The sequence below is a fragment of the Dasypus novemcinctus genome, chromosome 7, assembly GCF_030445035.2.
Source record: "Dasypus novemcinctus isolate mDasNov1 chromosome 7, mDasNov1.1.hap2, whole genome shotgun sequence".
Lineage (NCBI taxonomy): Eukaryota > Metazoa > Chordata > Mammalia > Cingulata > Dasypodidae > Dasypus > Dasypus novemcinctus.
In genome coordinates this window covers 124538397-124682575 of record NC_080679.1, presented here as the reverse complement: position 1 = coordinate 124682575, position 144179 = coordinate 124538397, and the positions used below count along the sequence as shown (strand labels likewise).

The window sequence follows — 144179 nt, the reverse complement described above, 5'->3', positions numbered from 1 at the left end:
TATTGCACCTATAAATTAAATATCTTAATAATAATGGGTTCTGTCCAAAAATATTTTCAAATGAGTTTAACTGTGGTTTTCTCATTGAAATACTTCTATGTACAATGGCAGAGCAAATATAAAATATTAACAGAGTAAAGGGTTTATTGTTCTTTGGGTATCCTGGTTATTAATTTGGAAAATTAAAGATGGCAAGGTCCATTGTTAAATCAGAACAATTCATAGATAGTCCCTTGGTCATTACAGAAATTCCTCTATGGGTAAAAGCTCATATGGCCATTAATAAAATAACACCAGTTGTTTATTTTACTAAAATAATGCCAGCCCTCCAGAGTTGGCTTTCACCTCCTCAGAAATCCCTCAAAACAAAATATCTGCCAAGAACTGAAAGCATCTTAGAGTGGTTTACCATCACTGTTATCACTCTTATCACTGAGACAGACACACCCGATATGACCCAGCAGCCACCAGGTAGTGCTGACACCTTGTGACCTGGGGCCCTAGGAGAAGGTGATTAGAGCCATGGAATGGGACCCTGGCATCTGAGAATCTGGGAGGACCCAGGACAACACAGAGGACATGGAGACCTGCTGGCCACGGTTAAGAGACCCTGTGAAGGAGACACTTTGGGGGAGGGGAGAGGGACTGGGCATGGGGCTCAGGACGAACAGGATTCTGTGGGCTGAAATGGCATTTTCCATGGGTTCAAGGGAGAATGGGTGCAACAGGGAAGAAAAGTAAAGACAATGAGGAGTGGGGAAAGAAATGACCATGACACTATAAAATTGAGAGCATGTGTCAATGAATCTTAGGAATTGGCAATGAGTACAGAATAATAAATAATCCATATTCTATTCCTTTCAATATAATATGTATATAAAATAATATTAAAAACATATACTATTTCTACTATCAAATTCCTATCCAGGAGAGCTCTGCGACATTCTCAGAGGATTACACTGACAGCCAAAATAGATATTGACCCCGATAGGGAAGCTCCTCATGGATATGGGGACATCCAGACACTGTAGTCAGGGAAAATAGCACAGGAACTTGGCCCCTTGCCAGTGGGGCCTAATCTAGGATTTATGCTCCCCAGGGTGACAGAGTTAGACTCAGCAGTGGTTTCCCTATGCATGAATGGTCTTCCTTCTATTTGAACCTATAATTAGTACTAGAGTTGGGAGGTGTACATCCAAGAGACTTAAATCTGTGGGCTGCCCATGTGCCAGCTGAGGCCAGAATCTCAATGGCGTTGCAATACCTACACTGCAGTTCAATGGACTCACCCAGGACAACTAACAGGGAAGAGATGATGGACAAAAAAACATTCCAATCAACTAAGAGTGCCTACAACTGCAAGCAAAGGAGTCCCATCCATCAGATTTTTGGAATCAAAGCCTCCCTGATTAATGGTTGAGTGGGCATCACCATTCCAGAGTCCTCAGGTTTGGGAAACAAACTATGGACTAAGATAAACTTAACAGTATTCTACTAAAGACTTATTTTGATTCTTATTTTGGGGAGAACTACCATTGTTGTGGAGGCAGTGACCCCATAGATGTTCTCGAGTTACAGAGAAAGAAAAACAGTTTTAATAGGGCGACACTTTCAGTACTTGGAAATCATCCTGAATGACATTACAGTGACAGATACAGTCCATTATATATTCGGCCATAAAAAACAGAGTCGAATGGGAAAGAGGGTAAACTACAAGGTAATCTATAATCCATGCTGAGCGACAGTGCTCCAAAATGTGTTTATAATTGCAATGAATGTACTACACTAATGACAGATGTTGCTAATGTGGGAAAATGTGGGAGGTGTGGGGAGCAGGGCCTATGGGAATCCCTTATATATTCTCTGTAACATATATGTAAGTGAAGTATCTTTTAAAAAATAAAAAAATATAAAGAAAATGTACACTATTGCTGTATGAACCTGAGATATAAGTATATGTCTGTGTTGTTGTGAATGTTGAGCGAGTAAACACGGCTGCAGTGAACTTGATACCCCTAGCCCACTGACCTACAGCCCCCTACTTGAACCAGCCGCCTGAAGAGGGGGTGTGGCCTGGAGCCCAGGGCATCCAATGCCATTGGAGAGACTTGTGGGTCTCTTCCCTAATTTAAAAGTGAGGACACTGTTTAAATTATTGTATCCATTACAAACGGAACTGTCACAGGATTGTCTCTAAATATATACATGCATGCATACATACATACATGTATACCAAACAAGAACCAAAAGGTCTTTTGAGCATTTCTGTCCAACTCTTATGGGAATTTTCACTGTGCACATCAACAAGTCTGTCTGAAACCTCAGGAGGAGTCTTCACGGGGGAAAGAGCCACTCATGAATTAGAAAATCCCCATAAAACTCCAAGGCTGGTTGAGTGCATTTAGGGAAGTGCTTAGCATTACAGTTTTGTTGATATTATTGATGAATCAATTCTAATGTAAGAGCTTAAAAACTATATTAATTTCTTTTAACAACTGGCTTGCCTAGCTGACCCTTTCACAGAAATGCCTCATGAAAACACATATAAATAAAAAAAAAATTGTGAGGTCTTTGGCCATTAAAATAGTTATCTTATGATGATATTTTATTGTAATTATTAAATTCATCATAAATGATTTCACTCTAACTTCATTCCATGTGCTAAAAGTCCTATGAATACAACATCTGCCCAGAAATAAGAATTTAAAGAAATGAAGCCTTATTATTAGAAATATTTGATTAGGATGGAATGGAGGATTGTTGTGTCTAAAGAAATTTTAAAGACACCTTAACTGTTTGGCTCTTTCTACTGAGAAGTACAAGTTATTTAAAAGATGGTAGTTATTATTGCTATAATACTCATGCAAGACAATAAGAGGAATTTATTTTATTACAAGAAATTTTAGAATCCCCTTAGCTCTTTGTACTTTGACAGAATTCCTACCACATAAAATACATATCAGGAATTTTAAAAACCACTTTATTATTTTATTATGGTAATTATTCTTCAGAAAGAAATAGCCTCTTGAAGAAATATCTGAATCAAGGCAGTGCAAGTAAAAGATGAGCCTGGGACACAAGATACCATAAATTCATGAAGAGCTCAAAGATGGTGAGATAACAAAAGACCCCAAATAGCTTCATGGGGCTTCAGTGACCACGTAAGGTTTAGTAGGAGCATCAAAAGAACTAAAGGGACAAGAAAATAGGAGTTCACACATTGCTACTGCAAACAGTATTCTCATCTTAGAGAGAGTCCCTGGTCTCCACCTGTTCTTCCTTAATGACTTTTCCCCATCTTGCAGCCCCTGTTCTCTCCAATTAAAGTTAAACTCTTACCCTGGTGACAGCATTTAGCCCATCCCCCTGGCAGCTGTTCCCTCACTGCGTTTAGGCTTCTGGCTGATCTTGGAACACACCGTTCGCACACCCACTTCAGAGCCACCGCCTGTCCTGTCCCTTTGTCCTGTCGTGCTTGTCCCCAGGTGGTTCACTGCTCAGCTTCCCCTCTTCAGGGGGAATTCCCGGACCTCTCCTCCCGAGTGCCCTCGCCACACCCGAACTCCCACCTTTCATGACATTCTCTGTTACTTTATCATCGCCTGACATTCTCTGTGTTCAATATATTCTTTTCCCCCATCCAAAATAAGGACAGGGACATTCTTTCTCATTTTCAACTGTTCTATTTGGGGAGAAACCATTTATCTTCTTGTGCTTTTTCTGACTTTGCCCTTTTTTGTACCCCCCCACCTCCCCCACTCCGCTCAAAGAGCCACTTCTGCTTTCCTTCTGTCATCACTAACAATTCCCACTTAATGTTCATTGTTGATAAGGAGGAGTGTTATTTGTGACTAAAACTACTACTTCTGGGGATAGAAGTTATTTCTGTGGGAGTGAAGCCCCTGCTGCTCCCTCAGCTTTCCTGTGAGGTGTGTCAGATGGTGAGGGGCAGGCATGAGGGATGGAAGGTGGAGGTTTCTCCAAATTGTCCATGGGAGATTTCTTCATGGTCGGAAATTTCTCACTGCAAAGCTAGGCAGAGAAAGAAAATCATCTGCACGTGAACTTGCTAATTTTCTTTTTTTAGCCTTATATTACAGTGTCAATATTAAAGGATATAATTTTTTATTGGAGAATACACACAATAAGATTTATTTCTTTTTAACATTTTAACTAATATATTCTCAGTTTAAAAATAATGCTCCTTACTGAGGAATTGTGATTACTAGGAGCTCAACTCTCCCAAAAATAAGTTCCTGATGTTTAAAAGTCTCAGCATATTTTAAAATTAGAGTATGGTATTAATGATATATAGATAGAATAAGAAAACAGACACAAATCACATAAGATTGATATATACTTAGTAAGTAGAAAATACTGTTTTGGGAAATGTAGTATGATCAATTTCACTTGGAGTAAATGTTTAAATAATAGCAGTTTCTTTCACTACTGGGTCATGATTCAAGTTTTCTTTGAATAGAAGGCTCCACATTTCCTGTTTTTTTCTGGAAAATGATGGTCTTTTCACTTGAAAGGAGGAACTGGCCATGACTCTGCCCAGGATGAGAAGGTGGAGGAACTCAGGTCAGTTGTGGAGGTCCTGTTGGGTCTCCTGGCTCCAGCACCTTCAGAGGGAGTCAGGTGAAAGCAGCCTGCAGGCTTGGGAAGCCTGAGTGGAGGGGAGTGGACAGCCCTGCTTTACCTCCCAGCCCCAGCCTGGGGGAAAGGCCATCAGAGGTTGGCTGGGGGCCGCATGCTGGGTTTCGAAAATTCCTTGTGCTGCTGTGGTTCTCATGTCCTTTTGATATATTTCAGAATATTTATTACAGTATCTCCAATAATCTCCTTTCAGCTTGGAGCCTTCGGTCTCTCTTCCTCTAATTTTTGGGCCAGGGAAGTTAATCTCATCTGCATCACTTTCACTCTTGGCCTTTCTGTAGGTATTGGCAAGGCTGGGTAGAGCCTCTGCAAAACCTTGTGAGCAAACTAATCCTGCCAAGGCACTGGCATTCCTCTTCAATCAGTGCAGCCTACGTGTTGGCAAGCCACTCTTGTCATTTCCGTAGATCTGGCTTCTAACAGACCAGACAAGTCTGAACAACGAGTGAGCCCATGACAGGTGGAGGCTGTGGAACATGAGGCCTGGGCTCATGTCCTTTGGCAGCAGCTCCATCACCACCTCTTGCATCTCCCCAAGGATCAGTCCAATGTTAGGTGAGGGTCACAGTGTCCCCCTCTCACACATGATGGAGCCTCCCACAGGCTCTGCCCAGTAACTGTGGGTGTGTCAGCCACAACAAACCAGAGAGAACTCCCCAGGATTTTACCTGGAACACACAGGAACTGGTGGCTTGGGCAGGCCATCAGTGGAGGTTCTGGAAGCAGGGAAGAAAGGGAGACCTGGAAAAGAAAGCTTCCCTGTCTCCATTACATTCTAATGATCATTCTTTTCTTTTCTTAATAGGTTTTTTAAAAAGTGATGTAATATGTAAAACAATCCTCAGGATTGGGGAATGAAATATGCAGTAGAGTGGACTTACTAGTATTCCACTATAGACTTATTGTGATTCTAGCAATGGAAGAAATTATATCATTGATGTGGAGGCAGTGGCCACTGGAGGTACTCAGGTCAGGGAGAGGGACAAAAGGTATAACATGGGGGTAATTTCAGGACTTGTCCTGTGTGACATTGCAATGACAGATAGGGGTCATTATAGGTAGGCCCAAAACTTACAAAATTGAGTGGGACAGAGTGTAAACTACAGTGTAAACTATAATCCATGATTAGTGGCAATGTTCCAAAATGTGTTCATCAATTGCAATGAATGTACCACACTAATGAAAGAAGTTGTTCATGTGGGGAAGAGTGGGAGGTGGTGGCAGTGGGGGGGCATATGGGAATCCCTTATATTTTTTCATGTAACATTTTATGTAATCTAAGTATCTTTTAAAAATAAAAATATTAACAAACAAAACAAAAACAAAAAAGGGCAGAGCAAAAAAACAATAAAATGATTTAAAATGGAAATAGAGGGAAATGTGCCCATCTTAACTTAGTGACTGTCAAATTTTTAAAATTTTCTCCTCCAGTTCTCCATAATGTCCAACAACCCTATCAAGATATGGACCCTTCATTTGCATTAATCCAGAAAAGAACTCCTGTACCTTCAATCAATATGCAAGCCCCCCCATATGCATGCAGCCTCTCTTCTGATTTCTATCACCTTGCACCATTGTGCCACTTCTCATAATTCATAAAAATGAAATAAATAAGAGTGGACTCTGGTGCCTACATCTTTAGCTCAAAATAAAGCTTTGAAAGTGTTAGCGCTGTTTTACGGATCAGCGGTTCTCTCTGCATCTATCATTGAGCTCTTTAACATTGAATAGCTGTTTCTGAAATGTCTGTCTAATTTACCTGTTTCCTGCAGTTCTCTCTCTCACGTGGCGGGATCAACATGGCACCTTCCTTTTTCAATGTGTGTCCATTCATGTCAAACCCAGCTAGAGGGCAGAGACTCAACCTGAATCACCCCTCACTAATGTAGTCCAATCAAAAGGGTATCACACCCACAGGAATGGATTCTTTAAAAAACATAAACTTTTTCTTTTGGGCATTCATAAAAGAACTTCAAACTGTCATACCCTTCCACTAACCTAACAGCATTTTGTGTTCACCCTTCTGCCTTTCTGCCTTCTCCTCTGCAATCCACTCCTTGTGCCAGCATGTGAATAATTCTTTTCTGATGCATTTTTCTTCATGTTGTTTTCCCACTTAAGAGCTTACAGTGCCTCCTTAACACTGACCAGCTCAGTCAACTCAAACATGGCCCAATGTGGTTCTCAAAGTGTGGTCTCTGGACCAGGAACTTGTTAGAAATGCAAATTCTCCACCCACTCCTCACCTGCTGAATCAAAGACTCTGGGCATGACCTGGCCCCATGTCCCAGTCCTCCAGGGATGCTGATGATTACTAAAATCTGAGAAACATGGGTCTATAGCTTTTGCCTGCTTTAGCTCATTTCCTCCTGATAACAAGCTTGAAGTAGGTAAGCAGATTTCTGTGTTACAGCCATGAAAGCAAGAGTAAGTCACTCGCTCAGCAGGAAACAGTAGCGCTGGAATCTGACTTAGGCCCTTTGATCTCAAAGCTCACACCCTGTGCATGTCCATTGCCCCATGCTGCCCATTGACGTAGGCTCTTTGCTTCCATCAAGTCCACTTCTAACTGTCCCCTCTTACCCACTTTTTTCTTGCATTTACCCTTGCCACTCCAAGAATGTGTGCTGCTTCCTTTATCTCCTGTTCAGGGCCATGTGTGAAGTTGAACTTTGGCTCTGGTGGATCTCAGTACCCCTCGTTCACTCACTGATTCTGTGGACACTGCCTGAAGCTCAGCTTGCAGACCCGAGCAAAACCGTCTTCTCCATTCACACACACACATCCCCACTCACAGACATCACAGTTTACGTTCTTTCCCCCCTTCCCCTATCCCTTACAAGGACCCCAAGTGTCACCTTTCTTGACAGAAGCAGTCTCACCATGTGGGACTGATTTCTGTATGACTTCTCCTGGGGCTTCCCTAATGGCCCTAACTAAGTTCCTTATAAACCCAATCTCATCTTCTCCTTTTGGTTCCCACCCCAGAAATATCCCCTGAAATGTTCTGCACACTAGAAGTATTTAAGAAATGCTTATTAAATGAAAGAATGAATAAATAATAACTTGATCTGAGATCAGACTCTAAGTCAATACTCTGTTTTGATTAAATGCATTTGCCTGGAGTGAAAACTTAAATCCAAAATGTACTAATATTTTATATTCACAGAAAGGCCATGAATTTCATCCTAATTTTGACCCACTCATTAACAACACGTGGATGAGCAGGTTCAGGGCACAAAAGTGATTTCAACAAGCAGCACGCAAGGTAAGTCTCAGCACCAGATTGAAAGTTTAATTTATTTGATCATCACCACAAAGAAGTTGAACAGTTGGTGTTTTTTTAAATAACAGATTTATTGAGATATAAGTCACATACCATAAAATTTGCCCCTTTAACTTCTACAATTCAATAGTTTTTAATGTATTCACAGTTGTGTAGCCAACACCATTATTTAATTTTAGAAAATGCTCACCGCCTCCTAAATAAACCCCACTCTCATAAGCAATTTCTCTCCATTTCTCCCTCCCTTTCTCCATCCTCTGATAATTGCTCATCTACTTTGTGCCTTTATGGATTTTGCCTACTCTCCACATTTCGTGTAAAAGGAATCAGACATTTTTGTTACTGGTTTCTTTCACTTAGTATGTTTTCAAGGCTCATCAGTGTTGTCGCCTGCATCAGCCCTTCATTCCTTTTTGTGGCTGAATAATATTCCATTGTATTAGTAGACCATATTATTCATGCATTCATCAGTCAATGGCTACTTGGGTTGTTTCCACCTTTTGGCTGTTTTGGATTATGCTGCTATGAAAGTTCATATACAAATTTTCAGGTGAACACAAGTTTTCATGTCTCTTGGAGATATACCTCGGAGTAGAGTTGCTCTAGGACACAGGGAGTTTGATGGATTATTTCTGGAGAGAACAATTGATAATTCCTGTGGGATCTTGTATCTAACACTCAGGCTGGTGGCTGGCAGTGCTGTAGCTTGATCCACCTCACACTGGTCTCCACGAAGTACATTTCTAAGCGCAGCTCCAGCGGTTTCCTCTTGTCAGGCTAAAATGAGGACTTGTTAGCCTATGGTGCCAGGAGAGTGTTCAAGGCACCCTACGTCTGGCTGCAGCCACACTTCTCCAGTCCCCTACTGTCCCCTTGTGCTCTCCCTGTCCTTTTCTTTTTCCAAACACCCCCTGCTCATTCCCTACCACAAATTTGTATGTTTACAAATCATCCTCTGACTAAAATGCCTCTCCAGCTCTCCTCTATCTGTCTCCAACCCTCCCTGTCTTTTGGGCTAGCTCAAGTTCACCTTTCCTGGGAGAAGCAGTCCTTCAACACTTTAATCCTGGGGTCTTCTTGGTACTTCTTGCATCTTGTGCCATCTGTGGGTCTCTGTCCTTGCTATGAGATGAGGCTGCCCTGGGGGTCAAGATGCACCTCCAGCAGGTCAACTCTGTAGATCTCAGGCCTGAACTCTGGAACCTGACTGCCCAAGTATAATTCTTGGAGCTGCTTCTCACAAGCTTTATACTCCTCCACAGTTTCCATAACCTCTGTGTCTTAGTTTCCTCATCTGTAAAAAGAGGATAAAAATAATACCTTTCTTTAAGGGTCACCATTAAAGTTAAATGAGAAATTACACCAGAAACCCCCAAAGTTTGAGTTAAGTGTTACCTTTCAAGCAGTACATTCAGCCTGGGTTGGTGGCCCCATTGAGTGACCCAGTCACCACCAACCAAGGCCCCTAGAGAGCCAATGTTCCCAGTGAAGCTTTGCTGGAATCTCATGCAGAGAAGAAGGTGGTGGACAGAGGCAGGCAAAGTGAGCTCTAGGGAAGAGGCTGCAGCAGTTGACAGAAAGAGACAAATCAGCAAGAAGCTGCCCAGCCTTGCTTGCTCCAAGTGGGACACCCTGAACCCTTCTGGAATGAGCTCTCCAGCCTAACAAAGCCCTGTCCAGAGTCATGTGCTTTGTTCTGAGTGCTGGCTCTCAATCCTTTCCTAGTCATGGAGAGTCCTACCAGTCCTAGGTCCAAATATATACTCCACCCAGTGGCTTCTTGCCATAATCCCAGCTAGTCACAGCCCAGGCCATTAGCTCCAGCATGGGCCCTGCCATAGGTCCCCCTGCTTCCAGTCTCCTCTGAGCAGCCAGAACAGTGGCCTTTCCAAAGCTTAACAAGAATAGCAGCTCTCCCTTCAGAAAACCCTTCTCATTACAATTAGCACAAAATACCCATTTTAAAAAATCAAGGCTACAAGGCCCACTGGATTTCAGTCTGTTCCTTAAGCATATCCCCTTTTTTCCTGCCTTGAGATCATTGGATTTGCTGGTTTCCTCTGCTCGAAACTCTTCCCAAGATGATATCCTCACTATTTCCTCAGCATCCAAGTCTCAGATCAATTCTCACCTCCCCAGTGAAGACCTTCTCTAACGACCCTTGCACAAGGGACTAGATCCTCTTCCAGTCCCTTCTGTCATGCCCTTGTCCATTTCCTTATAGTCCTGGCTTTGTTTTCTTACTTAGGGGCTTTTTGTGGCCACTCCCTCTCCTCCCCACACAACTTGGACTCTCAGCTTCGAGCAGGCTGGAACTACATCAGCTCCCCACTGCATCCCCAGCTCTTTGTGACTAAACAGGCCCAGAGTAGCCAACTGAGAACATTTGTTGAATAAAAAGAGTCTTTTACAGAATGGCAAAAAGTGTTCATCATGGAACCAGTGATCTCTTCAGCCCCAGCTCTTGTACGTTCACTTTCGGTAGCATCCTCTCTAAATGCCGAGCAGGGTGGAGTGCTTTATCAGGGTGATAAAGTGATGTAGAACTAATCCTTCTTTCCTGCTCCAAAATATGTAAAAACCAGGCCTCATTAACTGGGTGGGATGAGCTCACCTGTTCACCTGGTCTTTATTAATTTTCAAGCAAGTCACCCACTGCCTAGACCTAGAAGTCCCCATGGCCTCCACGTGTGGCAGTGTGACACTTTGTGAATTCAGACTTAGAGTGGCCCCCTCAGCCCTCAGTTGTGGTTGAGGGAAGTGAATGAAATTGAGCTCCACAATGAGCACGTATCCATTATAACTTGAAATCATTGTTCTTCCCAATTCCAGATCATGTTTCACCTGTGATTAATCCGTATGCTGAATCCTGTTCATGAAATTGAAAAAGCAAGGCCACTAAAAGGTGTTGGTCAAAGAAAACCATCACTGTTAGGTAAAGTATATCTTTGAACTTCAGCAGTTTCAACAGTGAGTGAGGTTCCTTTATAATAAATTTAGCTGAAAAGGAACAGTATTTTAAAAAATCATGCATCTTACTTTCTTATAGTGGCTTAACAAATTACCACAAAATTAGTGACTTAAAAGCAGTACAAATTTAGGGTATTAGAGATCTGGAGGACAGAAGTTTAAAATGAAGGGGTCAGTAAAGCTGCGTTTCCTCAGGGGCTATTGGAGAGAAGCCGTTTCCTTGCCTTCTCCAGCTTCAGGAGGCCGCCTGCATTCCTTGGCTCTTGGCACCTTCCTTTCATCAGTTCAACCTCTCCCTCCCCTCTGCTCACTCCCCCTTCCCTCCCCTCCTTTCTGTACTGGAGATTAAACCAGACCTTGTACATGGGGACAGGTGCTCACCCACTGAGCTCCATCCATGCCCCCTTCAACCTTTCTTCATTAGTCATCTGGGTCTTTCCCTGCCTCTGTCCTTACAGCCTCCCTCCTATCAGGACCCCTGTGGTTACATTGGACCCACCCAGGTAATCTAGAATAATCTTTCCATCTCAGAATCTTTAATCACCTCTGCAATGTCTCTTTTACCTTGTAGTGGAACATGCTCCCAATTTCTGGAGATTAAGACACAGATGCCTTTGTGGGCTGTTACCAGCTTGCCACATCCTGTAAAGCAAACCTTCATGCTGGGTCTGGCCAAAATACCTGCCCAGTTCACAGCAGACAAGGCCAACGCCAGGCCAGGTTGTGGCACCTGTGACATTGGACTGCAGCTCCAGCCTCTGGTTTTGTATCTTCTGCTCCCTCTTGGAAGCAGGGGGACTAGGACTGTCATCATTTACACTTGCTGATGGACTGAGTCTGGTGTCATCTCAATGTAGCATTTTTACAGAAAGCTTTGATCTCATGTTGTGGGACACAAGTCTTTACTATTCAAAAAATCCCAGCCCTCCAATTCCCACATTTGTTGGGGCTTGTTGGAGGCCCATTCACAGTAGCTTATGGGTGTCCCAAAGGCATAGTCCCATCCTCTCCCATTATCTGTCTTTCTACTCGGTGGATCTTCTGAAGGTGCCCAGGTGGCCCTGACACTTCCAGTCTCATTCTATTCTGCCTCTCCTGATGCTCTGGGCCTCCCTCAGGCTTGTCACCTCACCAGCAGCAGCCACATGCTCCTTTCTTCCTCACTGCCAAGATCCAGAAGTATGTATAGCCTGTGTTTTTCAAAACATTTTACAGCATTTTAATGATTTACACTTTTCCTCCCATTTTAGTTTGCTTTGTTGTGAAAAGCATATACCTTAAAATGAGTGGGCTTTTTTTTTTTAAGATTTATTTATTTATTTAATTCCAACACACATCCATGCCTCACTGTTTGTGCTCACCATCTGCTCCCTGTGTCTGTTTGTTGTGTGCTCTCTGTGTCAGTTTGTCTTCTTTTAGGAGGCACTGGGAACTGAACCCAGGATCTCCTATGTGGGAGGGAGGTGCCAAATCACTTGAGCCACATCTGCTCCCTGCTGGTTGTGTCTCCTTGTTGTGCCTCCTCATTGTGCTTCCTCATTGTGTCATCTCGTTGTATCAGCTTGTCTTCTTTAGCAGGCACTAGGAATCAAACCTGGGACCTCCCATGTGGTAGATGGGCTTGAGCCACATCTGCTCTCCTGGATTGGCTTTGTACAGTGGGAATTTATTACCTTACAAGCTTACAGTTTTGAGAGTGAGAAAAATGTCCAAGTGAAGGCATCCTCAGGTGATGCTTTCTCTCCGAAGATAGCTGCCAGTGATCTTGTACTCCTCTGTCATATTGCAAGGCACATGGTGGCATCTGCTGGGCTCTTCCTTCTCTTCCAAGTTTCATTGCTTTCAGCTTCATGCTGGGTCTGGCCAAAATACCTGCCCGGTTGACAGCAGACAAGGCCGACCCAGGCCAGGTTGTGGCATCTGTGACATTGGACTGTGGCTCCACCCTCTGGTTTTGTGTCTTCTGCTCCCTCTTGGAAGCAGGGGGACTAGGACCATCGTCACACTTGCTGATTGACTGAGTCTGGCATCATCTCAATGTAAAATTTTTACAGAAAGTTTTGATCTCATGTTGTGGGACACAAGTCTGCGCTATTTAAAAAATCCAACCCTTCAATCCCAAGGTTGGTTGGCACATGTTGGAGGCCCATTCTCAGTAGCTTCTGGGTGACCCAAAGGCATAGTCCCATCCTTTCCCAGTATCTGTCTTTCCAATCCATGGATGTTCTGAAGGTGCCCAGGTGGCACTGACCCCTCCAGTCTCATTCTATTCTGCCTTGCCTGAATGTCTGGGCCTCCCTCAGACTTGTCACCCTCGCCAGCAGCAGCCACATGCTCCTTTCTTCCTCACTGCCAAGATCCAGAAGTATGTATAGCCTGTGTTTTTCAAAACACTTTACAGCATTTTAATGATTTACACTTTTCCTCCCATTTTAGTTTGCTTTGTTGCAAAAAGCAGATACCAGAAAACGAGTTGGCTTTTCTTTTAAGATTTATTTATTTATTTATTTCCAACACACACTCCCACCACACTGTCTGTGCTGGCTGTCTGCTCTCTGTGTCTGTTTTTTGTATGCTCTCTGTGTTGGCTTGCCTTCTTTTAGGAGGCACTGGGAACTGAACCCAGGATCTCCCACGTGGGAGGGAAGTACCAAATTGCTTGAGTCACATCTGCTCTCTGCTTGCTGTGTCTCCTTGTTGTGCCTCCTCATTGCGTCATCTCATTGTATCAGCTTGTCTTCTTTAGCAGGCACTAGGAACTGAACCTAGGACCTCCCATGTGGTAGATGGACACCCAAATGCTTGAGCCACATCTGCTCTCCTCGACTGGCTTTGTACAGTGGGAATTTTTTAGCTTACAAGCTTACTGATTTGAGAGTGAGAAAAATGTCCAAGTGAAGGCATCCTCAGGTGATGCTTTCTCCCTGAAGACAACTGCCAGTGATCTTGTACTCCTCCGTCACATGGCGAGGCACATGGTGGCATCTGCGGGGCTCTTCCTTCTCTTCCAGGTTTCATTGCTTTCAGCTTCTTGCCTCTGTAGTTTGCTGCCTCTATCTCTCTGTTCATCCCATTTATAAAGGACTCCAGTAAGAGGATGAAGCTTGTCAAAAGGCCCTACTTCAAATACATTTGCACCCACAGGAATGTACTCGCTTTAAGATAATGATTTTCTGTGGTCCATACAGTTATAAACTACCATACCTCCTGTATTGTTTATGTCTCTGATTTTGAACTTCCAATAGAGAAACTGTATAAAAAATACTTAAAAATTTCTCTGCAAATTATGTGTGGCTATCTCTAAAATCTACTCATATACTTCTTTAGTTTAATCTTTTCTTTTTTCTTTCCTTGCAAAGACAAAGAATATTCATGAGAAATACCTTAATTAGGAATTATAAGTTTTGGGAAAAATATTTTAAAGCAAATTTTTTCTTTAAAGCTGGAGAAGCAGTTGAGCTTAGGAAAAAAGGGGATAAAAAATGGGGGAAACTATATAGACATCTTACTTTTGCAGTGGTGTGTGACAAATATCCAAGAGGCGGTCAGAATATTAAACTGAAGATGGTAGTTTCCCATAAAATACTTTAAGAAACCCTAAAAGTGCTGTTTTCTCTCCACCCATAGATGAAATTCCCTCCAAATACCTTTTTCTGCCTGGGATGAGTCAAGATGATTACTCCATCCAGTTCTCTGTATTACCCAGCATTGTGCTTCCCTTTGCCTTCCCATTCTACAATCCTCCACAAGGCTCTGATGAGTTAGTGGGTGCTGTTAGCCTGAGGCATGGAAGTGGATGGGGTCTGACCATAGTTGGGCAGCCAAGGCAAACCCTGGTCCATTTCCAGGCCCTATCCTCCTCCAGGGAAGTTCTCAAGGAGATCTGTGGCCAGGGAACTGGGCCCAGTGGGAAACCAGGGATCATCTGTTTGCATCTGCCTTGCATCTGATACACCTGTGCAGAGCTTCCTAGTAAACTGCACTGGGTCTTGCCCAACCTGGAATCTGGCTCAGAGCACTAGAACCCCTTCCAAGAACCCAGAACCAAGAACTGGTGTGAGAGCAGAAGGGCAGAGAAAGAAACCAAGAGAGCCAGGCCTGGCTCCAGAAGACAGGCTTTGCTCATCAGAGCCCTTCTGCTGTATGGGGAAATGTGTATGCCAGAGAAGGGCAGCCCCCAGGTTTGTCACCCAAGTTTGTAATTAGGAAATGTATCCCCAGCATCTATACCATCAGACTCACGATTCTCTCCCTCTACGTAGTTCTCTCTCTTTCTCTCTCAAAGGGGGTGGGCAGGAGGTATGACAGTTCTTTTTCTTATGGGTATAATGAAGCATTATAATAAAAATAATAGCTAACCTTTACAATGCATTTACTGAGTGTCAGGCAGTATCTAAAGAGCTTTAGGGAGGCGGGGCAAGATGGTGGCTGAGTGAGCTTACCTGATAATATCTCCTGCAAAGAAGCGGCTGGGCAGCGTTGGAGGTTCTTCAGGACCAGGCTGTTTGAGGATTTTTGCAGGACAGAAGGTGTCTGGAAAGCAATTTGGTGGGAAGGTAACAGAGAAAATTTATCTATAATATATAATTGAGACTCTTTACACAGAGGTCTGGGCTGCGCGTGGGAAGCTCCCTGCTAGGGTGGGTGGAGCCGCGGCACCCGGCACTGTGTAGGTGTTTTTTTGGAGGCTATGCAGTACTGGGGAATTCATAAGCCCTGAGCGGCCTATTGGGAGGTTAATAGGACAGGAGGCTCTTGCAGACCGATTTAGGGGGACAAACGGGAGTTTTATTGCAAAGCAGGGGAATTTTTTATTGCGGACACAATAGCGCTTCCGCCTAGAGCCCCGCCCCCCCCCCCCCCCCATGCCCAGCCGCTGATCTGCAGTGGACTTAAATTGATAGCAATAAAGAGATGCCACCAGGGTCTGGCAGGGTGGGAGATGTTTGGAAGCCGATTAGGGGAATATTTTGCGAAGCGTGGGAATTTCAGGTTTGGACTCTGTTATTAGCGTTTCCAGCTGGAGCCCCACCCCTGGGCCTGGCTATTGATCTGCGTCATTCAATTGGCTGCAGTGTAGAGGTGCCCCCACGTGGCCGTTCCAGGGAATTACAGGGTGGGAGGGGTCCTGAAGTCGAATTGGTGATACATCCATAGAATAGACCCCAGTGAATGAGTGAATTGTGGGGTACAGACACACAGGATAGAGCTTGTGGATGTGACCTCACCCATAGGGCTGACACCCAGCTGCGGGGATCCCTGAAGGCTGTGAGGCACTGCAGTGCTCCCAGGGTCTCTGTTAATGGGACTTGAGGTTGCTAGGTCTGAGTCCCCTAAACTGGTGGCCCACACCCCAGAGACTCACACCTCTTGAGTCTTAAATATCTCAGACTTTCCATCCCTGAATCCATCACACCTGAGCTCCATCTGAGGTCCTTGAATGTCCTAGCCCTCAACGTTTGCATTTTTTCTTTTTTGTTTTGTTTTGTTTTCTTTTGATTTTTATTCTATTTTATTTTTTAATTTTTTTAATGTCCTGATTGCTAACATTGCATTATCCCTTAGTCTTTTCTCCCAGCGTATTCCCCAAAGTCCTTTTTTTCAGTTACTTAGGGTTTTTTTTTTTACTTGTTGTGGTGGCTGTTGTGGTTGGTGTATACCTTTTTTTTTCTTTTCCCTACCTGTTCCCTGCCTTTTACCCATCCCCTTTTTCTTTCTTCCTTTCTTCTCTTTATTTTTGTCTCTCTTGTCCCTCATTTTCTTCTTATTTTATTTTATCTTAACTATACAATAGATGCTGCAGAGAACACCTCACATTTGCTGGGTTTCCTCATCCTCCACTGCCTCATCTCTGTATGAATAGATTTTGGTTACCTACACTATCCCCTTTCCCCTACAACTTGATATCCTCCATCATCTACTGTCTCTCCTATATTCCACCTCCCTTTCTTTGATCCACAAAGTGTCTAACTCTTAATTTCTAATACCTTTGTTTTGTTTTCTGTTATCCACTCTTGAAACTACTGCCTTTCTTTTCTCTTTCCCTCTCTCACGAAAACAATAGCTTTTTAATTCATACCATATTCCTCCCATATTCAGTTGACTACTTCATTATAGGTACTCTACCTACCGCTATAACTCTGCACAACTTACATGAATCTAATATCCATCCTCCCAGATCTCATATTGTTGCTCTGTTAACAAATACCACCAATACTACTTTACACTTTTTCCTTGCTTACACAATTGCCTTTCCCCAGCCCTAATACTTTCCTTTAAAGTGAACTCAACCAACAATAAGAAATTAGAATAAGAAGAACAAAGTGACTAAGAGAAGATATAACACTTATGCAAAAACAACACCTAATTAATCTCCAAGACTAGACAAAGAAGGTAAGGAACTGATTAAACCCGTCAAGATAAAATGATGACCAGACAGCAACAAAAATCTACAAACCAAACCAGTAATCAGAAAAACATGGCTGAATCCAATGAACAAACTAAAAATCAGGAAGGGGACCAGAACTTCACACAAGTAATGAAAGATCTCAGAACATTTATCACTGACAAATTAAATGAAGTAAAGTAAGAGGTTAAACAACATGAAGACAACACTTGGAAGGGAAATTGCAGACATACGCAAAAAGATAACAGATATGATGGGAATGAACACCACAGTTCAAGAAATCAAAAATACACTTGTAGCAAATATCAGCAGACTAGAAGAGGCAGAGCAGAGAATTAGTGATGTGGAAGACAGTACGTTGGAAATCAAACAGTAGAATTCATCGATAAAAAGATAGAAAAAATCCAGCTAGGACTTAGGGACCTGAATGATAATGCAAAACGCTCAAACATACGTATTATAGGCATTCAAGAAGGAGAAGAGAAGGGAAAGGGGTCAGAAGGAGTGTTGCAGGAAATAATGGCTGAAAACTTCCCAAATCTACTGAGAGAGACAGATGTACATATCCAAGAAGCACAGCCCACCCAATCGTCATAAACCCGAACAGGCCCACCCCAAGACATATACTTGTCAAATTATCCAATGCTAAAGACAAAGAGAAAATTCTAAAAGCAGCAAGAGAAAAGAAAATCATCACATACAAGGGAAGCTCCGTAAGATTAAGTGTTGATTTCTCATCTGAAACCATGGAGGCAAGAAGGCAGTGGTATGATATAGCCAAGGTACTAAAGGAAAAAACTTTCCAACCAAGAATACTCTATCCAGCTAAACTAGTATTCAAAAATGATGGAGAGTTCAAAATATTCACAGATAAACAGAAACTGAAAGAGTATGCCAACAAGAAACCTCCCCTTCAAGAAATTCTACAGGGAGTTCTGCAGGAATAAAGGAAAAAACAAGACAGGCAGAGTTAGAGGAGGCTGTAAGAGCAACAAAAAAGACAAAAAGAGAAGGGAAAAAAAAAGCAAAGAAAATATGACAAACACAAGTCCAATCAAAATGTGGCTAACACAAATAATTCCTTGAAAGTAATAACACTGAATGTCAACGGATTAAACTCACCTATCAAAAGATTCAGACTGGCACATTGGATAAGGAAATATTACCCATCTATATGCTGTCTACAAGAGACGCATCTTTGACCCAGAGACTCATGGAGTTTGAAAGTGAATGGTTGGAAAACAATCATACAAGCAAACAATAACCAAAAAAAGGCAGGAGTAGCTATATTAATATGAGGCAAAATAGACTTTAAATGCAAAACAATTGTGAGAGACAAAGAAGGATACTACATTTTAGTGAAAGGGAAAATCTGTCAAGAAGATCGAACGATCATAAATATTTATGCTTCTAACAAGGGTGCCGCTAAATACGTGAGGCAAACGCTGGGAAAACTAAGTGAAAGAATAGATGCATCTACAATTATAGTGTGAGATTTTAATATACCACTATCAACTCTGGACAGAACATCTCAAAAGAGAATCACTAAAGAAACAAAACATTTGAACAGCATATTAGAAGAGCTAGATCTAATAGACATATATAGATCTTTAAACCCAAACACAGCAGGATATATATTTTTCTCAAGTGCACATGGATCATTCTCCAATATAGACCATATGCTAGGCCACAAAGAAAAGCTTAATGAATTCAGAAAGATCAAAATCATACAAAATAATATCTCTGACCACAGTGGAGTGAAGCTGGAAATTTTCAGGGGACAGAGGCCCAGATTTCACACCACAATTTGGAAATTAAACAGCACACTCTTAGAAAAATAGTGGGTCAAATAGGTAATCTCAAAAGAAATCAATGATTTCCTTGAAACAAATGATGGTGATAACACAACATACCAAAATTTATCAGATGCAACAAAAGCAGTACTGAGAGGGAAATTTATAGCTATAAATTCATATATCAAAAAAGAAGAAAGAGCAAAAATTGAAGAACTAACTGCACATTTGGAGGAGTTAGAAAAACAACAACAAAGTAATCCAACAGGAAGAAGAAGGAAGGAAATAACAAAGATAAGAGCAGAGCTAAATGATATAGAAAATAAGAAAGCACTTCAAAAGATAAACTAGACCAAGAGCTGGTTTTTTGAGAAGATCAACAAAATTGACAAACCTTTAGCGAGACTAACAAAGAAAAGAAGAGAGAAGATGCAAATACACAAAATAAGAAATGAGAAAGGCGATACCACCACTGACCCCACAGAAATAAAAACTATCGTAAGAGGATACTTTCAAAAACTATATTCCAACAAAAATGACAATTCAGGGGAAATGGACAAGTTCCTAGAAACACATAAGCAGCCCATATTGACGAAAGAAGAAATTGATGATCTTAACAAACCAATCGCAAGTAAAGAGATAGAATCCGTCATTAAAAACATCCCAACTAAGAAGAGCCCAGGGCCACATGGCTTCAGAGGTGAATTCTACAAAACATTCCGGAAAGAACTAATACCAATCCTGCTGAAACTCTTCCAAAAAATCAAAACAGAAGGAACATTACCTATCTCCTTCTATGATGCGAACATTACCCTAGTACCAAAGCCAAAGAAAGACATCAAAAGAAAGGAAAATTACAGACCAATTTCTCTAATGAATCTAGACGCAAAAATACTTAACAAAATACTTGCTAATCATATTCAACAACACATTAAATGAATTATATACAATGTCCAAGTGGGATTTATTCCAGGTATGCAAGGATGGTGCAACATAAGAAAATCAATCAATGTAATACACCATATAAACAGACTGAAGGAAAAAAAATCACATGATTTTATCTATAGATGCAGAAAAAGCATTTGACAAAATACAGCACCCTTTCTTGATAGAAACACTCCAAAAGATCGGAATACAAGGAAATTTTTTGAACATGATAAAGACTATATATGAAAAACCTACAGCCAACATTGTTACAATGGAGAAATTCTAAATCCTTCCCTCTAAAGTCAGGAACAAGACAAGGATGCCCATTATCTCCCCTTCTATTTAACATTGTCTTAGAAGTAGTTGCTCGAGCACTGAGGCAAGAACCAGATATAAAAGGCATTCAGATTGGAAAGGAAGAATTCAAAATTTCATTATTTGCAGATGACATGATCCAACACGTAGAAAACCCTGAGAGATCTACAACAAAGCTTCTAGAACTCATAAATGAGTTTAGTAAAGTCGCAGGTTATAAGATCAATGCGCAAAAATCAGTAGCATTTCTGTGCACCAATAATGAGCAAGATCAGGAGGAAATCAAGAAACAAATACCATTCACAATAGTAAATAAAAAAATCAAATATTTAGGAATAAATTTAACTAAAGATGTAAAAAACTTATACACTGAGATCTATACAAGACTATTCAAGGAAATCAAAGAAGATCTAAATAAATGGAAGAATATTCCTTGTTCCTGGATAGGAAGCTTAAATATTATTAAGATGTCTATCCTACCAAAACTGATCTAAACATTCAACACAATCCCAATAAAAATCAACACAGCCTTCTTTAAGGAACTAGAAAAACTAACCATGAAATTTATTTGGAAAGGAAAGAGGCCCCGAATAGCCAAAGACATATTGAAAAAGAAAAACGTAATATGAGGAATCACACTACCTGACTTCAAAACATTCTACAAAGCTACAATAGTGAGAACAGCATGGTATTGGCATAAGGAGAGACACACAGACCAATGGAATCGAATTGAAAGTTCTGATATAGAACATCATATATATAGCCATGTAATATTCGATAAAGCCACCAAACCCTCTCAACTGGGAGAGAATGGCCTATTCAACAAATGGTGCCTGGAGAACTGGATATCCATATATAGAAGAATGAAAGAGGATTACCATCTCACACCTTATACAAAGATCAACTCAAGATGGATCAAAGACCTAAATATAAGAGCCAAGACCATAAAGACCTTGGAAAGCAGTGTAGGGAAACATCTACAGGACCTTGTAATAGGAAATGGCTTCATGAATATCACACCAAAAGCACGAGCAGCAAAAGAACTAATAGATAAATGGGATTTCCTCAAAATTAAAGCCTTCTGCACCTCAAAGGAGTTTGTCAAGAAAGTAAAAAGGGAGCCCACACAGTGGGAGAAAATATTTGGCAACCATATATCTGATAAGAAACTTATAACTTGCATATATAAAGAACTCCTATATCTTGAAAATAAAAAGATAAACAACCCATTTAAAAAATGGGAAAAAGATTTAAACAGACACTTCTCCAAAGAAGAAATACAAATGGCTAAAAAGCACATGAAAAATTACTCCAAATCTCTAGCTATCAGGGAAATGCAAATCAAAACTACAATGAGATACCATCTTACACCCATAAGATTGGCAGCTATGAAAAAAACAGAAGAATACAAATGCTGGAGAGGATGTGAAGAAAGGGGAACACTCATCCACTGCTGGTGGGAATGCAGAAGGATCCAACCATTCTGGAGGACATTATGGCGGTTTCTCAAAAAACTAGCCATAGATATGCCATATGACCCAGCAATACCACTGCCGGGTATATACCCAGCAGAACTGAAAACTAGGACACAAACCGATATATGTACACCAATGTTCATAGCAGCATTGTTCACTATTGCCAAAAGTTGGAATCAACCCAAATGCCCATCAACAGATGAGTGGATCAATAAAATGTGGTATATACACACAATGGAATACTACTCGGCTATAAGAACAAATACACTACAAACACACGTGATAACATGGATGAATCTTGAGAACCTTATGTTTAGTGAAGCAACCCAGGCATTGAAGGACAAATACTACATGACCTCAATGATATGAAATAAGCAAGCTGCCTCAGAGAGCAAGAGACTGAACGATAGGCTTACAGGAAATCGGAGGGTGGAGGAAGGAAGTGAGCCAACGTCTGCAGGGGTGGAATTTATGACGAGCTGGTGGTAAGTATGAACCCAAAGAAGAGATAATGGGGGCAAGGGGTTGCCTTTGGGAGGGGTTTTGTGGGTTTGAGGGTGGCTGGGGATGGGCGGATGGGTAATATTGCCCAAAAGTAGGGGGAGGGAGGGGTAGCATACGAACATAGGAGAGTGTCAGGTGTTGGTGAAGAGTAAAATGCCGAGAAAATCATATCAAAATATAATTAAGAGGGTTACCTGTTTAGAATGCTTGGAGGGGATGGTCCAATGTGGGACGGACTCCTGGGGAATGTCTGAATGCTCATTTTGCCAGAGTGGGTGGCACCATTGGGTAGAGACCCAAGTAGTGAGAGTGGGGGTGGACCCACATCCTGGGAAGGACTAATGCCATCAAATAGAGGGAACTGTATCTCTCAAGAGAAAGGGTGACTCCCAGGGAATTGGGGCAGTTGAGCAAGTTAGGCCCTGAACACTGTTGCAAGTATCTCTGGACGTGGCCCCTCGGGAAACGGAGGTTGGCTGTCACTGTGGGCACCAAGGGGATGGGAAAATGGATGTTAAATCTGTGGAACCAAGGTAAATGTGGCATAAGAGAGGAGTTTCGAGAGAATACACAAGGATGGATATAAAACATGTAATATTACACCATAAACATATAGGGGATGACAGACTGATAATGTAAACCATAATGTAAAACATAGGATAACTAAAAATTTAGAAAACTGTGTGTCCTAAAGTATGCACCACAATGTAAGCCCAGATGTCACCTTGTTTGAAAGCTATTGTCTCAGACTCTGTACATCACTTTAAGTAAATATGATGTGAATAGGTTGTAAGAGTATCGCTGTGGAAGGGAAAAGGTTTTATGGTGGATGTGTGGGAGTGCTTTATATTGTATATATGAATTGCTGTGGTCTAGGGCTCTTGTGAAGAGAAGTTCAATAATTAGGGAAAAAGAAAAAAGAAAAAGATAGGATGTAGAATTTTTCCAAGTCAACACGTATTCTATATCTAACCTTTAAACCCATTGCTATATGCCATTTTCCTTGTAAGGGATCCTGACATTATATTGGGCTTCAATTTTCAGGAAGTTCTGGATCACAGAGAGGCTCAACAATGGCAGCAGAGGAATACTGGTATGGGATTATATTGACAGGTGATATATGGCTGACAGGGAGCTATACAGGGCATATGTCCAGGGTGCATGGCAATGTTTGGATATACTCATAGTGGCAACAATTAAAAACTACAGCTGGGGGGGGTACTGGATTTCTAGCCGGGAGTGCTCTGTCATTGTCCCTAGGGGAGCAGCGGCAGTCCCCCAGGTGCAGCGGCAAGGACTGGGAAGGAATGAGGGTCCAACAGTGAACCCCTGATACTAATGACTATGCTTGTGAGCCCATATGCCTGAAATAAGAACAAGGCCTAGAGCAGCACTGTGCCTAGGAATTTCCTCCTGACAGCCTTCATGTTACTCAAATGTGGCCAGTCTCGAAGCCAAACTCAGCAAGTAAATGCAATGCCTTCCCCCCAGCGTGGGACATGACACCCGGGGATGAGCCTCCCTGGCACCAAGGGATCACTATCAACTACCAACTGATGATGCAACTGGAAAATGACCTTGAGTTGAAGTTTTGATGCGGATCAGCAGAATATCCTTGTCTACATATAATAACGTGACTTTTCAATTTTGTTTGACCTAATGTAAGGGAGAAATGGAAAGGAGAAATGAGTTTATATGGCTACGAGTCTCTAAAAAAGAGTCTGGAGGCTGTCAGAAGGATTGCCCTTATGCACAACTGAGCAGAGTCTAAAAGACAGATAAAGTAGATACAATCCCCAGGTATTGGTTCCTTTGAGGGCTAAAGAGACACACGGGTTCTATGGTCATGGCAGATGGAGTTCACTGCCATGTCAGATGGCCCTTCTTTGGAGCTGGTGTTTTTGCATAATGAAACTGGACTCAGATGGGATCTCTTTTCATTAGACTTTCATGCTACTTTACTAGAATTGTAGTTGGTGTTGGGGTTTAAGATATATTTAGGGGATTTGAATCTCTGGACTGACAATAGATAGCCAGGCCCTGAACCTCAACAGACTCCAGCTCCTACGAGATGATTTATTGGACTCACCTCACTCAGCTAAGATGGAGTTGAAGAAGGACAACCACCACACAATGGAGCCTAGAGTGCCTACAACTGAAAGCAGGAGGATTGCATCCAGTATCCATGTGGAATCTGAGCCTCCTCTTGACAAAGAGGTGCAACGGACACAACCAATCCAAGGTCCACAGAGAAAAGGTGGAATTGGAGTGGGAAAAGTGGACATGGTGGCTGATGGGTATGGGGAATGGCAGGAAGAGATGAGATGTGGAGGCGTTTTTGGGACTTGGAGTTGCCCTGGATGGTGCTTCAGGGGCAATCACTGGACATTGTAAATCCTCCCAGGGCCCACTGGATGGAACGTGGGAGAGTATGGGCCATGATATGGACCATTGACCATGAGATGCAGAGATGCCCAGAGATTTACTTACCAAATGCAATGGATGTTCATGATAATGGGAGTGAGTGTTGCTGGGGGGGGTGAGTGGTGGGGTGGGGGTGGTGGGGTTGAATGGGACCTCATATTTTTTTTAATGTAATATTTTTACAAAATCAATAAAAAAGAGGAAAAAAAATAAGAATGTAAAAAGGGAACCTACACAATGGGAGAAAATATTTGGCAACCATATATCCTATAAGAGACTTATAATTTGCATATATAAAGAATTACTATATCTTGAAAATAAAAAGATACAAAACACATTTTAAAAATGGGAAAAAGATTTAAACAGACACTTCTCTAAAGAAGAAATACAAATGGCTAAAAAGCACATGAAAAAATGCTCCAAATCTTTAGCTATCAGGGAAATGCAAATCAAAACTACAATGAGATACCATCTTACTCCCATAAGATTGGCAGCTATGAAAAAAACAGAAGAATACAAATGCTGGAGAGGATGTGAAGAAATGGGAACACTCATCCACTGCTGGTGGGAATGCAGAAGGATCCAACCATTCTGGAGGACAGTTTGGTGGTTTCTCAAAAAACTAAACATAGATTTGCCATATGACCCATCACTACCACTGCTGGGTATTTACCCAGCAGAACTGAAAACAAGGACACAAACCAATATATGCACACCAATGTTCATAGCAGCATTGTTCACTATCACCAAAAGTTGGAATCAACCCAAATGCCCATCAACAGATGAGTGGATCAATAAAATGTGGTATATACATACAATGGAATACTACTCGGCTCTAAGAACAAACACACTACAAACACACGTGATAACATGGATGAATCTTGAGAACCTTATGTTGAGTGAAGCAACCCAGGTATTGAAGGACAAATACTACATGACCTCAATGATATGAAATAAGCAAGCTGCCTCAGAGAGTTAGAGACTGGAAGATAGGCTTACAGGAAATCGGGGGGTACAGGAAGGATGTAAGCTGACATCTACATGGGTGAAATCTATGATGAGCTGGAGGTAAGTATGTGCATAAGAAAGAGATAAAATGGGCGCATAGGGTTACCTTTGCGTGGGGCTTTGTGCATTTGAGGGGGGGCTAGGGATGGGCGGATGGATAATATTGCCCAAGAAATTGGGGGGAAGGTGGGGCAACATACAAACATATGAGATTGTCAGGTGTTGGTTGAGAGTATAATGCTGAGAAAACCTTTTCAAAACATAATTAGGAAAGTTACCTGTTTAAGATACTTGAAGGGGATAATCTGATGCAGGACAGACTCCTAGGGAATATATGAATGCTCATTTTGCCAGAGTGGGGTATACCATTGGGTAGAGACCCACATAATGAGAGTGAAGGTAGACCCACATCCTGGGGAGGACTAATGCCATCAAATAGAGGGAACTGTATCTCTCAAGAAAATGGTGGCTCCCAGGGCATTAGGGCAGTTGAGCAAGTCAAGCCCTCAACACTGTTGCAACTATCTCTGAACATGGCTCCTCAAGAAATGAAGATTGACTGTCACTGTGGGGCCCAAGGGGAGGGGGGAAATAGATATTGAATAGATGGAACCAAAGTAAATGTGAGGGCAAAGTAAGTGTTTTACAAGAGTACACAAGGATGGATATAAAACATGTAATATTACACCAAAAACATATAGGGGACGACAGACTAATAATGTAAACCTTAATGTAAAAGATAGGATAACTAAAAAATTTAGAAAACTGTATAGCCTAAAGTATAAACCACAATGTAAACACAAGTGTTACCTTGTTTGAAAGCTATTGTCTCAATATCTGTACATCAGTTTCAGTAAATATGATATGAATAAGTTAAAAGATTATCACTGTGGAAGGGAAAAGGTTTTATAATGGACATGTGGGTGTACTGTATATTGTATATATGAATTACTGTGATCTAAGGCTCTTGTGACGAGAAGCTCAATAATTAGGAAAAAAGAATAAAAGATAGGATGTAGAATTTTTCCAAATCAATATGTATTCTATATCTAACCTTTAAACTCATCGCCATATTCCATTTTACTAGTAAAGGAACCTGACATTATATTGGACTTCACTTTTCAGGAAGTTTTGGATCACGGAGTGGCTCAACAATGGCAGCAGAGGAATACTGGTATGGGATGTTATTGACAGGCGATATACAGTTGACAGAGAGTTATACAGGGCATGTGTCCAGGGTACATGGAAATGTTGGATGTACTCATAGTGGAAACAATTAAAAAGAACAGCTGGGGGGGTACTGGGTTCCTGGCGGGGGGGAGGGGGCTCTGTCATGGTCCCTAGGGGAGCAGCGGCAGTCCCCCAGGTGCAACGGTAAGGACCAGGAAGGAATGAGGGTCCAACAGTAAGCCCCTGATACTAATGACTATGCTTGTAAGCCTATACACCTGAAATAAGAACAAGGTCTAGAGTAGCACTGTGCCTAAGAGTTCCCTCCTGACAGCTTCTGTGTTACTCAAATGTGGCCAGTCTCGAAGCCAAACTCAGCATGCAAATGCACTGCCTTCCCCCCAGTGTGGGACATGACACCCGGGAATGAGCCTCCCTGGCACCGAGGGATCACTACCAAGTACCAACTGATGACGTAAATAGAAAATGACCTTGAAGTAAAGGTCCAATGCGGACCAGCAGAATATCCATGTCTACATATAATAACAGGAGTTAAAAATGTTGTTTGACCTAAAGTAAGGGGGAAATGGAAAGGACAAATGAGTTTATATGGCTATGAGTCTCTGAAAAAAAGTCTGGAGGTTATCAGAAGGATTGTCCTTATGTACACCTGAGCAGAGTCTCAGAGACAGATAAAGTAGATACAACCCCAGGTATTGGTCCTTTTGAGGGCTAAAGAGACCCACAGGTTCTATGGTCATGGCAGATGGGGTTCACTGCCATGTCAGTTGGCCCTTCTTTGGAGCTGTGTTTCTGCATGATGGAGCCGGACTCAGATATGATCTCTTTTCACAAGCCTTTCATGCTACTTTACTGGAATTGTAGTTGGTGCTGGGGTTTAACATGTATCTAGGAGATTTGAATCTCTGGACTGACAATATGATAGCCAGGCCCTGAGACTCAACAGACTTCAGCTCCTACACTCTGATTAATAGGACTTACCCCACTCAGCTAACATGGAGGTGAAGAATGTCAACCACCACACCATGGAGCCTAGAGTGCCTACAACTGAAAGCAGCAGGATTGCATCCAGTATCCATGGGGAATCTAAGTCCCCTCTTGACATACATGTGGAATGGACACAACCATGCCAAGGGCCACAGGAAGGAGGAATACAGTAAGTATTAGAGTGGACTTAATGATATTCTATTCATGAACTATTGTGGTTAATAGTCGAGAAAATGTGGCCATGGTGGCTGCTGGGGGTGGGGAATGGGAGGAAGAGATGAGATGTGGAAGCATTTTCGGGACTTGGAGTTGTCCTGGGTGGTGCTGCAGGGACAATTGCCGGACATTGTATGTCCTCCCATGGCCCACTGGATGGAATGTGGGAGAGTGTGGGCTATGATGTGGACCACAGGCCATGGGGTGCAGCGATGCCCAGAGATGTACTCACCAGATGCAATGGATGTGTCATGATGATGGGGGAGAGTGTTACTGTGGGGGGATTGGTGGGTTGGGGGCAGTGGGGGTGAATGGGGACCTCATATTTTTTTAATGTAATCTTTTTTTAAAAATGAACAAATTGAGTAGAATTTGAAAAAAAAGAAAAAAGAAATTAAGAAACCCATGACTGGAAAATAATATCCACTAGTCATATAACTGCCAAAGTCCACATGTTGAGACTAAAGGACTAATAAATATTCACCAGTGTAGGCAACCCACGTGAATAGACATTTGAGGGAGTCCTGGGTCCCAGGGCCTGGCTCCTCCTCCTCAGGGGAAACTCAGCCCCCGCATGCCCCAGGACAGAAGTCAAAATGGAACAGATCCCCCGCAGGGGCATACTGTACAGCTGCTGTCTTAGAATGTCATTTTCCCCAGACCCCATTTATGTGCTTCAGGTGACCTTAGCAGAAACTCTGTTATGAAATGACTTTGTTTTGAGGTCCTCTATTTTCCCCGAATCTTGGCAGAGCACTCCCTTCATTCTCTGGACCACCACCACCAGAGAATCTCTCCTGTCCATCAGTCCCAATGTAGCCCACGCCCGGCACTGCGCCAAGTGCATCCTTTGATCTTGCTCTCTGACCGACCCTGCCCTTCAGAAGCTGGGCTGGAACAACGTTTTATTAATAACAACCAAAATACACAGATGTGTAGTAGGCGTAGTAAAAGATGCTCCAGATTACCAGATAAATGGGAATTAAAACCACAATTACGTACACTACTGGTATTTATGTTATCTGTCATTTAATATAACTGCCTATCAACCTACAAACCACAGTGCATACACATGATGGAATATTATGCAGTGGTAAGAAGAAATGAAGTCGTCTAACATATGACACCATGGATGAACCTGGAGGACATTCTGTTGAGTGAAGCAAGCCAGACACAAAAGGACAAATACTGTATGATTATGCTCTTATGAAGTAAATCTAGTGTGTAAACTCATGGGCCAAAAACTAGAATATGGGTCATCAGAAAATAGTATGAGGTTAGAGAATGGAAAGCTGAGGGTAAGCTGTATAGAACTGGTAAAAGACTGTTACTTTTTGGAAGTAAATAGAAGTAAACAGAAAAGGTGAAAGGACAACACAGTATGTAACTGGTAGTGCTATTATGTGGGTATGACCATGGTTGAAAGGGAAAGTCTAAGGTCAGAAGGAAAGCTAAAACATGTGACATGGGACTGTACAGCATAGTAAAACCTCAAGTGAAATACAAATGTGAGTAGTATCACATATATAAGGCTGTTTTTCTTTGACTCAATAAATGTATGTTAATCCTATAAGATGTTACTATCAGGCCAAAAAAAACCATATTATGCTAAATGAAAGAAACCAGATACAAAGTACTATGTACTGTATGATTCCATTTATATAATGTGTAAATACAAATCAATTAATAAAGATGAAATTAGGTTACTGGATATGTAGGGCTGGGGGAGGCTTGAAGGATTGAGAGGTGACTGCTAAGGAAAGGGGTACTGAGTTTTTCTTTTCGGAGTAATGAAATTCTTGTAAAAATTTTTGTAGTGATGAATGCACAGCACTGGGATTATAATAAAAGCCACTGATAGCACACTTTGGATAGATTCATGGTATGTGAAAATATCTCAATAAAACTGCTTTTACAAGAATGATGTAGGATGATGGGTGATAAATTTTAAGCCCATTATCATTGAAGCTGATGTTGGACTTGGAACAGCCATGGGGGTCTCTGAGCCCCTCCTGTGCAGGCTCTCCCTTCTGCTTCAGTACCTGCTATGAGCACTAGGTCTACCAGGCTCCAGGCAAGGACTGGCTGGCTGTCATCCACAGTGAAAATGACAGAAGTCCTGGGAAGACAGTGAAGAGCTGCCTGAACTCCTCTAGGGACTTTCTGCATCTGCTAATGCACAACCTGAAATCTGATGCCAGAGCCCTGTATTTCTGAGTAAAAGTCAGAGTGAGGGGAAGGCCCTGTGCCCCTGGACAGAACCTCTCCTGCAGGGCAGTCGGGAGAGGGCGCTCACGACCTAACCTGGGCCTGGGCTCAGGTCCCTGGTCTGGAGCAGCTAGAGGGAGGTTAGGGGCTGCTTTCCTGCCAGGCTCTACAGTTTCCCTGGGGAACCTCTCTGGGCTCCCACTGAATTCCTGAAATAGGAAAGTGCCACTGCACTCTCAGGAAACATTTCCCCATGTCCCCAGAGCAGAGTGCCCCTTAGGAAGGCAGCGATGGTTCTGCCAGGATCTCAGTTCTGAGCAGCTCAGGGCAGCCCGGTGAGCCTTGAAATCGAACTCAGGGCACAGGCCTCAGTGGGATTCTGATGAGGACACTTTTGGGGATTTGGGTGAGAGCCAATAGGAAGCTACATTAGGATCAGTAGCCTCTAAATCCTAATAGAATTGCACATCTGATTCTCGTCCTCAAAGAAAAGTGCACACCTCAGGCTCGGAACTGGTCTGGTTGGTTGTCCTTTCTACTCCTAGTCCACCTTCTTTCTCCCAGTTCAGCAAGGCAATTGGGATGTCTTGAGTCAGTCTGCCCCACCAAAGGAGTCCCATGTCCTACTGAATGGGTCTCAGTATCACTCCCACACTCAGTCCTTGACTGGGTTGTCTTTCATGGGCACAAACAAGGTGATGTTTTCAGAGAACAGCAGCTGGGTGCTTGGTCCATTAGGTCCCTGGACCCTCGGCTCCTCCACCCCAGCAGACACCAGAAGGCCTCTTTCTGGGGAGGGGTGAAGTGTGCAGGCCCATCCTGGGCCCTGCCCAGGGCCTGGCACGCCCAGGGCAGCCTGCTGTGAGCCTCAAACCCTACAACCCTCCTTGCTGCTCATTTCCTTCCTCCCTTCCCCACTGGCGCCCTTCCTCCCACCACTGATCAGTAGAAAAACTATATAGGACACCCAGGCAAATTAGAATTTCAGGTAAATAAGTGATCTATTGTGCAATATGTCTTAAATATTGGCAAAGGACAAGCTAAAATTTATTTCTTGTTTATCTGAAATTCAGAGTCAGCTGGGCATCCAGGGCTGATCTGGCATTCCTGGAGCTGAGCAGGGGCCACTGGGGTCTGCATCTCAGGGTCTGGAGCTCCCCGCCCCCTTCTCCCTCCCACCTCCCCCCCAAGGGCCTTTCCTACCGCCTACTGCAGGTGGGATCCAGACCACTGCAATAAAGTAAGTACCACAAAAAAGCCAGTCACATGAATTTTTTTGGTTTCTTAGGGCCTATAAGAGTTACGTTCACACTATACTGTAGGCTATTAAGTGTGCAATAGCATTACATACATAAAACAATGTGACTGCATTAATTGAAATGAGATGAGGGATGAGCAGATGCTGTTGCAAAAATGGCACCTATAGACTTCATCAAGGCCAAAAATCATCAGTTTGTGAAAAACAAAACAAAACAAAACACAGTTATCTCCAAAATGCAAGAAAACAAGGCCCACCTGTACGTGGTGCATAATTGAATCAGGGAAACTTGTATTTTGATGTTGGACATCTAGGCTCTAAAACTAGTCAACAAATGCCTTTGATAGAGTGAAGCTGTTGTGTGGTATTTGTCGCAGCAGCCCAGTGATTTCTGACACTCCCAAATCAGCCTAAAAGCTCCAGCTGCCTCACCATGTCCCCCACTTCCAGTACCCCTCACCGGTGTCTGCCACAGGAATGGCTACTATGTCCATGCCAACTCTGTCCTTTCTGGGAGTGGATGCCACCCAAGCCAGCTAATGCTCAGGGAGCTGAGGGGCCCAGTTCCCCACAGAGTGGGGAGGGCGCCTTCCTTCCCCCACCCACCTACCCCTGGACCCTGGGCACTGCACCTGCCATGACTCTCAGGGGACAGCTGTCAGCATCTGGCTTCAGTCACTAGTTAGGGCAGCTCACACCTCACAAAAACTTGATCCCAGCACTAAATCTTGTGCATAGAAACTTCAAATACTATTACCATCCATACAACCTTTATTTTTTCAAAAGAAGAAGTTATAACTGGAAAACTACATCACTCACGGTTCAATTTTTTTTCTCTAGGAATTTTAATTCCCAAATGGACACAAAGGAACATGGGGTCCCACAGAAAGTGAACAAGGGGAACCGAGCTATGGGTGATGGTTATTCTAGAATCAGGTATGGGTTGAGGGCTTTTAACCGCAGATTCTTCATCTCCTCAGGCACCTTTTCTCCAGCCTTCTCTGGTTGCTGTGCTTGGTCTTTCACTTCTCTAAATAGGAAAAAAATGAAAAGGACATGTGAGGACAGTAAGTCACGCAAGCCACCCAGCACTGACAGTGACATCCCAGTCATATTTGGTGGAACGTTTTAAAAACAAGGCTTTACATGGTATTTTGTGATCATTTAGCTACCAGTTAAAGTCTCAGCTTGTGAGTGATATGAATCTGGCATCAACCTCCCTGCACCGAGGTCTTAGCCTCCCCAAGTTCCCTAAATGTTCAGAGCCTCCATTTCCTGAGAGGGGTGGGAGCTCCGTGGAGATAACAAACACTCTCTCAAGTTCATTACAGTCATCAGGAGAGAGCAGGTGATTCTTTGCATCCATGAAAATAAATATTTGCCAGAAACCAAATGGACAGCAGTCTTCATGGGGAGATGGAAGGCGACGTGTGCTGTGTGTTCCTTGTGACTGTCCCTGTCTGTTCAGCTCTGGTGCATGTACCTGACTAAAGGAAGGGCTTCTGTTGGCTTCTGGCTGAGGCTGATGGAGGTGAGGAAGGTGAACATGTAAGGACAGAGAAGACAAAAATGAACATGGGATATAAGGCTCATCTTGAGCTGAAGAGAATTTCCAAACCAAAGGAGTTTTGAAAATGGTCTATGGGATATCAGCCCATTAGAATACTACACAGCCAATCAAATGAGAATTATGTTGACAACTTTGACATGTGGGGAAAATGTATGTGAGCTTTATCTGAAAAACAGGTGAATTCAAAATACCAAGGATACATTGATTTCAAATGTATGCAATGCATGCCTACTTTGAAAAACTGGAAGTTAATCTGATGTACAGAATATGTTAGTTTATTGTTTGCTACCTATTTTTTAAGTAAACTGGAAGTTAACTAGTGTTTAGAAAATTTTCAGAGTTTATCATTTGCTAGCTATTTTTTTTTCTTCTTAAGTAGCTAAAATTCATTTTAAAAAAAAGAAAAAGAATGACATACCACTTTGGGCAAATGTATAAAGTAAGAAATTCTATTTCACTTAATAATACTTTGATAATCAAATGGCATTGCACATTAACTCAGTAGCATAAAGAGTAAAAAATCATCTTAAAGTACAAAAGAGTATATCGGTATTGGATATTAGCCTGATCATTGGGCAAACCATTCTATGTCCTGGGGTAATTTTTGAAATTAAATATAAATATATATATATATATATATATATATATATATATATATATATATATATGACACTCTTAGCCAACTATTTACTTGAAACAGAATGCAAAGGGCATCTGGGAGTTGAGTGTCACAGGATATTTTATAGTGGTCATTAACTGATCAAAGCAGGCACTCACTGAATTTCCATTTAAAATTTTCATCCTTAAACTCTCTTACTAAAAACTTGCAACTTCCTTTTGGAGACCTGTGGGTTGCTGCAGGCCTTGAAATGATCACAAACAAACCAAAGACTCCCACACTCCTAAGACATGTGGGCATTCCTTTCAGAAAAGATAGGACCCAAAACACCTTAAACTAAGTTAGAAGATAAGCTGAGAAAAGAACTTTGCAACATACCTAGAAAGGGTAGAGACCTTTAATATATGAGGGACTCACAAGTAAATGAAAGATAATGTTAAATAGGCAAAAAGATGAACAGTCCCCTCACAAAAGATGAAAAAACAGTTGATAAGCAGAGAATATTTTAATATCACTAGTAAGTGAAGAAACGAAAATGAAGACAAGGGGATGGCCTTTAAAAAGATCATCTTGGTAAAAATGAAGCGAACAAAGAAAAGGACAGTGTCCTGTTGTGCAGGGTATTTGGAGACAGGTGCCCTTGACCTCTGCTGGTGGGAGGTATGTGGAAGGACTTTCTGAATGGTAATTTAGCTACAAAATTACCTTAAAATGCATCCACAAACATTGCATTTATGTTTCTAGGAGTTTCTCCTAAGGAAACATTCTGATATTTTGCAGGTGATTCTGGCACAAGAACGTTGGCTGCAGCAAAATATTGGAAAGAGTCTACGTGTCCAACAATAGGCGTTGGATAAATATATCAAGGCACATCTACCCAATGAAATAGGAAATATGTTTATCAGTGCATATTTATGATATATTGTTTAATAAAAATACAGAAAACAAAATACGTAGAGCATGATTTAATTGTTGTTAAAAACTCTTTATATGTGTATACATATGTATACAGAAAGGTTTGGGAGGCCATATATCAAAATGTAAAGTCACCACCCCTTGGTGATTAGATAATGTTTTTGTTTTATTCTTCATATTTTTCTGTATATTCTTAGTTTTAAAATAGAAATGATAATAAATAAAAGAAAATGTATTTTCTTTTAAAAAGATAGTTTTAAAAGATTATACCCACAATTTAAAACTTATAACCAAATGAACTATGGGTGGTTATTTACATCACAAAAGGATTCTTAAAAAACGGATATGTTTATGACTGTGATGATGTACATTGGAAAGACAAACAACCATACTAGATGCTCCTCACTTGCCCTGTGAGATAGATTTTTTTTTGGAGGGGGGTGTTTATAGTATGGGTTTATTTGTTCTGCACTGGCCAGGTGACAGTGAACTCAACATTTACAGAATAAGAAGAAGATACTAGGAACTTCCTTACTTTGCTGAAAGGGACTAAACAAGAGGTGCTGGGGGGCACATTCAGGGGAACTCAAAGAGCTAAATGAGGGATATGGGAGATGGTTTACTAGCTGAAGTGTTCCTGTATTCTGAATATAAAATTGCCCTTCTCAGCCAACGTTTAGCAAAGTGGCACATTCGTAACTCCAGTATAGAGGGCTAAACATGCCAACAGAGCAAACAGAAGCCTTAAGGAAATACCTCCAATTAAAAACCTAATTCCACCAGTGGAAACTTTCAGTGCTCTGTTTCATGCCCTAGAAGTCTAACTCTGGGTAAGGTTGGGATGTGGGGGGAGCTTTGGACACACGGGAGAACATCTGGGAATACCTTGGTTGCACATTGGAATCACCTGGGGAGACATACAAAACCCTGGCACCTGGGTCTCAACAACTAGAGGTTCTGATTCCATTAGGCTGAAGTACTGTCTGGGTAATGGAGTTTGTAAAGCAATTTTATTGAGCTATATGCATGCACCATACAGTCCATCCAAAGTGGACAGTGGCTCTCAGTATAATCACAGAATTGTGCATTCATCATCACAATCAAGTTTTAGAACTTTTTCATTACTTCAGAGAGAAAAACCCAGTACCCTTTAGCAGTTACCTCTCAATCCCTCTATCCTTCCCCAGCCCTACACAACCACTAATCTAATTTCATCTCTGGAGTCAGAATTTATTATCTGCATTTTTTTTCAGGTGAGGAAAGAGGCCCAGAGACAATAAGCAATTTGGCTCAAGACCTCACGCGTGACCACCGGTGGTGCTGGGATTCGGCCCCAGGTCTCACCTGGCTCTAGAGAGCCCGGGGCCCTTACACTGAATAAAATGCAATCAGCTGTTGAGAAGAAAGAGACACATCTCTGAAATCAAATGATAAGCAAATAGAAAAACTGAACTGGATTCCGTCTTTAAAGTTCACTTGCCAACAACATTTAAGGGAGTGCATGTGTGCAAAATAAAGCCCACATCAAAATAATGAAGGCCTTAGAAACATGTCTCTTACTAAAGCCTGAGATATTTAGATTCAGCTATGATAACAGTACCGTACTTTATGCAGGACAAATTTTACCCAGTGCAACATCTGATTATGGCATTAAAACGTCCACTTACTTCTTCTTGTTGTCCTTGCGGTCTAACATAGGGAATTCCACTTGGATCATTTCTGGAGTCAACATAATATTTACATCCCGTTCACAAAGCTCACTGAAAAGTAATAAGATGTTTAGCTGGAACTGTTTCACCTTTCCAAAGGAAAAATAGAAGGAATATGCCATCATTTAAGAGTTACACAATTCTCGTGGCTTTCCACATTGATTCCATCTACCTTTTTAAAAAAATTTGTTGACGTATATCACTCTTACATAAACATACATAAACAATAAGTGTATAGTAATAGTTGTAAACTTATAAAACAAGCATACATAATAATGTCATACAGGACTCACATACCTCACCTCACCCTACCACCAATACCTTGCATTGTTGTGAAACATTTTTAACTATTGATTAAAGAGCATCCTCAAAATATTACTACTAACCAAATATCTTACATTTGGTATATTCGCCCCCCCAGCCTATTATTATTATTACTATATCATTTATACATGAACATACATAAACAATAAGTGCATAGTAAAAGTTGTAAACTTACAAAGGAAAACATGCCTAACATCATTCAGGTGTCCCATACATCAGTCCACCACCAAACTTTGCATTGTTGTGAGACATTTGTTTCAATTTACAAGAGAATATTGTCAAAATCTTACTACAGACTATAGCCCTTATATCTTTTTTTTTAAGATTTATTTATTCATCCCTCTCCCCGCCTCCCTCCCCACTGTCTGCTTTCTGTGTCCATTCACTGTGTGTTCATCTGTGTCTGCTTGTATTCTCATTAGGCACTTCTGGCAACTGATCCTGGGACCTTCCAGAGTGGGAGAGAGGTGATCATTCTCTTGTGCCACCTCAGCTCCCTGATCTGCTGTGTCTCTTACTGTCTATCCTCTGTGTCTTTTTTTGTTGCATCATCTTGCCACACCAGCTCTCCATGTGGGCCAGCACTCCTTTGCGGGACAGCACACCTGCAAGGGGCAGGCTATGTGCAGGCCAGCACTCCACGTGGGCCAGCTCACCACACGGCCAGCTTTCCTTCACCAGGAGGCCCAGGGCATCGAAGCCTGGACCTCCAATATGGTAGACAGGAGCCCAAGTGATTGAGCCACATCTGCTTCCCTATAATCCTTATCTTAAATTTGGTGAATTTTCCCTCCAGGCATCCCTATTATTATTTTTAAAATATACTTTTATGATACAAGATGTAAACTTAAAAACAATCATGCACATGTACAGAATTCCCAAATAACCTCCCTCTATCAATACACTATACTATGGTAGAACACTTGTTACCAATTATGAGATATCATCAGACTATTAGCAGGTCCATAATGTACATCTGTCACACATTTTCTATACTCCACCACTATCAGTACAGTACATCTTCGGCATAGATGCATGAATATTATATTATTACTGTTATTCACAATCATAGGTCACTCCAGTTCTGTTTTCTCATGCTTCTCCACATTCACACCACCCTTCGATATTGATGTACATCTGCTCTAGCTCACAAAGGACACTCTTGCATCTGAACTATCAACCACAATTCTCATCCACCTCTGGGTTTACTGTGTTAAGTCATTCTTTATATTCTAGCATTCTTTCATTTGACATTTACATCCCTAGAATACCCTTTTCAGCCATATTCCCATTTATAAACCAGCTGTAACTATCATGTGTTACCATCCACTCTATACATTTCCACCCTTTTACAGTAAAGTTAGTTAAAACTTCTATATACCTTATACATCAGGAGTCCATCGCAGTCTTTCTCTTATCTCCTTTAACAATCCACCACCTACCACCAGGTCGTGAAGATATTTTCTTTTATTTTTTTCTAGAAGCTTTATGGTTCTTACTTTTATACTTAGGTTTTTGATCCATTTTGACTTAATTGTGGGGTAAGGTGTGAGATAGGCGTCCTTTTTTCCTTCTTTTGGCTATGGATATTCAGTTCCCTTGGGGCCATTTGTGGAATGGACTGTTCTGCCAAAGCTCGGTAGGTTTGACAGGCTTGTCAAAAATCACTTGACCATAGATGTGAGAGTCTGTTTCTGAGCCATCAATTTTGTTCTATTGATCTGTGTGTCTGTCTTTATGCTAGTACCATGCTGTTTTTACCACTGCAGCTATGTAATATGATTTAAAAGCTGAAAGTGAGAGTCCTCTAACTCGGTTTTTCCTTTTTCAGCTGTTTCTGGCTATTCAGTACACCTTATCCTTTCAAATAAATTTGATAAGCATGCTTTCAATTTTTTTAAAATGCCAGTGAAATTTTAATTGGGATTGCATTTAATCTATATATCAATTTGAGTAGCACTGACACCTTAATGATATTTAGTCTTCCAATCTGTGAGCATGGAATGTTCTTCCAATTATTTAGGTCTTTAAAATTTCTTTTAACAATGAGTTGTAATTTTCTGTCATATTTTTTCTGTCATATTTATTTCCACCATTCTTTTGACACTTTGTTACTTTTATTGTTATAATCTTTATTACTGTCCTCTCTTCCAAGTCTCTCTATCCTGTCTTATCATTTCAGACTATAGCACACCCTTTGGTATTGTCTGCAATCTGTTCTCTTGGCTACAAACTCTGTTTCTGTTTATATCTGTGAATATTCTAAATTCACCATCATGTTTGAAAGACAATCTTGCTGGATATAAGACTCTTGGCTGGAAGTTTTTCTCTTGCAGTATCTTAAATATATCATACCACTGCCTTCTTGCCTCCATGGTTTCCAATGAGAAATCAACACTTAATCGTATTGGGTATTCCATATATGTTTTTTTGTTTTGGTTGTCTGTTTCTGTGTCTATTTGCTGCATCTTCTTCTTTGTCCACTTCTGTTGTTGTCAGTGGCACTGGAATCTGTGTTTCTTTTTGTTGAGTCATCTTGTTGTGTCAGCTCTCCGTGTGGTGGTGCCATTCTTAGGCAGGCTGCATTTTCTTTCACACTGGGCAGCTCTCCTTATGGGGCACACTCCTTTTGTGTGGGGCTGCCCTACACAGGGGACACCCCTGCATGGCACAGCACTCCTTGTATGCATCAGCACTGCACATGGGCCAGCTCAACACTGGTCAAGGAGGACCGGGGCTTGAACCATGGACCTCCCATGTGTAGACAGATGCCCTAACCACTGGGCCAAGTCTGCTTCCCCCCTTAAATGTTATGCATTGCTTTTCTCTTACTGCTCTCAGAATTCCCTTTGTCTTTGGCATTTGACATTCTGTTTAGTACATGTTTTGGAGTTGGTCTGCACAGATTTATTCCTATGGGAGTACGTTGTGTTTCTTTATCATGGCAATCTGTCTTGCAATAGGGTTGGGAAATTTCCTAACATTATTCTTCCAAATATTCCTTCTGCTCCTTTTCCCTTATCTTCTCCTTCTGACACCCATGACACATATGTTTGCATGTCTCTTGCTGTCATTTAGTCTCAGAAACCCTGTTCAACTTCTTCCTTTCTTTTCTTGATCTGTTCTTTTGTATGTTTGCTTTCAGAGACCATGTCTTCTAGCTCACTGATTCTTTCTTCTGCCTCCTCAAATCTACTGTTATATGCCTCCAATATATTTATTTATTGTGCCATTCATTCCCATAAGATCTGCTATATTTCTACGTATGCTTTCAAATTCCTCTTTGTGATCGCACAGTGTCTTCTTAATATCCTTAATCTCTTTAGCCATCTAATGGAATTTATTAAGGATATTTGTTTGAACATTTATGATAAGTTGTTTCAACTCCTTTGTGTCACCTGGAGGCTTATCTTGTTCTTTTGACTGGGCCATATCTTCCTGTTTCTTGGTATGGATTGTAATTTTTTCTTGGTGTCTCCACATCTGGCTTACTAAATGGATTTATTTCTGTGAGCAATTTCTCTTTTTAGGTTAGTACTTTCTTGCCCTTTCTCCTTTGTAGGTTGTGTTGTAGTAGCTGAGGATTTCATTGATACTGTAATCTGTGGAGGCTGAAGCTACCCACATTTCCCCAGGAACTAGTGATGCTTCTTTCCCCCTTTCTCCTCTACCAGCGATAGGGACAGAGCTACAGCCATATGTAATAATCCAAGTCTTACAGACCAAGACCGTCTGTAGTTGCCTGAAAAGAATGATGAAACTTCATGCTCCTTCCCCTACTACCTGAGCCAGGGATGGAGCTGCAAGTTTGGGCAGCAAACTATGTCACAAAGGGCCAAAATGACTATAGTTGCCAGGTAGAATGACATAGACTGGCCCTCCTCATCCCCTGCCAAGGGTAGGGATGGATCCTCTGGAGTGCCCAACAGTCTAATCTCTGTGAGCCAAATGTGCCTGCAGTTGCCTGGAGAGGCTGAGGGAGTACTGTCCCTTCTGCCCCTGGGGGGATGGTAGATTCACAAGTACCCAAGAGTTCAGTCCCTGTAGGATGAAAGTGCCTGCTGTCACCCAGAGAAGCTGAGAATACACCAGTCCCCTTCTATCCTATTAGGGGATGGGGGCGAATCCACAGGCATCAACAGTTGAGTCCATGAAAACCAAAGTTCCTGCCATGCATGGAGAGGCTGAGGAAATACCAGCCCCCACCTATTCTATTGGGGGATGGGGTTGGATACAAGGTACCTAACAGTCCAGTCCATGCTGGCCCAAAGTGCCTGTCATTGCCTGGAAAGGCTGAGGAAACATGCCTCCCTCTTATCCTACTTGGGGGCAGGGATGGAGCTACAAGTGTCTGACTATTCAGTTTGTGGGGGCCAAAAGCACCTCCAATTACTCCAAGAGGCTAGGGAATCACTGTTCCCTTCTTGCCCTATTGGAACTGGTGTAGAACCACAGATACCCAATAGTTGAGTTCATGCAGGCCAAAAGCACCTGCATTTGCCCTGAAAGGCTGAGGAAACACCAGACCCCTCCTATCTTAAGAGGGGTGGGAGGTGAAGGTGGAGATGGAATTGAACTCACTCAACAAACCAGTTCATGGGGACACACAGGGCCTGCAACTGCTTGGAGAGGTTAGGGAATAACAGTTCCCCTCCTATCATATATGAGGCTGGGGATGGAGCTACAGGTGTCTGAGTATACAGTCTGTGGAGGCTGAAAGCACCTGGGGTTGCCTGGAGAGGCTGAAGAAACACCAGCCCTTCCTATCCCATGGGGGTAGAGGGGTGGAGATGGAATCAAAGGTGCTCAACAAACTAGTTCTTGCAGGCCAAAAACACCTGCAGTTGTCCAGCAATGCTGGAACCTTCTTCCCTGCCAGAGGTGGGGCTGGGGCTTTGGCTAGTGCTGCAATATGATCTGGTTAGAAGAAGCCAGTCCTGACAGTTACTGTGATTTTCAACTGTCACTGAGATTTTCAATCAGTCTCTCTTCCCCTCCTGTCGGAGGCAGAGTTAAAATGGTGGCTACAAGCCTCTTTACAACTTGGACAGGCTCAAACCTCAACTGTTCTTAGGATTATACTTCAGCCAGCCAAATTTACTATTCAGTAGATGCAGTTGGTGCCCAACTGTCTCTTCCAACTCTGTTTTGGGGAAACGGAGCTTCCCACTCTAGTCATGGAATACCTCCTGAGGTGGCTTGTACTGCCAGTGTGGGATGGGCACTGGTTACCACAGTGTGGAATGATCAACTCATGAATCCTCAATGCAGAGAGGCAGTCTTCTCCTTCTATTACTCATGGATGTGTCAGGATGCTCTTCTGGTCTCCTGGCCCCCATGAGGTGCTTTAGATAGCTCTGGGTGACTACTAATGGCTCTGTAGGATGAGCTGACTCTTGAATGCCTTACTCAGTCACCGCTTGCCCTGTCCTTCTAATGTAAATTTTAATGGAAGATGAAGATCTATAAAACTCTAGGCCATGTTGGTTAATTAAACCAGAAAACTTAAACGGATTTTATTCTTGTCTGGAAAACAGAAACCCACTAACAACAGAGCTCTGGAGGCCACCATTGTGCAATAGGGCAGCCCACAGGAGCAATGGGGAAAGTGCCCTGGTGTAGAAGGATTCTGGGTATTTGTGGAAGGTTGGAGCCAAGAGAAAATGTTGAGAAATGGAGGTGGGGTGTGAGAGAAAGAGAGGCGAACAAAACTCTTGGCTAAAATATGTGAACTTCTCTGAAATGATGTGATGGTAAAATAAATTGCTAACATATTTTTTAAGGGATAAAGCAGAGCTTGAGACCTAGAGGGACTGGCACATGGGGCTGCACAGGGGTTCCAGCTGGAGGCAGGGTACACTGGGTACTGGGGAGACATGCACAGAGGTTCTCATATGGAGAAGCTGCTCCTGGCCAAGGACACACACTCTGCTGGGTTTAGATTTGATTCTCAGATCTGATGCTGAGACTGTAGCTACCAGGTTGAAATGGGGATGAAGCAGGAGATTCAAGGACACAGTTTCACTGCCCATTGGATGCTGATTGGTGAGAGCAAATTTAAGGGTCTTGCTTTCATGGCTATCCAAATCCTACCCCTCTTTCAAGTATTAATCCAAGTCCACATGATCACAGAAGCCTTCAAAACCCATTTATGCCCTCCGAGTTCCCCTCCTTTGAGCTCCTGGAGCACCTAAAGATAAGGAAACTTTTGATCCTACCATGAACTTAGTTATCATCTTACCTAGTTAATGGAATGGCTAGGTGTTGGCCTTATCTTCTTATTTGGCTGTCAAGTGCTCATGACATCTACAATATTTTTGGAAAACAGACCACATGAGAGACCAAAGGAAAAAAAATACCATTGGGCTATTTCCAATCTGTCTTCTTCTGGCAGGCCATCCACAATTGCAGGGGCATCTATAGGAAGTATAACTGTATTGAAGGAGTCACAGCTGTGGAGAAATCATACAAGGAGCCAAAGGTAAGTGATCACATTATTAGTTTGGGTGTCTTTATATAATTTTCCCAAAGCATGTTATTTTACACTGGGAGAAGCTACAGTTTCCCTAGAAGGAAGACCTTCTACTGGGGAGGTCCCAGTGGAACCCAAAAAGGACAATTTTCCAGAGTTTGGACATAGAATCATAGGATTTTTTACCTGGTAAGGACTAAAATTACATTATTTCTTGGAGAGGGGGGACTGGTAAGTCAGTTTTCATTCATAATAGCTTTTCCCACTTTTATATACTCCCTTCATCATTCTATTCAATGTCAAACCTTCCCTCCCTCTCCCATCCTTATGCATTATTTGGTACTACAAGTTTAGAGCTTTATATAAAAATTCTTGGGTATTAGGACATTAAAGGAATTGAGCTAGGGAGAATAAAAGTATTGTTATTTAAAAGTTGGCCACACACTCACTCTTTGTTTCTACTCCTTCCTTATAAGCCTTTCAAATGATATTAAAAGAATAAAAAAAAGAAAAAAGAACCTGCAACAGCAAAGAGAAAGGACATCAGTGAACAAACGTTTCAATAATTTCCAGGAATAATTAATGGATGCTGGGAAGTGAGCTGTCTGAAGCAAAGGAGAGAAGAAAACTGACCTCCTTGCAGATCCCTAAGAGGCAGCAGAAGGCAAGTAAGGCAGCAGATGGGGTGGCAAACGGAATAACTGAAGGCTCCTTGTGAGGACTTATATGTCTTTGAGTTGTCTCTTCTTCTACCCCCTTTGTTTTCTTTTAAATGTTACATTCAAAAAATATGAGGTCCCATACACCCCTCACCCCCCCTACCCCACTCCTCCCACATCAAAACCTCTTCCATCATCGTGGCACATTCACTGCACCTAGTGAATACATTTCGGAGCACTGCTGCACCACATGGACAGTGGTCTACATTGTAGTCTACACTCTTCCCCATTCCACCCAGTAAGCCATAGCAGGACACGCAATGTCCAGCATCTCTCCCTGCAGCACCACCCAGGACAACTCCAAATCCTGAAAATGTGTCCACATCATATCTCTTCTTCCCTCTCCCTAACATCAGCAGCTACCATGGACACTTTCTCCATGTCAATATTACAATTTCTTCCCTTACTAATCACAATAGTTCCCCAGCAGAACACCAGCAAGTCCACTCTAATCCATACTCTATTTCTCCATCCTGTGGACCCTGGGGTGGTTACTTCCAGGCTCTTTGCCTTCTTTTAGTTTTTGTGCAAAAATGTACCAGCTCACTGAGTATGAGACTGGTTGAAAAAAAATATGGAACATAGTTTTCACAGCTGTAAAAAGAATGTGGAATGGGATCTAAGCCCCTTCTCAGATAGAAGGACAATTTGGATCACCATCCCCAAAACCTCATGTTGGGAAATGAATAGTGGACTAAAGTAGACTCATTGTTATTTTCCTATAGACTTGTTATTCTAGCAATGCAGGAACTTTTATCACTGATATAAAGGTAGGGCCCACCAGAAGTTCTGAGAGATAGAAGAGGGAACAATAGGTATAATGTGAGGGCATTTCCAGGACTCTAGAATTGTCCTGCATGACACTACAGTGACAGATACAGCCAACTATATATTTTGCCACAACTTACAAAAATGTGTGGGACAGAGTGAAAACTGTAAACTGCGGTACGTGGTTAGCAGCAATGCTTCAATATGTATTCATTAATTGTAACAAATGTACCACACCAATTAGTAATATTGTTAATGTGGGAAAATGCATGTGGGGGAGGGAGTGGGGCATATGGGAATCCCTCAATTTTTTTATGTGACATTTACGTAATCCCAAAGCTTCTCTGAAACTAAAAAAAATAATTATTTTAAAAAAGAATGGGGACGTTCTCTATGAACTGATAGTCATTTTTAAGAGATATTAGTAAATGAAAAAAGTGTGAAGAACACATATGACGAGTCACATTTAATAAAAAAAAAAAAGAGGAGAAATAAGAAAACCTTGTATATTCATAACCGCCTCTGCCAAAGACGAGCTGAAGTATCTCATTAGACCCCCACCATGTCGGTGGGAGTGACTGCAGTCTCTCTTCAGACCCCTTCCGTTGGGAGAACTTCCCAATAAACTTTCTGCCTGCAATCATTAGTCTCTGTGTCTCAATGAGTGCAATTTTATTCTAACAGTGAGTTTTTCAGCAAACAAAATTTACCCAATTTTAAATATCTGAGACCATGTTCCTTTGACTTTACCATGTGTGTGTTAACATGCTCTTTTAAAATTAAAATACTAGTGCCAGTAGTTGTTTTTTGTAAGCTTTTTTAAGAATGTCATTACTTGGGAAGGAAAAATTCTGACAACTGTAAGCTAGTTCCCCGATTTCTTTTGGAGATTTCACTCATGTATAAAACCTGAAATTCTGGAAAGTAATGGATTCGATCATTTCTTCAGTTGCTGCTGACTCAGATTTTATGGAAACCCATGCAGACTGAAAAAATTCCCTCTGATTTTATTAAAGAGTAAAGTAAACCAAATGGGCATTTCAGTAACACAAAAATGACTTGGAATAAAGACTGAATACCTACATTGCAAGGCTTAACAACAAATAGGTAACTCTCAGGTGCAGCAGACACAAGGGCAAACACCAAATAAGTGATGGGAAGTAATTTATTCAACAAAGTGGCTGCAAAGTTGAAATATCATTAGTGGATTTATAAAGATTTTAAAAAGCAATTATCATTTTTCTTTTGTTACAGTTTCAGGAGGAAAACAAACCACCATGATCTAGAATCTTGCATCCAGTGGACATCGACAACAAGGAAATATATAATTCTATTTTGGTTGTATAATCTATTATATAATTACAATTTATTTTGAACTGAACTGGCCTAACAGAGCCCTCAGGAAAAGAAGCTATAAGTAACAATTCATGGAGAGTGTTCTTTAATTCCTGCAGAATTCATGTTTAATTTTGGTTTCCTTCAAGGGCATTCTGCCTGCAGCAGCCATGGAGATTTTGCCAAGGACACTGCTCTGGGAAAATAAAAAAGGATGTTTCTTCCTAATTCTGGAGACAGTGCTCGCTGCTGTGGTATGCAGGTAGTACATGCTTCTCCCTTTCCTCCTTTTGCTGATTCAGCCTCCTGACTGGACCTAAAATCCACCTCAGTGGAGTTTTCTGATGGCAGGTGGGGTTACTACACCAAGCACAATAAGGCTGCCTATTAGAGCATATCATCTGGCAGTGACAGTTACTGCAGGGTTTAGTGGGTGGGCATAAGGGGTGAGGAGAACGAAGTTGCCAAGCGTGTACCAGGCAAGGAGCTAAAAGCTTCACACACCACCCAGGCCACACAGCTGGTGACACAGTGGTGCAGCATGGGGACAGGACTCTCTGACTCCAAGCTCTGTTCTTTCTACAGTGCCACTGTGTCCCCCATGTTCTGGAAACTTCAGAGTTTAGAAATATGCTAAAATGAAGTGCAAGAAGATCCACAGTTCATTTGGGGATGGCAATGGAGTGGGGTGGATGAGGTATAGATGAACTAAGATAAAAGGATCTAGTGATTTGTGCTCCCACCATGTCCCAAATCCTGGGATGGGTGCTTTTTATTGACCTCATTTTAATCTCCAGGCTAGGCAGAGTAGTAGAGGATCACTAAGAAAATAAAAGGGGTAGCACATAAAGAGGCATCTAGAAGCAAGCCTGGGGCTTGAATGATTTGCAGAGAGCTTTTCCTGCTAGATATGAAGTAAGAAATAAAAAGAAGTGATAAAGAGTCACAAACTGGACTCCCAATACCCTGGGTAGGTTGTGGGTAGGGTGAAGTATGGTAGATGGGTGGCATCTGTGGGGTAGCTGCATCCTCTGGAGAGCTTTTTACTCCAACTAAAACTTCCATGTCAAGGCTGAGAGGCCTCCACAACAATTCCAATTCCCATGTCTTACAGAGGAGAGGAATGGGCCCAGAGAGGCTGCTGATGAGCATGCCCAAGGTCAGGCAGCTCCTGGAGGCTGGTGGTCATGGTGGTAGGAAAGGGAGGCTGAGAAGTTGGGTTTTTGAGCCAAGATCCAGGACATATCAGTGGTAGGGGGTGGGGTAGGGGTGGCGGTGGGTGGGTAAAGATTCTGGATGCTTCTCCTGTTTGGTGGCAGAGTTCACATTTCCTGAACACTCCTGGGGCCAAGATAGGTGTGATGGATTTAATTATGTGCGCCAATTTAGACAGGTTCTTGGTCTTGATCAGCATTCACATGGGTATGGACCCTCTGTAAATAGATCTCTTGAAGATGGCATTTTAGTTAAGGTGTGGCCCAACTGAAGGAGAGTGGGCCTTAATCCAGATTACTGGAGGCCTTTATAAGCAGGACAGGGAGGAGTCAGAACCAGTAGTCAGCAGAACCCAGAAGAGAAAGGAGAGGACATCACCGTGTGATGACAGAGAGGGAAACAAGCAAAGGCACCCCAAGAACAGCCAGCAGCAGCCCCAGAATGATACAGGTCTTGGGGAGAAAGCCTCGGCTTGCTGACACCTTGATTTGGACTTCTTCTCACCTCAAAACTTTGACCCAACAGATTGCTGTTGCTTAAGTCAACCCATTCTGTGGTACTTGTCAAAGCAGCCTGGTAGACTAAGACAACGTGCCTCTGCCCAACTGTGGTGGGAAACCTCATTCCAGATCAAAGGTGTTGAACAAAAGGTGATAGCTGATGGTCATCATTTTGGTATGTCAGCCACATTTGTTGACCAAGAACTTTTTAAAATCTACTTATAAAGACAAGGGGCTAAAGATGTAAATTCAAGGGGTTATTAGCTGAGCAGAGTCCTAAAGACAAAGCATCAGGCTACTTATTTGATATCTTAGGGCTTTGAAGGTAGAAATAAGAAAATTTGCAAAAATATGGTCACCATAATTTCTTCTTTCTTTGGTTCAAGGAATTTATCTCACTTACATGTTCTAAGTTGTATGTGTAGCTGAGCTAGCCATGGGGCATCACAGTTAATGCCAGGTTATGATATGAGAGAGAAGATCCTTTGGAATTGGATATAGGGTGTGTAGATATTTAATCTCAGCAACTGGGGGACACACTGGACTTTTTAAAAATGACTTAATATTTCCAATAAATTATGTGGTATCAGCTGTCAACTTTACTTGAGAATTGTCAAATAGCCCCCTGTGACATTCATTTTTTTAAAAGTGTACCTCAAGACAAATTTGAAATATGAAAATCAGTCAATATATCATCAGAGTTCTCAGTCAAGTAATCTTTTCTCATGCCTTAAAAATACAATTTGACATAGCTTCAACATTTAACTTTTCAGGATCACAACCTCTGTGACACAAACAGATGAGCTTCAGCTTACCTCTGGCTCACCTCTGCCTTAGAGGTGTCGGGCAGGGATGAAAGAACCAGGGACTGGAAACTTTTCCAGTGCATTATTCCAGGAATAATGTCCTATAATGAAAACCAGCAGATGACCTCAAGTATAAAGCCACTGTGTGGTGAGGTAAAGGCTAGGAAGAACTTCCATTGCCTTCAGGGCAATGATTCCAGTTTTTCAGTCTGGAAAGTTTAGCTCCAAAATTTTTTATTCCATTAAGTTTAATTTTTCTGAAGCTAAGAGACAACTGCACCAGCAAAGAGCATTAAACAAGACGACACAGAAATAAAATAGGGACAAAGGAGACCTGTTTTCTCCTTCCTTCACACAGTAGGAAGGGATATCTGCTTAAGGGGGGATGGATTTGGCTTTTGTGGTCTGTTTTAGTGATTGCAAATGCAAGGCTAGTGCAATATTCCAGGACGATGGGTAGCTCATCAAATGGCACTCCGGGCAGGGGGGAGGCGGGCGAGCACATGAAGCATGTGTGCAGATGAAGGAGGGAGCTGCTGGGGACCACCAGCTCAGGGGGTATAGGGTGTGTGCTGGGAACTAGAGGGGGGTGTGAATGGAGAGGCAGGCAGGTCACAGAGGGCCTTGTGGGCAAAGTTCACGAGCCTGGAGCTGCTCCTGTGGGAAGCAGGGAGCCACCAAGGGCTTCTGAGCTAGAAAGCAATGCAGCTAAGGGAGCCTTCTGGGGATAGTGACTGTGATAGTGGTGGGCAATGGGGCAGAATGGAGAGGATGGATCCACATGCTCTTGAAGAGACAGACTGCGGGGACCCAGTGATGTTTAGACAAGTGAATGAGGGAGAGAGGGCTCAGGGTGACCCAGGTAATTGCCCAAGTGTGGTAATGAACTGAACTTGGGAATTATTGGGTCTGAGTGGCCTGAGTGCACCCACACAAGGGGTGTCCTGGATGGTGGGTTTTCAGGACAGCCCAGTCTCCTGGGGGGAGAAGGACATCTCTGTGCCACCTCCCTTACTGTGCACCTGTCACATCACCACTGTGCCCATCCCTGAGTTTTACATACTTGGCAGTGCCAAAGGAAAGAGGGCATCTGCCCATGGCTTCTTCCCACCTTGGGACCCTCTTTACACGGCTGAAATGGGAACGCAGTGAGCCTCAGGAGTAGCCTTCAAGAGAAAAGCAAGAGAGAATGTTGGGGAAAGGGCAACATGCAGCCCGAGAGGCGGCTATGGGTGGGCAGGAGGCGACAGGGCTGGCAGAGTAGAATGAACGGAAGCCACCGAGGCTGTCGCTCTTGGTGGAGGTTGCAAGCCTTCTTTTCCTCAACCCCAGTGGGGACCTGCTGCCCTCAGGTCCTGCACCTCCCTGCAACCCAGGGCCAGCTCAGCAGGCAGCCCGGTGATGGCTTTACCGTGTGAAGGAGAAAGTGCTTTTGGGTGACAGGAATAGTGGAGCCGATGTGGGACTCTTTGGTGAACTCGTACTTGGGGTGAGGGCACAGATGATAATCTATCACGGTTTCCATGTAGGTGAGAGGGTGCATCACAGCAAATAAGCCCGGGCTGGGATTCTACAGAAGAGAGAGGAAGAGAAAGGAAGATTCCTTTTTGTTTACCAGTTTCAGCACTGGGCCAGGACAGTTGCCAGCCAGTGCCTCTGGCTCCCATCAGCACCAACACTCAACTCCAGGTCATCTTGTCAGGGGTAGAGAAGCAGGACAGCAGAGGTGTCTTCAAATTGGCAGGGTTTTTAAATGTCACAGTCGTTCATACAGGCCGCTTTTCAGGTTTAAGAGCTTCATTTCATCCTACGTAGATTTACTGAGTCACTTGGAAACAAGTAAAACTGAAATGGCAGCCTACAATGACTTAAGTATTTCTTTTGAAATTTGATGAATTACGGGAAATATGGAAAAAGCCAACTGGCTGAAAAGCAAATAAGCTTCTGGTTTTGAAAACAAGAAGAGCCTCCTTTGTCATTTAATGACTTTGAAAAGGAGAAAAAGGAGAGGATGACATTTGACATATCATATCAGGAAATGTCAATGCTTAACATTGTTTGGGTAATGTTTTTAACCTGGGAAGGCTCCATTTGGATGCAGGGTCAGGTCCTTCAGGAGGTCTGCACCAGATTTTTTGTTGGTATTATTTTATGCAAATTTTTCAGCACAACTGATGGAAGCACGGAGCAATTACATCATAATAGTAAAATATAGAGAATTTTAATAGTCCTCCTGGGGCATGCACAACAAAACACCTATTCCCAAAAAAGCTCTTCTTCCCCTTCCAGTTGTTTAATCACAGATGTTTCAGAACATCTAAGCTAAGATTGTTGTATGATTTTTTAACAATAAAATAGCCACCGACTCCTCGTGGACATCAGAAACCCAACCTCACTGTGAAGAAACTAACCCTCTCCCACTGAAATGAAACAAAACCAAACCAGGGAAGCCTGGGAGCCCCAGGTGCAGGGGCGGGAGTCCTGGTGCAGAGCATGCACCTAGGAGTGGGGTGGGAGTTAAGGAGGCTGGAAAGACCAGGGGATGTTAGTGAGGAGATGTGATGGGGAGACGGATTTGGCTGAAGGGGTGGATGTGAAGAGAGGGGGAAGGCAGGGAGGCAGTGAGGGCCACGGAGGGTCTGCCTTCCCCCAGGAAGGAACGATCCAGCACACATCTCAATGAGCACTCAGTGCGAGAGAGTCAGGGCACAGGGACAAGGACAGAGTGTGACGTGGGTGGCACTGGGTGTCCCCTATGAGGTGGTGACCAGGGGAGATGTTTACAACACCAGGGGAAAGAGAATTTGCTGCATGGCCCTCAGGAGCGTCTCTGGTTGACAGAGGGTCCACAAGGTTGCCACTTGGCCAGCTCTCTTGGTCAGCCTCAGGCCAAATGTGGTCAATGAAACCTTTTTGGAAATGGCCATCTCCTCATCTCCAATGGCTGTCATGCTTCATAGCCACCTGGGTGAGCCAGTGGTCAGTCCCCTACCAGGTGCCTCCTGAATTACAGGGTTTTCTACTCTGGCAGTGGGAAGTGGAACTCTCTTTGCCCTGTGTGAGTTTCTGGTTTGCCTCCTTGAGTCCTTTGGAGTTATTCTTTCCTGGCTTTGGGCAGTTTCCTGACACACATGTGCTGATCAGTATTCAGGTGCTGACTTGAGAGAGACCCAGCTCCAGAACTTTCTCTCTGCACCTCTCTCCTCCCTTGTATCCTGTCCCATGACCTCTCAGCCCCTTAGCCCCCTCATTCCTTCTCATCAACTTAGGAAGAATCCTGGGCTTAGTGTGGGTTCCCCAACTTTTGCTGCAGCTTGGATGCTCTCTCCAGGTAACCCGCAAGGCTTACCTCTGTTACTTAACATCTCTCAGGGATCACTGTCCTTTGTTAGTTGATGCCCAATGTATGTTTTCCTATGTTTGTCAGTTTCTCAGTTGATTCAGGCAGGATGGGAAGGAAATTCAGACCCTGTTACTTCATTTTGTACAGAGTGGAAGTCAGTTATTATTTCTTGAAAGCCAAGTGTTCCTTTTTTCTTCATTTACACTGTTATTTGCTGGAGTATATGCCCAGGTAATGTCCTTAGAAGACAGGAACCTGCCTTCCTATCAAGAGGCTCTGGGCTTAGAGTTATTGAAAAATCCATGTGGGGCAAGATTGAGAAATAGGGAACCTCTGCCAATTTTCCCAATGCTTTTAGAGGAAATACATCCTGGGGACTTTCTTTCTTTTTTTTTCTTAAAGATGTATTTTTTTATTTATTTCTCTCCCCCCTCCCCACCCCGGTTGTCTGGTCTCTGTGTCTATCTGCTGTGTCTTCTTTGTCTGCTTTTGTTGTTGTCAGCGGCATGGAAATCTGTGTTTCTTTTTGTTGCATCATCTTGTGTGTCAGCTTTCCATGTGGGTGGCACCATTCTTAGGCAGGCTGCACTTTCTTTCGCACTGGGTGGCTATCCTTACGGGGCACACTCCTTGCGCGTGGGGCTCCCCTACACGGGGACACCCATGAGGCACGGCACTCCTTGCATGCATCAGCACTGCTCATGGACCAGCTCCACACGGGTCAAGGAGGCCCCGGGTTTGAACCGCAAACCTCCCTTGTGGTAGATGGATGCCCTAACTACTGGGCCAAGTCCACTTCCCCTGGGGACTTCCAATGATCTGAAACCAATGACTACATTTTAGTATGTGAAATTACTGGGACAAATTTTATAGTCCACTAAGAATCTCTTAATGGAGAAAATAGCATAAGAGTGGATTGTAAATTAGGAACAAAAATTCATCGACTAAGGGAAAATTTCATAGGTGAAACTTTACCTAGAAAGTTTAGCTCTGCAAGCAAATCCTGAGATTTTTTTGTCTTCCAAACACAGGCAGAGCTGATAGACCCAAAAATTCCACGGGAGTGAAACGGGCATCTGATCTAGCCACCATCCCTGATAATGCTCCCCAGAGCAGAGGGCCTCAGATTCCCTCGTCCTCTGCTCGTGTCCACTAGCAAAAAGTAGGGAATGATATGAACACAAGGCTTTCATAGAAAGGAGCCACAGAGGAGGCTGTCCCTGAGCACAGCCGTGCTTGGGTTCCCACCCTGTACATGGAATCTGTGCCCAAGTATTTGTGGAATTAATGGATAAATAAATAAATTCTGATACTTTCCAAGAAAGTACGAGCCTGACTAGGGAAAATTCTCTTGACCTCTCGAGGCTGCAGGTTTCCCTCTGTTAGAATGGGAGAGGAGCGTAATGGGTGGATCTGGGGACCAGAGGTGGAAGAGAGGTTTTATAGCCTACCGTGGGGAAGCCCAGGTTTGTGCAGGGACACCCCTCTGGGGATGCCCTGAGGGCAGAGGAGGTGTGGGCAGAGCCCCTGACCCCAACGCAATCTGAGCAGCCAGAGCCGCCTCCATTTTACCTGTTGGCTTTCCAGGTCAGATTCCATTTGATGAGAGGGCCCTGCCACTAAATGAAAGGTGGAAATGTCCTGTGAGGTGAGTTCCAGCTATAAGATTCTCCATGTCTCTGTGGAACACTTCCCTCACCCAATAAGACTATGAGGAGTGCGTCCCATGATGCCCAAAGTGCTAACATCACAGCTCACAGAGGAAGGGAACCTCAATTTTGGAGCAGGGGCAAGGTAGGGAATCTGGGCTCTCAGGTGGGTTTTTGTTGCTGCTCTTACACCAAGTAGCTGAGCAACCTTGGCTATGACCATCAGCAGCTCTGCCCACATGAGAGGCAGAGCTTATATGGAAGAGACGGAAAATGCCTAAGTAGTGTCTCAGGTACTTCTTTTTTTTGGTTTTTTTTTTTAATTTTATTCATTTTGTAAAAATATTACATTCAAAAAATATGAGGTCCCATTCAACCCCACCACCCCCACCCCACCACTCCCCCCCCCCCCCCAGCAACACTCACTCCCATCATCATGACACATCCACTGCATTTGGTAAGTACATCTCTGGGCATCTCTGCACCTCATGGTCAATGGTCCACATCATAGCCCATACTCTCCCACGTTCCATCCAGTGGGCCCTGGGAGGATTTACAATGTCCAGTGATTGCCCCTGAAGCACCATCCAGGGCAACTCCAAGTCCCAAAAACGCCTCCACATCTCATCTCTTCCTGCCATGCCTCATACCCATCAGCCACCATGTCCACTTTTCCCACTCCAATTCCACCTTTTCTCTGTGGACCTTGGATTGGTTGTGTCTGTTGCACCTCTATGTCAAGAGGAGGCTCAGATTCCACATGGATACAGGATGCAATCCTCCTGCTTTCAGTTGTAGGCACTCTAGGCTCCATTGTGTGGTGGTTGTCCTTCTTCAACTCCATCTTAGCTGAGTGGGGTGAGTCCAATAAATCAGAGTGTACGAGCTGAAGTCTGTTGAGGCTCAGGGCCTGGCTATCATATTGTCCATCCAGAGATTCAAATCCCCTAAATATATCTTAAACCCCAACACCAACTACAATTCCAGTAAAGTAGCATGAAAGTCTTGTGAAAAGAGATCCCATCTGAGTCCAGTTTCATCACGCAGAAACACCAGCTCCAAAGAAGGGCCATCTGACATGGCAGTGAACCCCATTGGCCATGACCATAGAACCTGTGGGTCTCTTTAGCTCAAGGTCATTTTCTAGTTGCATCATCAGTTGGTACTTGGTAGTGATCCCTCGGTGCCAGGGAGGCTCATCCCCGGGTGTCATGTCCCACGCTGGGGGGAAGGCATTGCATTTACTTGCTGAGTTTGGCTTCGAGACTGGCCACATTTGAGTAACATGAAGGCTGTCAGGAGGAAATTCCTAGGCACAGTGCTGCTCCAGGCCTTGTTCTTATTTCAGGCATATAGGCTCACAAGCATAGTCATTAGTGTCATGGTCTCACTGTTGGACCCTCATTCCTTCCTGGTCCTTACCGTTGCACCTGGGGGACTGCCGCTGCTCCCCTAGGGACCACGACAGAGCACCCCCGGCCAGGAATGCAGTACCCCCCCAGCTGTAGTTTTTAATTGTTGCCACTATGAGTATATCCAAACATTACCATGCACCCTGGACATATGCCCTGTATAGCTCCCTGTCAGCCATATATCACCTGTCAATAGTATCCTATATCAGTATTCCTCCGCTGCCATTGTTGAACCACTCTGTGATCCAAAACTTCCTGAAAATTGAAGCCCAATATAATGTCAGGATCCCTTACTAGTAAAATGGCATATAGCGATGGGTTTAAAGGTTAGATATAGAATACGTGTTGATTTGGAAAAAATTCTACATCCTATCTTTTTCTTTTCTTTTTTCTAATTATTAAACTTTCTCTTTACAAGAGCCCTAGACCACAGTAATTCATATATACAATATACAGTACTCCCACACATCTACCATAAAACCTTTTCCCTTCCACAGCGATATTCTTATAACTTACTCATATCATATTTACTTAAACTGATGTATAGACTCTGAGACAATAGCTTTCAAACAAGGTGACATCTGTGCTTACATTGTGGTCCATACTTAATTCCATGTGTGCACGTGTGTAAGTGAATGTGCACAGGTGTGTGCTTGTGTGCATGAATCTTTAAAAAAAGAGAACATAACTTGGGCGATGATTGTGGATTTTCACTGATGGTCACATTATTACATAGAACCTTGTCAGATTTCCTGTCTGGATCTGATGCCACCAGGATTGGGTAGACGGAAATGGAAGGATAGAAGAGAGAAACCATGTGAGGGTAGACAGGGGTAAGTGAAGAGGGCCCACAATGTGGCTGGGACATGTGCAGCAGGGGGCCACAGGGTTGGGGTGTTATTACTGGCCAACAGGAGATTGGGCTTGATTTCGCAGAAAACAGGGAGCCAGTGAAGAATGTTGAGCAGGGTAGTGGCCTGAGTAGAGTGTGCTTCAGGGCAGTTAATCAAGTGAGGTTATAGAAAAACCAAACACAAAACTGAGAGGCATGTGTGGCATGTGTGGCAGGGACACTTACATCTCTGCCCAAGGACAGAAAAAGGAAACAGCACTGTAGTGACAATAATCCTGAGTGACAGGGTTTGGGGTGATTTTGCTTTCTTTTTCTTTCTCTTTCTCTCTTTCTTTCTTCTTCTTCATTTATAATACCATGAATGTATGTACAGCTAATGACAAAAGCATGAATACAAATGCTACAATTCTTGAAAGATAGAAATGCAGATATTCTCCAAATAATAAATGCTGGCATGCAATTTCCAAGATGAGATATAATTTAACATTTGAAACATATTCCCTATTAATGCTTCAGTTTTCTTATAAAGTCATTCACTGTTGAAATAAAGGAACAGAGAACAAAAGATTGTCACTTACAAAAATATAAAGCTGATCATAGTCTAGGGACTTGGCCAAGGCCTCAGGTGGCTTCATGTTCAAGATCGAGGTCTTTCCAGAGAGCTGAGGCATGGCATCCTGCTTTGGAAGGGTGATGATGGTGGTGGCTTCGTCCTTCACAAGGACCAAAGGAGGCAGTTAGACTCTAGGCCACAGTAGGGTGGGGGAGGGAGTCTGGGGCAATTCTGGGAGATGGGACATGTTACCTCAGCTCCTTGCTTCAGGGCTCGAGCAAGCTTTTGAGGTTTGTAACTTGTCGATGACTTCTGGATAGAGAATGGCTGATACCCCTTGATTTGGTACACTTGAGGGACCTGACAATGAAAGAAGACAACTGAGTGGATATCCTTCAAAATCCTTTACCCTTCTTGAGTACTACCACACATGCTGGGTTACTTCAAGGGGTGGGTGGGATCTATTTCTAAACAACAGCATTTCTGAGCCACCCAATGTTAAAAGTAAAACAAGCATCACGTTGTAACTGGAGATTGTGGCGACTGCTAATTTGGACCAGCACCAGATAGATGTCAGTCCAGAGCCTTCTTCTGTGTCCCACCACACATAAAGGTTCATACTTCCTCTCCCATACCAGATGTTTTAACTGTAGAAAGACACCCAACACTGGCTGGTCAATTTAGATGATTTACATTTTCAAAAAAAGAAGTGGTCATATACCTCAAGAGAGGTCAACTAACTCTTATTCACTTCATCTTGCATTTTTTCCTCAAGTTTCTAATAAACGCAGTTTGCAGAGCTCCATGTATGCACAATCTGTGGTATATCATAGTTAAGATACTGCTCTGTGTGAGCCACGTTCAGCAAAAAGGATCTGTTACACCTCACACATACAATAAAATAACAGCAGAAAAACATACGTAGTGTGCTACCCAGTATCACCCATAATAGAACAAAATGATAAAATAATACAATTCAAATTTTAAAATATTTTGTTGACTTCATAAGAAACACAATCAACGAATGCCATGTGACAGGTCTGACCTGCAAATTCAAGAAGGAATAACACTGCTTGATCTGAACTTCTGAAGACTTAACTGGGACCAGTCCAAGACCATCAGGAGCCTAAAGTGTGAAAAGTTTAAAATTGGCACATAATCCACAGAGTAAAAGCTTCTATTTCCACTACATTTTGAAAGGGGAATTTGACAGTTCTCAAGGAACACTGTTCCCGACCCCAGTTGCTACTCCACGCACAGGGTACTGAGCAGCTCTGGTTATGCCTCTCAGGACTGAGGAGGGCCACATTCCCACTGAGCTGGAGGAACACAAATGCCAGTGGTAAACTTGAAACTGGGTCCAAACAACTCAAAATGCACCAAGAAACATCAGCCCAGGAATTATGAGGAAACCTAGTTTTCTCTGATTTCCTACCATAGGAAAGTAGTTATTGGTAGCACCAAATAATCTGAGATTGATTTTTGCCCTGGTTTTTATACCACTTGGATGAGATTTCTTATTAATTTACTAAAGACTAGGTGAAATTCTACTTCTGCTGACAGAACATACAACTAGAATGGCACTCTGAAGTGTTGCAAGGCACTGGCTTTCTCTCTGAAGTGACGCTAGCGTGGGGTGGAATACAGACACTACTGTATACCTGTAGTCCAAGTGGACAGCAGGGTGTAAAGTCTGCTGTACAGGTGTAAAGGAGTTGATTTCTTAGGAAAGTAAGCATTCACCAAGTCAGGTAAAAAAACACTGTACAAGGTTCATCTTTCTTTGTTTGGGATAGCCTCATAAAGAAAACTTGAAGAATTTGTGATCCTAACTTATGCCCTTACTAGGAGCTGTGGGGGCAGTTATAATACATAATAGCTAACATATATTGAGCATTTATTATATGCCAGGAAATGCGTGAAGAGCTCTATATGTATTAGATCATCCAATCCTATCAACAGCTGATAAAATTTAAGGTCTCACTTCATGGATGAGGAAATTGAGGCTCCAAAGAATTAAGGAATAGGTGCTTGGTGGTACCAGGACTGAAACCCAAGCCTGTAGCCCAAAACGCACACTCTGCCTTTTTAAGGAATTGGCATTGGAGGCATGTCTGTCTCTGAGGTCTTTTCTATTCTTTCTCAAAGAGGAAAACTCCAGCAACCAACCATTTTCATCTTTCTTTTCATTTCCCAAGAGTGTCGCATGCAGAGGTGTGTTTAAGCCTCTGTTCCTCAGGTTGTACATAGCTGTGGAATCAATCAGCAGTTTGATTGGAAAACCAGCCTGGAAGAATACTAGTTGGCTCTACTCTCAAATCACTGCTGAGATATGGAGAGATATGGAGATGATGACTGTTGTAATTCACTGATGGCCCAGGATGTTTTCCTGATTAAAAGCCAATTGTGGTTGGCCTTGGGGAGGAGGGAAGCTTCTAATATTCAAATCTATCCTTTTGTCTGGCATTGCTATCCTGAAAAATTTCATATGAAACTGCAAATTATGTAGGTCAAAAGTGGTTAACTAGCAGTAAGTTCATGTGGTCCAAAGGAGTATTTCTAGAATTTTCACTGGTATTCCTCTTCAAAAGGGGAATAATGATTATATATCACAGTCTTCTGGATTTGTGGTTTCATGTTTGTAAAAATGACAATGTTCATTTTTTCAATCAAGCAATAAGAAAGTACTAAAAGAAGGTAAACATTCATTCAAAATTCTAGCATTTGGATTTGGTAAACATGATTTCAGATCTCTTCTGCCTATATACAGGCATAAAGATGAAAGCAACTTTTGGAAATGGGATCCAAATATATATGGTTCTAAAATTACAGCAAACATTAAAGGAAATTTTTAAGTTTAACAGAAAAGGAAACTGAGGTGAAACTGAAAAGAACATGACAATTTCTAGAATGCCCCTCTCCCCATATCACCTTTACGAATTCTTGTTTCAGGAAGATAGTAATATCTAAAAAATTTTTGAGCATATGAAGATTGCCTTCCACCTCCAAACTCTTCCTCTGTTTCCTGGGTCAATTCTTCTTCTACTTAATGTTCTTATCTGCTGACGCCCTTTCTCTTTTCCTCTTCTTCCTCCTCCATTCCCATTCCTCTCACTGCTCTGCCCTGGTATCTAGGCAAAATCCTCTACTGACCCCGTTCTGGTTATCATCCATCTTTGAATGAAGACAGTTCCATGGAGATCATTAGCTGCAGACTAGAGTGGAGAGGAATAAAGCAGGGTACTGCAGTTTGGATTTATCTCTCAAATTTGTAATGCCTTCCATCCTGGATATAAGTCTCTCTCTTGTTTTTCAGGGGTCCAGAAGGAAGGTATTTTCTCAGAGACACTCTGTAAATAACCAGCTTTCTTTTTGGTGATCTGATGGGTGCTGCTTTCCTTCCCTCCTTCACTAGCTTCACCTCTATCCATTTTCCTTGGAGAGGAGGGTAGACCACAGATTATGACTGGCATATTGCCTTGACCTCCCCTGCCATTTTGCATCTCCAACAGCAGTCCCTCCTCCTTCCCTGCATGCCTCTGACCTGCTTGTAACTACCATCAAAGAATCCCTGGGCAGGCCTTTTAGGGATGTGATACCAGAAAAAATGGCATCCTGCCCTAAGCCTTAAGAAGGATGGACAGGCTCATAGCTTCTTGGGGGGTTTGACTCAAATTTTATGATTTGGGCTGGACGTACAGTATAATGTATGGTTTGCGACTAGTTTCTCATTTCATTGAAAATGGAGCTTTCACCTGCATTTTCCATTCCAGTTTCAAGGAATGGCAGTGGGGTGAAAATGCCTTTAGTCCATTATGCCTATGACTTCAATCTTAATTTAAACCCTGAGGACTTTGTTTGATTCTTCCATAAAGCTATCTATGAAACTGGGTACCTACATTCTAGGGTCATACTTGAGGAAAGAAGTTATACTACTTTTTAATGCTACAATACAGATCCAAGTTGGAATTGTACTTATTTGCATTCATGTTTCATCTCCTCAGGAGTGATGAATTCCTTGAGGGAAGATTCTGTATGTGATTTATCTTTTTTATTTTCTACTGTAGCACCACCCAGAATCCCCTCCAGGCGAAGGACGATGTCTCCAAGCTGCCAGGAGTCCTCTTGAGAGAAACAGCTCTAAGGGTCAACCCTCTTCAGGCACTGACTTCATTGAAGGTCAAGAGGCAAGGGTATAAATACATGGGCCTCTAACTACCGCAGCTTCAGAGCTCATCGCAGTTCAGCCGATGTGTGGATTGAAGCCTCTGTCCCTCCCAGTCCTTCTGTCCCTGCCCCCTCACACGTGCTAATCCTAAAAGCACCCCTAATACGCATTCTGAGTGCTAATTTCTGTCTCAGACACCCACAGAACCTAGGATAGTGGCTGACATATTATGTGCACTCAAGAAATACCGTATTTCATCTATGCTAAGACACCGTCACTAAATTAGTATGAGACCATGCTAATAGGCAATTCTGCATGAAATATTTCTGAATTACTTAGATGATAAATATAAAAAGAATGTGGATCATAGGAAGGATGAAATACAGAAATTTATGGAATCAATAATACTTTATAGATAAGAAAAGTGAACATTCCATTTTTCATCAGCCCTGACCAGCAGAGAAGTCTTCATAGAACTTAAGGACCAAAGGAAATGTATAAGGTTTGAATTATTCAGGATACTCAGATGGGTTCCAAAGGAACATGTGGAAATTGCTTTTCATCCATACCTCATTAATTACTGAGTATTAGGCATTTATTCTTGCTTGAAAATCACAAATATATTATTTCATATGAGATAAATAGTCTGATATTTTAAGCCATTTAATTATTTATGTGAAAAAACACATGGATTCTGAGAGTTGATCTTGTAATTCTTGAGGACATTAATCTGCAATGCTTAGCAAGTATTTTGGAATATGAATGGCACATTTATTCTCTGAAATTAAAAATCATTTTGCATATACTCTTCGATATTGATTTAATCACACTTTTTATCATTAACTTGGAGAATGTGGGCAACATTTTATTAGTGGCTATGTGACCCTGTGCCTCAGTTTCCTCATCTGTAAAATGATAAGGCACTCTCATAGATTTGTCGCAGATCAAATGAGTGGATACCACTAAAGCTCTTTAGATACTGCCTGACGCTCAGTAAATGCATTGTAAAGGTTAGCTATTATTTTTATTATAATGCATCATTATGCCCATAAGAAAAAGAACTGTCATACCTCCTGCCCACCCCCTTTAAGAGAGAAAGAGAGAACTACGTATAGGGAGAGAATTGTGAGTCTGATGGTTTAGATTCTGGGGACACATTTCCTAATTACTAGCTTGGGTGACAAATCTGGGGGCTGCCCTTCTCTGGCATACCCATTACCCCATGCAGCAGAAGGGCTCTGATGAGCACAGCCTGTCTCCTGGAGCCAGGCCTGGCTCTCTTGGTTTCTCTCTCTGCCCTTCTGCTCTCACACCAGTTCTTGGGTCTGGGTTCTTGGAAAGGGCTCTAGTGCTCTGAGCCAGATTCCAGGCTGGGCAAGACCCAGCCCAGTTTACCAGGAAGCTCTGCACAGGTGTATCAGATGCAAGGAAGATGCAAAGAGATGATCCCTGGTTTCCCACTGGGCCCAGTTCCCTGGGCACAGATCTCCTTGAGAACGTCCCTAGAAGAGGTTAGGGGATGGGAATGGACTGGAGTTTGCCTTGGCTGCCCAACTATGGTCGGACCCCATCCTCTCCCATGCCTCAGGCTAACAGCACCCACCAACTCATCGGAGCCTTGTGGAGGACTGTAGGATGGGAAGGCAAAGGGCAGCACAACGTTGGGTGACACAGAGAACTGGATGGAGTAATCATCTTGACTCATCCCAGGCAGAAAAAGGTATTTGGAGGGAATTTCGTCTATGGGTGGAGAGAAAACAGCACTTTTAGGGCTTCTTAAAGTATTTTATGGGAAACTACCATCTTCAGTTTAATATTTTGACCGCCTCTTGGATATGTGTCACACACCACTGCAAAAGTAAGATGTCTATATAGTTTCCCCCATTTTTTATCCCCTTTTTTCCTAAGCTCAACTGCTTCTCCAGTTTTAAAGAAAAAATTTGTTTTAAAATATTTTTCCCAAAACTTATAATTCCCAATTAAGGTATTTCTCATGAATATTCTTTGTCTTTGCAAGGAAAGAAAAAAGAAAAGATTAAACTAAAGAAGTATATGAGTAGATTTTAGAGACAGCCACACATAATATGCAGAGAAATTTTTAAATATTTTTTATACAGACAGTTTCTCGATTGGAAGTTCAAAATCAGAGACATAAACAATACAGGAAGTATGGTAGTTTATAACTGTATGGACCACAGAAAATCATTATCTTAAAGCGAGTACATTCCTGTGGGTGCAAATGTATTTGAAGTAGGGCCTTTTGACAAGCTTCATCCTCTTACTGGAGTCCTTTATAAATGGGATGAACAGAGAGACAGAGGCAGCAAACTACAGAGGCATGAAGCTGAAAGCAATGAAACCTGGAAGAGAAGGAAGAGCCCAGCAGATGCCACCATGTGCCTCGCCATGTGACAGAGAAATAAAAGATCACTGGCAAGTGTATTCAGGGAGAAAGCATCACCTGAGGATGCCTTCACTTGGACATTTTTCTCACTCTCAAATCAGTGAGCTTGTAAGCTAATAAATTCCCGCTGTACAAAGCCAGTCGAGGAGAGCAGATGTGGCTCAAGCAGTTGGGTGTCCATCTACCACATGGGAGGTCCTAGGTTCAGTTCCTAGTGCCTGCTAAAGAAGACAAGCTGGTACAATGAGATGACGCAATGAGGAGGCACAATGAGGAGGCACAACAAGGAGACACAGCAAGCAGAGAGCAGATGTGGCTCAAGCAATTTGGCACCTCCCTCCCACATGGGAGATCCTGGGATCAGTTCCCAGTGCCTCCTAAAAGAAGGCAAGCCAACACAGAGAGCACACAAAAAACAGACATAGAGAGCAGACAGCCAGCACAGACAGTGTGGCGGGAGTGTGTGTTGGAAATAAATAAATACATAAATCTTAAAAGAAAAGCCAACTCGTTTTCTGGTATCTGCTTTTTGCAACAAAGCAAACTAAAATGGGAGGAAAAGTGTAAATCATTAAAATGCTGTAAAATGTTTTGAAAAACACAGGCTATACATACTTCTGGATCTTGGCAGTGAGGAAGAAAGGAGCATGTGGCTGCTGCTGGCAAGGGTGACAAGCCTGAGGGAGGCCGAGACAGTCAGGCAAGGCAGAATAGAATGAGACTGGAAGGGTCAGGGCCACCTGGGCACCTTCAGAAGATCCATGGATTGGAAAGACTGATATTGGGAGAGGATGGGACTATGCCTTTGGGACACCCAGAAGCTACTGAGAATGGGCCTCCAACAAGCCCCAACGAACCTGGGGATTGGAGGGTTGGATTTTTTAAATAGCAAAGACTTGTGTCCCACAACATGAGATCAAAACTTTCTGTAAAAATTTTACATTGAGATGATGCCAGACTCAGTCAATCAGCAAGTGTGACAATGGTCCTAGTCCCCCTGCTTCCAAGAGGGAGCAGAAGACACAAAACCAGAGGTTGGAGCCACAGTCCAATGTCACAGATGCCACAACCTGGCCTGGGTCGGCCTTGTCTGCTGTCAACTGGGCAGGTATTTTGGCCAGACCCAGCATGAAGGTTTGCTTTACGGGATGTGGCAGACTGGTAACAGCCCCCAAAGGCGGCTGTGTCTTAATCTCCAGAACCTGGGAGCATGTTCCACTACAAGGTAAAAGGGATATTGCAGAGGTGAGTAAGGATTCTGAGATGGAAAGATGATTCTAGATTACCTGGGTGGGCCCAATGTAATCACAGGGGTCCTGATAAGAGAGAGGCTGGAGGGCCAGAGGCAGGGAGAGACCTGATGACCAATGAAGAAAGGTTGAAGGGGGCATGGATGTAGATCAGTAGGTGGGCACCCGCCCCCATGTACAAGGTCCAGTTCAATCCCCAGTACAGAAAGGAGGGTAGGGAAGGGGGAGGGTGGGGAGCCAAGGGGAGGAAGAAATTGGACTGATGAAAGGAAGGTGCCAAGAGCCAAGGAATGCAGGCCGCCTCCTGAAGCTGGAGAAGGCAAGGAAACGGCTTCTCTCCAGTAACCCGCGAGGAAAAGCAGCCTTACTGACCCCTTCATTTTAGACTTCTGACCTCCAGATCTCTAAGACACTAAATTTGTTCTGTTTTTAAGTCACTAATTTTGTGGTAATTTGTTACAGCAGCTATAAGAAAGTAAGATGCATGATTTTTGAAAATACTATTCCTTTTCAGCTAAATTTATTATAATGGAACCTCAGTCATGGTTGAAATTGCTGAAGTTCAAAGATATACTTTACCTAAAAGTGATGGTTTTCTTTGACCAACCCCTTTTAGTGGCCTCGCTTTGTCAATTTCATGAACAGCATTCAGCATACGGATTAATCGCAGGTGAACCATGATCTGGAATTGGGAAGAACAATGATTTCAAGTTATAATTGATACGTGCTCATTGTGGAGCTCAATTTCATTCACTTCCCTCAACCACAACTGAGGGCTGAGGGAGCACTCTAAGTCAGAATTCACAAAGCGTCACACTGCCGCACGCGGAGGCCATGGGGACTTCTAGGTCTAGGCAGTGGGTGACTTGCTTGAAAATAAATAAAGACCAGGGGAACAGGTGAGCTCGTCCCACCCAGTTTATGAGCCCTGGTTTTCACATGTTGCCAGAGCAGGAAAGAAGGATTAGTTCTACATCACTTCTTTTGGAGGCATCTGAGGAAAAATGCTACCACTGTGCAATTTTCAGAGCCAAAGGCCAGAAGACACAGATGATTCTAGAGAAAGCTTTGAATTAGGGGCCCTGATAATGCACTCCACCCTGCTTGAAATTTAGAGAGGATGCCACTGAAAGTGAAGGTACAAGAGCTGGGACTGAAGAGATCACTGGTTCCATGATGAACACTCTTTGCCATTCTGTAAGAGACCCTTTCATTCAACAAATGTTCTCAATTGGCTACTCTGGGCCTGTTTAGTCAAAGAGCTGGGGATGCAGTGGAGAGCTGATGTAGTTCCAGCCTGCTTGAAGCTGAGAGTCCAAGTTGTGTGGGGAGGGGAGGGAGTGGCCACAATAAGCTCCTAGGTGGGAAAACAAACCAGCACTGTAAGGAAATGGACAAGGGCATGACAGAAGGACTGGAAGAGGATCTGGTCCCTTGTGCAAGGGTCATTAGAGAAGGCCTTCTCTGAGGAGGGGAGGTTTGATCTGAGACTGGGATGATGAGGAAATAGTGATGAGGTCACCTTGGGAAGAGTTTCAAGGAAAGGAAACTAGCAAATCCAAAGATCCTGAGGATATACTTAAGGAACAGAGTGAGATCCAGTAGGCCCTGTAGCCTTGATTTTTTAAAATGGGTATTTTATGCTAATTGTAATGAGAAGGGTTTTCTGAAGGGAGAGCTGCTATCCTCATTAAGCTTCGGAAAGGCCACTGTTCTGGCTGCTGAGAGGAGACTGGAAGCAGGGGGCCTATGGCGCAGCCCAGGCTGGAGCTAAGGGCCTGGGCTGTGACTACCTGGGATTATGGCAAGAAGCCACTGGGTGGAATATATATTTGGACCTAGGACTGGTAGGACTCTCCATGACTAGGAAAGGATTGAGAGCCAGCACTCAGAACAAAGCACATGACTCTGGACAGGGCTTTGTTAGGCTGGAGGGCTCCTTCCAGAAGGGTTCAGGTGCCCCACTTGCAGCAAGCAAGGCTGGCCAGCTTCTTGCTGATTTGTCCCCTCTGTCAACTGCTGCAGCCTCCTCCCTAGAGCTCACTTTGCCTGTCTCTGTCCACCACCTTCTTCTCTGTATGTGTTCTCAGCAAAGCTTCACTGGGAACGCTGGCTCTCTAGGGGCCTTGGTTGGTGGTGACCAGGTCACTCAATGGGGCCACCAACCCAGGCTGAAGGTCTGCTTGAAAGATAATGCTTAACTCAAACTTTGGGGGTTCCTAGTGTAATTTCTCATTTAACTTTCATGGTGACCCTTCAAGAAAGGTATTATTATTATCCTCCTTGTATGGATGAGGAAACTAAGACACAGAGGTTATGGAACTAGTCCAGGAGCATAAGGCTATGAGAAGCAGCTACAAGAATTATGCTTGGGCATTCAGGCTCCAGAGTTCAGGCCTGAGCTCTACAGAGTTGACCTGCTGGAGGTGCCTCATGGTCCCCAGGGCAGCCTCACCTCATAGCAGGGACAGAGACCCACAGATGGCACAAGATGCAAGGGGTACCAAGAAGACCCCAGGACTAAAGCGCTGAAGGACTGCTTCTCCCAGGAAAGGTGAACTTGAGCTAGCCCAAAGAACAGGGAGGGTTGGAGACAGATAGAGGAGACCTGAAGAGGCATTTTAGTCAGAGGATGAGGTGTAAACATACAAGTTTGTGGTAGGGAACGAGCAAGGGGTGTTTGGAAGAAGAGAGGGACAGGGAGAGCACAAGGGGACAGTAGGGGACTGGCGAAGAGTGGCTGCAGCCAGACTTGATGGTACCTTGAACACTGCTGACATCAAAGGCTAACAAGTCCTCATTTTAGCCGGACAAGAGGAAGCCACTGGAGCCATGCTTAGAAATGTATTTCGTGGAGACCAGTGTGAGGTGGATCAAGCCTCATCACTTTCAGCCACCAGCCTGAGTTTTAGAAGCAAGATCCCACAGGAATTATCAATTGTTCTCTCCAGAAAGAATCCATCAAACTCCCTTTGTTCTAGAGCAACTCTACTGCAAAGTATATATCCAAGAGATGTGAAAACATGTGTCCACCTGAAAACCTGTACACCAACTTTCATAGCAGCATAATCCAAAACAGCTAAAAGGTAGAAACAACCCAAGCAGCCACTGACTGATGAATGCATGAATAATACAGTTTACTAATACAATGGAATACTATTCAGCCACAAAAAGGAATGAAGGGATGATACATGCAACAACACGGGCGAACCTTGAAGACATGCTAAGGGAAAGAAACCAGTAACAAAAATGTCGGATTCCTTTTACACGAAAGGTGGAGAGTAGGCAAAATCCATAAAGACACAAAGTAGATGAGCAGTTACCAGAAGATGGAGGGCAAGAGGGAGAAATGGGGAGAAACTGCTAATGGGACTGGGGTTTATTTCAGAGGTGATGAACTTACTAAAATAAATAATGGTGATGGCTGCACAACTGTGAATATATTAAAAACTATTGAATTGTACAAGTTAAAGGGGCAAATTATATGGTATGTGATTTATATCTTAATAAAACCATTATTAAAAAAAAACGACTGTTCAACTTCCTTGTGCTGATGATCAAATAAATTAAACTTTCAATCTGGTGCTGAGACTTACCTTGCGTGCTGCTTGTTGAAACCGCTTTTGTGCCCTGAACCTGTTGATCCATGTGTTGTTAATGAGTGGGTCAAAATTAGGATGAAATTCATGGACTTTCTGTGAATATAAAATATTAGCACCTTTTAGATTTAAGTTTTCACTCCAGGCAAATGCATTTAATCGAAACAGAGTATTGACTTAAGAGTCTGATCTCAGATCAAGTTATTATTTATTCGTTCTTTCATTTAATAACCATTTCTTAAATACTTCTAGTGTGCAGAACATTTCAGGGGATATTTCTGCATGGGAACCAAAAAGGAGAAGATGAGATTGGGTTTATAAGGAACTTATGGTCTAGTTAGGGCTATTAGGGAAGCTCCAGGAGAAGTCATACAGAAATCAGTCCCACATGGTGAGACTGCTTCTGTCAAGAAAGGCGACACTTGAGGTGCTTTTGAGGGACAGGGGGAGAGGGGAAAGAACATAAACTGTGATGTCTGTGAGTGGGGATGGCATGTGTGTGAATGGAGAAGATAGTTTTGCTCGAGTCTGCAAGATGAATGCCAGGCAGTGTCCACAGAATCAGTGAATGAATGAAGGGTACTGAGACCCACCAGAGCCCGAGTTCAACTTTACATGTGGCCCTGAACAGGAGATAAAGGAATCAGCACACATCTTGGAGAGGCAAGGGTAAAGGCAAGGAAAAAGTGGGTAGGAGGAGACAGTTAAAAATGGACTTGATGGAAGGAAAGAGCCCATGCCAATGGGCAGCATGGGGCAATGGACATGCACAGGGTGTGAGCTTTGAGATCAGTTAAAAATGAACTTGATGGAAGCAAAGAGCCCATGCCAATGGGCAGCATGGGGCAATGAACATGCACATGTTGTGAGCTTTGAGATCAAAGGGCCTAAGTCAGAATCCAGCTCCACTGTTTCCTGCTGAGCGAATGACTTACTCTTGCTTTCATGGCTGTAACACAGAAATCTGCTTACCTACCTCAAGGTTGTTATCAGGAGCAAATAAGCTAAAACAGGTAAAAGCATTTCTTCAACAACAAAGCTATAGACCCATGGTTCTCAGATTTTAGTAAGCATCAGAATCCGTGGAGGACTGGGACATGGGGCCAGGCTGTGCCCAGAGTCTTTGATTCAGCAGGTGAGGAGTGGGTGAAGAATTTGCATTTCTAACAAGTTCCTGGTCTAGAGAACACACTTTGAGAACAACATTGGGCCATGTTAGAGTTGACTGAGGTGGTCAGTGTTAAGGAGGCACTGTACGCTCTTGAATGGGAAAACAACATGAAGAAAAAGGCATCAGAAAAGAATTCTTCACACGCTGGCACAAGGAGTGGACTGCAGAGGAGAAGGCAGAAAGGCAGAAGGGTGAACACAAAATGCTCTTAGGTTAGTGGAAGGGTATGACAGTTTGAAGTTCTTTTATGAATGCCCAAAAGAAAAAGTTTATGTTTTTTAAAGAATCCATTCCTGTGGGTGTGATACCCTTTTGATTGGACTACATTAGTGAGGGGTGATTCAGGTTGAGTCTCTGCCCTCTAGCTGGGTTTGACATGAATGGACACACATTGACAAAGGAAGGTGCCATGTTGATCCTGCCATGTGAGAGAGAGGACTGCAGGAAACAGGGAAGCCCCAAGGGCTGAGAGAGGTGCAGGAGTCTAGAACCAGGGGAGCACAGAGGCACAGAAAGAGGCCTTTGAGAGGGTGGGCCCATGGAATAGCCAAGGCTAAAGAGACGAGCCCTGGGCCTGATCACTCACAGCCAAACTCGCTAAGAATGGAGCAGCTGAGAGTGAGAGGAGGCCCAGTAACAGACAAGCCCCAAGCCTGCTTGTGCACAGGGGAGACAGTGGATTCTGGAGGGAAAGGCAAGGAATTCAGCAGAGATCAGTGGTCAACCTGCTTCGCCACTTGGCAGGGCTCCAGAATCACCAGTAGCTGAGTTTGGTGAAAAAACATCAGTTGTGGTGCCTTGATTTGGACATTTCATGGCCATGGAAGTCTAAGCTTTTACCCCAAATAAAATTCCTGTTATAAAAGCCAGCCCATTTTTGGCACTTTGCATCAGTAGCCCTGTGGCAGACTAAGACATAGGGTGAGTCAAGAAGGTTGGATTTGGGCATAACCTTGTAGAAGAGCTATTGGTAAGCCTGTGTGGCCAGATTAGACATGGGGAGAAGAAAAGAGGCAAAAATAATAATAATCCCAAAGTGGCAAACCCAGTAAAGAAAAGTTAGAATGAGGAGATGGGAAAATTAGTAAGAATTGTTTTTCATTAGTAAAATCAACAATTTGAGTTGTAACAGGAAACTCACATGACAGAGGGTTTTCAGGTGGAGGGCAACCATCCTTACTTTATACTTGAGGACACTGAGGCATCAGAGCCAAGAGGGCTCCTCCCAAGTCCTATGTCTGTGATAGAGCTGAGAGCAGACCTCTGGCTTCAGAAATCTGATCTTCTATCGATTACCATGTAGATGGCAGCAGTGAATAGAGGACCAAGAGAGCAAAGGGAAATGGAAAAAGGATGCCAAGAGGGCAAAGAATGTAAAGGGGTGGAGAGAAGGAGCCAAAGCATAGAATGCTGTTAATTTCAAGAGAAAAATAAATCCCAAGTTTTGGTGCTTTGATTTCAGAATTGAAAAAAAACACTGTGAAAATATAAGCATATTAAAAAAATACTGAATATCTCTGGGTAAAAGTATTTCAATAAAACTTTTGGGAGTTTTTAAAAAAATCAACATAGAAAAGACTGCCAATAATTAGACTCAAAAAAAAAAAATACAAATTTGGTGGGGCAAGAAGGCATCTGAGTACACCCCATAGTCTCTCCTGCTTAGCACCGGCTGGGTGGGGTTGGAATCTTGCTGGAGGGGCTGCTCAGCAGCCTGCAGGGCACGAGGTGTCTGGACATCGCTTTGGGGGGACTGCGACAGGGGTGATGCATCCTGGAGGTGGGACTGGGGGTTTCTGACACTGAGGTGGGAGGTGGTGGGAGGGCGGGGCCCTTCCCCCTAGGGTTGAGGGCTGTGGCTTCACTGGGGACTGTCAGTTGTGCGCGGCGGCGATCCCAGCTCCATGTTCCCCAGGTGTGTCTTCCCCCAGTCCATGTTCCTGGACTGCCATGGCCCGCGTTTTGTGGACGCAGGTGCCTCGGGTCTGCAGCATAACAGACTTCACTTCCCGAATCCAGGGCTCCCCAAAGTCCAGGATTCCCCTCCAGTCTATGACTGCCTCCAGGAGTGGGAGAGTTTTGGTGGGAGGTACAGAGGGTCCTGATGAGTGCAGGCTCAATTTTTTGGAGCCCCCCCCCCCTTTTTTTTTCCTGAGCTTGGAGGAGTGTGCCAGCTGGATTGGGGAGAGCCTGGGAGGAACAAAGGGGCGCAGGGGTGAATCTGATGAGAAAACCCGATTTACCTAAATGCCCTGGGATGGGGGACTTGGTCTGGGAGAGGGTGGAGTCAGAAAGGTAACTGGCCCTCCCATAGCACACCTGAGGGAGAGGGACAGTGGGGCATTCTTTGCAGGCTTCCAATAGCATATTTAGGGTTCCTGGCAAGGTGTGGGTGCTCTCTCCAAGAACTGAGTCATTAATTTTTCCTGTGGCGAGTTGGTTCACCCATTTGTGTCTCCTGCTGGGCCCCTTGTGCAGCTTTCCTGCTGCCCTGGGAGAGAGGGAAGTGAGGAAGGGATAAAGGGGAAGGTTAGACTCCTAAGCGGTTTATTTAACTGCAAAGAGGATTCCTTACTTGAAGCATTGTCTGGTCTTTTTTGTTGGCTTGTTTTCTTATTTCTCCTACCACTTTAACCCCCACCATGGCCTTTTTTCTTTTTTTTTTCTTTTTCTTGGTTGCTTCCCCCACCCCCACCCCATTTTCTTTCTTCTTTTTTCTTTTTTTATATTATGGCTGCAGGGAGTGTTTCTTATTTGCTGTGTTTCCCCATCCTCTATTTCCTCTTTTCTATGGCTACCAACGCTATCCCCTTTCCTTAACATCTTTCTATCCTCTATTGTTTATTGTTTCTCTTACATTCCACCTCTATTTGTTTAGCCCCCAATTTTTCTGGCTTTTCATTTCTAATACCTTTGTTCTGTTGCTATCCTTTATTCACTCTTTATATTATTGTCCCCTCATTTCTCTTTCCCTCCTTCCTGATCACACTGGCCTTTTTAACTCATACTATATTCCTCCCCATATTGACTTTATTATCTCATTATGGGTACTCCAATTTTCTTACTGTTATAACTATACAGAGCTTACATGAGTCCAATATCCAGTCTCAAGACCTCATGTGCGTCTTCTGCTAACATTTACTCTCAATACTACCACTATACTTTTTCTTATCCTACCCCTTTTGCTTTCTCTGGCCCTAATATTTTCCTTCAAGAGAACTTAGCCAACAACAAGGAAATAGAATAAGAAAACAAAGTGACAAAAAGAAGACTTACCAACCTCGAGACTAGAAGCAGCTAATCAACTGAATGAATAAACCCATCAAGATAAAACGATGACCAGACAGCAACAAAAAACTACAAACCAAATCAATAATCAGGAAAACATGGCCCAGTCCAATAACCAAATTAAAAACCAGGAAGAGGAGCAGAACATCGAACAACTAATCAAGGCTCTCAAAACATATCATGGATCAATTTAATGAAGAAAAGGAAGAGATTAAGGATATTAAGAAAAAACACTTGGAGAGCATAGAGAAGAAACTGTAATCATACACAAAAGATAACAGATATGATGGTGATGAACAGCACAATTCAAGAAATCAAAAATACACTCTCAGAAAAATAACAGCAGCTTTGAAGAGGCAGAGGAAAGAATTAGTGATGTGGAAGACAGAGCATCTGAAATCAAACAAACAGTAGAATTGATAGATGAAAAGATAGAAAATATACAGCAGGAACTTAGGGACCTGATGATGATGCAAAACACACAAACATATGTATTATAGGCATCCCAGAAGGAGAAGAGAAGGAAAAGGGGAGAGAAGGGGTGTTGGAAGAAATAATGGCTGAAAAATTCCCAAATCTACTGAGAGAGATGGATGTACATGTCCAGGAAGAAAAACACACCCCAAATATCATAAATCCCAACAGGCCCACCCCAAGACATACACTTGTCAAATTATCCAATGATTAAGACAAAGAGAAAATTTTAAAAGCAGCAACAGGAAAGAGAACCATCACATACAAGGGAGGCTCCATAAGATTAAGTGCTGATTTTGCATCTGAAACCATGGAGGCAAGAAGGCAGTGGTATGATACAGTCAAGGTACTAAAAGAAAAAAATTTCCAACCAAGAATACTCTACCCAGCTAAACTAGCATTCAAAAAATGATGGAGAGTTCAAAATATTCACAGATAAACAGAAATTAAAAGAGTATGCCAACAAGAACCCTGCCCTTCAAGAAATACTAAAGAGAGTTCTGCAGGAAGAAAGAAAAAAACAGGAGAGGCAGAGTTGGAGGAGAGTGTAAAAGCAAGAAAAAAGCAAAAAGAGAAGGAACAAAACAAACAAAATATGACAAACACAAGTCCAAACAAAATATGGCTAACCTAAATAATTCCTTGAAAGTAATAACACTGAATGCTAATGGATTAACTCACCTGTCAAAAGATTCAGACTGGAAGATTGGATAAGGAAATATGACTCATTTATATGCTGACTACAAGAAACACATCTTAGACCCAGGGATTCATGGAGGTTGAAAGTGAATGGCTGGAAAACAATCTTGCAAACAAACAATAACCAAAAAAAGGCAGGAGTAGCTATATTACTACCAGACAAAATAGACTTTAAATGTGATACAATTATGGGAGACAAAGAAGGATAAAGGATAATACATATTAGTGAAAGGGATAATCTTTCAAGAAGAACGAACAATCATAAATATTTATGCTTCTAACAAGGGCGCCTCCAATACGTGAGGCAAACACTGGAAAAACTAAGTGAAGAATAGATGCCTCTACAATTATAGTGAGAGACTTTAATACACCACTATCAACTCTGGACAGAACATCTCAAAAGAGAATCAACAAAGTAACAAAAACTTTGAACAGTATATTAGAGGAGCTAGATATAACAGACATATACAGATCATTACACCCATTATACCCGAAGACAGCATACATTTTTCTCAGGTGCATATGGATCATTCTCCAAGATAGACCATATGCTAGGCCACAAAGAAAGGCTCAATGAATCCAGAAAGATCGAAATCATACAAAATAATATCTCTGACCACAGTGAAGTGAAACTGGAAATTTGCAAGGGCCAGAGGCTGAGATTTCACACCAAGATATGGAAATTAAGCAGCACACCATTAGAAAAACAGTGGGTTAAAGAGGAAATCTCAAAAGAAATTAATAACTACCTTGAAACTAATGAAAATGATAACACAACATACCAAAATTTATGGGATGCAGTAAAAGCAGTACTGAGAGGGAAATTGATAGCCATACATTCATACATCAAAAAAGAAGAGCAAAAATTGAAGAACTAACTGCACATTTGCAGTAATTAGTAAAAAAAAACAAAAAACAAAGTAACCCAGCAGGAAGAAGAAACAAAGAAATATCAAAGATAAGAGCAGAACTAAATGAAATAGAAAATAAGAAAGCACTTGCAAAGATAAACAAAACCAAGAGCTGGTTCTTTGAGAAGATCAATAAAATTGACAAACCCTTAGCTAGACTAACAAAGAAAAAGAAAGAGAAGATGCAAATACACAAAATAAGAAATGAGAAAGGGGATATCACCCACTCACCCCACAGAAGTAAAGACCATCATAAGAGGATCCTTTGAAAAACTATATTCTAATAAGAAGGACACTTTAGAGGAAATGGGCAAATTCCTAGAAATACATAAGCAACCTACATTGATGAAAGAAGAAACTGACGATGTCAACAAACCAATAACAAGTAAAGAGATAGAATCAGTCATTAAAAACCTCCCAAGTAAGAAAAGCCCTGGGCCAGATGGCTTCACAGGTGAATTCTACCAAACATTCTGGAAAGAACTAACACCAATCTTGCTTAAGCTCTTCCAAAAAATAGAAACAGGGGGAACATTGCCTAACTCATTCTATGATGCCAACATTACCCTAATACAAAAGCCAATCAAAGACACCACAAGACAGGAAAATTACAGACCTATCTCTCTAATGAACCTAGATGTGAAAATCCTCAACAAACTACTTGCTAATCGTATTTAACAACACATTAGATGAATTATACACCATGACCAAGTGAGATTCTCTCTTGGTATGCAAGGAGGTTCAACATAAGAAAATCAATTAATGTAATACACCACATGAAAGAATTGAAGGAAAAAAATCACATGATCCTATCTATAGATGCGGAAAAAGCATTTGACCAAATACAGCATCCTTTCTTGATAAAAACACTGCAAAAGATTGGAATAAAAGGAAACTTTCTGAACATGATAAAGGGTATATATGAACAACCCACAGCTAACATGATTTACAATGGTGAAATCCTAAAAATCTTTCCCTATAAGATCAGGAATAAGACAAGGATGCCCAGTATCACCCCTTCTATTTAACATTGTGTTGGAAGTACTTGCTCAAGCACTGAGGCAAGAAACAGACATAAAAGGCATCCAAACTGGAAAGGAAGAAGTCAAAATTTCATTATTTGCAGATGACATGATCCTATACATAGAAAGCCCTGAGAAGTCTATGACAAAGCACCTAGAACTTATAAACGAGTTCAGTAAAGTCACAGGTTATAAGATCAATGTGTAAAAATCAGTAGCATTTCTGTACACTAATAATAAGCCAACTGAGAAGGAAATCAAGAAACAAATACCATTTACAATAGTAAACTAAAAAAATTAAATACCTAGGAATAAATTTAATTAAAGATGTAAAAGACTTATACACAGAAAACTACACAACACTGTTCAAGGAAATCAAAGAAGACCTAAAAAATGCAAGAATATTCCCTGTTTATGGATAGGAAGACTAAATAATATTGAGATGTCTATCCACCAAAACTGATCTAAGATTCGATGTAATCCCAATAAAAATCAACAAAGGATTATTTAATGAACTAGAAAAACTATGAAATTTATTTGGAAAGGAAAGAGATCTCAAATAGCCAAAAAATTATTGAAAAAGAAAAATGAAATTGGAGGAATCATACTACCTGACTTCAAAACATACTTCAAAGTACAGGAGTGAAAAGGGCATGGTATTGGCATTAGGATAGACACACTGACCAATGGAACTGAATTGAGAGTTCTGATATACATCCTCATATATATATATAGTCATATGATATTCGACAAGACCACCAAACCCATTCAACTGGGACAGAATGGCCTCTTCAACAAATGATGCCTGGAGAACAGGATATCCATATGCAAAAGAATGAAAGAGGATTACCATCTCACACCTTATACAAAAATCAACTCAAGATGGAGCAAAGACCTAAATATAAAAGCCAAGACCAAAAAGACCTTCAAAAACAATGCAGGGAAGCATCTACAGGACCTTGTAATAGGAAAAGACTTCAGGAACTTCACACCCAAAGCACAAGCAGCAAAAAAACAAATAGATAAATGGGACTTCCTCAAAATTAAAGCCTTTTGCACCTCAAACACATTTGTCAAGAAAGTGAAAAGACAGCCTACCCAATGGGAGAATATAACCATATATCTGATAGGAGATTAATATCCTGCATGCATAAAGAACTCGTATATCTCGAAAATGAAAAGACAACCCAACTAAAAAATGGGCAAGAGATTTGAACAGACACCTCTCCAAAAAAGAAATACAAGTGCCTAAAAAGCACATGGAAAAATGCTCAAAATCACTAGCTATTAGGGAAATGCAAATCAAAACTACAATGAGATACCATCTTATTCCCACAAGACTGGTGGCTATCAAAAAAACAAAAGACTACGAGTGTTGGAGAGGATGTGCAGGAATGGGAATACTCATCCATTGCTGGTGGGAATACAGAAGGATCCAGCCATTCTGGAGGACAGTTTTGGCAGTTTCTCAAATAGCTATTGATTTGCCATATACCCAGCAATTCTACTGCTGGGCATATACCCAGAAAAACTGAAAACAAGGACACAAACCGATATATGCACACCAATGTTCACAGCAGCAGTATTCACTATTGCCAAAAGTTGGAATCAATCCAAATGCCCACCAACAGATGAATGGATAAATAAAATGTGGTATATATATACAATGGAATACTACTCAGCTAAAAGAAGGAATACGTAAAAACACATGGGATAACATGGATGAAATCTTAAGGACCTTGCATTGAGTGAAGCAAGCCAGGCATTGAAAGACAAATACTACATGACCTCTCTGATATGAATAAGTAAACCAAGCTGTCTCAGAGACCTAGAGATTGGATCACACACTTAAAGAAGTTGGGGCGGGGAGGTTGTGAGAAGTGCCCACATGGGTGAAATCTATGATAAGCTAGAGGCAAGTATTAGTACAGGGAAGGGATAAGATGAGGGCATAGGTTCCCCCCAGCGTGGGACATGACACCCGGGGATGAGCCTCCCTGGCAACGTGGGACCACTATCAACTACCAACTGATGATGCAACTGGAAAATGACCTTATACGGAAGGTTCAACGCGGATCAGCAGAATATCCATGTCTACATAAAATACCATGACTTTAAAATGCTGTTTGACCTAAAGTAAGGGGGAAATGGAAAGGAGAAATGAGTTTATATGGCTACGAGTTTCTAAAAAAGAGTCTCGAGGCTGGCAGAAGGATTGCCCTCATGCACAACTGAGCAGAGTCAGAGAGACAGATAAAGCAGATACAACCCCCAGATATTGGTTCCTTTGAGGGATAAAGAGACCCATGGGAGTTATGGTCATGGCCGATGGGGTTAACTACCAGGGCAGATGGCCCCTCTTTGGAAATGGTGTTTATGTGTGATGAATCTGGACTCAGATGGGATCTCCCTTCATAAGACTTTCATGCTAATGTGCTGGAGGTGCAGTTAATGTTGGGGTTTAAGGTATATTTAGGGGATTTGAATCTCTGGACTGACAATGTGATAGCCAGGTCCTGAGCCTCAATAGACTCCAGCACCTACAATCTGATCTATTGGACTTACCACACTCAGCTAAGATGGAGTTGAAGAAGGACAACCACCACACCATGGAGCCTAGAGTGATTACAACTGAAAACGGGAGGATTGCATCCAGCATCCATGTGGAATCTGAGCCTCCTCTTGACATAGAGGTGCAATGGACACAACCAATCCAATGTCCACATAGAAGAGGTGGCATTGGATTGGGAAAAGTGGACATGGTGGACGATGGGTATGGGGAAAGGCAGGAAGAGATGAGAGGTGGAGGCGTCTTTGGGACATGGAGCTGCCCTGGATGGTGCTTCAGAGGTAATCACCGGACATTGTAAATCCTCACAGGGCCCACTGGATGGAATGGAGGAGAGTATGGGCCATGATGTGAACCATTGTATATGAGGTGCAGAGGTGCCCAAAGATGTACTTACCAAATCCAATGGATGTGTCATGATGATGGGAACGAGTGTTGTTGGGGGGGGGGAGAGGGGGGGGTGGGGGGGTGGAATGGGACCTCACATATATATTTTTAATGTAATATTATTACAAAGTCAATAAAATTAAAAAAAAAAAAAGATGAGGGCATAGGAATACCTTTGGTTAGGGCTTTATAGGCTTCAGGGAAGGCAAGGGTTGGGAGAGTGGGTCAGATGGCCCAAGGAATTATGGGGAGGATGAGGGGAACATTTGAACAAGTGAGATTTTCAGGTATGTGGTTGAAACTACAATGTTGAGAAAACTCTTCAGAAAATATCATAAAGGATTGCCCGTTTAAGATGCTTAAGTGTGACATCTGCCTGGGGTCAGGTTTTTAGGGAGTGTGTGAGTGTTCATTTTGTCATAGTATGTTATATCATTGGGTGGAGAACTATAAAATGAGTGTGAAGGTGCACCCATATCCTGGGGAGGACTGATGTTCTCAAACAGAGGAACTGTGTCTCTTGAGAGAACTGGTGGCTCCCAATGGGTTAGGGCAGTCTAGTATGTCAAGCCCTGGGCATTGTTCCAAGTATCTGTGAATCTGGTCCTTCAAGTAATGAAGATTGTTGGTCACTGTGGGCCCTGAGGGGAGGAGAACAGAGGTATAGAATAGATGAAATCAGAGTAACTGGGGGGCAGTGGAAGTGTTTCACAGGAACGTGCATTGATGGATATAGAACATGTTAAATTACACCAAAAATGGATAAAAGTCAATAGGCCAAAATATAAACCATAATTTAAAACATAAGGTAAATAAAAATTTAGAAAATTGTATAGTCTAAAATATGAACCATAATGTAAACCAAACTGGAACCATGTTTGAAAGCTATGTTTCAGTATCTGTACAACAGCTACAGCAAATATAACATGAACATGTAAAGGGATCATTGCTGGGAAAAGGGGGAAAGGGTCTGATGTTGGATATGTGGGAATCCCCTATATTGTATATATGAATTACTGTGATCTAAAACTTTTGTAAAGACAAAATTAAAAATCAGGAAAAAAAAAAGCAAGGATGTTGCCACTGAAGTAATGAAAGAAATTTCCTTGCCACTGTACATACATGGCAATACCTATTGCAGTGATGAAATGCAAAATGTCAAAAACAAATCTTAATAATAGTTTTCATCCCCTAATACCCCAATTTACTTTTACTCTATTTTAGTTTTTCTAAATTAATATGTATTCTATTTCCAATTTTTAAACCCATCACTATATTTCATTTTCCTATTAATTGAATTTGACAATATATTATTCTGCTTAATTTTTGAAGAAGCTTTGTACCACGGAGTGGTTCAACTATGGCAGGGGAGGAACACTGGTGTGGGGTGTTACTGATGGGGGACACATGGTTGGGAGTTCTCCAGAGCATATATATAGGGTACATAAAAATGTTTGGATATATGTTGGGTATTTTCATAGTAGTTACAGTTACAAAGGACAACTGAGGGAGTGCTGAGTTCCTAGCCAGCGGAGCTCTACCACATTCCCCAATGGAACAGCAACAATCCCCTAAGTACAACGGCAAAGACCAACAAAGAAGGGTGGTCCAACAATGAGCCCTTGATACTGATGACTATGCTTATGAGCCTGTGTGCCTGCAATATGAACTAGTCCTAGAGCTGCAGGGTGCCTAAGAGTTACCTCCCAAGAGCCTCCATGTTGCTCAAATGTGACCACTCTCTAAACCAAACTCAGCATAAAAATGCATTGCCTTCCCCACAATGTGGGACATGACTTCCAGGGATGAGCCTCCCTGGTGCCAAGGGATTACTATCAAGCACCAGCTGGTAACATAACTAGAAAAAGACCTTGAATAAAAGGGTCAACTCAGACCAGCAGAATATCTCAGCCTACATGTAGGACTGTGTGATAAAAACTGCTTTTTGACCTTGAATGAAAGGGGGAAATGGCAAAGACAAAAGAGTTTATATGGCTGAGTCTTCAAAAAATAGTCGGGAGGTCATCAGAGGGGTCGTGCTTACACACTGTTCAGCAGGACCCCTGAGGCAGCCAAAGTAGGTACAACCCTAGGTACTGGTTGTCCTGAGGGCAATGGATACCCACAGGTTGTATGGTCATGTCAGATGGCTCTGGAATTCAGTGCCATGTCAGTTGGCCCTACTTTGGAATTTGTGTTCCTGAGTATGATGGAGATGGACTCAGAGATGACCTTTCTACACATATCTCTTCTGCACTTTTACTGCATCTGTGGTTGATGCTAGGGTTGGTATATACTCAGGAGACTTGAATCTCTGGACTGTTCATGTGCCCTGAGCCTCAGCAGTCTTACAACTCTTACCCTCTGGTTCATTGAACTTACCCAGGCCAGCTAACAGGGAGGTGATGATGGTCAACCACCACACCAGGGAACAGAGACTGCCTACAACTGCAAGCAGGAGAATTGCATCCATCATCCATGTGGAATCTAAGACCCCTTTTGATATAGATGTGGAGTGGACATCACCAATCCAGGGTCCACAGGATGGAGGAATAAAATATGGATTAGAGTGGACTTACTGATATTCTACTATGGAACTACTGTGACTAGTAATGGAAGGAATTGTAGCACTGATTTGGAGAAAGTGGCTATGGTAGTTGCTGGGGGCACAGAAAGGGAAGAAGAGATGTGATGTGGGGTGTTTTCAGGACTTGGAGTTGTCCTGAATGATGTTGCAGGGACAGATGCTAGACATTATGTATCCTGCCATAACCCACTGTGTGGACTGGGGGAGAATGTAAACTACTATGTGGACTGTTATCCATGTGGTGGGGCAGTGCTCCCGGGTGTGTTCACCAAGTGCAATGAGTGTGCCATGGTGGTGGGGGGCATTGTTGATGTGGGAGGAGTGGGGTGAAGGAGGCAGTGGGTATATGGAACCTCTTATATTTTTTTAACATAACATTAAAAAAAAATAAAAGAAAAAACAATTTGAAAAGCCAGAGTTACCCACATCTTCTAGATTGTGGATGATCCGTTTGTGGTTAACTTCAGTCTCGAGTCGCTGAAATTCTTCATCTGCAACTGGGTCTCCTCTATCTAGCTGGGTTTTTGATCATCAGAAATATTAAAGTTGAATACAAGTGCATAAAACTTGGTTTCTCTTCAAAGCTGGTAGAGACCCATTAAGCAATTAGTCAAATGCACCCCACCCTTGGGATTCCCTTAGGAGTGGTGGAAACACATGTAGGTTAAAAGTCATTATAATTATACTTGCTTTTTAAACTAAAGGGGTTTTTATAGAAGCACAGACCTGAGAACTTCATTTTTTAAAATATAGTTATTGTCCTTTTTCCCTGAGTAAAACCTCATCATCCTTTAGGATTTGCACCATCCAGCTGTAAAGGCCACCCCTTCCTCCGTAGCTCCCTCCACCACCCCATCTTTGCCAGCTCTTTTTCCCAGCTCTCTGCCATATGTCTTGGGCCCCAGGTGTTCCCTGCCAGGGTCACCTGTCAGATGAAATCCCCTGGACACAAGGAATAGGTCCCTGAAAAAACACCAGGGCCTTGGAGCCTGCTCACCCTTCCACTTGTCCTGGTGAGCACTGCCAAGCATGTGGATGCCCCCTCCTGCTCGCCTCAATCAATTTGCAAGCACACACCCCTCTCTTCAAACCCCTTCCTGACCCCCTCACTCTGTGCAACTGACCTTGCTTCTTGAACCATCCAGAAAGACAGGGCCACAAGCATCACCTCCTTGGACGGCCCATCTCCCTGCACACAAACCTGTCTAGACTCACCATCCTTGCTAACGGGGTTGTCCCAGTCCTTCCTCCTCATGATAGATAAGCTGCCCCAGGACCTTGGTCCCCTCTGGAGCTCATTCTCTAAGTGATCACCTTCTCCTGCTTCTTCAAACTTTTCCTCTATAATTGCTCTTTATCCTACACCTAAAAAATATGCTCAGGTTCTTCCAGCTCAAAAACTTCTTCCCTGATCCCTCAGGACCCTCTAAATGTCCAGAAGAGTTTTCTTTACTTCTGCTCATTTCAACTTCTCAAACTCAAACTATCTCTACTTCTCACCTCAACATAGTCCTTGTTCCATTAGTTTAACTTCTTTGCCTCTAAAAGTCTACTGAAATGGCCATCCTTAAAACCAACCATGAGCTCCAAAATGCCAGTTCCAAGGTGTATCTTCCAAGCCTTATCACCCTGGAAACTTCTGGTGCACTTGACCGATCCTTCCTCCCTCTACTTGAACACAACTCTTCCTTAGGCTCTGAGTCCTCCAGTTCTCCTGACCTTTCTGACCATTTCTCTGCTGTCTCCTGAAACTGTGAATTTCTCTCATTTCCTGCATTGTGCCACTTCCTTTCTCATGCTTTTTCCTGGATCTCCACAATTGTTCTTCAGATCTCCTCCTCTACGTCTGATCTGATCACATCTGAGGCTCTGTTTCTTGCTCTGACCTGTCCACGTAGGTGCCACCTGGAGGTCCTCAGTCACCTCAAATGCAGCAAGTCCCAAAACTGAACACTTCATCTTCCCTGCAAGCCAGGTTTTCCTCTGGTACTTGGGATCTCATTCAGAACAGCCAACATGCACCCAAACTGGAAATCCAGGAATCATTTTATCTTCTCCCTCTCCTTACCCCTCACCTACAATGGAGCAACAAGTCCTATCTCTATCACTGCACTTGGCATATGTTAAATTGTCTCTAAGAGTCTGTACTGTGATCTTAATGAAGACCATTGCTTAGTCACTGGTAGAGACTCTGCCTCACAATGGGTGCTCTCTAAAGCTATTTGACAAATGAATAAATGCTGGCAAATACGGTCGTAAATCTCACATTGACCTAGTCATAGCTTGTCAATGATCTCTTTAAAAAGTTAGGAAATACATTCTATTGCGGGTTTCACAGAAAACACTTGATAATTTGCTTTAAAAATAGCATTCAAGAATCTGAAAAATTAAATTTAAATGAAAATCTAGTATGTGCCACTCATACGCTAAGATTTATTGATATAGGGTAATGACATCTTTTATTTATCTTTTGAAAAATTATGAAAAAATCAAATAACTGATTTGGATGCCAAATCTAGGGGAAAATGCATTCTATATGAAAAACAAACTCATAACTGATAAGATACATATATATGTATATATATGTTTAGGAGGTACTGGAGATTGAACACAGGACCTCATTCTTGGGAAGCTGGTGCTCAACCACTTGACCTACATCTGCTCCCCATGATATATTTTTATCTCCAATCCATCCTACCCACTGTTGCTCAGTTCATTTACCAGAAGCTCACACATGCAGTTTAAATATAAGGGATGTTTCCACAAGATCTAGCAATTAAGTCCAAGCTCCTCTTACATGGATCTCCAAGCTGAGGTCAACATCCTCTGCCCCCATGTGTCCTTCATTTTCGCCATTCTGGACTTGTCCTCTGAGCCCTACACTCAGCTTCCTGCTGCTACAAATACCACCTGCCTCCCAAATTGTGGTGAGGCCATGTGCATCCCCTATCCCACAGCCTGAGTGCCTCTGCTCCCCACCCTGAACCTCTAGGGGTTGCTCAGTATCCTAGCTGTGGTCCAGTTTTCCCACTTTACTCCTTCTTCAGATCCGGCTCTAGTTTGGCTCCTGGTCACTGTCTTGGTCTTTGCTCCCCAAAGCATGGGACAAAGGCACCTCACGTCAGAATTCTAGCCGGAATTTGAGACCTTCCCTCCATCTGGCATACCTTCATACCCTTTACCACTTTTCAAGCTAAGATCATGTTTTCCAGAAAGGTTTTCCAACCAGGCTCTTTCCTCTCTGGCTTCTGAATTCCCACAACACTCAGTTGTAACACTGAGGACCAGTCTTGATTTATAGTTAACAGTGTACTTGTCATCGGCCTCCCACACTCCCAACTTGACTATAAATTCTTTTCCCCTGACATGGCATCTTGCACATATAGCAGAAGCTGAAAACAGTTAGTGCAATAAAAGATATCAAGTTAGGAGTAAGTCTGTGATTACAGGTTAACAGGGATGGGGCAGGAGTGGGAATGGGGAATTAACGCTTAATAGCTAGAGTTTTGGTTGAGGGATGATGAGAAAGTTTCAGTAATAGATAAATGGCAGCACAACATTGCAAGTGTAGCCAACAACACTGAATTGTATATTTGAAAGTGGTTAAAATGAGAAATTTTATGTTGTATATGTGTTACCAGAATAAAAATTTTTTTAAATGAAAAAGAAAAAAATCTGCAGTAATTCTGACCTTAGATTTGGCGCATGCTCTTTGGTATTCTTCAGTAAGCTCTTTTTTAAACTTAAAAGACATGTGATCTTTACCAAGGTGCACCTGCCTAGGGAGAGAAACAAAACAAAACTAACCCCAGCAACTACTCTGTAAACCCATCAGAATACCACAGTCAAATTTAGGGTGGAAGGTCCTGGCTGTATTCCACAACTGAAAAGGGATGTTGAAACATTGGAGACAGCATGAGGGAGAGAGTTGTAGAGCCTCCAACAACATAACCAACATGAATAATGTGTTCTACAAAAGGAAACTTCTTTACTAGGGACAGACGCTAAAATATTTATGAATAATAAAATATCTGGATGCCTAACATCATTATTTAGTAGGAAAATGCAAATCAAAACTACAATGGGAAGGGAATGAATGTGGCTCAAGCAGTGGAGAACCCGTTTTCCACATGGAAGGTTCCAGGTTCAGTCCCCAGTTCCTCGTAAAAACAAAAAAAAAACAACAAGCAAACAAATGTAAAAAAAAACAACTCAAGGAGGCTGATGTGCCTCAGTTGTTGGGCACCAGCCTCCACGTATGAAACCTTGGCTCAGACCTCAAAAAAAAATACACAAAGAGATATCACTTCACACCCACTAGGATGCCTATAATTTTTAAAAGGGTGAAATAAGTTTTTGTGAGGGTGTGGGGGAATAGGAATCCCCCTGCATTGCTGGCAAGAATATTAAATGGCGCAGCTTTTTTGGAAAACAGTAATTCCTCAATCAGTAAACACAGAATTGCCACATGATCCAGTAACTCCATTCCTAGGCATATTTTCAACAGAAAACATACATCCACACAGAAACTTGTACACAAATGTTCAGAAAGCATTATTCACAAAGGCGAAAAGTGCAGACAACCCAAGTTATCAACTGATAAATGGATAAACAAAATGTGGTCTATCCATACAATGGAGCCATAAAAAGTAATGAAGTAGTCATGCATGCAATAACATGGATGAACCTTGAAAACTTTTTGCTAAGTGAAAGAAGCCAGTCAAAAGACCACATATTGTATGACATCATTGATATGAAAGCATCCAGAAGGGGCAAATCCATAAAGACACAAAGTAGATGGGTGGTTGCCAAAGGCTGGTGTGGGGGGTGGGAAATGAGGAGTGACTGACTACTGTGTCCAGGGTTTCCTCTAAAGGCGGTAAAAAATTTTCTGGAATTAGTGGCAAAGTTTGCGTGATATTGTGACTACACCAAAATCTACTGAATTATACACTTGGAAGTGGTGAATTTTATGTTATGTGAATTGTTTTATCTCAATAGCAAAATCTGGCATGTAATGTATCTATCATAGAGCCTGGCACATGTTCTGAATAAGTAGTTGCTCTGATTTTTAAAAGGGGGAGGGTAGTCTGGGGAACTGTTTTTAGACTAAAGGAGACTAAAGAGATGTGAAAATGAAACACAAATTATATGGTCTTTGATTGGACCCTGGATTCCCCCTATCCCAAAATGAAACAAAACAAAACAAAAACCCACCCCAGTTACTGGGGAAATCTGAACTGATTAAGTAGTATTTCTATATTCATGTTAAATTTCTTGGAAGTGATCATGGTAATATAGGAGAATATACTTGCTCTTAGGGAGCTACATGGAGCTTCAAAATATCTGTAAGTTACTTTCAAATGGTTCAAGAAAAAAGATGGTGTATGCACATGTCTGTGTTTGTGGCCGTGTGTGTGTGCACACAAGAACAAATAGTGAGTGAACTTAGGCCAAGTGTTATTACAGGTTGTTTTTTTTTTTTAAAGATTTATTTATTTATTTAATTCCGCCTCCCTCCCCCAGTTGTCTGTTCTCTGTGTCTATTTACTGCATCTTGTTTCTTTTGTCCGTTTCTGTTGTCTTCAGCTGCACAGGAAGTGTGGGCAGTGCCATTCCTGGGCAGACTGCACTTTCTTTCGCGCTGGGTGGCTCTCCTTATGGGGTGCACTCCTTGCATGTGGGGCTCCCCTACGCGGGGAACACCCCTGCGTGGCAGGGCACTCCTTGCGTGCATCAGCACTGTGCATGGTGCAGCTCCACACAGGTCAAGGAGGCCCGGGATTTGAACCGCGGACCTCCCATGTGGTAGACGGACGCCCTAACCACTGGGCCAAGTCCGTTTCCCTATTACAGATTTTAAATCTGTCAACATAAACAGCTGACATAGTTAAGATCTTTACTTGAATTTAGAAGGTGATTTCAAGGACGTTACAGATCAACATAAAAGGAAGGAAATGCACCAAAGCATTAATTGGGGTCATGCTGGGAGGTGGATATTGGTGACCTTTTTTTTTTTTTACCTTCTCTATATTTTTAAAATAATATTTTCAGGTTTCTACAATGACAACATCTCAGGATTTTATAATCGGAACAATTATGTCTTAAAATTATGTTTAGCTACTTAGCATAACTGTAAAAACAGACTTTGCACTGAAGAGAAGGTTTTTCTGTGAGAAACAGAGGCCTTTCCCCATTAAAATGGGGTAGCAAGGTGTTGTAAGCACCGTTTTTGAACGTCTTTGAGATTAAGATGTTCTTGTCTGTCTGGGAAATGTGAAGGCAAGGGCAGGGATTAGAGCATTTCTCAATGACACTTTTGAGGAGTGTATTTAGCTCTTTTAAAGTCTTTCTAAAGTTGACTTTAGCCAAATCTTTGTTATGTTGAATATGCTGGGGATGATCCTTTTTTTTTTTTTTTTTAATTGTGGAAAGGTTCCATTTTGATCACAGAAGCGTAAATAGGAATTCTTGCATGTGAAGTTTCAAGCCTCTGCCGGAAGTCTCCCACTTCTTCCCACCAGGGCTGGCATCCTGAGGGCTCCAGGGGCTCAAGCTCGGGGCACAGGGGACCATGGGGGAGTGAGAGGGGATAGGGTGAGATTTGAGTGCCCAAGTCACCAAGCTCTCTCCTGGAGCAAGGAGGGTGCTGCCAGCAGTGTCTCAGCCATGCGTGGAACTCCACTGCTGCCACCAATCGGTCTCGCTTAGGTAGAGTGTGGTTTGATCACATTAATTTACTCCAAATAGAAACACCATTTGGAAATAGAGTCATCTTTTGAGCCGAGACAACAATCAAATACTTCAAAGGGCATAAAAAGTTATTACATTTCATTGTGTCCCACATATAAAAAGGGTTCATCTAAAAAGAATCATACAGCAACTTGACGCAAATAACTGATCAGTATTTACCACTTAAGGTGATTTTCGATTTCTTTTTGAGTGTCCTGTCTGACTTTCTGTTCAAACAGTGCTTCCCTCATTTCTCTTGTTTTTGAAATCTCATTGCCTTGGTCCAAAACTGAAGGAAGAAGAAAACAATGATGATACGATTATACCAGGAATCAAATCGGAAGCATTTGCCAAAAGGAAAGTACATTTTTAATGGCAAAACATAACGGCTACCTAACCAAGTCTTGTTGTTGTTTGCAAACAGTAAATGTGACAAGCAATCATTTTTTTTCATATTCATCCAGGGGTTGATGTATGATGGATATATTGGTTACCTTTTCTTAGTTCTTTAACCTTCATTTTTCCTGGTTCTTGGTTTAAAACAGTTGCTACAGCAAACGGATTTGATAAATTTACTGGAAACCTCAAGTTCTGGTATTCAATTTCCTAAGAAACCACAAGGGGTGGGGGGAGAAGGGATAATTATTTTGCTCTCTATCATTCCTTCCATCATCTGTAGAATAATATCCACTTTACCTTACACTTTTGAGGCTTTTGCTTTGCTGGACAGCTGCGAAAATGCATACGTGGCACTATCTTTTCTGGAGGAACGCCTACTTTCTTAGAAAGAGTATTTAATCTTTCAAATTCTTCTAAGCTGTTTTTTAAAACAAATATTAAATTAGTATATAATCCATGATTCAAGCTCCTGTCTTTATGCTCCCTCTCATAATACCATGACTTATAGTCGATTATATTATAATTAAACTGAAAAGAATTGCCTGCTAAAACAGTGGTGTACTAAAATAAATGTGATATCAGAATATCATAATCCCACCAAGAGCTGTTTTTCCTTACATTCTTAAAGAAGCAAGTGAAAAACATGGTATGCTGGAAAATGCCCTCATGGTCCAGCATAATTTACAGGCTGTTGGTTTTCAACAGCCAAATTTACTTTTGTAGCAAAAGAATGAATATGCCCACTCTTTATGGAAAGGTCTTAAAGAGATTCAGACAAACGTTTCAGATCGTTTCTAAACTGAAAACTGCCTTTGTACAGATGTAGGTGGAGCTGGTCCCAGTCCCAAGGCTGCAGAAGATACTCAGGGGACCTGGGTTATGTTCAGAATTGTTTTATAGGATGGCATGCCTCCATGACATAACAGACATTAGATAAGAATATGCTAATATTCATCCATTCTGACAGTCAATATGCATTTGCTGAGCACCTACTGAATACTCCCCATTGGAAAGTAAGGGCTGTTTGCTGGCAATGTCAGATTTAACATCCACCTATGGAAGATGTCCTCCCAGGTCCATGGCGAGGAATCACCTGTCGTTTGGCAAGACCATATGGACTGACAGGCGCTGATGTGCAGTGATGAGGAGCTTAGCTAGGGACTCAGCTGCAGGCCCCCATCCATATCTCAACAGACCTTTGTTATCACCTCGGCTGTGAAACACAGGGGAGCAACAAAACCTTTGCAGGGGGATGTGAGGCACGGTTCCCTAAAGAAATCTAATTGCTAGTGGTGAAGACGGAAATGAGGCATCTAAGGAGGGGATACACTAACAAGGTACATGTGGAATTCGGCAATGCCAAAAACTTAGGACATGGTAAGTCCATCACACACTCTACACGCAGACAGGAAAAGCAATCTGTGACATTTTCAGAGAGTGCTGCAGCCAGTATAATTTCTGTACTTCACGATGCAATCTATATGTTATCATACTATCCGCAGTCATGGGAGACAGGCAGATCTTGAGACCTAGTCCTTGAAAATGTCAAAACTGTATTAAATAAGGCACAGTCTTTAATTCATTGGGAAATAAGGCACATCTGCATTTGTTTGGTGCTTCTACATGTAGAAGATGCCCTCATGTATTGAGAGCATGTGTGTGGGAGGATATGCACGGGTCAAAATCCTACTTAAGTGCTGTCTTCAACAAACGCCCTTCTATGTTACAGCACATGACATGAGATGGCAAGTGGCATTTTGTTGACCCCCTTATCTGACACCGGACAACTTAGCACTATTTGCTTTTAGTCAATTCTACTTGTCTATTGCTTGAGTGATTTTATTTCTACCTTGGCTTTTTGTAGGATATGCACTCACTAATATTCCATAGTTAGGTTAGACTACTTTGAACTGCTAAGAAGAAAATCATGGTATAAATGTAAAATAAAGAATGGTGTTAGTTTTATACTTTGGTGTGCTCATTACTCCACTTTTAATATGTCTAATGATATTAATAGGAGCTATGTATCTAGCAATGAAAGGAAAGAGGAAGAAATCAAGGTATTTCTTTTTCATTTGCAAGATAATTTTAAGGATTTTCTAAGGGCAGTATTTATACTGTGTCAACTTTTCCTTTTAACTTTTATAAAACTCATGGCTATTAGAAAACAACTTGCAATACATATTGGGATATAAAAATATCAGCTTATGTTCAAGTGAAAATTGAAGTTCAGTAAATACTGGTAAGAAGTAAAAGTTCCATTTCACATCTTTCTCTTCTCATTTGAAATCTGATGGGGCTTTTTAAAAAAAATTTGTGTGACACATTTTAGTTTCTACCTTATATCGAAGTAACTAGTTCTACACAACTTACTTCTGCTCCTTGGTCATGAGTATCTTGAGGGCATGGGCTGTTTCCCATGGTGCTTTGCAACTGACACTGCACACAGCAGGCTCTCAATGAATTGTAATGTTGTACTTCAACTTTTAAAATAATTATGTTATGTTGGCCGCCTTGTAATTTAAATTTCTGACAGTAATATATGCATATAGTCAAATTTTCACTGTCCATCAGTAGTAATAAGTGAAAAGAAAGTAACCCTTGCAAACCCCTTTCTCTCAGACGTATTACTGTTACATTTTATGCATGCTCATCATTCTAAATAAGTTTTTGATGGCAATCTTTTATAAGACAGAAAGATAGAATGGAAGAAATGAAGATTTGAAGTTTGAAAGAAGTTTTAAAAATAAATGAAACATGTGAAAGAAGCCATACTTTAAAGACATGTTGGGATAGCAGGTTCCAGTGAATACACATTCGTATGGTTGAGAGTTGAACTGTGAAATCCATAACTGTACTTTTATCTGTGCAGTCCCATACTGAAATGGTGTAAACTTAATAATCACATTCACCTTCCCATTCGCTGGAATTATTCCTTAGAGGAAAGAAAGGAGAAAACATGATACTCTTTATTGCTAAGTTCATTCAATATAGTCTTCCCATGATAAGAATTTCTATATTCTTTACAATCGTCTTCTCGATAAATACACCTGAATAAACTTCTGCATGTTCACATTGATCTCATTTGTCAATTATTCCATTAATCCTTTATAATAACTTTATTGTGGCAATTATAAATATCTATATACATATCCATCAGCATTAGTAAATCAGAAGTAAACTCTCAGAACAGTAATCTTCAAGCTAATTGCCAGATGTCAATTTTAATGCTCCAAACAAGGAAAAACTGGGAACATACGTAAGCTTTGTGCCCAAACAATTCATTTCCCTATATTTTTGTGTAATTCAGTTCTCTGCTTTCAGTTCTTCAGATGGAAAACTATTCTCTCAGAGATCAAACATCACTCTATACCAAACCTATTTCTCCTTTATATCCCTGGTACCAATGGAGCTCAGAACATAGTAAATGCTCAATAAGTGTGGAAAGGAAAAAGGAAAGGAAGGAAAGAGAGAGGGAGGAAGAGTCAAGGTCCTAGGTCTATAGGGCTAGTGTTTTCTCTGACTTCCACAGAGGCTTTGGTTTCCTTTCTAGAATGAGGTCTTCTGCCCTCGCACATCTGGTCACCCCACTGTCCCCACAGAGGCCTTGCACATTCTCTCATAAATGCCTAAAGATCAGTTTGTTCACCTGGAATACCTCCTTCTTGTCTATCCCCTCCTCTGAGGGTTATACTACTCTCCTCTTGCTACATTCTGCCCCATGCACCTCCCATTCAGCCATTCAACAAGCACTTATTGAGCACTTACTGTGTACCAGGCACTCTTTTAGGAACCCGAGATACAGCAATAAACACGGCAAAGTCTCAGGTCTCACAGAGACTCCAGAGCAGCACTGAGAACTATGTCCTTTGGGGCAGGCAAAGATGGATTTTTCACATCACACATGACACAAACCTATTAAAACCATCACGAAGATTCTGAACTCTTGGAAAGAATATTCCCATTTTATTTGAAATTGAATTAAAGGTGAATACCAAGGATGTACCAAGAGCTAAAATTAGAAATGACAGAGGATTCACTTCAGCTTTTAAGCACTGATAATGGACACAGCTTACCTGGATATTATTATAAAGTATTGAGTATTAAAGTTATACCAAAGTGTTCTTATTCCCAAGTCTGCAAACCCAATTAACATTGCCAGATATATAAAATTTGTTAATGTTACACACACAAAATTACCCGCTTCAAATGTTGCTTATTCTCTCTTAGAACTTGACACCAACTTTCCAAATCCCCTTTGGTCAGAGAACCCTAAGTACTTGGAACCTGGAAATCCTGAATCTCATTACCTGATTTGGGCTCAATAGTAAAGGCACGATGAGACTGAATCAAGGCAATATGAAATTCAAAATCCACAGGGCAGCTGCACTGCAAAGGAATAACATGATTTTTGCTGCAAAACAAAAAAGAGAAATGGAAAATATTATTTTTCTTTATAACCAGCTAATTTGGTGGCAAGGGAAGACTTTCTTATGTTATAAAGTTCGCAAGAGCCCACACTGAGAGTACTTCCTGTGTGCCAGGAAGTCTAAACATTTCCCAGAATTAACTATTTTGATCCTTTGAGGTTGGTTGTTCCCCATTTACAGAGGAGGAGACAGAGGAATAAGAGAAGTTAGGTGTTCCACGCAAGGCAACACAGCTAGAACCAGGTGGGAGAACCAGGACTGAACGCAGGTCGACTACTGTCAGGTGTCTGCACTCCTGACCACTCTTGGAACTGGCTGATGTAATCTATGGATTCTCATGGTGACAGGGGACAGGTAGTCTCGTCCACGCAGCCAGATCTGAATAAACCAGCCTTCGAGGAAGCCTGGGAAACCCTGGTCTTCACAGAGCCTAGAACAGTGTTGAAGAAAACTTGCTTTGGGTTGGGTTTGATTTAAATAAGCTGGAGATTCCGTATATGGTCAGAAGTCCCGTAACCCCTGGAGAACACAGGGAGGGGCTGTGTATCCACGAATGGTCTCCACACCCAGGGTGGCAAGCCTCCTAAGGAAGCTTGAGGCTGTCACAGACAAGCACCCGGAAGCTGCTACAGCAGCCGCCACCTCTCAGAGAGCCCTGTGCTGTTCCTAAAAGCCTCTCCTCGGATCACGACACGAGTGAGGACCAGAAAGGCAGAACTTCTCAGTGATCTGTCTTAGACTCCTGGAGCTGCTGTAACAACGTACCACAAACCGACTGGCTTAAAACAACAGAAATGTATTCTCTCACAGTTCTGGAGCCCAGAAGTCCAAAATCAAGGGGACCAGCAGGGCCACCGTCCCTCTGACCCTGTAGGAGATTCCTTCCTAACCTCTAGAAGCATTATCTTCCAATTAATTAACCTTCTCTTCAACTACATCTAGTGTAAAGTTTTTCTGATCTGTTGGTATTTTTTATTTCAATGGTTAAGTTTTTTTAATTCCTAAGATTTCTAAATGGTTCTTATTTTCCACCTGTTTTTAATTTCCACCTAGTTTTATTTCATACTTTGTTTTTATCTTTAAATGGAAGATTGCTGGCATTTATCTAATTGAATGTCCTAGTGTACCTATTTTAAAGTCCGGATCAAACTGTTCTACAAATTTCATTTCATCCAACCATATTCTGATTTTTGGGATTTTAGCTCTCTTTTTTAGCATGAGGTTTATTCGTGTGCTATGGAATTTGGATTTGTACATTCATTTTGAGTAAAAGGTTTCAGTCTTATACTGGGTTTTGTAATGGTGTACTGGAGTTCTGCCAGGCAGCTATTTTGGGGCTTTGGTGTTTTCAGTTACTGGCCAAGCAGGTAGCTTGGCTCACAAGCTGGATATTATTGTTCTCCCACATTCCTCTGCCCACAAAGTGCCAGGTAACAGGTCAGCAAAGATTTTTCCAACCTTCTTTCATGGGAGCTGCAAAAGTGGGGAGGCTCACTGTACCCCGGCTTTGAGCAGAAGGCCAGATTCTGATCTCCTGTGTCAGCGGGAAATTTGTGGTCTCTTTTACGCCATAGCACACAGGAGCGAACTCCAAACCCCCATTTTCTGCTTCAGGACCTAGATCCTCCAAGGCCGTGGCTTTACCCTGATCACCAGTTAGCACTTCTCTTCCTGCTCTACAGTATTCTTTGTCTTCTTTCTGAGTTTGGCTCTGTCTTTCTGGGGGTCTCTTTTTATATGTTATCTCTCACTACTAGGTATCTGGAGCAGAAGGGGGTACATTGCAGCATAAGCTTGGTGCTGCTTCTTGTCACATGTCTCTAAATGTACTTTCCTTTTTTTTTTTCTTTTAAGGAACTAGGGTGTTTAGAATTGAACCTGGGACCTCGTAATTGGGAAGTCATCACTCAATCACTGAGCTACATTGGCTCCCCTAAATGTACTTTTGAGAGACCTACACTATGAATGCAGAGAGTTCCCAATACCTCCAGGAAATACCCTATTTTCTCATTAATTTTCACTGGCATTTGTTTTTTTCTTCCTTTTTTTAATATGATTTTTACAGAAAAGTCATGCAGAAAATACAGAGTTCCAATATTCCTCCCCTTACTCCATGCCTCATATGCAGTTTTCCCTACTAGTAACACTGTATTAGTGTGGTACCTTTGACACAATTAATGAAGTATATAATTATGTTATTAATTATGGCCCATAGGATATGTTACTACCATTTACTGTTTGTGTTTTACACTTCTGTGGTTTTTAAAACTTTTCATTCTGTTAACATATAAACCACCTAGTAGCTCCCCTTTTAACCACATTTAAATGTACAATTCAGTGGTGTTAATTACTTTCACAATGTTATGATGCCATTACTACCACCCATTACTGTAACTTCTGGTAAATTTTTGTTGACTTAAAATATATATATATATATATTGTTCTTAGCAGAAATGTATCTGAGAGAGGAGAATAGTTGTCCTATAAGTACATGAGATCCCCAGTGAGGTGCACGCTTGCCTCAGATTTTATACAATCATGGCCAAGGGCCTCACATTTCTGATATAAATTCTGGATAAGGGTCTCTGTGCAGAGCAATCTCTTTAGCATCAATGAGACAAATAATTCACAGGCTTTGCTTTTGGTTTTTACCATACTCATAAACTTGTCCTAAACCAGGCTCTACACAAGGTCAATCTTAACTCTCTGAGATGCTTCCTAATTCTGGAAAACAGAGTCCACAGAGGTCATTGCAGTTTCTTATTTCTTTCTTTCTTTTTTCTTTTTGGCTTTATTTATTTATTTTTAACGTTACATTCAAAAACTATGAGGTCCCCCTATAAACCTCATCAGCCTCACCTCACTCCTCCCACATCAACCTCCTCTTTCATCATCATGCCACATTCATTGCATTTGGTGAATACATTTTGGAGCACTGCTGCACCACATGGATAGTGGTTTACATTGTAGTTTACACTGTCCCCCAGTCCACCCCGTGGCTCCTGGTAGGACATACAGTGTCCAGCAACTGTCCCTGCAGTACCACCCAGGACAACTCCAAGTCCTGAAAATGCCCCCACATCATATCTCTTCTTCCCTCTCCCTACCCTCAGCCACTACCAGGGCCACTTTCTCCACATCAATGCTACATTTTCTTCCATTACTAATTACAATAGTTCCAGAATAGAATATCAGGAAGTCCACTCTAATCCATATTCTATTTTCAAGGCAGTTCAGCCTCACTGATGCTCATGCCTCACTGGGTAGACAGAAGTAGCAGTACAAGTTACCTAAGCCCCTCAAAGCATAAGCAAGCATAAGGAAGCCTTGGGCAATGCTCGATGGGAAACGTTCAACGGCCCAAAGGTGGTCTCTGAAGCTCAGGCAGGTAATTCACATATGCACACAGGCTGCATAGCCATCAGCTTGGTGATCCCAGGGCCTGCTCAGAGCTGCCCCCAGCCAAGTCAGGTCTGATGCCTAGGACTCTTCTGCTTAAAGCTGCATGTTTGCATTTTCCTGAACAGAAACAAAAAAATGCTGAGGTTTTTCCCATTGCTAATATGTGTCTAATTTTCAATTTAATTTCAGAGCCCTGATAATACCCACAGAGAAGGTGTCAGGGCTCTTGTTTAATGATGATTACACGAACCCAAAATCCTAATATAGTAACCAGTCTGGAAAAACAAACAATTTCTTAAGTGGCACAAAATTCCAGCACTATGATTCATATGGAGACATAGGTAGGGCAAGTAATACAAATTTCAATGGGCTCACTGAACTTGGCTTTCGTTGCTGCAGTTCAGACTGAAGAGGTCAAACTTAGTGAGAATGACCACTACAGTCATAAATCAAGGTAAATCTAGATCAATTTGGGTCAAAGGCAGGTTCAGCGAATATAAAACTTCGCTTATTTAGAAGTTTTTCATATTTGAAGAATGAAATCCCATTAGGTAGGGACCTGAATTAGAGTAATTCTTTAACTTACAGGAGGGTAGGCAATAAAATTATTAAAGCAGGTAGACGTTAGGACTTGGGGAGATAACCACAACCTTTCTCCTCATTATTTCATTATTTAAATATTCTGTTTATTATTCTAAGACTATGTATAAAAACTAAATTAAGTACTTTTAAAGAACTGTTCTTTAAAATCCAGCCCAAATCTTTTAAATATTAGACCTTTACATTCTGATCATGTATAAATGTATGCCTATTAGAAGAAGAGAGCAAGTTTTGCCTTAGAGAAAGTAAATACAATAAAATAACTTAAGATGAATTTGAATTTTCCGTCCCCCTTCTCAAAACAAATGCTAGAAGAGGGCAAGGCATTCCATTATTTTCTAGTTAATCATATATATAATATGTTCCTACCGTACTCTTATATTATTTACGCCATTTACATTAACATTTACCATCTTTGTCAAAGCAGTAATCAAGAATTTTTTTCTCAGAGAATGAATGATCTTGTGAACTTACTATAGATAACATAAAATTAAAAATCCTCCCGTTAAAAATCTCACTGTTGAGAAAGGGAGTGAGTAGGCTATTTTATCACAATAAGATACTGCCTCCTTTTCTGGATAATGATAGTAGGCTGACCTGGGTGATCCATGAGCATGTCAAAAGCTAACTTATTTCTGGACAGCATCATAAATTATCCACTAGTTACTATGTGTGTATAAATTTTGAGGAAAACACTATCAAGACAAAGGGCAGCCTTCCCACAAAGATATATGACTAAGTTAAACTAGACCACAAACTGTAAAGTTGTGGCACAAAGACCAAGCAAAGCCTACAGTCAGTAGGCTCAACTGTCTCATTTTAGGTTAAGTCCATTTAAGCAGGAGTTTTCTTTTGACAACTTCTGGTTGATATGAGAATCTTTTAGAGATTCAAAGACATGGATGATGATGTATCTGTATATCCTTCACTTACAAGTGTACAAGACTCACAGTCTGGGCAAGCTTTGGAGTTATATGCTATGGCAGTTTTGAAATAAGTCCACACAATCTTTGACATGCCTGTCCTTGAGAGGTGAAGTCTCCTTCCCTGGGTTCTCTGACTACTTAACTAATATCAGTATTAACAGAATATGATGCAAATGCTGCTGTCCCAGATTCTGGGTCCAAGCCTCAAGAAGCTAGCATGCTCTCACTTCTCATGGGATACTCACTCTGGAACCTAGCCACCATGTTGCAAGGAAGCCCAAGCAGCTTGTGGAGAGACTCCCGTGGGGGAACTGAAGCTCCTAGCGCTCAGTCCAGGCTGAGCTCCCAGGATGATAGGCAGCCACAGGAGTGAGCCAACCTGGAAGTGGATCTTTCAGCCCCAGCTGACTTCTGTGTGGAGCAGAGATGAGCCTTCCCCATTAGGCCATGGCCAGACTGCAGATCCATGGGCAAAATAAGTGACTAGTTTGCCCCCTTAAGCCATTTGTTTTTTTTAAGCCATGTGTGGTATTTATTACACAGTAGATAAATGGAACCAAAAATTTTTCTACTTCACTTCTTCTTCAGTGAACAATTACCTTACCCTGTTTCTGACTGCAATCTTAATTTGGCAATTTTATAGTTATTTTGTTTTGTTTTGTGTTTGGCTTTAATATGTAGCAGTCATTGTGCTTGTATCTCAGTTAACTTTCTGAACAACGCTATGAGGTAGTTTTATCATCTCTATTTTACAAATAAATAGCCTGATATATGGAGAGGTCCAACATATAAAGAGGATAGAGGTGACATGGGATTAAAGCCTAATTTCCAGAAGCTTCTCTTAACTGCTCTATTATTTCATCTTACCTAGAACTCTAAAAAGAAAGAGCTAATCACGTGTCATTATTTGCAGTATACTCTTCTCTACTGACATTCTCCTTGAAAGCAATCACTCTGTGATTTATTAGTTAGGTTTTTTAGGAGATATTTCCTTTCATTAGTCGATCAGCAAGAAAGGCCTATAAAATCCCTAGACTATTTTCTAAAATGTTACCAATCTCTTCCAAGTATTGACAAGCATGTAGAGAGAAATAAGGAAATCTGGGAATTGGCTGGCTATTTTCATTTAAGATTTAGATACAAATTGCTATATTCATACTGTGATCAAAGAAAATGGAAGAAAATCAGACACAATGATTCATTATCTGAGAAGCCAGAACCCCAACCTCCAACCCACCCCAACCTCCCAAGCGGGAAAGAATCTGAAAAGATAGAGAAGAGTTCAAGTTTCAAAGAATGCTCTTTTACCTAAGCTAATTTATAGTCTCATGAAATTTCATATGTTCCTTATCTTATTTTCAAAGACACAATTAATCTTACTGGGACTGGGGCCTCAAACCAGAAGCACAGTGGGCTCATAATCCTTAATGATAGCATTAAATAAAGATCAACATACATTTACACAATTGAACATCCAAATAACAGTACGCAATTACTTCTTACATAGAGTGAAAAACCACCTAATTTTAGATTACGCTTAGGACAGTATTAGAGGCAAAGAGATCAACATATCAATAAGACTTAGTTTTTTTCACTTGGTGGCCTGACCTTCGAGCTCCTTCCTTTCCTTTGGTTCAATTTCTTTCTCAACCTACTTAGTCCTCTCTGCCAGGAACCCTCTTGACCCCAGCAGTTTGGGAACAGGTGGAATTCTGGGGAAACCTCTAATAACTTGAACTACATGTGGTCACTTCTCCATCTTCAGTAAAAGAAGTTAAGCAAGGAACTGAATTTAGAAACTGTTGGAGACGATCAAATGATATATTTGTCATCTATACAGAATATACAACGGCTATTCATTTTTCAAAAAACAACTTTTGAAGACACCTTTAAACAATGGAGTATTACACTAAAAATAAATGTTAATAGTGAATTTACTAGAAAACAGCAAGTTATAACTCACCAGAGTTACAGATGATATGGGATAATGAATGAATGAAATTCCAGGGAGGCTGATTTGAGATGAGAGCAGGATCTGTGTCTGGAGATGATAGAACTGAGAGTGTTGGGCAAGGAAAGGAAAGGAATGGAAAGGAAGGAGTTAATCATGATATGAAGAGTGATGAAAAGCCTCCAGCAGAGTGATTTTTTTTTGGTTGGGAAAAAGACAACATTTATTAGAAGAGATACACTAAAAACCACTCATAACCTTTTCTTCTTTTAGATTTGGGAGTAGAGAAAACAACATAGTGACTACATGGAAACACTTCCTCAGAGCTAAATGGCCTATGGTAGCCTGGCCTCTAACAGGTCACCCAGCTGCCAGCTAATCAGTCGTGTAGCTTACCCACCAGCAATTATTGAAACAAGAAGCCCACTTGGCAGTGGAATAACAGATAAAGTAACAGAAAGACACTATTTGAGAAAAAGCAGTTGGAATTTGGTTGACTGGTTGCTGGTTACTCTATTCTAAATATGTGGACAAGCATTAAATAATCATGTCCTAGAAACCATAGTAAAAGAATATGTGTGTATGTGTATGTAGTGCTTTTGTGAAAAATAAAACACCATTTCGTATGTTACCAGGCTTCAGAAAGTGACCAAATGTGACTGCATTTACAGTGTCTATATGGGATGTGACAATTGCATAAACCAAGCAAGGTGGAGGAATCACCCAGAAAGTACTCAAAGCACTCTCAAATGAGCGGTCTTTAATTGGAGACCATCTATGACTTTGCTTCTCCAAGGAATGGTACTTCAGGGAGACCCTGGAATTCCTCGGGTTACATTCTTAAATACTAGAATTGGGAATTAATCCAGGAATATATTTTCCAACAATATTTTAAATTAGTGTTTCTTTCTTCTTAGCACAGGATACCACCTTGACATTTTCATATAAGCCAAAAAACAAATATGCTCCTAAATTCAATGAACCATTCCAAGAATTTATACAAAGGCTAGAAGACCTAAATAAGAAAAATACTCCACCTTTACCTACTTCCTCTGGCATACATATTTATTTGTTCTAGTTGCTGATAATAAATATGTGTTGTTCTGCCCCTTTGCCTGATGCAAACCATCTGAGCAAGGCTTTAATAAGGTCAATATTGGCTTGCTCCATTTTGGGTACTGCTTCCTCCAGGAGTCAAAAGTCTAGAATTCAATATTTAAGAAAACAAAAACTAACTTAGGTTTTTCACTGAAAGTTACCTTCATGGAATATCTCACGCTGGTAAAGGAAAGGGGAGTACACTTTATGCTTTATAAATACAATCCCTATGATTTAGAGGTTGGATGACTTTCTTTTCCTGCTAAAAATTCATGAAGACAGACTGGGTGAAGATGAGTAACTAAATCAATACCAGGTCAGCAAAGGGATATGAACTCAAAGAAATTTTAACTACTACATATGGGAGAAGTTTTTGTATACTACAAATTCAGGGTGTTGTTAAGCAACAATGATCATACATCAATTTTGAAACATTATGAAAGATAAGCTCAGGACTGCTGCATACACTAAGCAAGAGCTGAAGTAAATAAAGGACAAGTGTGTTGATGAGCTCAAGTCTTGCCAGATGGTTTCCATAAAATGCTGCTGGTCCTTCAAGACACCAGCTTTGAGCTTTGAAGACATAAGTATAAGTCAAGAGTGTGTTTTCCTTGGCTTGGTGAAAAATGGGAATTTTTCCTCTTTCAGCAGGATGGCTTCAAAAGACCCTTTTGAAGATCAATTGTAAGCTTTCATCACCATGCCTTCCCTCTAAGCCAGGCTCACCTGGTTCTCTGCTCCCTCAACTGGAGGCTCATTTTGGCACAATCAGATGGAGCCTGGTTATTGGCTGTGCGAGGAAAGACTCTCACTATCTCACTTCCTGTCAGTGCTATTTACAAATGCATGTTGCCACATGGCCCAGACTCTTTAAACTCCAGTGACAGGGAGAAACTTTGGTTTCATTCAGACATCATATTCTGACTTTGGTTATTCCCACACTTCTAAAATGAGCCCTGAAGTTCACTGCCTAAGGAAACACAACAAGAATTCAGTGAATTCTTAAAACATATGCCTTAAAAGTTCCAGAAACTGTGTTCATAGATTGCAAGACATAATATTGTTCAGAAGTCAGAATTACCCAAAGCAATCCAGATTCAATGCAATCCCTGTCAAAATCTCAGCAACCTTCTCTGCAGAAATGGAAAGACAATCCTCAAATTCATATGGAATTGCAAGGACCCTCGAATAGCCAAAGCAATCGTGAAAAAGAACAACAAAGTAGCAAAGAATCAAAAACAGGGTGACATGTCAAACAAATCCAGTCAGTTGGCCAGTTGTTTTCTCCACATGGCACCAACTGATCTTCCTTGCACCATGCTGCCTCTGTTGACCAGTTGACTGGTGTGTTGTAGACACAATTTCAAAACCAAATAAAAAGGTATAGTGAGCAAAACAGTGTGGCATTTGTACAAGGATAGATATATAGACAATGGAATAGAACTGAGAGGCCAGAAATAAACTGAAAAATCTATGGCCAACTGATTTTTGACAAGGGTGCCAAGTCCATTCAATGGGGAAAGAATAGTCTCTTTAACACATAGTGATGAAAAACTGGATTTCCACATGCAAAAGAATGAAGTTGGATCCCTATCTCACACCATATAAAGAAATTAACTCAAAATGGATCAATGACCTAAAACCAAAAGCTTTAGGAAATTAATATAGGGGAAAACCTACATGATCTTGGATTTGGCAATGCATTCTTAGATTTGGAACTGAAAGCATGAGCAATAAAAAAAAAATAAACTGTACTTCATCAAAATTAAAAAGTTTTGCGCATCAAAGGACATTATCAAGAAAGTTAAAAAAGCAAACTACATAATGGGAGAAAAGAAGTGCAAAGCATATATGTAGTAAAACTATAATATTCATAATATCTAAAGAATTCCTACATCTCAGAAACATAAAAAATGTTGTACTGGGCAAAAGATTGAACAGACATCTCTCCAAAGAAGATAAACATATGGACAATAAACACACAAAAAGATGTCCAACGTCATTTACCATTCAAGAAATGCAATGAAGTACTACTTCATACCCACTAGGATGGCTATTAAATAAGAAAAAGAAAATAACAAGTGTTGACAAGGATGTGAAGAAACTGGAACCCTTGTGAATTGCTAGTGGTAACATAAAAATGCTGTGGAAAACAGTTTGACATGCCTAAAAAAGTTAAATGTGGATTTAACATAGGACCCAGCAATTCCACTCCTAGGCATACAGTACAAAAGAACTGAAAACAGGGACTCAATTAGATAATTATACACCAAATGTTCAAAGCAGCATTATTCTCAGTAGCCAAAAGGTGGAAAAAACCTGGGTGCATGAACAGATGAATGGATAAACAAAATATAGTATAGCCATACAACGGAGTATTATACCGCTGTAAAAAAGAATGAAGGAATGATACATGCAACGTGGACGAATCTTGCAAACATTATGCTAAGTAAAATAATACAGACACAAAAGATAAATGTCACATGATTCCAGTTATATGAAATACTTACAAGATGCAAAATAAAAGAGACAGTGTAAATTAGAGGTTAACAGGGACCAGGAGGAAGTGGAAATGGGTAGTTACTGCTCAATGGATAACAGAGCTTCTGTTTGGCGGATGAAAAAGTTTTGGCAGTGGTTGGTGTTGGTGGTAGTACAATATTGTAAATGTAATTAATGCCATTGAATTTTACCTTTAAGATGGAACATTTTGTTATAACATAAATACATATGTGTGCTAGCACAATAAAATTTTTCCTAAAGTTCCAGGAACTAGAAGATCCTGACTTTAGAACGGAGTAGCTGGGAATATGTTCTATTAATAAAATGCTTGCGGCCCTGCAGTCTTTGGAGTGGCCCCAGCCTTCACAGACGCATGAGGCTGTGGAGTTCCATGCTCACACAGCCAGACCCAGAACGAAAACTGGGGAAGGCAGGGGTAATCCAGAGGAGGCCCGAGGACATTTTCATGTAAGTGTGTCTACGACACACCAGCCAACTGGTCAACAGAGGCAGCATGCTGCAAGGAAGATAAGTTGGTACCACATGGAGAAAATAACTGGCCAACTGACTGGATTGGCTTGACATGTCGCCCTGTTTTTGGTACCAGGTACACACATGCTGGAGAAACTGCAGAGCATGCTGAAGCAACACGAATCTTTTTAGAACCACAGAAATGGACAGACACAAAATTTCAGTACCTAATATAAGCATGTTCTTATTTACTTGCCTAGGAAAGGTGAGATTATATTTTGTTACAAAGTTCACCAAGCCATGGTGGTTAGGTTTGTCTAGTTCTAAGGCAAGGTTCAAAATACAGAGCTAAAAGTCCTCCTGCACCCCAGGATGCTGTTTGATGTTTAGAGATGTTGGATAGAAATTGGAATGCCACTCTTTGCGATTTACAGAGGCTGTCAAAATACCTTTTATCAGATTTCAAGCCACAAAAATTGTTTATAGGCAGTTGGTAAATGTTCAATGGAATTTTATCTCAGTAAGGAAATTTTACAACGATGAAATCCAGCCAAGGAAAATTTAGTTGATGAATACATATACTTTGTGGGAAAATGTACTGAGGCATTATCTAGTCCTCAGAGAATCTCTACCTGGCAGCAACACCAAAGTGCATTAGATGCAAATCCTACAACTTCTGGCGATTTTGTCCAAGTGTTTTAAACGTGCAAAGGGAAATCAATTTTCTGAATCGGAGTTCTCCCCTTACCTTCGTCTTTCCCATGGTGTTTCTTCTTTAACTGTAGAAATGTTTTATTTTGATATTTAAAATATAAGTCTTATTGGACTCCTCATACATTGCTGGCAGGAATGTGAAATTGGTCAATCTGATTTATTGGACTCACCTCACTCAGCTAAGATGGAGTTGAAGGACAACCACCACACCATGGAGCCTAGAGTGCCTACAACTGAAAGCGAGAGGATTGCATCCAGTATCCATGAGGAATCTGAACCTCCACTTGACATAGAGGTGCAATGGACACAACCAATCCAATGTCCACAGAGAAAAGGTGGCACTGGAGTGGGAAAAGTGGACATGGTGGCTAATGGGTATGGGGAATGGCAGGAAGAGACGATAGGTGGAGGTGTCTTAGGGACTTGGAGCTGCCCTGGATGGTGCTTCAGGGGCAATCACCAGACATTATAAATCCTCCCAGGGCCCACTGGATGGAATGGGGGAGAGTATGGGCCAAGATGTGGACGATTGACCATGAGGTGCAGAGGTGCCCAGAGACGTACTTACCAAATGCAATGGATGTGTCATGATGATGGGAATGAGTGTTGCTGGGGGGGGAGTGGTGGGGTGGGGGTGGTGGGGTTGAAGGGGTCCTCATATATTTTTTTTTAATGTAATATTTTTACAAAATCAATTTAAAAAAATTTAATAAAAAAAATAAAAAATAAAAAATAGGTATTAAAATAAATGGAATAAAATAAACCTAATAAGATTCTATTTTTGGAGAAAAAAAAAAAAGACACAGTGATGGGAGAACTGGAAGAGGAGCTGACTGGAGACTGTCCTCTTCGTAGGCGAGAGAGTAAGGGGAGCAGGTACAGCTCAGTGGCTGAGCACCTGCTTCGCATGTAAGAGGTCCCAGGTTCCATCCCTGGTACCTCCTAAAAAAAATAGAGAATGGGAAAGAGAGAAGCTGACCTGGAAGCTGCCACAAGCTGGGACAAGCACAGAAAGGCAAGCACCCATACGCCCATCCACTGCTGGTCGCAAGCCTGACTGGACAAGTGGCCCCTGAAGAAATGGAGCCCCAGTGGGCATGTTTGTGCACACGTGGGGTGGGGCTCACGCTGACACAGAGAAAGGGCCAGGGCTAGACAGCTTTTCAGCTCTGAGGGAGCGCGCCAGACAGCCTCACACACCAGGGTAAGTCGAGAGAGGAGCAAAGCTGAGCATGGCAAGCTGGGAGACCAGGGGCAAGATGCTGCTTTTGTCTGAGAGGCAATGGATGGGAGCAGTCGGCCTCGCAGGGAGGAGAATATTTTATCACTGACAATATTTAGAACTGTGGGTGCACAGTGATATTAAAAGGAGGCCAACTTTTAGTAGCTTTATTGTCATTTTAAAATTTTCTACAGACAATGGCCCATCTTATTGCTTGCATGTGCGATGGCCCACGTGCAAGCACTTCTTAGGATGGAATGGATTAGACTCCCGGGCCTCATTCCTAGGCGTCTGTCGCCTAGAGATGGCTCACATGGTGCACAGCAGCCTGGAGCGATATGATAATAACACAATCCACCAGGAGATGGTCACCTCTAAAGGCTACAGCTCAGTTGCTCATAGAATCAGCGCCATTACACCAGGGAAGGTCAAATGCAGAGGCACATGAAGCCAGGTGGGCTGACAAGTTGGACATGTAAATCTAGGGCCAGTCAGGGCTGGCGATTTGTAGCTGCTCTAGGCATCCCTTTTACGAGCTGGTGCCCCCTGCCCCCTGCCTCCCAGCTGCTGGGAACACTGTAGGTAGCAGCTCTCACCTTGACCTTCTCCAGAGAAGCATCCTTGGCTGGGAGGTTAGAACCCCCCACACTCCTACCCCCAACTCCATCCCTAAGTAACCAGTGACTAATCAGGGGGAAGGGGTGGAGTGGCACTCAGTCCCTTTCCCACACCCTCGCCCTTCTCTCACTCCTTCATTTTTCCCCCAGTGAAGGCCTTGTCTCTGCATCTAAGGAGCCTGGTCTGAGGCCGAGTTGCCCTGCTGCTACATCTGAGTATTTGGAATCATGGCCTATTTTTTCAGAGTTTCAGGCCCTCACCTGGCTCACAGCAATGCCAGCCTTGTGCCCACAGATTCTCTGCACACCACTGCCAGAGAGAGGGCTCTCAAATGTTGAGATGACTGGGCCATTTCTCTGCTTAAACTTTTATTATGGCCTCAGGGTCAAGGCAAGATTTCCCAGCACAGCCTGAGGCCCTTTGGGATGGCGTCTCTCCTGTTTTCCTGGCCGCTGCTCTGGTGACCCATGTCCAGTAACTCGGAACTCTCTAGAAAGGCCCAAACGTGACACTTCACATCTCTGACCCCATGCAGGTCACATACCCCCTCTGTGAACACCCACTCTTCTCTTCTACTGCTTCCTCTTCTACTGGCTGATTTCTAGGCATCCTTCAAAACTCAGTTCAGACAAGCTCTCCTCTAGGATATTGGGTCTGAGCCCCTCCCCCATTCCACCTGCCCCCAACATGCCTCACTCACAGTTGGGTTAGGGTGTCCCACCTTAGAATGCCGAATTAAGCAGTGGAATCATTTGTCTAACCATGGGCCAATGTCTTCATTAGTACCTACCACTGTGTCTGGCACTTAGTAGGCATTCAGTAAAGGTTGGTTGAATGAATCAATGAATGAATGCTAAATAAAGAACCCATCCAGGACATGACTCCCAGAAATGAGCCTCCCTGGCACTGAGGGATTACTACCAAGCACCAGCTTATGATATAACCAGAAAAAGACCTTGAATAAAAGGGTCAACTCAGACCGGCAGAATATCTCAACTGACATATAATATCAGGTGTTAAAAGCGATGAAACTAGATAAAAGGGAGAAATGGAAAGGACAAATGAGTTTATATGGCTATAAGTCTCCAAAAAAAGAGTCGGGTGTATTTGAGGGGTAATGCTTACACATGCCTCCACAGGGTACCAGAGACAGCCAAAGTAGCTAGAAACCCAGGTACTGGTACTCTGGAGAGCTACAGAGACCCACAGGTTCTATGGTGATGGCAGATGGCTCTGGAGTTCAGGGCCATGGCAGTTGGCCCTACTCTGGAGTTTGTGTTCCTGAGTGTGATGAAGTTGGACTCAGATATGACCTTTCTACACATGCCTCTTCTGTTACTTTTACCAGACCTGTGGTTGACGATGGGGTTGGTGTATACACAGGAGACCTGAATCTCTGGACTATTCAGGTGACAGCCAGGCCCTGAGCCTCAGCAGTCTTGCAACTCCTACCCTCTGTTTATTGGACTTACCCTGCCCAGCTAACAGGGAGGTGAAGAAGGTCAACCACCACACCAGGGAGCCAAGAGTGCCTACAACTGCAAGCAGGAGAATTGCATCCATCATCCAGGTGGAATCTAAGCCCCTTCTTGATGTAGAGGGGACTGGACATAACTATCCCAGGGTCCACAGGATGGAGGAATAGAGTATGGATTAGAGAGGACTTACTGGTGTTCTACTGGGGAACTACTGTGATTACTAAGGGAAGAAATTGTAATATTGATGTGGAGAAAGTGGCCATGGTGGCTGCTGATGGTAGGGAGAGGGAAGAAGAGATATGATGTGGACACATTTTCAGGATTTGGAGTTGTCCTAGGTGGTGCTGCAGGGACACATACTGGACATTGTGTGTTCTGCCATTGGCCCACTGGGTGGAGTGGGGGAGAGTGTAGACTACAATGTAGACTACTGTCCATGTGGTGCAGCAGTGCTCCAAAATGTATTCACCAGGTGCAGTGAATGTGCCACGATGATGAAAGAGGTTGATGTAGGAGGAGTGAGGTAGGGGGTGTGGGGGGTATATGGGGACCACATCTTTTTTTAATGTAACATTTAAAAGAAAATAAAGAAGAAAAATTAAAAAAATATATATCATGTAAACTAATGCAATTTTTATAAAATAAGAAAATGGACTAAAGTGACAGGGTCAAGTCCTTGTACAAGGATGGAAGGCTGGCATGCTTGCTGATTGTAGGTGTAGATGGCAAACTTGGTGGAGAAGGCGAAGAAGAAAAGTGCATGACCGCTTACTATATTCCAACAAATTTTAATTCAAAATGAAAGTGAGTTTTTTCCCTAGCTTAATATTTGTAAGGATTTATGACACTCTAATTTCTAACTAAATAATCTATACAAAACTTTGTGTATGCAACATGTTTGCAAATCATTTACTGAATAGGAAGAAAAAATGAAAGACTTGCTTTTTAATACCCCATATTTTGGCGCATATCTGTCTTATTTTACTCTCTGAGGATTGATATGAGTAGTTCTGTAGATGGTATAGGCTATATGCAAGCATAAAAAGCACTCAGTTAAAATTGTTGTAAATAACAACCAAAAAAAAAAAAAATACCCACCCAAATGATACCTTCATCCCACAAGGTAGCCTAGGATCAATAGGGAACTTTTCATACAAAAGTCCTTTCAAATACTCACCCCTGTCCTGCTCCCAGATAGTTTATATTGAAGGGATAGTTAAGAGTTGGTTAAAAAGAAAAAAAAAAGCCATTATTTAAAGGACATCAAGTCTTGGGAAGGCACAACCTGCTGTCAGAATGTTTAGAGGAGAAAATGAGCATGCTTATCTTTTCAAAGATTTAAAAAATGTATTACACCATTATAAGCAATAATTCATTTTAATGAACTGTTCAGCTGAAGTTTTTATTCTGATTGTAAATAATGAGAATTATACACAAAATAGAAGAGGAAGAGCCTTAGGGAGGTTGTGTTGTGTTCAGGACCAAAGACAGATGTCTGCCTTACAAAGTCTATTCATTTTTGTGAGTTTAATAAACCATTGTTCTCAACTCATAACCTTGACTAATGGTCCCCCCAAAAAAGTAATTTGTGGAGGGGAAAAAAGGAGGAAAGAAAAAAAGAACGAATGAAAGAAGCTGGTTGTTTCCAGCCACTTCAACTGCTATAGCTGTTCATTTAAAAGAAATAGTTGGGAGCGGAGGTGGCTCAAGCAATTAAGCACCTCCCTCCCACATGGGAGGACCTGGGTTCAGTTCCCCAACAAAGGGGGGGGGAGGGAGGAATAAATAAATAAAAATAGTAAATAAACATTTTTTAAAAAGACCTTAAATAGCTATATTTGGCATCAAAATGCATAGAGTGAGTGGGCGCTGCCAGCCTCTTGAGGCCCCTGTACAGACCACTCAGTACTGAGGAGTGGGAGATGACAAGAAGGGTGGCCACACAGAACCAGGAAGGGAGGTGAGGAAGAGAGATGATTAATTGGTGGAGGAAGCTCTGGGATAGAGTCCAGCAGAATGACTGAGGAAAAGAAGTAGAGAATCGAAGCGCAAGGAACAAAGAAGATACAAGACACCAAAAATGTATAACTCAAGTAACACCCAGTGTTGCAATGACATAGGAGAAACAGGAATTCTCGTGCACTGCAGGTGGGTATGTAAATGGGTACAACTGATTCAGAAAAGTTGGGCATCACATAGTAAATTGAACCTGTGCAACAACCTGTAATTCCACTTCTGGGAAAATACCCAAGAGAAATTCTTGAACATGTGCTGTCCCAGGAGACAAGAACAAGTATATACGACAGCAGAAAACCAAACAGCAGAAACGACCCACATGCCATGGGCATTAAAGCAAATAAAAAATTGGGAAGAAATTCACACAACGGGCTATCCAGAAGTGAACTACAGCTATATGCGTTAGCATGGCTGAATCACAAAAACATAATACTGAAGGAAAAAAACAGGTTACAATAGAACTGACGAACAGAGTGGTTGCATTTCCATAGAGAACAGAAAGGGGCAAAGCTAAGAAATGTGTTATTTAGGGGATGCATGCATATGTGTCAGAATTTTGAAAGCAAGTCAAGGGAATGGTTATCATAAAATTCACACTAGTGGTCACTGGTAACGTTTTATGTCTTCAAACAAGTATCCATTCTATTATTCTTCTTTAAATTGTATACTTTTTTGTACACCTTATTTTACATCTTTTGAAGAGTTGCTTAAAAATAAACAGATGATAAGTCAGGAGCTCAAGGGGAAGGTGCCAAATCCAGGCAGTCCTTGAAGACCTAGTTTTGGGATTCCACTCAAGGATGGCAGGTGGTACTAAAAAGAGAAAGGCTGGAAGCTCACATACATCAATTGCCCTCTTTCTAACTCTACCTCCTGGTCATCAGGGGCTGGTACCCTCTGCTCAGTGCTGCCTATGTGCTCCCTTGAACTTACTTTCATCCACGTAAGCCAGCTGCAGTCCCACAGTCTTGACCTATGGTATGGGCTTGCTACTGGATGGATTAGCCCTTTGGTGGCTTTTCATCTCCTCCAGGAATTAGTCCCTATCTCCTTCAGAAGTAGTCCCTGCTCTCTCCTGCCACCTGCCTCAGAATATGCCAATCCTCTGCCTGGAATGCTTCCTTACCCCACCCCACACACACACACACAGTGTCCACATAGAATAATCCAGATGCACCTCCTACATGAGTGAGGACTTTCCGAGTTCTGTCGGTCAGAGTTAAGGGTTTCCTCTTCAGGGCCTCCATTATACCACTTAGCAACTGATGTAAGAAATTGATAGCATCGTTCTCCATTAGACTCTAAGACCTTCAGAATCAGAACCTATGCTGATTCATCCTTTAACCACAGGGTGCTTTCAAAATATCAATCAGTTGGCACTTCTCAGGCAGGAATCCCCTCCCCATCCCTCCCCCCCAGCCTCCACCCACCTTGGCCAATTGTTAGGCCTGAACTTAGTTGCTGAGTCATTGGGTGGCAGGGGGACAGAGGTGGGGCCAGGCAGCTGCCACAGAGGGATAGGGGACTAAGGACAGTACATGTTTCCCTAAACCAGTATACGAGCATTACAATATTTTAACAACTGGCATGGCAATTATTTATCAACATCAAACAACTCAATATCACCTTCTTCATATTGCTAGAGATAGCACTATAATCAGAGTAAGTACTTAAAGAGTAATTTTTCATGAGGAAAACCACAAGTCTAAGACATCCTTTAATTTTTTACATCCTTTGATATTTTAGCAGTTCCTCTGGTAACTCACCTTCCACCAAGTAGAACATCTGACAGATTTATAAATGAAGGAAAGTCCAGTTTATTCATGACAGGATAAGCATGGATGGGAACCAGCAAAGTGTCATCTCCCTAAAATTAATGGGGAAAACGCTGAGCTTACCATATTGAAGATCAAAGGAAAACTTGTAGATGTTTTATTTCTTGTCTTGTTTTTAGTCATTTAAAAAATATTCTCAAGAATTCCGAGGGAGGGAAGTGAATTTGGCCCAATAGATAGGGCATCCGCCTACCACATGGGAGGTCCAAGGTTCAAACCCAGAGCCTCCTGACCTATGTGGTGAGCTGGCCCACTCACAGTGCTGATGTGCGCAAGGAGTGCCGTGCTACACAGGGGTGACCCCCGCGTAGGGGAGCCCCACACACAACGAGTGCACCCCATAAGGAGAACTGGCCAGCGCAAAGAAAGCTCAGCCTGCACAGGTGTGGCACCACACACATGGACAGCTGATGCAGCAAGATGACACAACAAAAAGAGACAGATATTCCAGATGTTGCTGACAAAAACACAGGAGGACACAGAAGAACACGCAGCAAATGGACACAGAGAGCAGACAACTGGGGGAGGGGGCAGAGAAGGGGAAAGAAATAAATAAAAGATAAATCTTAAAAGAATTCCGAGGGCGTTTAAGTACAACGTTTGAAATATTGAATGTTCTTAACCATAAACAAAATGCAGATATGTTTAAATACACTTTGAAATGATGTTCACTATCCAGAAACGTGAAAGATAATGATGCCTTTGTGTAAACATGAAAATAATAATAGGTAGCTGCGTCTCTCAATCTTTAGTGGCCTGCTAAAAAGAGATATCAGCACAGAACTGGATACTAAAAAAAAAAAATTAAAAGGAACTGGAAATTGGGGAAAAAAAGAGAGAGAGAGAAAGAGAAGTGCAGAGACCTGCTTTTAGTCCCAAGGTAAGTTTACCCTCTCTCAGACTTGTTTCTTCCTCTGCAAAATGCGGAAATTTCATCTTTCCCCAAAGATGTTTTTAAGAATTGAAGATGACTGCCTTGAAAAGTTAGAAGTATTATACAACTGTGAGATATTATTTTTACGACTGTTTTGAGTAGCAGGCAAAGTGCCCCACACACCAAAGAAGGCCTCTCTTAGGAAAATTTCTTCTGCTTGGAACAGAATGTTCCTGAAAGGAATATTTTGTTTTTGGGTTGTTGTTTTTCTAATTGAAACTCATTTGTTGCTCAAGGTTAGTGTTCAGTTTTACTTTTGAAAAATGAGGGATTTAGTGAACCTAAGGCTTCTCAAGTTGCGAAGGCTGGGCCTTCGAAGGGGTGTGGAATTGACGGTTTTAAGGGAAGGATGGACAGGACATAGAGCTGGTTGTGGCTGGAGGCCAAAGACGCATTAGGTGACCTAGACAAGCCCAGGAGAGTTCAAGCAGCAGAGCCATCTGGGGTCAGGCCACACCGGCTCTCAGCAGACCCTGGGGGCTATCTCTGAGGATGCTCCACCTGAGACCCAGTCCAGCTACCTGTGCTTCTCATCACGACTCGGGGTTAATTTTTCAACCTAGCGCTTAAAGTTCACTTAAGCTGTTTGAAAAGCCTTCACTGCCTCCCAGCACCATCTGATAAGTGAGGTTTTAGGCCGGCTCTGCCCCAGTTCTCGGCTGCCTCACACCCCCTTCCTGGACCCACCTCACTGGACACCCCTTCCTTGCCATTGGACTGGCTGCCAGGTAAAACCCAGGCACTGGGGTGGGAAGCCTCATTTTTGTCATCCAATCTCCCTTTCTTTTTCCCTTTAGGATATAAATTTTGACTCCCTCATTTCCCTCCCCCAAACATTTTAAGAAGCTTACCTTACAGTGAACACGGAGGCAATCATAATAGTAATGCCACTCATCTGGAGAAAATGTAATGGTGACTGGGAGGGACAAGCCAGGGACAAGGCGGTGCTCCTGGAAGACAAGCGGGCTCTCATTAGGCCAAGGCCCTGGATGCGCAGGCAGCAGGACTCTGGGTGACAACACGCCACAGGGCCCAGGCAGACCCGCCACCTGGAATACCAACACCCCACAGAACGTGGAATGGACGGTGACACTTACCTTTTTCACATACTTGATCTGAAAGTACGTGGTTTGTGGAGGTAAAATATGAAGATGTATGTCTTCACCAGAAACACTGACCAGATGCTGTGAGACAAAAAGAAGCATTTCCAGTAAATACAATGTTTTATTTATCTGCACGTTCACCTCCTCATTTACTTTTGTTCCTGAGGGGATATGAGGAGACATGCATTTTTTAACTTTCTAAAAGAGATGAAATGTATCAGACACTGTGTAAAGAACAGTAACATAAACACAATTAAACACTAAAGGATAATAAAGCAGACCGCATGGGCCTACTGCCGAGCTTAAGAACATTACAGGGGGCTACAGCCCCCGAGAGTCCCTCCAGGCACTTATCCTTCTCTCTGCAACTCCAATCCTGAAGTTTTATGGTGTGTGCTTTTTGCTGAACTCCCTTCACTCCTGAGCTAAGACCAGCCACCCACCAACTCCAGCACGTTCTCTAATTACCTGCCATTGGTGCTGGGGCAGGAGGACACTTAGGCAGTCAGGAAGTCAGGAAACAAGAGTGTAGCTAGGATAGCCTCCATCCATCCCTGGGTGAATGAAAGAGTACTCGAGGTGGGACCCCTGGCATGGTGAAGGGAGAAGGCCACTCCTCTAAGGCATGACAACCTAGTTGGAGAAGTACCCAGGTCTCTAAGTAAAGAGCTGTTGTTCCTTCATGGGCTTGAGGTGCCAGCAAGGGATCTAGGCTCTGAGCTTCCTCCTGGGCCAGGAGAGGACTTAAGGGGCCTTTGGTTACCAGTGTCTGAACCAGAGGCAGAGCCTGCGACAGGGCTTCAGATGCCCTGGGTACGATGCCTCCCATGCACCTAGGACCTAAATTAGACTTCAGACATTATGTCCAGATGAGCACATAGGTGTTGGCAGATGGTGAAAGTTCTCATGGTTGGGTACAAATAGTTAAGGGCCGTAATTTGTGTGGCCCTATTTTAGCCTATCATTTTTTTAAATATGCTAGGAGCCTAAAAAGAAGTTGACCAGGCCTCTCCCACCTCTGAGGGGCCCTGCACGGCGTAGCCCTGGCAAAGACAGGGATCCGAGGGTTGAAGGAGGGGGAGAGCCTGACCCACAAGAGCCATCTCTGCAAAGAGACCGGGAGGACAGGTGTACTGGGATCCAAGGATGCCCAGAACCCATGCCCACAGCACTGGGAATCTGTCTGGGGATGGAGAGGTGGGCACTTGCCCAGGACCCAGAATCCCTAAAACTAAAAGACAAAGGGACAAATGTGGGTATATGAATTGGTTTTAAATTGTATCCGTGGGGGGAGGGGGAGGCAGGGTGTGCATTAACTTTGGAAGAAATCCAATCAGTAACACACACTCTAGGAGTAATTTGTTAGCAGGGTCCATATTCCACAAGTGCTATAAAGAGTGCTTTGGTTATGCTCATTTCAATTGACACTAAAAGGCCTTCTATTCTCATGAGAAGTTCAGGGTATATGGATTAAACAGAAATATAGTACAGGCATTTCTGCTCTAGAACAAAAGGGATTTGAGAATCTGATGAGTACGAAAGCCCATTACCTATTGAAATGATATTCAAAGGCTCAGGACTGCCTTAGATCATGTATTAACAAAATTCCTGCCCATTCCTCCCCTGAAAGACAGTCAACCTACCCTTCTGACAGAATGTTGCTGCATCTATGCCAGAAAACCTTTCCTGCCAGGTGCTACAGCTAGAACATCTTGGAAATTACAAGTACGGTTCTTCTTTTTTTGCCTGTTTCCAAATACGTGTTGACGTGCATGGCAGAATTTCTTCTAGGACATGTACTCATTGCAGCAGACGACCTGCTTGCAAGAGTGTTGGGGAGGGGACCTATCTCTCCCAACTCTTACTGTCAGGCCGTCACCTTCCAGAAAGAAGCTGACGACTGGATAGAACTGAAATGGCTTAGGTCTGTTGGCAACAAGCAGAATCAGGGATGATCTCAAAGGTGCTGGGCTGGCTCAGTCCCAGGACTGTGAAGAGTCCTGAGGGAGGGGGAGAGAGATGCTAGAACACCTGCGTTTGAAGATTCAGTCAGCCCCTGTGGGGCAGGGGCTGTGTAAGACTTTGATTCAGAAATATAAAGAAACCTAATGCTTCCTCCAACCCGGGTGTGGTAGAGAAAATTCAGATAGTACACTGCACATTTGTATGTGAATGTGCCCTGTGGAAAGTCATGAGATGCTATCCTGTAGGGTCAAGTGGGTCAAAAATTAGCAGTAAGGAAATAGTGAAGGACTCAAAGAATAAAACTAAGGCGATCCCATTCATGACAGTAAAAGATACATTATTTGGCTGTTTCCTATATTCACCTTTAAAAGATCCTTGATCTGGAATTGTTCATTTGGATCAAAAGAGAATCAAACAGAAATTTAGACATTTGGGGAAAAGGAGTATAGGAAACAGAAGAAAATTTCAGCTTTTACTTGAGATCTGTTGTAGGTTAAATTAGGTTGCCCAAGAAAACACATCTTCTTACTCTTAATCTGCATCCCTGTGAGCCTGAACCCACTGTAAATGGGATTTGTATTAGGGAGTGGCCAACTGAAGCAGGGTGGGTCTGAATCTGAATTACAGGCCCTATAACAAGAAGGCCACAGGGAGAAGCTGGAAGTCATCAGGAACCTGAAGAGTGGGAATAAAGGAGAAGACATCATCCTGTTACAGGAGGCAGAAATACAAGCCAAGGAACCCCAGGGACGGCTGGGGATGTGACCACCTTTGGGGAGAAAGCAAGGGCTTAGTTTGCAAAAGCTGCTGGAATGCAATATACCAGAAGAGGGTTGGCTTTTCGATGGGGATTTACTAACTTATAAGCTTACAGTTTTGAGGCTGTGAAAACATCCACATTAAGGCATCATCAGGTGATGCTTTCTCCCCAGAGACCGACTGCTGGTGCTCCTTTATCACATGGCAAAACAAACATCATCTGCTGGTCTCTTCCTTCTCTTCCAGGTTCAATTATTTCAGCTTCTGGCTTCCTTTCTCCACTTCTGTTGGTTTCTCTGTTTCTGCAGCTTTTCTCTCTGCTCCTGTGCTTTCTTTCTCCATATACAGCCCATTTATAAAGGACTCCAGTAAGAGGGTTAAGACCCACACTGGGCCACACCTTAACTGAAGCAACCTCATCAAAAGGTTCCATCCACAATAGGTTCACACCCACAGGAATGGACCAGCTTTAAGAACATGGTTTTCTGGGGTCCACACAGTCTCATACAGCCTCAAACTACCATAGAAAGTATTGCAGATATCCTCATTTTGGATTTCTTCTAGTTTCAAAGCCATAAGCCAATAAATTCCTATTTACTGCCAAAACCAGTTTGCAATATTTGTGATAGCAGCTCAGGCAAATGAAGGCAAGAAATGAAATGAAATGGAGAATAGATCACACTGAAGATCCAGGCCCACCTTTACACATGGCAGATGGCAGAGGCCTAAGCAGGCAGTCAGCAGACCACAGTGATGCGTGTGATGGGGGGTGGGATAAATCCTTCTTCTGATACGGACATTTAAACCAATAGTGCTGAAGACAATTCCAAGAGACATGAGGGCAGATGAGCTTTTAAAAGGAACATATTAGAAAGCAAAGCCAATATCTAAAAATCTGATTTCAAAAACATAGTGGGAATGTGGAATTCTATTACCTTTTTGGTGCTCAAATTTTGGTTCCCAACCTTCACTGCTTGCTACAGTAACCCATGTGCTCTGTCCTATCAAAGACCACACTTCCTAGACCTAAAAGAACTAAAGAATCAATAAGTCCAAACCCCTTATTTTGTGAAGTCCCAGTGACTTGTTCACTTGCTCAGCGTCACATGGTATTAAATGGCAAGGCCCAGATCTAGAACTCTGGTCTGGCCCTGGTCTACAGCCCTTTCTACCACATACTGCGGCCTCATAGCTCAGTTTGTGTACCTCGGCACACAAACTACATTTTGTGTCTTTCCTTTTACACTTTATCGATGAGTCAGTTTTATTTTTAAATTGTTAAAAAATAGTATCCTTTCAGGGAGAAAATAAATGGTATTCCTGCAAAAAAGTTACAAGTCAATGAAAAAAATAACCTTGAAATCAAGAGGGGCGCATATAGAAAATGTCTTTTAAGTTAACTTAAAAGTTTATTTGATGGGAATGGGGAGAGAAAGGGGAATTAATGCTTAATGGGTGCAGAGTTTCTGTTTGGGGTGATGGAGAAGTTTGGTAATGGATGGTCGTGATGGTAACACAACGCTGTGAATGTAATTAATACTGGAATTGCATATCTGAAAGTAACTAAAATGAAAACTTTATTTTAAAAGTTTTTTTGAAAGCATAAAACCTATGTAATCCAGTTGCTAGCTGGGGTCTTCCACCCCTTCCGGCAAGGTAAACTTGACTAAACTCCCACATACTCTTCCCATTCTAGGCTCAGTACAAGTCCCAAGCCCACTAAGATCTCCCTTCCCCTGGGAACTGGCCTCCTGGCTTCTGCCCTGTGGGCTCCCATTTCAATGCTAACAGAAAACCCATCCCTCCATTTTTTCATATTCCCCTACCCAAATCATTAATACACAGTAGGCATGGGTCTACCAGCTTTTACTCAAGATTAACAGGGATTTCTCCAGGCAGGCTGACGCTCTCTCACTCCTGCTTTGCAACCTGCCTTCTGCCACCTCTGTGAAGAGTCTATTCTCTATCTGGAGTGCACAGCATTTGCAAACCTTCAACTCCAAACACAGTTTAGTATTTTTCCAAACATACCACAGTCAATGGGAAAAGAACAGTCTTTTCAACAAATGGTACTGACACAACTGGTTATCTACATGTACAAGAATGTAGCTGCACTCCTACCCTTCCACCTTACACAATACACATAAATAATTTAAGATGAATCAAACACCTAATATTACACCTAAAACTATAAAACTCTAGGAAGCTAACTTAGGAGAAAATCTTCTTTACCTTGGATTTGGCAATGGATTCTCAGATATGAAATCAAAAGCACAGGTAATGAAAAATGAACAGACATCATTAAAATTTTTAAAACTCTTGTGCATTAAAGGACACCATCCACAGAATGAAAAGACAAACCACAGAATGAGAGAAAATATTTGCAGATCATATAACTGATAAGGGAGTTATATCCAGAATATACAAAGAACTCTTACAACCCAACAATGAAAAAACAAATAACCCAATTTAAAAATAGGCAAAGGAATTGAATAAACATTTCTCCAAAGAGATTATGAGAAACCACTCCACATCTACTGGACTGGCTATAAGAAAAAAAGATGGACAAGAACAAGCATTAGCAAGGATATGAAGAAATTAGAACTCTCATTCATTGCTGGTGGGAATGGAAAATGGTGCAGCCACTTTGAAAAACAGTTTGGCAGTTCTTAAACATGTTAAACACAGAGTTACCATGTGTTTTTATGGCTCAGCAATTCTACACCTACGCATATACCCAAGAGAAATGAAAACATCCGTCTACCCAGAAACACGTACAGTGATGTTCACAGCAGCATTATTCACAATAAGTAAAAAGTAGAAACAACTCAAATGCCCATCAACTAACAAAAGGATAAAACATGGTATATCCATCCAATGGGACATTGTTCAGTCATAAAAAGGAATGATGTACGGATAAAACATGGAATAACCTTGAAAACATTTAAGCGCAGTGAAAGAGGTTAGTCAAAAGAACCGCATACTGTATGATTCCATTTATATGAATCCAGAATATGCAAGTAGACTGGTGTTTCCCTGGGGATGGATGGGAGAAGGACTGGAGTGAAAGGAAGCTTGATTGCTAATGGAGCAATTACTAATGGATGCTGAAAAAGTTCTAAACTTGGATTGTGGTGATGGTTGCATAACTCTGAGAATATATTAAAAAGCATTGAATTGTACACTTTAAATGAGTCAATTGGATAGTATGTGAATTATCTTTCAATAAAGTTGTAAAAAAGGAATGAATAAACAAGTAATAAAATTTTACTTTAGCTTTTGGCTTAAAAACATTTGTAAGGGTAAGGCCACATTGGGAAAATAGAAATAGAACTACATTAGGAAATTAGAATTGCAAGTGCCTTCAGATAAATAAATAACTTAGAGCCGCTCGTAAAAAAGTGTAAACAACTTAGGGCTGTACTCAAGAAGAGTGCCAATAAATAACTTAGGGCTTAGGGCTGATTCCAAGAAAAGTGCCAATAAATAACATGGGGCTGTTCACAAAAAAAGGGCTTTTAAAAAGAAAAAGATAGATACGCTACCTTCAGCTAACCGCAGTGTTCTGCTTCTGTGCCTGCTTGCTCGCTCACTCGCTTACTAGTAAACCCCCTCCCCCTCCTAAAAGGCTATAAAAACACCTCTTCCCTGAAACTGGGGGCTGCTCTCTCCTCTGCGTAGGATGAGACAGTAGCCGCGCGGCTAATAAAGCTCTCAATTGGAACTTTATTCAAAGTCTAAGTCTGGTCAATATCACTAATCTATAACATAGTGAACAATTATAGAGAATGATTTTGGGTCTATCTCATCATAAACAAGACATACCAAACCTAATAACTTGGAAAAGTAGGCTCTGAAATGAACGATTAACATTGGATTTTGATTGCTGTGTTCCAAGAAATGAGTTCTTGGGGTTGATGATGAGTAAAGTTCTTACTCACAACTTAAGAATCTAACTCTTTTCCTGAGAGGAAATGCTTGACCTCTAGCAGGTTTCTCTCCTGATCTACTGTCTTCTGTCACCCTCAAAATGTAAGAGACTCATAGAAGCTGTTCTCCTCTTTTAATGGCAGATCACCAGAAAGAGACCTCACTTCCCTTCCTGAGGGCTGCACCATCTGTCCGCTACTACCATCGATTCTCTACTCTCAGAACAGTTCAATACAATAATTGGGATTCTTTCTTAAAATGAGCCTAATCACGACATCTAAAGGTAGAGACTCTTGAGGTGGCTGGGACAGAGCTAGAGGGGTAACAGCATATTCAGAGCAGGGGCTGAGAAGGCCCAGGTGATGAGAGTCCACCTCTACCCAGCTCCAACACATGCGCAGAGCTCAGTTTGGCTCAGATTTAGGACCCAGTGTGGAGACTCTCTGCAATGGCCCAGTGTGAGTTGAGGAAATATTGGGGGAGGTCATTGAAGTTGGAAGGCTTAAATATTTAGGTCCATTTCTGCATGGGGTGTGGGACTCTGTAGTCACGTTCAGGCTGGAATCCAGGTTAATGAAGAGGGCCCAAGAAGGACAGACTTCAGTGTAACTCTGTGGTGGACTGCAGGCGCTAGAGGCTAGAGGTTGCAGTCCAACCTTTCATCTTTCCCTCCTAGAGCCTGTTCAGTGGAGGTGAGCCCCACCAGCCAGACCCAGCCAGGTAGAGGGCAGCATCGCTCTGTCTAGGACTGAGGCAAGGGCAACTGACCCAAGCCAAGCTAAATGGAAGCCTCTGGAACCTCTTGGGAAAGAGACACCATTTTCCTTGGGGCTGAAGGGCACTTGGAGGAAGGCAGCCCAAAGGTCGAATTGTGTCTCATCACTTAGTAGCTGTGTGTACTCAAACAAATTAACCTTTTGGCATCTCAATAAATTAACCTTTTTGCATGGGGATAACAATGCAACCTCTACAGAGTTATTACAAGGACACAATTAAATGACCTAAAACACAAAGCACAATAGCTGGCCCCCAAGAGTCACTCACTCAGTAATGACACCTGTTTTGAAATAGTGATGGCAGGAGGCTTGTGGAAGGGGAAGCAAGGGAAAGCACCTGTCCATGCATACCGATAAAATTTTAAAATTTCTCACCACAGAAAAATCTCATACCCACATTTCTGATGATTATGCCTTCTCTTAGATGAACCAGTCATATAAATGCAGAACATCCACATTGTTTCATTATTATGATTAATCATCCCAATTAAAAACTACCTACCAGAATCTGTTGGTGTTGTTTTTCTATTTGATAGCCTCCAAAATGCAATATGCCACGTTTTGCCTGTATGACCTTATTATTCAGAAGTTTTGTGTAAACCTCTATAAAAACAATGGAATAAGTACATGAGACACAAGAGAAAATATTAAATTAAAGATGACCCTATGAACATGGGCTCTTTTTAATTTGGGACATTTTAAGCATATGAAAGTTATACGCAGAGGATACAGCTGTCAACAAGATGAATAATCTGTCCCAAGTTAACTCACTGCCTTTCTCTATTTTTAAACACTCACCAAGAGTTTAGCATCACAATACAAATTCACGTTATTATGTCAAAATAATGTGCAAAAAAAGAGATAATTATCTCTTCACACGTTTTATACAAATCTTTGTAATAAAATATCATCTCTTTAAAGAACACAGCCTTTCTCACTTAATGATTCATTAAGAAATCACTACCCAGTTCAAAGTACCCAAATACCATGTGTTTCATTACATTACTTTGTATTTGGATTTTTATTATTTGACTTCCTCTGAATAGAACTACAATTTGATATAAAATCATCTTAAACCTTTGAATAATTATCATGCTGGTCAGGAAAACTCTCAGTTTTTTGAGAATTTTTTTTTTCAGTTTTGAAAGCACAGTGACAATTAAGCTCACAAAAGCTGTGCCAGGTCCATAACTTTTCAAGCTCTTTATTTAGGCAGGAACTGAGTCATGCCCATTACACAATGAATTGTTTCCTTTCCTTAAGTGCTTTGTGCCAGGAGGTGCTGTGCCCCCATTTACATAGAGCCTTCATTCCTACCCCATGAGGTAGATGTTATTTCTGTTTACAGAGGAGGAAGCTGAGACCTTACTAAGTTGCCCAGGATTGATAGTTAAAATCAAGCCCAGGTCCATCTGATTTCCCACCACTATTCTAAACTGCCTCCCGCAATATGATTGTGGGGTCTGCTTTCTCACAAACACTAGCCTTCCAGCTTTGATTACATCCAAATCATGTGAGTCACAGACACCCTCATGCTGCTCCTTACCCCATCATGACTCTAGTATCAATCAGAGGTGGGTGAGAAATTGGGTACTTTTGTTGCTCCCCAGGTGAGCTGTCAATGTCATCAGGTTTGGGACAAACTGAAGAGCTAGAATGGGGCAAGGATGGCAGGTAAGGGGAAATAAAGACTCTGAGGTTACTATTCAGTAATTTCTAAGTGCTGAAATTGCCAGTGTTCACTGAACTCTTTTCATGATGAATGCCTGTTTATTCTTGGTTGGTTGGTTGGTTTAGGGCCACAAAGTAGATTTAAAACTGGTCTTTTCCTGCTAATGGCTGGAAATTGTAAAGTATACTAACTTGTTCTACAAGCGGCAGAAGAGCCACACCAACACATTACGTTTCCAACACTGAGATGGGCTCTGAAGAATGCATGGGGGCCATCAAGGTTGATGGGAAAGAGCCGAAAGACAAAGGCCGGCCTGGGGCTGACTGCCACCCCTTGGGGAATTCGGTTGACTTCTCTAGGTTTCAGCTTTCCCACCAGTAAAATGGAAATAGAACGTACCTCATAAGGTTGCTGGGTGGATTTAATAACATAGGCAAAACGATCAGTGTTTCACGTCATAGTTATAGGATTTACCAGGTTTCCCAGGCTAAGGGATCACATGAAAAAAACAAGAAAGTGTAAAATCTGCATGGACTCAAAGGAGAAGGGAGTAATATGAGGTGGCTGGAGCTGGGGACCAGTGGAGAGTCAGTGAGGGGACACTGCGGGATCAGACAGCAAAGGGGTCCAGAGGCCAGGTGAAGGAAGAGTACTAGAGCACACAGGGCTAAGATTCACGCAGGATTTGAAAAACGAAGCTGACTGTAAGAGTATGGAAAACGGTGGAGAATGTCGCCCGCAAAGAGAGACCTGCAGCAGTTCTAGACCCTGGAGATGGCAAGGAAAGAAATTTGAGGAAGTGGAAGCCACACAACTTGATAGCTAATTTACACCACAAAAATAGACTGGTTACACCAGGGGCAGGATGAGCAGTGGGGAATGGGGAGTTAATGCTTAATGGATACCAAATTTCTGTTTGGGTTGATGGAATATTTTGGTAATTCAAGGTCAGGATAGTACCACATCGCCGTGAATGTAATTAAGCACTACCAAATTGAATATCTAACTTGGCTAAAATGTGTTACCACAATAAAATATATTTTTTTAATTTATTGGTTAAGAAAGAGGGAATATTTAGAATCCTTAAGAATGAGGAATGAACAATGAACTGGAGTAGACTTACTGGTTATTCTACTATAGACTTATTGTGATTCTAGCAATGGAAAAATTTTTATCATTGATGTGGAGGCAGTGGCCAGAGGAGGTGCTGAGGGGAGGGAGAGGGAAAAATAGGTGTAATATGGGGGGCATTTTTGGGACTTAGGAATTGTCCTGAATGACACTGCAATGACAGATGCAGGCCATTATATATCTTCTAATAACTTACAGAATCACACGGGAGAGAGTGTAAACTACAATATTAACTATAATACACACTCAGTGGCAATGCTCCAAAATGGCTGAAACAAATGTACCACACTAATGAAGGATGTTATTAATGTGGGAAAATGTGGGAAGGGTAGAGAGGGGGACATATGGGAATCCCCTATATTTTTTATGTAAAGTTTGTGTAATCTAAGTATATTTAAAAAATAAAAAGTATATATTTAAAAACCTATTAAACAAAGAGAGACTATTCCTGATTTAAATAGAACCATTGTTCTTAATAATAAAAACTATTATGGGCCTATAGAAAAATAGATGAATCAGCAGCAAAACTTCTATTATGCTTTCTGGACTTTGGATGCTCTGGCAAAATGGAAGTTAGAGAGCAAATCTTTTTCTAGTCACTTACTTGATTCTAGGAGGTGATTAGGTACCTCTGTTCTTTTCTTGGGCTCCTCCACTAGGTTCTTCAAAAGGAGGGATGATACCTTGTTAAATGATTCTTTGGCATTCTTTGGTTCTCTGCTGGAGGGTTTCACCACAGCCATTTTATCACGAAAAGCAGTGCCTTCTTTTTTGAACCAAATGTTCTGGGGAGAAAACAGAAGCAGCATAATCATCCATGAGAGACCAAGCGCATTTTTCTCCTCAATCCTTGACAAAGGTACCTCTTGTCCCTGCCGTGGTTAACTGTGGTTCAAGACCCCTGCCTCCCTCTTGGCTGCCGGGCTCTGGGTTCCCACAAACAGGTGTCCCATTAGTCTCCTTATATCATATATCACAACCAGATATCCTGCCATTGCTCCAAGCCTGCCAGAGCCCTTAATGCTCCTCAGTAGCTTTCCCCAGAATGTCCTCCTTGATGAGATGCTATTTGAGCTGTCAGGGGGGCCCATGGAGGGAAAAGGAAAGGATATCAGAGTCAATTAAGTTTGGAAAAAGTAGAAGTAAACAGGTCTCTTCCATTCTGGGATTTCTCCAAATCGGTCTCTTGGATATATGGAACCAAGGAACACTTTAAACATTTAGGAGCCACCTTCCTGGGCCCCTCTCCCAACAGCGGGCACTGCGGGGTGGACGAATCCACAGTCCAGCCAGGTTCCTGTCCCTCCTCCATGCCTCAAGCGCCTTTCCTAGGAGCCCCGTGGGCCCTGCTGCATGCTGTACCCTTTGCCAGATCTGCCTTCCCATAACATTCTCATCTTAAGTTCCACCAACTTCATAAGGCCCACCCTATCCCTACATCCTTCCAAGTTCTTTGGCAACTACTGCCTCTGCTATTCGGTTGGCATTTAACAATTGACTGCCTTGTGATAGCACTTTACAAATTCCACACTTCTTTGTACCTTGGGGCCTTTTCACAGGCTGCAAGGCTGCTCTGGGAAGCCCCCCAAAAATTCATGTAAAATCACGTGTGGGTCTTCATGTGTGTTCTTTAGAAGGCCCATTGCTGTAGATTACTAAAGGAGTCCCTGGCCAAGATATTTTCGAGACTTTTCTATACCATCATGCAAAATACAGCGAATATACAGGAGGTGCTTGGCACTGCCTTTCTGGAAGAAGGAGTTCCTCCTTTCACCCACTTCCACGCCCTCTTCCCAGTAGCCGCCAAGATGGGCGGTTCCCCAGCAAGGCCTCTCCCGACCTCATTTCCCTCCTCTAAATCCACACTCCCTCCCCATCTCCTCCCGGACCCCACTCCTTCCCTGCCAGTAGCCCCAGGCAGGCTCCAGAGCTCCACGTTTCCCCACACCTCCCATTCTGGCGGCCCATCCCTAGGGAGAGCCTGTAGCCGCGGGCCTGTCCTCTCGCTCCATCCTCTGGGCTGGACCCTCTCACCCCTGCCAAACGCCTGCTCCCCTCGGCGCCCCCGCACCGCCCCCTGCTAGGAGTACGGGAAGACCCCAGGGCCGCCCCACCCCTCCTCCTGCAGCCCTGCCGGCCCGCTCCCGACCCGGTGACTCGAGGCTGGACTCCGCCGGGGGCTCAGACCGCCTCAGCGCTCCGCCTGCCCCCAGCCCGCCCCGGCGCCAGCACCCGGCCGCTCCCACCCGAGAGGGTTCAGCCGAAGGATCTGCCCCGCGGCGGCCGCGCTCAGCCGTCGCCACCACAACGCCGACGCGCTCCGAGCCCGCGACCGGAAGCGACCGGCCTCCCGACGGGGCGGGGGAGGCGGCGGCCCCGGCCCGAGGGACGGGGGCTGGGGGCTATTTTGTGGGGCTCGGAGCAGTCTTCGCGGTGTGTAGGAGAAACTGACAGCCGACTGAGAAAAGGGGGCGAGCGGGCTCCTGAAGGGGAAGGGGAAGGCGCGGCCTCCACCGACAGGCAGGCGGGAGAGCAGCCCTGGGGCAAGGGGCGGTGTCTCAGGGCGGGGCCTCCGAGCGCCCGGGGTGGCGCTTCCGCCTCAGGTTTTCAGTCACCGCCGCATACCCTTTTTTTTATAGTTTTTTTTTTTTTACATTCTCTGTTATAAATTTCCAATATATGCAAAGGTAGGCAGAATGGTTTATTGAACCTTCAATACCCAGCTGCAGCAAGGATCACAAGCGGCCAATCTATGCCTCCCCCACTGCCTGCATTATTTTCACGCAAATCCCTGACATCATTAAATCCATAAATATTTCAGAATGCACATCCGAAAAGTAAAAACTCCTTTTAACATAACCACCGTACTAACACCTAAAAAATTGTGATAACTTTTTAACGTTTTCAAGTATTCAATAGTCGAGTGCCTCATAAACGGCAAAATATTTTTTAAGAGTTTGTCAGTTGGGATCAGAATTCAAACAAACCCACACATTGCAGTAGATTGGCATGTCTTTTAAGCCTTTCAATCTATGACTACCTCCTCCACCTCTCTCGTTCTTCTTTGCAATTTATTGCTTGAAGAAGCTGTTTCTGTCCTTCATTCTGAATTTTAGGGGGTATGTGCCATGAAACCAGGTCAGCGCTTCTGACCTCCTGCCCTCCTGCCCTTCATCCATGGACATTTTTCTCCACAGAGATGGCTCAGGTTTCTCTCTTCCCAGGAGCTGTCCTTGTCTCACTCTCTCCTTTAAAACTTGACACTTGCTTTATACTATTTATGGCTTCACATTGATAGGAGATTTTAGGGGGCATCTACCCGGGTTCCTGCCTTTTTCACATTCACATCACATATTGTTTTGTATGTGGTTTTTTTCCCCTTCACCTGGAATGTTCATTTTTCCCATCTTCCATTCTCCAACTCCTCCCACCCCACCCCCACCATCATCAGCTATTAAAAAACTCTCCCCATCCTAAAGGATAGCAGTGCAGCATCTTCGTGGAGCCTGCCCATGTCATCCCCACCCTTCAGACTCTTTTCTCCTCTGAACTTCCATAATACTTTATTCTGGCACCTTTTCTTCTCTCATTATATGCTGCACCCATCATTATTTATGTATGGTCTTAAACAACAGAATCCTTAGAGGAAGGTGGCTGTGCCTTATCTCTGACTTTCCCACAGCACATGACCTAGTTTTTTTATTCATAATCATTACTCATTAACTGTTGGCCAATTAGGTGCAAAATTCACTTGCTTTCGTTTTTTCTGTGTTGTTGCCTCAACAAGGTAGATTTCAGGAGAACAGGTACCATCATTGTAGCAGAGAGAAGTCAGGTGTACACGGTATTGAAGGCCAGGATGTGAGAATTCTGAGAAGGAAGATTTATTTCAACTGGCCAGACTGGACAGACTCTTGTCCTGATAAAAACTGAGTTCTAACTAGAATTTTTGGGTCCCTTTTATATGTAGGATGTAAGAGGGGAGTCAAACGGTGCTTATATGCAAATGACTTTTGTTACTTTCTTCAAGTGTTTTATCTGAGTATTAGGTTATTTCCTTCAGGTAAGCTTGAATTACCACATATCCCCCACATTCCAGGTAAGCTTTTAATACATTTGGTTTGCATTCTCCCTGAGTATCCAAAGCCTATACAGTTTATACTTCTCAAATGGCTTTCTAGGCATACTTGAATATAGAATAAGTTTGAATTTATGTACAGGCCATATTATTTCCCACCTTTGATGCATGCTTAAGGGTATTAAGCTTCAGCATCACTATTGTCAGAGTCTCTCTGGACTGACTGGTATGTATATAGAGCCGTGAGATGGCCAGCTTTCTGCCTTTTTACTATACCATTTATTAGGGTGCGTTTTCTGTTTTTGATGAAAGGGAGGAGGCAAGGCAGTATGGTGCATCCTCCTATAAGGAAGACAACTATTCCCAGTAAAAGCTTAAAATTGTTTGCTACTGACTGCCAGTTTCCAGAGGAATTACATACATTCCAACCATTCCACGCACTGGAACATGAGCACTTTTTACCCTTTTGCTTGTAATTTCATCGATAACCTTGCCAGTACCATCTATTCAAGGCAGCAATTAGAGATTGAATTTTCCGCAAACTCCCCCTTCAGCTGCCAGGAGATAGTCTAGGGCGAGACAGTTTTGATAGACAGGGTTTCTGAGTTTAGTTTGCTGTTGGGCTACTAAGTTTAGGGCATGGGCAGTTTCATTAGTTATTATTTCTACCACGGCTTGTAAGTGGATGATTCAGTTTAGCATACACATAGGGGTTCAATAACCCCACATGCCATCCTCTGCCCAAGTTGCTGGCCCATAGTATTGGATTATATGCCTAGGGGGCCATTCTTCACCTCCCCAGGTAATGACAGTCCTTTTTCCTCTTCTGTTTTGATATACTCGCTGGCTTAGCTCTTTCCCATCTGCTAAGGGAATGAGGAAGAAGGAGGGTTTTATTGTACCAAGCAGACAAGTACTACAACAGTTTGGGGAAGTTCTTGGGATGCAACCTTTCCACAAATCCAGTACAGACCATTTGGGGCAGTAAAGGGGCCCTTCGCTGTGGAGTTCCACACTGTGATTAATTTGGGGAAAGTACGATTTATGAGAATGAGGTCAGATTCATTCCATGTTCCCTAAGGCTCTGTTGTATTGGTGGTATAATTTTGGAATTTTCCCCCTGTAATGTTAGGATTCCAACAGATATAGAGGAGTTTAGGCAGGCTCTTGAAGCACAATATTTTCCTATAATAGAAGTTTGCAAGGGCCACATACTATCACGGGGTTAGCTGGGAGGCAGTTTCATTATATGGTTGGCTGTATTTGCATTCTTTAGTTTCCCAGGGCCATTGGTCTCCCATATTAGTACCTCCATATACATAGCACAAGGAGACATTTAAGGCTGCCCCTACTACATCAGCCAGGTTTATGAAGAGGTTTTTTGCCACTTGTGGAATGGAAAAGGGCTTTTCCATTTCTTCATAGAAGGAGTGGAACACAGAGTGGGATTTACTTTTGAGTGGATGTTCCCGATACCCAACTCAGATGTATGCCCCTGGGTCAATTCCTCTACCGTCAATGCAGAGACCCATTTGAACTCCCTGAATCTACCAGGATTCAGGGTTAAGGATGGTGAGGTTTAAGGGGTTACATTGACCACATGGACAGTTAGACGGGGCCATACCTTTGGTGCCGATGTCTGTTTGTTTAGTTGTGCTGAAGTGGCCCAGGTGACACAGGACCAGTAGGGGCAGTAGAATGCACCTATGTATTTGCACAAGAAACTCCCCCTCAGGCCGCACTTTTCATTACTGGAGCGCACATATACTTATTGTTGAGTATATTTCTGCTCCCAGCTGAGCCTCAACATTTGGGTTCCATGGTATCTCGGAGTCTATAACTTGACACGCATGGAATAGGAGGAACACTCGGTGGTTCCAGCTAATGACTGGGGTAGAGTTAAGTAGCTTCCCATTTTGATTAAACACATTTATTTCCCATTTATGGGAGACTGTTGGGGGCATGGTATCAGAGCAGGTTATTTGGCCAGATATGTTACAGACACTGTAGGAAATTCCCTGAAAATGGCAGGTGGTTATATGGCCCTTGCAGGTGTAATGGCTATGACATATTAATGTGGTATCGACATGGGCCCCCAGCTTACACAATGTCCCTGGAATCAGGGACATTGTAACTGGGATTAAACCGGTTTCCTATTCTTCAGCTGTGCATAGATCAATCAGCTTCCGGGGTGTGATTCAAGCAGAGCTCGTTGTTCCATCCTTAACCTTTGGCCATGCGTGGACCAGTCAGCTTCCGGGGTGTGACTGAAGCAGGGCTTGGTGTTCCATCCTCAATCTTCTGCTGTGCATGGATCAGTCAGCTTCCAGGGTGTGCCTGGAGCCGGGCTTGGTGTTTTGTTCTTTCACAAGATGAGTTTGGTTGAGTTGTGGGTATCTGGAATATAGGTCCAGGACTCTGGGGCAGCTAACTTGACTCGGCTATGGTGTATCCACAGGGTGATTTCAGCTACTTTAACTGCACTGGCGGTGGATTAAATGACAAGATAGGGCCCTCACCATAGAGGGGTTAGTGGTGCTGCTTTCCAAGCTTTGAGCCAGACTGCATCTCCTGGCTTGTACAGGTGTACAGAGCTGCTTAAGCTAATGGGGGCCCTTTCTTGGACCCAGTGATGCAGGTTTTGTAGGGTTTTTCTTAAGCTGATCATTTGATGAGCTATTAATAAGTTTCTTCTTTCTCTGAGATCCCCTTCTATATTTCAGATTAAGTGGTAAGGCCTGCCAAAGAGGATTTCATGAGGGGTTAGGCTCAGCTTTCAGCTTGGGCTAGTCCAAACTTGGAGGAGAGCACTCGGGAGTACTTGCACCCATGTTAGCCCAGTTTCTTGGCAAATCTTGGTAATATAAGTTTTTATTATACGGTTCATTCACTCTACTTTCCCTGAGCTTTCAGGACAGTAAGCAGTGTGCAGTTTTCATCAGATGCACAGTGCTTTGGCAGTCTTTTGAGTGATTTCAGAGATCAAGGTGGCTCCACTGTCAGAGCCAATTGAGAGGGGTAGCCCTTATAGAGGAATGATTTCCCTGAGGAGAACTTTGGCTACTTCTTCAGCTTTTTCTGTTCAAGTAGGGAAGGCTTCCACCAATTCAGAAAAGATGAAAATAAAGACTAGGACACATTTATAGCTTCTGGATTGTGGCATTTCAGTGAAATCAACTACTAATTCTTTGAGAGGCAAACTGCCAATTCTTTGGACTCCTCGGGCTCCCGTGGGTCCCTGGTGAGGGCTATTTTTTGCACATGACACACCCCACTGGCATATGGCAAGGGTGATAGCGGCTAGACTTGGGATGTAGAAGAATCTTCCTAACACTTCTTGAAGATGAGTGTTTCCCAAGTGTGTGTTCTTGTGGTAGTCTTGAACTACAGTTGTGGCTAATATTAGTGGCACAACTATTCTGTGATCCAGCAATGTCCACCACCCATTTGCTCCTTGTGTCCCACTCTCAGAGAGTATCCACTCTCTCTCAGTTTGAGTATATTGCGGTTCCTGGTGATTGAGAGGCCATGGGACGAGAGCAGGCAGTGTATACTGGATTTTCTGAGAATTAAAAGGTTGAGGAATGAGAGTAGTCACCAGGTTTTCAGATAGGGATCCTTCCTGTGCCACTCTTTTTGCTTCAGCATCTGCCCTCTAATTTCCCTGGATGATGGGTCTGTGACTTGTCTGGTGTCCCATGCAGCACATTACAGCCACTTTGATAGGCTCTCAAACTGCTGCTAGTAGTACCAGAATCTATGTGCCATATTTAATGCTCTTTCCTCCTGAGTTAATGAGTCCTTTTTGTTTGTATAAGGCTCCATGAATGAGTATTGTAAGGAAGGCATATTTGGAGTCTCTCTAGATGTTAACCTTGGCTCCGCAAGTTGTAGGGCTCAGGTGAGGGCAACGAGTTTGGCTTTTTGTGCTGATGAGTTATCCAGGAGGTGCTGGGTCTCTACCATGGTCTCAGATGTTACTACAGCATATCCCGCTTGCCAATCACTGCCCTGAATAAAGCTAATCCAATCTGCGAAGAACTCCATGTCGGGATTTGGTAGTGGCTGGTCCTGGAGGCCCGGCCAGCTGAAATACATTTCTTGCAATGTTTCCAGGCAGTTATGGGTTGGAATTCCTAACTTGATGGGTAGCCTAGTAGCAGGGTTCAGGGTTTTTACAAGTTCCAGTTGGACAGATGGATTTTCACACAATAGGGTTTGATATTTAACTAGGCAGCTGTTAGTAAGCCAATGTGTTCCTTTGGCTTCTAAGATTGGGATTATTGCATGCAGAACCCAAACAATTATAAGCTGCCCAAGAGTTAATTTTATGGCTTCTAGTGTTAGCATTGCTGCAGTGGCTACAGCTTGCAGGCATGAGGGCCATCCCTGGGCTACAGTGTACAGTTGTTTGGAGAAATAAGCTACAGGTCTTTGCCAGGAGCTAAGGTATTGAGTGAGTACTCCTACTGCGATGCTTTGGTGATTATAAACATATAGGTAGAATAGTTTACTGAGATCTGGAAACCTGAGGCTCGGTGCTTCCATCAGAACTTGTTTGAAAGCAGTGAAAGCATTCTTCTGTGAGCTTTCCCAGAATAGCGGTTCACAATCTCCTTGCTTTGTGGCTTCATATAAAGGGCATGTGAGTGGGGGGGGAGGGTGTGTGTGTGTGGCAAGATGGTGGTTGAGTGAGTGCACCTGATAATCTCTCCTGCAAAGAAGTGGCTGGGCAGTGTTGGAAATTCTTTGGGACCAGGCTGTTTCGGGATTTTGCAGGGCAGGAGGTGTCTGGACATCGATTTGGTGGGAAGGTAACAGAAAATTCATGTATAAGATAAAATTGAGGCTCCATTACATGGAGGGGGGGCTGCGCATGGGATGCTCCCTCCTGGGGTGGGCGGAGCCGTGGCACCAGAACCACGGCAGTGATTCCTGGAGGCTCTGGGGTACTGGAGAATTAATAAGCCCTGAGTGGGCTATTGGGGGGCTAACAGGGCAGGAGGCCTTCGAAGACTGATTTGGGAAGACAGATGGGAGTTTTATGGTGAGGAGGGAATTTTTGATTGTGGACACAAATAATAGTGCTTCCGGCTAGAGCCCCGCCCCCAAGGCTGGCTGCCGATCTGCAGCGGCCTTAAGTCGCTTGCAATAAAGAGACGTCACCAGGAGGCTGTTTCAGGGGCTGACAGGGTGGGAGACATCTGGAAGCCAATTAGTGGAATATTTTGCGAAGCGTGGGAATCTCGGTTTCAGACACTGATATCGGCACTTCCGGCAGGAGCCCTGCCCCCTGGGCCTGGCTACTGATCTGCAGTGTCATTAAATTACCTGCAGTGTAGAGGCGCCCCAGGTGGCTGATTCGGGGGCTTACAGGGCAAGAGGTGTCCTGAAGTCGAATTGGTGATAAAGCCACAGAAGAGACCTGAGTGAGATGGTGAATTGCGGGTTTCTGACACATAGGTCAGAGTTTGTGGATATGACCTCCCCCATAGGGCTAGCACCCAGCTGCAGGGATCCCTGAACGCTGTGTTGCACTGCGGTGCTCCCAGGCTCCCTGTTAACCAGATTTGAGGTTGCCAGGTCTGTGTCCCCTAAACCCTGGTGGCCCACACCCCAGAGACTCACACCTCTTGAGTCTGCAATATCACAGACTTTCCATCCCTGATTCCACCACACCCTGAGGTCCATCTGAGGTCCCTGAATGTCCTAGCCCTCAATGTTTGGGTTTTTTCTTTTTTGTTTTGTTTTGTTATTTTTATTTTATTTTTTATTTTTTATTGTCCTGATTGCTAACATGCATTATCTCCTAGTCTTTTCTCCCATTGTATCCCCCAAGGTCTTTTTTTTTTTCTTTCAGTTATTAGGGGGGTTTTTTGTTGTTACTGTTGTTGTTGCTCTATATCTTTTTTTCTTTTCCTTACTTGTTCCCAAGCCTTTACCCACCCCCCTTTTTCTTTCTTTCTTTCTTCTCTCTCTTTTTTTTCTCTCTTGTCCCTCATTTCCTTCTTATTTTATTTTATCTTAATTATACAATAGGTGCTGCAGGGAACACCTCACATTTGCTGGGTTTCCTCATCCTCTGTTGCCTCATTTCTGTGTGAATTGATTTTGGCTACCTACACTATCCCCTTTCCCCCACATCTTAATATCCTCCATCATCTACTGTCACCTCCCTTTCTTTGATCCCCAAATTGTCTAACTCTTAATTTCTACTACCTTTGTTTTGTTTTCTGTCCTTTATCCACTCTTGAAACTATTGCCTTTCTTTTCTCTTTCCCTCTCTCACAAAAACACTAGCTTTTAAATTCATACCATATTCCACCCATATAGAGTCGACAACCTTATTATAGGTACTCTACCTACTGCTATAACTCTACACAATTTACATGAATCTAATATCCATCCTCCCAGATCTCATATTGTTGCTCTGTTAACATTTATTACCAATACTACTTTACACATTTTCCTTTCTTTCACAATTGCCATTCCCTGGCCCTAATAATTTCCTTCAAACTGAACTCAGCCAGCAATAAGAAATTAGAATAAGAAGAACAAAGTGACAAAGACAAGATATAACACTTACACAAAAAAAAAACAGCTAATTAATCCCCAAAACTAGACAAAGAAGCTAAGAAACTGATTAAACCTGTCAAAATAAAATGATGACCAGACAGCAACAAAAATCTACAAACCAAACCAGTAATCAGGAAAACATGGCTGAATCCAATGAACAAACTAAAAACCAGGAAGGGGAGCAGAACTTCACATGAGTAATTAAAGATCTCAGAACATATATTACAGACAAAAAATAATGAAGTAAAGGAAGAGATTAACAATATGAAGACAACACTTGGAGGGGAAAATACAGACATATGCAAAAAGATAAAAGATAGGATGGGATGAACACCACAGTTCAAGAAATCAAAAATACACTCGCAGCAAATAACAGCAGATTAGAAGAGGCAGAGGAGAGAATTAGTGATGTGGAAGACAGTACATCGGAAATCAAACAGATAGTAGAATTGATCGATAAAAAGATAGAAAAAATCCAGCTGGGACTTAGGGATCTGAATGACAAAGCAAAATGCACAAACATACATATTATAGGCATCCCAGAAGGAGAAGAGAGGGGAAAGGGGTCAGAAGGAGTGTTGCAGGAAATAATGGCTGAAAACTTCCCAAATCTACTGAAAGAGACAGATGTACATATCCAAGAAGTGCAATGCACCCCAAACATCATAAACCCCAACAGGTCCACCCCAAGACATATACTTGTCAAATTATCCAATGCTCAAGACAAAAAGAAAATTCTAAAAGTAGCAAGAGAAAAGAAAACCATCACATACAAGGGAAGCTCCATAAGATTAAGTGCTGATTTCTCATCTGAGACCATGAAGGCAAGAAGGCAGTGGTATGATATAGTCGATGTACTAAAAGAAAACAATTTCCAACCAAGAAGAGTCTATCCAGCTAAACGAGCATTCAAAAATGATGGAGAGTTCAAAATATTCACAGATAAACAAATTGAAAGAGGGGGGTTATATAGGGATATGGTAATTTAGGGGCTTGCCAGTTAGGCTATCAAGGCGCATGTGCCTCTGCCTTGACCCATGACTCAGCATTCATGACTCAGCACCAATGACTCAGCATGACTTAGCACCCATGACTCAGCACTGTGATGGCACCCAGGCCCACCACATGGCCTAGGCTCCCTTCAAACCTAGACACAAAAAAATTTAACAAAATACATGCTAATCATATTCAACAACACATTAAACGAGTTATACACCACGACCAAGTGGGATTCATTCCAGGTATGCAAGAATGGTTCAACATAAGAAAATCAATCCATGTAATACACCATATAAACAGATTGAAGGGAAAAAATCACATAATTATATCTATAGATGAAGAAAAAGCATTTGAAAAAATACAGCACCCTTTCTTGATAAAAACACTCCAAAAGATCAGAATACAAGGAAATTTTTTGAACATGATAAAGACTATATATGAAAAACCTACAACCAACATCGTTTACAATGGAGAAATCCTAAAATCCTTCCCTCTAAAGTCAGGAAAAAGACAAGGATGCCCACTCTCTCCCATCTATTTAACATTGACTTAGAAGTACTTGCTCGAGCACTGAGGCAAGAACCAGATATAAAAGGCATTCAAATTGGAAAGGAAGAAGTGAAAATTTCATTATTTGCAGATGACATGATCCTATACATAGAAAACCCTGAGAGTTCTACAACAAAGCTTCTAGAACTCATAAATGAGTTTAGTAAAGTCGCAGGTTATAAGATCAAGGCACAAAAATCAGTAGCATTTCTGTACACCAGTAATGAGCAAGATCAGGAGGAAATCAAGAAACAAATACCATTCACAATAGTAAATTAAAAAATCAAATATTTAGGAATAAATTTAACTAAAGATGTAAAAAACTTATACACCGAGAACCATACAACACTGTTCAAGGAAATCAAAGAAGACCTAAATAAATGGAAGAATATTCCATGTTCATGGATAGGAAGACTAAATATTATTAAGATGTCTATCCTACCAAAATGGATCTACACATTCAATGCAATCCCAATAAAAATCAACACAGCCTTCTTTAAGGAACTAGAAAAACTATATTTATTGGGAAAGGAAAGAGGCCCCAAATAGCCAAAAACATATTGAAAAAGAAAAACAAAATTGGAGGAATCACACTACCTGACTTCAAAACATACTACAAAGCTACAGTAGTGAAAACAGCATGGTATTAGCATAAGGAGAGATACACAGACCAATGGAATCGAATTGAAAGTTCTGATATAGAACCTCATCTATATATCTGTAAATATTTGATAAAGCCACCAAACCCTCCCAACTGGGAGAGAATGGCCTATTCAACAAATGGTGCCTGGAGAACTGGATATCCATATGTAGAAGAATGAAAGAGGAAGACCAGCTGACACCTTATACAAACATCAGCTCAAGATGGATCAAAGACCTAAATATAAGAGCCAAGACCATAAAGACCTTGGAAAGCAGTGTAGGGAAACATCTACAAGACCTTGTAATAGGAAATGGCTTCATGAACATCACACCAAAAGCACGAGCAGCAAAAGAACAAATATAAATGGGACTTCCTTAAAATTAAAGCCTTCTGCACCTCAAAGGAATTTGTCAAGAAAGTAAAAAGGGAACCTACACAATGGAAGAAAATATTTGGCAACCTTATATCCGATAAGAGACTTATAACTTTCATGTATAAAGAAATCCTATATCTTGAAAATAAAAAGATAAACAACCCATTTTAAAAACGGGGAAAATGTTTAAACAGACACTTCTCCAAAGAAGAAATACAAATGGCTGAAAAGCACATGAAAAAATGCTCCAAATCTTTAGCAATCAGGGAAATGCAAATCAAAACTACAATGACATACCATCTTACTCCCATAAGATTGGCAGCTATGAAAAAAAACAGAAGAGTACAAATGCTGGAGAGGATGTGAAGAAATGGGAACACTCATCCACTGCTGGTGGGAATGCAGAAGGATCCAACCATTCTGGAGGACAGTTGGGCAGTTTCTCAAAAAACTAACCATAGATTTGCCATATGACCCAGCAATACCACTGCTGGGTATATACCCAGCAGAACTGAAAACAAGGACACAAACCGATATATGCATACCAATGTACATTGCAGCATTGTTCACTATCGCCAAAAGTTGGAATCAACCCAAATGCCCATCAACAGATGAGTGGATCAATAAAATGTGGTATATACATACAACGGAATACTACTCGGCTTTAAGAACAAATACACTACAATCACACGTGATAACATGGATGAATCTTGACAACCTTATGTTGAGTGAAGCAACCCAGGCATTGAAGGACAAATACTACATGACCTCAATGATATGAAATAAGCAAGCTGCCTCAGAGAGCTAGAGACTGGAAGATAGGCTTACAGGAAATCGGGTGGTAGAGGTAGGATGTAAGCTGACATCTACATGGGTGAAATCTATGATAAGCTGGAGGTAAGTATGTGCACAAGAAAGAGATAAAATGGGGGCATAGGGTTACCTTTGGGTGGGACTTTGCAGGTTTGAGGGAGGGTAGGGATGGGCAGATGGGTAATATTGCCCAAGAAATTGGGGAGTGGGTGGGGCAACATACGAACATGGGAGATTGTCAGGTGTTGATTGAGAGTATAATGCTGAGAAAAACTTTTCAAAATATAATTAGGAAAGTTACCTATTTAAGATACTCAAAGGGGATAACCTGACGCAGGACAGACTTCTAGGGAATATCTGAATGCTCATTTTGCCAAAGTGGGTTATACCATTGGGTAGAGACCCATATAATGAGAGTGAAGGTAGACCCACATCCTGGGGAGGACTAACGCCATCAAATAGAGGGAACTGTGTCTCTCAAGAGAAAGGGTGGCTCCCAGGGCATTAGGGCAGTTGAGCAAATCAAGCCCTCAACACTGTTGCAAGTATCTCTGAACATGGCTCCTCAAGAAATGAAGATTGACTGTCACTGTGGGCCCCACGGGGAGGGGGAAATTGATATTGAATAGATGGAACCAAAGTAAATGTGAGGGCAAAAGAAGTGTTTCACAAGAGTACACAAGGATAGATATAAAACATGTAATATTACACCAAAAACATATAGGGGACAACAGACTAATAATGTAAATCATAATGTAAAACATAGGATACCTAAAAAATTTAGAAAACTGCATAGCCTAAAGTATAAACCACAATGTAAACACAAATGTTACCTTGTTTGAAAGCTATTGTCTCAATATCTGTACATCAGTTTTAGTAAATATAATATGAATAAGTTAAAAGATTATCGCTGTTGAAGGGAAAAGGTTTTATAATGGATATGTGGGAGTCCTGTATATTATATATATGAATTACTGTGATCTAAGACTCTTGTGAAGAGAAGCTCAATAATTAGGAAAAAAGAAAAGAAAAAGATAGTATGTAGAATTTTTCCAAATCAATATGTATTCTATATCCAACCTTTAAACTCATCTCTATATTCCATTTTACTAATAAGGAAACCTGACATTATATTTGGCTTCACTTTTCAGGAAGGTTTTGATCACAGAGTGGTTCAATAATGGCAGCGGAGGAATACTGGTATGGGATGTTATTGACAGGCGATATATGGTTGACAGGGAGTTATACAGGGCATGTGTCCAGGGTGCATGGAAATGTTTGGATATACTCATAGGGGAAACAATTAAAAACAACAGCTGGGGGGGTACTGGGTTCCTGCCTGGGGGGGGGCTCTGTTGTGGTCCCTAGGGGAGTAGTGGCAGTCCCCTAGGTGCAACAGTAAGGACCAGGAAGGAATGAGGGTCCAACAGTGAGCCCCTGATACTAATGACAATGCTTGTGAGCTTATACACCTGAAATAAGAACAGGGCCTAGAGTAACACTGTGCCTAAGAGTTCCCTCCTGACAGCCTTCATGTTACTCAAATGTGGCCAGTCTCGAAGCCAAACTCAGCATGTAAATGCAATGCCTTCCCCCCAGTGTGGGACATGACACCCGGGGATGAGCCTCCCTGGCACTGAGGGATCACTACCAAGTACCAGCTGATGACGTAACTAGAAAATGACCTTGAATTAAATGTTCAATGTGGATCAGCACAACATCCCTGTCTACATACAATAACAGAAGTTAAAAATGCTGTTTGACCTAAAGTAAGGGGGAAATGGAAAGGACAAATGAGTCTATATGGCTATGAGTCTCTAAAAAACAGTCTGGAGGATGTCAGAAGGATTGCCCTTATGCACACCTGAGCAGAATCTCAGAGACAGATAAAGCAGATACAAGCCCAGGTACTGGTTCTTTTGAGGGATAAAGAGACCCACAGGTTCTATGGTCACGGCGGATGGAGTTCACTGGTCTGTCAGTTGGCCCTTCTTTGGAGTTGGTGTTTCTGCATGATGGAGCTGGACTCAGATGTGATCTCTTTTCACAAGCTTTTCCTGCTACTTTACTGGAATTGTAGTTGGTGATGGGGTATAAGATATATCTAGGGGATTTGAATCTCTGGACTGACAATATGATAGTCAAGCCCTGAGCCTCAACAGACTTCAGCTTCTACACTGTGATTTATTGGACTTACCCCACTTAGCTAACATGGAGTTGAAGAATGTCAACCACCACACCATGGAGCCAAGAGTGCCTACAACTGAAAGCAGGAGGATTGCATCCAGGATCCATGTGGTATCTAAGCCCCCTCTTGACATAGATGTGGAATGGACACAACCAAGCCAAGGTCCACAGGAAGGTGGAATACAGTAAGGACTAGAGTGGACTTACTGATATTCTATTCATGAACTATTGTGGTTAATAATTGAGAAAATGTGGCATTGGTGTGGAAAAACTGGCCATGGTGACTGCTGGGTGTGGGGAATAGGAGGAAGAGATGAGATGTGGAGGCATTTTCGGGACTTGGAGTTGTCCTGAGTGGTGCTGCAGGGACAATTGCTGGACATTGTATATCCTCCCATGGCCCACTGGATGTAATGTGGGAGAGTGTGGGGTATGGTGTGGACCATAGGAAATGGGGTGCAGCAATGCCCAGAGATGTACTCACCAGATGCAATGGATGTGTCATGATGATCGGGGAGAGTGTTACTGTGGGGGGAGTGGTGGGGTGGTGGTGGTGGGTGTGAATGGGGACCTCATATTTTTTTAATATAGTAATTTTAAAAAAATGAATAAATTGAGTAGAATTTGGAAAAATAAATAAATAAATAAAGGGCATGTGAGAACCCCAAAATTGGGGATCCAAATACGGCAGAGCCCAGGTGCTTCGAGGAAGTCTCGCTGCTTCCGGCAAGTGTTGGGCTCAGGGAGGCTACAGATGGCTTTCTTTCTTTTTTTTTTTTTTACACTTAGTTTATTTATTTATTTATTTTTTATTGACTTTGTAATAATATTACATTAAAAATATATATGTGAGGTCCCATTCAACCCCACCCCCCCACCCCCCCTCTGCCCCCCCCAACAACACTCGTTCCCATCATCATGACACATCCATTGGATTTGGTAAGTACATCTTTGGGCACCTCTGCACCTCATAGACAATGGTCCACATCATGGCCCATACTCTCCTCCATTCCATCCAGTGGGCCCTGTGAGGATTTACAATGTCCGGTGATTACCTCTGAGGCACCATCCAGGGCAGCTCCATGTCCCAAAGACGCCTCCACCTCTCATCTCTTCCTGCCTTTCCCCATACCCATCGTCCACCATGTCCACTTTTCCCAATCCAATGCCACCTCTTCTATGTGGACATTGGATTGGTTGTGTCCATTGTACCTCTATGTCAAGAGGAGGCTCAGATTCCACATGGATGCTGGATGCAATCCTCCCATTTTCAGTTGTAATCACTCTAGGCTCCATGGTGTGGTGATTGTCCTTCTTCAACTCCATCTTAGCTGAGTGTGGTAAGTCCAATAAATCAGATTGTAGGTGCTAGAGTCTGTTGAGGCTCAGGACCTGGCTATCACATTGTCAGTCCAGAGATTCAAATCGCCTAAATATATCTTAAACCCCAACATTAACTGCACCTCCAGCACATTAGCATGAAAGTCTTATGAAGGGAGATCCCATCTGAGTCCAGATTCATCACACATAAACACCATTTCCAAAGAGGGGCCATCTGCCCTGGTAGTTAACCCCATCGGCCATGACCATAACTCTCATGGGTCTCTTTAGCCTTCAAAGGAACCAATATCTGGGGGTTGTATCTGCTTTATCTGTCTCTCTGACTCTGCTCAGTTGTGCATGAGGGCAATCCTTCTGCCAGCCTCCAGACTCTTTTTTAGAAACTCGTAGCCATATAAACTCATTTCTCCTTTCCATTTCCCCCTTACTTTAGGTCAAACAGCATTTTAAAGTCATGTTATTTTATGTAGACATGGATATTCTGCTGATCCGCATTGAACCTTCCGTATAAGGTCCTTTTCCAGTTGCATCATCAGTTGGTAGTTGATAGTGGTCCCTCATTGCCAGGGAGGCTCATCCCCGGGTGTCATGTCCCACGCTGGGGGGAAGGCATTGCATTTACATGCTGAGTTTGGCTTCGAGACTGGCCACATTTGAGTAACATGAAGGCTGACAGGAGGAAATTCCCAGGCACAATGTTGCTCTAGGCCTTGTTCTTATTTTAGGTTTATCAGCTCACAAGCATAGTCATTAGCATCAGGGGCTCACTGTTGAACCCTCACTCCCTCCCGGTCCCCGCCGCTGTACCTGGGAGACTGTCGCTGCTCCCCTAGGGACCATGACAGAGCACCACTGACCAGGAACCCAGTACCCCCCCTGCTGTGTTTTTTAATTGTTGCCACTATGAGTATATCCAAACATTACCATGCACCCTGGACATACCATGCATACCATGCATATGTTCTGTACAGCTCCCTGTCAGCCATATATCACCTGTCATTGGTATCCCATACCAGTATCCCTCCATTGCCATTGTTGAAACACTCTGTGATCCAGAACTCCCCGAAATTTGAAGCCCAATATAATGTCATGGTCCCTTACTAGGGAATGGCATATAGCGATGGGTTTAAAGGATAGATAAAGAACTTGGATAAAGTTAGATAAAGAACTTAGATAAAGAATGTTGACTTGAAAAAATTCCACATCCTATCCTTTTATTTTTTTTTTTTCCCCCCTAATTATTCAGCATTTCTTCACAGGAGTCCTAGACCACAGCAATGCATATATATAATATACAGCACTCCCACACATCCACCAGAAAACCTTTTCCCTTCCACAGTGATACTCTTACGCCCTATTCAACAACAACAAAGTAACCCAACAGGAAGAAGAAGGAAGGAAATAACAAAGATAAGAGCAGAACTAAATGAAATAGAAAATAAGAAAGCACTTGAACAGATAAACAAGACCAAGAGCTGGTTTTTTGAGAAGATTAACAAAATTGACAAACCTTTAGCAACACTAACAAAGAAAAAAAGAGAGAAGATGCAAATACACAAAATAAGAAATGAGAAAGGCGATATCACCACTGACCCCACAGAAATAAAGACTATCATAAGAGGATATTTTGAAAAACTATATTCCAACAAAAATGACAATCTAGAGGAAATGGACAAATTCCTAGAAACACATAAGCAGCCCATATTGACGAAAGAAGAAATTGATGATCTTAACAAACCAATCACAAGCAGAGAGATAGAATCAGTTATCAAAAATCTCCCAACTAAGAAGAGCCCAGGGCCAGATGGCTTCACAGGTGAATTCTACAAAACATTCCGGAAAGAACTGACACCAATCCTGCTGAAACTATTCCAAAACATCGAAACAGAAAGAACATTACCCCACTCCTTCTATGATGCCAACATTACCCTAGTACCAAAGCCAAACAAAGACATCACAAGAAAGGAAAATTACAGACCAATTTCTCTAATGAACCTAGACGCAAAAATACTTAACAAAATACTTGCTAATCGTATTCAACAACACATTAAACGTATTATACACCACGACCAAGTGGGATTCATCCCAGGTATGCAAGGATGGTTCAACATAAGAAAATCAATCAACGTAATACACCATATAAACAGATTGAAGGAAAAAAATCACATGATTATATCTATTGATGCAGAAAAAGCATTTGACAAAATACAGCACCCTTTCTTGATAAAAACACTCCAAAAGATTGGAATACAAGGGCTTTCTTTCTTTCACATCCCAATTCACAGTGCCCCTGAGCTATTTTCCAACCTAGATATTTTCCTGAGGTAGGCAGATTTGGGCTTTTTTCTTAGATACCTGGTAGCCTTTTTCTTCCAGATAGTTTAAAAGCGCATGGGTTCTGCTAGCACAGTCTTGGTAGGTGGGACTTCCAAAGATGAAGTCATCTACATATTGGAGGAGAAAACAGTTGTGGCTTTCTGTTTTAAATGACTTGAGATCACTGGCCAGGGCTTGTCTGAACATAGTGGGTGCGTTTTAAATCCCTGAGGGAGTTGCATCCATGTGAGCTGCTGCTTTTCCACAGAGTTTGGATAGTCCCACATAAAGATGAAAATTGGTTAGCTCTGGAGTGCTACCCAAATGCCAAAGAAGGCATCCTTAAGATCCAGGCATGAAAAGTAGATTGCCGATGAGGGTATCAAGCTGAGGAGAGTGTACACATTTGGAACTGCAGGACAGAGATTTATTACTGCAGAGCTGACTGCTCACAAGTCCTGGACCAGGAGGTAATCCCCATCAGCTTTTTTAACTGGGAAGTGTGGGGTGTTCCACGGAGACTGGCATGGCTTTAATATGCCTTCATTCAGGAATTTCTGAATATGTAGCCAGACTTTTTCTTGCACTGTGTGTGGAACTGGATATTGCTTTATGTTCACTGGGCTGACTGTGGGCTTTACTTCAATAATAATTGGAGGAATGTCATGTGCCGTCCCCGTTGGGTTGCCTTCTGACCATACTTTGGGCACATCTTTGAAGGG

General features: G+C 42.3%; 1 protein-coding gene across 12 annotated transcripts; it reads right to left on the bottom strand.

Annotated features, from left to right (window-relative positions):
• Positions 1 to 32380: 32380 nt before the first annotated feature.
• Positions 32381 to 126082, bottom strand: LOC101419459 (cilia- and flagella-associated protein 221-like). 12 transcript variants are annotated; one of them, XM_058301119.2, is made up of 24 exons: positions 125829 to 126082; positions 124187 to 124367; positions 121282 to 121382; positions 113344 to 113430; positions 113098 to 113196; positions 111244 to 111344; positions 92360 to 92463; positions 90825 to 90984; positions 88347 to 88467; positions 88145 to 88256; positions 87831 to 87939; positions 84610 to 84697; positions 81345 to 81434; positions 67808 to 67906; positions 64791 to 64893; positions 62161 to 62297; positions 57435 to 57515; positions 56642 to 56749; positions 56415 to 56549; positions 49991 to 50149; positions 48589 to 48680; positions 43124 to 43216; positions 36399 to 36491; positions 32381 to 32657 (listed from the first exon to the last, which is right to left on the bottom strand). In XM_058301119.2, the coding sequence occupies exons 2-24, from the start codon at positions 124323 to 124325 to the stop codon at positions 32549 to 32551; spliced, it is 2520 nt and encodes an 839-aa protein (XP_058157102.1). In that variant the 5' UTR covers positions 124326 to 124367; positions 125829 to 126082; the 3' UTR covers positions 32381 to 32548. The 12 variants fall into 12 exon arrangements, 11 of the variants coding, with proteins under 11 accessions (XP_058157102.1, XP_058157103.1, XP_071072589.1 ...); XM_058301120.2 differs by lacking the exon at positions 125829 to 126082 and adding an exon at positions 125124 to 125817; XM_071216488.1 differs by lacking the exon at positions 111244 to 111344 and having other exon boundaries at positions 125829 to 126080.
• Positions 126083 to 144179: the final 18097 nt, after the last annotated feature.

Excerpts from the sequence above, each read along its gene's own strand:
- LOC101419459 (XM_058301118.2), bottom strand. The coding sequence starts at position 124,397 with ATGATTATGCTGCTTCTGTTTTCTCCCCAGAACATTTGGTTCAAAAAA. Across the intron at positions 84,698-87,830 it reads ATCGAAAATCACCTTAAGTG|GCAGGTGCACCTTGGTAAAG; the intron begins GTAAATACTGAT and ends TTCTCTCCCTAG. Across the intron at positions 56,750-57,434 it reads ATTCCTTCTTGAATTTGCAG|GTCCCTCAAGTGTACCAAAT; the intron begins GTCAGACCTGTC and ends TTTCATTGTCAG.